The 142,222-nt window shown below is 32.3% G+C and overlaps 8 protein-coding genes across 13 annotated transcripts; 4 read left to right on the top strand and 4 right to left on the bottom strand.

Annotated features, from left to right (window-relative positions):
- Positions 1-2,249: 2,249 nt before the first annotated feature.
- LOC134680620 (uncharacterized) lies at positions 2,250-30,347 on the bottom strand. Of its 2 annotated transcripts, none has more exons than XM_063539746.1 (6): positions 30,213-30,347; positions 29,418-29,581; positions 20,181-20,544; positions 18,338-18,432; positions 14,746-14,854; positions 2,250-2,686 (listed from the first exon to the last, which is right to left on the bottom strand). In XM_063539746.1, exons 2-6 carry the CDS (start codon positions 29,562-29,564, stop codon positions 2,469-2,471), a joined length of 933 nt encoding a protein of 310 aa, XP_063395816.1. In that variant the 5' UTR covers positions 29,565-29,581; positions 30,213-30,347; the 3' UTR covers positions 2,250-2,468. The 2 variants fall into 2 exon arrangements, with proteins under 2 accessions (XP_063395816.1, XP_063395807.1); XM_063539737.1 differs by having other exon boundaries at positions 29,406-29,581; positions 30,213-30,346.
- Positions 30,348-30,619: 272 nt separating this feature from the next.
- LOC134680605 (uncharacterized) lies at positions 30,620-45,392 on the top strand. Of its 2 annotated transcripts, none has more exons than XM_063539724.1 (6): positions 30,620-30,743; positions 32,493-32,565; positions 36,442-37,842; positions 42,275-42,377; positions 44,493-44,562; positions 44,998-45,392. In XM_063539724.1, exons 2-6 carry the CDS (start codon positions 32,532-32,534, stop codon positions 45,217-45,219), a joined length of 1,830 nt encoding a protein of 609 aa, XP_063395794.1. In that variant the 5' UTR covers positions 30,620-30,743; positions 32,493-32,531; the 3' UTR covers positions 45,220-45,392. The 2 variants fall into 2 exon arrangements, with proteins under 2 accessions (XP_063395794.1, XP_063395786.1); XM_063539716.1 differs by lacking the exon at positions 30,620-30,743 and adding an exon at positions 30,973-31,059.
- Positions 45,393-59,441: 14,049 nt separating this feature from the next.
- LOC134680598 (uncharacterized) lies at positions 59,442-61,042 on the top strand. The gene has a single exon (XM_063539704.1). It carries the CDS (start codon positions 59,855-59,857, stop codon positions 60,656-60,658), a length of 804 nt encoding a protein of 267 aa, XP_063395774.1. The 5' UTR covers positions 59,442-59,854; the 3' UTR covers positions 60,659-61,042.
- A 4,005-nt stretch (positions 61,043-65,047) lies between these two features.
- LOC134728353 (prostaglandin reductase 1-like) lies at positions 65,048-76,138 on the bottom strand. Its single transcript, XM_063592951.1, has 9 exons — positions 75,880-76,138; positions 75,432-75,477; positions 73,501-73,560; positions 72,750-72,911; positions 71,674-71,791; positions 69,358-69,510; positions 68,609-68,714; positions 66,822-66,940; positions 65,048-65,505 (listed from the first exon to the last, which is right to left on the bottom strand). The coding sequence occupies exons 1-9, from the start codon at positions 75,983-75,985 to the stop codon at positions 65,395-65,397; spliced, it is 981 nt and encodes a 326-aa protein (XP_063449021.1). The 5' UTR covers positions 75,986-76,138; the 3' UTR covers positions 65,048-65,394.
- A 5,123-nt stretch (positions 76,139-81,261) lies between these two features.
- Positions 81,262-88,070, top strand: LOC134728348 (sentrin-specific protease 8-like). The gene is made up of 6 exons (XM_063592937.1): positions 81,262-81,423; positions 83,770-83,858; positions 84,157-84,265; positions 86,018-86,133; positions 86,465-86,518; positions 87,493-88,070. Exons 1-6 carry the CDS (start codon positions 81,296-81,298, stop codon positions 87,666-87,668), a joined length of 672 nt encoding a protein of 223 aa, XP_063449007.1. The 5' UTR covers positions 81,262-81,295; the 3' UTR covers positions 87,669-88,070.
- A 10,409-nt stretch (positions 88,071-98,479) lies between these two features.
- Positions 98,480-112,877, bottom strand: LOC134728327 (uncharacterized). 2 transcript variants are annotated; one of them, XM_063592904.1, is made up of 8 exons: positions 112,746-112,877; positions 110,679-110,792; positions 109,893-110,073; positions 105,871-105,940; positions 105,299-105,431; positions 104,953-105,035; positions 103,801-103,877; positions 98,480-103,408 (listed from the first exon to the last, which is right to left on the bottom strand). In XM_063592904.1, exons 2-8 carry the CDS (start codon positions 110,759-110,761, stop codon positions 102,290-102,292), a joined length of 1,746 nt encoding a protein of 581 aa, XP_063448974.1. In that variant the 5' UTR covers positions 110,762-110,792; positions 112,746-112,877; the 3' UTR covers positions 98,480-102,289. The 2 variants fall into 2 exon arrangements, with proteins under 2 accessions (XP_063448974.1, XP_063448982.1); XM_063592912.1 differs by having other exon boundaries at positions 112,758-112,862.
- A 138-nt stretch (positions 112,878-113,015) lies between these two features.
- LOC134728340 (ubiquinol-cytochrome-c reductase complex assembly factor 6-like) lies at positions 113,016-116,688 on the top strand. The gene is made up of 4 exons (XM_063592925.1): positions 113,016-113,261; positions 114,775-114,967; positions 115,591-115,647; positions 116,456-116,688. Exons 2-4 carry the CDS (start codon positions 114,860-114,862, stop codon positions 116,525-116,527), a joined length of 237 nt encoding a protein of 78 aa, XP_063448995.1. The 5' UTR covers positions 113,016-113,261; positions 114,775-114,859; the 3' UTR covers positions 116,528-116,688.
- Positions 116,689-119,800: 3,112 nt separating this feature from the next.
- On the bottom strand, positions 119,801-141,600 carry LOC134728293 (DNA repair protein complementing XP-C cells homolog). 3 transcript variants are annotated; one of them, XM_063592863.1, is made up of 22 exons: positions 141,498-141,600; positions 137,994-139,344; positions 137,365-137,449; positions 136,913-136,997; positions 135,005-135,217; positions 133,529-133,591; positions 133,066-133,146; positions 131,785-132,158; positions 131,467-131,594; positions 131,024-131,074; positions 130,468-130,560; positions 129,546-129,701; positions 128,579-128,636; positions 127,685-127,796; positions 126,350-126,394; positions 125,512-125,556; positions 124,428-124,517; positions 124,116-124,197; positions 123,851-123,944; positions 123,395-123,488; positions 121,392-121,493; positions 119,801-120,193 (listed from the first exon to the last, which is right to left on the bottom strand). In XM_063592863.1, the coding sequence occupies exons 2-22, from the start codon at positions 139,330-139,332 to the stop codon at positions 120,053-120,055; spliced, it is 3,531 nt and encodes a 1,176-aa protein (XP_063448933.1). In that variant the 5' UTR covers positions 139,333-139,344; positions 141,498-141,600; the 3' UTR covers positions 119,801-120,052. The 3 variants fall into 3 exon arrangements, with proteins under 3 accessions (XP_063448933.1, XP_063448923.1, XP_063448941.1); XM_063592853.1 differs by having other exon boundaries at positions 137,994-139,364; positions 141,498-141,598; XM_063592871.1 differs by having other exon boundaries at positions 141,548-141,564.
- Positions 141,601-142,222: the final 622 nt, after the last annotated feature.

Genomic DNA, 142,222 nt, shown 5'->3' with positions numbered 1-142,222 from the left:
ATTAAATATTTTAGTCTTAATAGTAATATTGATTACTACATTTCAAAGTATCAACTTATTTTAGTATGTTATAAAAATCTTTATAGATACTAAGGCCCATTATATCTTGTTGTATAATAAGAATACCTTTGTGTGTAATAATTTGTAATAACTAAGGTTCTGATCATACACTAATCAAATTTAATATCTAAAAATTTAGATTCTACAAAGTTTAATTGAAACTTGTCATCATGATCATGATCCAGTACATGCACAATGCACTGGAAGTTGTTGCTTTAACCGGGTGTTTAAATTAGGTTTACGGCTCATTAAACTTTCATTTAAATTGTATAATACTTAATTAACATTAATATAAAATAATGAATAGCTCGAACGGATACCTAACGGATAACGTTTTTCAATCCGATCATGCCCTTAAGACGTCCGTTCTTATTAGTTAGACGTCCGTCCATATCCGTTGCATGTCCGTTTAGCGTACGTTTTATCCGTCGACGTCCATTCTGTCCGGTGGAAATTTTGAGCATGTTCAAAACTTTGAACGGACGTCCAACGGAAGTCCGGTAGGTGTCCGTTTTGTATGGTACTCGTCCGTTTCGATTGCGTTTTGTATCCGATGTTGAACGAATGAGAAACGGACTTCTACCGGACGTATAACGGATAAAACGGGTGATGAACGGATAAATGCAAATTGAAAATTTCGTGTCAGAAATGCCAAATATTGGTATGTCAGATTTCTAAAGGTTCGTGAATTCTTAATATTTATAATCGATCTTAATGTAAGGTCACGTCTTCACAATCAAGCAGCTCTTATTCAGGGCAGACACTGCCCTTTGGCGGCATTTTAAGGAACAAACCAAAACCAGTTACACAGAAACATTTTGAATATTTATGCGATTTTCAGGTATTATTATTGTCGCCTTTAATTTTGCCGAATATCTTGTTCATCCGTTTTAGCCAGTACGCTTCCGTTTGGTGTCCGTTTGATGCGGTACTCGTCCGTTGGATGTACGCTCGACATCCATTCTGTCCGGTACGTTTCCGTTTCTACGTACGTTGCATATCCGGTGTGTGTCTGTTATGCATTCGCTACACATCCGTGTTATTCGATCAGTACATTGACGGACTCTTACCGGATAACAATTTTGTCAACGGACAACGTTCATTTTAATCCGTTAGTCGTCCGTTAGTGCTATCCGGTAAGGTATGACCGAGGCTTATGACTTAAGCAATGCATAATCAATTCCTCAAATATATCATGTTTTGTTAAACTGTTACTGAAATTTTAAATGCATGAAAGTTATAACTTTTTTTTAAAACTTGGTCGTCTTATGGACTGTCAATCCCAAAAAGCATCATCAGTTCCTCGGTAATGACATGACATACTTTATAAGTTATATAACACAACTTCCGAAAATTGTCATTTATAATTCAAGTAATTATAAAGAAACTTCAAATCTCTCAGGCAGTGTGTACCTAAAATGGATTTGGCTATTTTTGCGATCCCTTTTGGTCATATAGAATTTCATATGTTTCGGTTCTTTTACATGTTTGGCATTAACGTATATTTGTGATTTTGAGCGTTCCCGATGGATGTTTACAAAGGTAGGCGCTTCGTACTCGTGAAATGTATAAAGTATTTTCATTTTAGATAAAGTTTTTATCATTACACAATAGGCAAGTCAACAAAACTAGAAATGGCACTAAACCACCACCAGAATTTCGGATACGTCATCTTCAAAATGATTCATTTCTTCTGAATCGTTAGTTCAAACATTAAACATTAAATTTAATATGCAATTATTTGAAAACATTCTTTTAGGTCTATAAATCAAAGTAATATTACCTGAAAAATTTACATAAATTCGTTCAATACATTCCTGTTAAAACAATAAAAATCGAACCAATGCTTAAACAAAAGATTTAAAATAACTGTAAACATTTATTGAAATATAAATCGGTTTGTTTCTTCCTATCTTTCTTTGATATAGACTTTGTTAAGGTTTATTTTTGCTATCGTCTTTTGATGGAACAGACCAAAAGGTTATATATTGAGTTTTATCTTTTAATGTCGGATATTATATTTCTCGTGTCTATAAATGGTATTTACATACGGAGTTCTACTGAAAAACAATAATTTTTCAAACGATAAAGTTTATCCAACTGTAAACAGAATAACACTCAGCAAGGAAATTCTTGTAGCATATCGAAAATCGATCAAGCAAATGGATTTAAAATATCGAACGCAAGGGTAGTTGTTCAAACTTTTATTTATCTGTTTGCGAATGATCGTGAATAATACGTCAACATTATTTTAGTACACAATATAAAAGTTTGTTTCCTTCGGGTACTACGTATTTGTTTATGTTTTTGTACTGTATTTAGCTTAGAACGTTTGCATACCACTTTATTCAATTCCAGCATATTGGTTTGACATTAGGGAACAGAACATTAATCAAAGCCTCGATTATCTAAACAACAACCCTGTTTCTGAACAAATTCATCAATGAGTTGCGGATTCCTCCAAGCACAGTTCTGGAATGCCCAGTTCCATCCAACATTTTTTCGTTGTCATTTTCTTGTCCACGGTTGGCCTTTTGACCAGTGAAGAGACGTGATATGAGTTTACTCTGAACTTGAGATGACACATCAGTACCCTCCTGTACCTCAATTGAAGTGGGTGTAGGTTCTGTATAAAAAAACAAACAAGTATAAATATCAAATATTTTCCATGTTTCTAACAGTCTACAAGACATTTGAAAGAAAATGTACTATTATTTAAATTTACAATATTCTCACTGCTAAAGCTATTAAAAATACATAAATAAAAAATAAGAATTGAACAAAAATAATACATTTGTTTGTATAGAAACTATTAGACTGCGTTATCGGTAAGGCACAGGCTTCATTAACCTTAATTGAAGTTATTCAACCATAATGTCCGTAAATAAAACATATTATATCCGTGTTTATGCTCTTTTAGAAAAACACAGACAAAAAGTAGCACTCCACAGTTAGAAAAATAAAATTAAGATTGAACCACAAAATATTTTATCATCTTCTATTCCAGGCTTTCTAATACATTAACCTAATGTATGTGCATATGTATGTTATCAGTATCTTCCATAGATTTGATTTGCAGAAGTTAAAAGGGAAAATATAATTCATTGTCTATGTATCTATGGCAATATTCTGTATTTATTTTCCATAAAATATTGCAAAAAGGGATGTGAAAACGTAACATACCCCCCCCCCCCCCCCCCAATTTTATTTTTTTTAGATTAAACTAGATTTCAATGCTTTTTGATGATACCTATCCAAAAATAAATTTTCCAGCGCACTAGCTCTCATATTAGAAAAATCCAATGGGACAAAATGCGAAACTACACAACTAACTGTGGAGTGGTTCCCAATGTGTAATTTTATTGGACAAAGAAAAAAAAACGGGACCTGAATACCCCTTCACCTTTTGTGATGTTATCCAATCTAAAAGGCAAGAAGCTAGACGGAAAAAAGGATTACATTTTGGTCTTTGAATGCCATAAGGATACAAATTGACTTAGATCAAAAGACTTTTAATTGAGATTTTAAAACATATAAACTACTGCTGCCTCAATTCATGACGCTAGTAGTATTTGGTACCTGAATTGACCGAAAAAGTGACATTTCAAATTGATCAGATGTGGCGCCAATAACTAATTATTATCACTTATTACAAAGTCATATGCAACTTACTTTTTAAATAAATATTTAATCTTTTAGATACGATATAAGTTTAAACAGACGACATAACAAACGTGAAATTTGAAATAGTTATTGATGACTATCATTACTGGTAGGAATATTGTTCATGTCTGTTTATCAAAATTAATTACATTGATTTTAATTGCAATTGTTATCAACCGCAGTAATAGTTCCTCGTATCGCCTTGTTCGTTTCAGATATTTGAATAAATATTAATATTATTCATAAGGTGAAAGATATTAACCGAACTCATCAACCAAATTTCATTTTTTTTTGTCAAGATATTAACAATCATAAATAATTGCAACGATAACGAGATAACTCGAATACCGTGAAATCATGTTTAGATTAATACACTCTGTTGAAAATATTCCAATAAACGGCTAGTCTTCACCACATTACATGATTGATTCATTGAATGTAGCTAACGCGATTTTCAGAATTCTTTGTTATTTTATAACGAGATATGTCGGCAATTTTTAACCAGTAGATGAACCAAAAGTGCCTTGATAGACCCTTGGCATTATCTTTGACATGATATGATGCAATATTTGCCAAGAGAAGGAGAAAACAATCTAATGATTAAAAACACATTTCTTCGAGTTGTCATCAATTGAATACAAAACAATGTCTACGTGCTTACAAAACGAAGATGTTCATTACACACACTTACTATTTATAATTTAATAATACTTCTGACAAATGTCGGCTCGAAGACAAACCAGCTAAACATTTTGGTCTACAAATTCAGTAGTATATATGTAGATAGATAACAAATATATAAAAATTCCGAACTTTTTGTCAAAATTACACATAGTAATAGTTGTCTAGTTCCTGTAAGCTGATAAATTGATATATGTCTTTTCCAACTTTTGATTTGTTTTCTGTATAGTGTTCTACGATTTTATTTATCCTCGTTTAATTTGGGTTTTTTACAGCACTGGGTCGAAACCTCTGCTGTCGGACTATCAGTCACCGAGGGTATCATTAACTTATCAATGCTCTTCAACTTTGTACTTGTTTGAATTACAACTATTTTGATCCGAGAGTCACTGATGAGTCTTATGAAGACGAAACGAGCGTCTGGCGTACTAAATTATAATCCTGGTACCTTTGATAACTTTATGCAGTAGTCAGAACTTGTGTGCTGGCATAAATTATAACAAATCTTTCTAAAATTTTCAGTTCAAAAATTTTGAAATTATAAAAAAAAGTAAGGTTGTGACTCCTTCAGGCAAAGTTGACATAAGTTGGGTTTGGCTATTTTAAAGGGTTTTTCATATAGCTCTTCCACTGTTTCAGTTATTATACATTTTTGGCTTTGAACAGTCCTGATAAATATGATTTGGACGCAAGAAATTATGTAATGTGTTGTTCTCATTTTTTAAGAGATTGAACGGAATTCCTAACAATTTAAAATTTCCTGGTGTGTTCCATAATAATTATTGTATATGTCTAGGATATAGGTTATTAATTGAATAAAAGTCACGTTATCAATTTATATTTGCAAGGGTTACATCTCTAGGAATAATATTTCGTCATCTCGGTTTTTAAGTCCGACCTAAGCATTGCTGGTTTTAACATTTGATGTCAATTTTTCGAACAGAAGTGTACAACTGTTGCCTTTAGTTATAACTTTCCTACGAAAAATGCAAGTCAGAGAGTGTTTAAAATTCAATTTTACATATGTAAAATTTTTCCAAGTGACACTCTTTTAATTTTTTTTGATCGGCATAGGGGTGATTACAAGTGTACAGAACAGTGAGAAATAGCAGAACAATTTCTGGTAGTTTTTGTGTTGCTTATATAATTTTTCGAAATTCCTTTTATTATTGTAATCATTTCGTCTACATAAATCTCATGAGTATCAGTGGAACCAAAACAAGTTTGAAGGCTAAAATCAAGAACACAGTTAAGATGTATTGAAAACCACAAATATCGAATAAAGAAATACGAATTAGTTTAGTTAAATAATGGGGTAGAGAAACATAAGAGTTCCGAATAATTCAACATTTTACGACTGGTAAAAAGTAAAATCACAAAAATACTGAACTCAGAGGAAAATCAATTTGGAAAGTCCATAATCACATGGCAAAATCAAAAAACAAAACGCATCAAAAACGAATGGACAAGAACTGTCATATTCCTGACTTGGTACAGGCATTTTCAAATGTAGAAAATGGTGGATTAAACCTGGTTCTATAGCGCTAACCCTCTCACTTTAATAACAGTCTCATCAAATTCCGTTACATTTACATGATGCGTTAAATAAACAGTCACAATCAATAAAATAGTCAAAATATGGGAACATCAGTCATCATCGTATAACAATTTAACAGGACACAACAACATCTACTATCTACGAACACATGGATTGATTTGAGTGTCTGACGTCAGAAAAATTATATACGTCACATAAATTTGTCGTTCAATGTGCATACAATAGTTATCAAAAGTACCTGGATTATAAACAATTTTAAATTTTACATAGGCAATGAGCGCAGACAGGGTTAAAAAATCAAAAGTATGTAAGAATAAATTACAGAAATCGAACTAGTCCAAAAGTTATACATAGAATTTATGAGAATCCAAAACTTTTAAAAGGAACAATTTAACAAGACACAAAAACCTATCCACGAACACATGGATCGACTTGAGTGTCCGACGTCAGAAAAATTATATACGTCACATAAATGTGTCGTTCAATGTGCATACAAACAATTTTAAAATATACATAGGCAATGTACGCATACAGGGTTAAAAAATCAAAAGTATGTAAGAATAAATTACAGAAATAGACCGAGATTCAAACTAGTCCAAAAATTATACATAGAATATATGAGAATCCAAAACTTTTTAAAGGGAACAATTTAACAGGACACAATAACATCTACTGTCTAAGAACACATGGATTGATTTGAGTGTCTGACGTTAGAAAAATTATATACGTCACATAAATTTGTTGTTCAATGTGCATACAAACAATTTAAAAAAAAAAATTTCATAGGCAATGTACGCATACAGAGCCAAAAAAAAATCAAAAGTATGTAAGAATAAATTACAGAAATAGACCGAGATTCAAACTAGTTCAAAAGTTATACATAGAATTTATGAGAATCCAAAAATTGTCAATTCCACTACGCCATTGATTGATTTTGACGTTTGTGGTTCAACGTATACAAGTAATTCATAATAGAAATATATCATAATGACATATTATAGACAAATATCATACTGACGGGATCTTTTAAAGTACAGAGTCACGTTATAAGCACAAAAGAAATACAAAGAGTCACATATACAAAACAAATCACCAAAAAATGAAAGCCAATACAAACACATTGACGAGATGTATAAGTACCGAGCCACGTCAAACGGATATCACATAAAACCATTCAACAGTAAAAGTAATCTTAATAATAGAACAAAAACAAATAAAAGAACAATAAAACATGTTGTTAAGATGATACACAACATCAGTACGCAGAATCTATACATCAAGACCATCGTGTATTATTTGAGAAGTTGATACGGAATATTTATCAACAAGGTCTTGGTACCTTCCGATGAACTTTTTTAGAAAAAGGACGAGACGTTCTTTGACATACCCCTGGTTCATCAACTTACTACTCAGACACTGATGACGTTTTACAAAGTCTGAGTAGGAGCTGCAAGCTCTTGAATATCGAATAAGTTGGGAAATATATATCCCATATGCAGGTGAAGTTGGTATATTGCTACTAAGGTGGGGGAAATTTATAATTTCGAAATTAAAATCGTCTCGTTTGTCATAGATTCTGGTACTGAGATGACTGTGTAAGTCAAATTCGAGATATAAGTCTAAAAATGAAGCGGAGGAAGCCGTGTCTGTTGTTTCTTTAATCTCGAGTTCTGGGGGATATATTAATGGAACCCAATCAGAAAAGTTCGGATTGTTTAAGGAAAGAACATCATCAATATATCTGAAAGTGAAATTAAATAATCTGGCTTCTTTGATCCTCTTGTTTTTGACAAGTGTCTGGAGGAACTCCGATTCATATGAAAATAAGAAGAGGTCGGCAAGAAGAGGCGCACAGTTTGTTCCCATAGGAATGCCGACAACTTGTTGGAAAAGTCTACCTCCAAACTCAACAAATATGTTGTCGATAAGAAACTCCAGCATACTGACTACTTGTTCTTCTGTGTAGCATGATTTACCTTTTTGTTTGTCACTATTAACGAAATATGCTTTATGAAATCCCAAAGTAATAAATTTATAGCGTATGCTACCATTTTTATGTTGAAAGGCATTGTGGATAATTTCTTTTAGGCGATTTTTCAATTTTACATGGGGGATGGTGGTATACAGGGTTGAAAAATCAAAAGTTTTGATGGAACTTATTTCAGAAAGAGACCGAGATTTGAAATTGTCTAGAAGTTCTTTAGAATTTTTAAGAATCCACATATGGTTAATACCACTACGCGAGTAAACAGTTTCACAGTATTTCTGAAGACCCTCTTTCACTGCGGACAGAATTTTAGTCAATCTAATAGACAATTCTTTAGTGGAACATGAAGATGAGCCAGCAATATACCGTTGTTTGTACGGAATTTTATGAAGCTTTGGTATCCAATACAAACAAGGTAAGTCCTCCGATTTGGTGTTCAATGTAATGTTTATTGAAGCCATGAAGGACTTATGATTTGCTAAAATCTCATCCTTGTCAAATGATATGTCTTTGTATGTGGGATTACCTGAGTGCTCCGTTATACCTAATTCTTTTACAAGACATTCGTAGTAATACGATTTACATACAAAGACAATATTATTTGAAGCTTTGTCCGCAGGAACAACAACATACTTATCATGAAGAGTTGATAGACATTTCATGACCTCTTTGTCTCTGAAAACGGACTTTGGTCGATCGTTCACACAGTTTTTCAACTTGTGAATGCGACGTTTTATCAGAGACCTGATAGTTTTAACCCATTCTGACAAAGTGTCCAGTTCAACTTCTTCTCGCTTAGCCCATGCTCTGGCGTAGTCCTCAATAGAATCCATAATTATTTTGAAGTTATGGTTCCAATTGATGTGTTGGGGTTCTCTAAACTTAGGACCATGAGAAATCACCTTTCGGAGATTTTCATGTTGAATTATATTTAGATCCCCAGTTATAACATGACCAGAGGGGCTGTAATTATAAGGCGAGTGGGAACAGTCACATGTCTGAGGGTTTTTAAGGTATTGTTCTAAGTCAAGGTCCTGCAATGCCTGTTTATAGTTAAATATTTTAGGTGCAATGGTTTTGGTGTAACTGTAGGATACAATAGGAACAGACTGATTTTGAAAATAAATAGGAATTTTAGATGTTACCTCCTTGTGATGTAGAACGTTGCAGATATTGATTGCATCGATTCCTCTATTTGCAAAATCAACAGAAAAGAATCTCCTCTTTTCTTCATGTAAAGGTTCAGATCTTACTGGTTTGAAAAGACGGAAAAGAGCTACATAACAAATAATACTGACAAGTCTGTATATTGCAGAAAATGTATTGGTGCCTCCTTTGTCAAGTGCATAATCTCTCAAACGTTTAAGAAAATTAACTGGCAGTGAAAAGAGAATAGTTCTTATGTAATGTAACCCTAGTGGATGATGAAGATGTGAAAGAAGGTCATCAAAGCTCCCAGATGGTGATCTAGATTTGGAAGACTTTTTTACATTAGGCCGATGGTAATGTTTTTGCCCATGACTACGTTGTTGTCGTAAGGTAGTATTAAATAAACCCATTACATTAACATCACTGCAGGCAGGACTTGACAAATTTCCTACTCCTTTAATATTGTCATTGCAACCATATGGCATTGCAGTCCCTAACTCCCTTATCCAATAATTTTCTCTATCTTTGCGGAAGGGAGTACTTAGTACAGGGCTATTTGTGTGGTGATAAATTTTCTCAATGATGCGTACTTTCATAGATAAAGAAGGATCATGGTCCGGTTGATTAAAATGGTTATAAAGAACCCTAAATTGAGGATCTTTATTATCAGACCGGTGTTGATTCATTCTTTTACGCAAAGTTTGACGAGTTTCACCAACATAAAGTAGTCCACACAAAGTACATTCGATTCCGTACACGACATTGTCCGTGGAACAGTCCAGAGGCTCGATTTACAGAAAAAGAACGTGCAAATAATATTATGTTGACGATAGGACTGGTGAAACTATCGGGAACGCTTCGTCTGTAAAAAGTCATTTAAGATACATACCAGACTTATCAGATATTATTTCTACAAAGGCAGTAAAGTTGCTTTTTATCAGACTAGTCTTTAAAAAGTTACTTTAGTACTCTAATAAAATCATACTGTTTTATACTAATTAAGTGCAGAGGGATGCAAATTTATAATAAAATAGATATGTAGTTCAATTATATAACATTTCATTAATTATCTTTTTACTTTTAAATCAACGACAATGTTTCTGTGTTATCGTGCAGAGCATGCGCGGAAATATCAATTTATAATTGGATTTGAACACATCCTTCATTGAATTCTATAAAGTAATGATTTTAAAGGAGTAATAACCTCAATTCATTTAATATTTCCTTGAGATTTGCATTTTGAATAGTTTTATTCAAATTGCTTCGAAACATACTTATAAAGTCGTTTGCTTCCTTTTTTATGACATAATAACCTTCCCTGTATCGATTTTTTTTCTTACGAAATGTTTGATTTTTCTATTCATTGAATCAACATTTGCCATTCCGTTGAAGGTGAATCCAACAATGCGCATAAAATCGAGCAAAAACGATAATTTTCAATATGATTTATGAGAAAAGTTCTCTTATCACATAACTAGCACAATTTAACAAAAATCAATGCTGTTGTAATTGACTAATTAGCATTAATCTAAGTTTGAAAAAATGTATGATATGTCCATTATGTGATTGTTACATGTAATTAAGGGAAAGTTTTTTTTCTCTGAAGATTTATAGACATTCCAGCATTAGTGCTGGTTTTTAACTTTAGTAAAACAGTTTTTGAAAAGTCCAATGCAGGTCCTTATAACTTTTCCCTTCGTCTTTTAATTTTTAAATTACATCAAATTGATTTAATTAAAACAATATTTTTTCCAAAAAACACTTCATTGCTTTTCTGGTAGAGATTATCGCGTTTTGATGCCTTGGCTGGTGGACGTTTCGTCCCCGAGGGTATCACCAGCCCAGTAGTCAGCCCTTCGGTGTTGACATGAATATCAATGATATGGTCATTTTTACAAATTTCCTGTTTGCAAAAATATAAATGTTTTAAAATACGAAAGACTTTCTTATCCCAGGCATAGATTACCTAAGATGTATCTGACTATCTTGATCTGAGCGACACTGATGAGTCTTATGTAGACGAAACGTGCATCAGGCGTACCAAATTATAAGCCATATACCTTTGATAACTATTTGTGTATTATTACCTAGTGTGACATTTTATGATTCTCAATTTTCAAAGATGGTGATTCATGCATAACATGAGACGTTTACTCTGTGGACGAACCCGATCTCGCTCATTTTCGTGGTCAACCAAACGAATTTCTCTCTCAGTTTGCGTTTGTTACAATGACTTTTTTACTTGATCGATTTCAGAGATTTAAACATCGACAAACTACATATGACTTAATTTGAATTGAAAAATAATGTTTTCGTTTTATATACTACCATATTAAAAGGACCAGCCTTTAAGACTAGTGTCAATTAATTTTTAAGTATGCAGTTGTTTTGGGGAAATAATGGTTTGTGTGGTTTGATTGCCATTCAGTCAACTCTTCACCAGGGACCACATGAGCAAAAAATAAATGTACTGGCAAAAATAGCGAGGAAAGGCCCCGAAATGAAAAATATTTAACAATTCAAACAAGAAAACTAACAGTCGGATTTATTTACAAAACAGTAAAGAAAAACAAATATGATTTATAGCAACAAACGAAATCAATGAAATACTGGCAGCTGGCTTGGTGTATGCACGCACCTAATGTTGTTGTGAGGAAAATATTTGCGGGCGCCAATCCTCCCCTTGTCTGGCCTGAGACAGATGTGCTACGGCACAAAATAAGAACACAGTATTATATACTTTGAAGAGATCTTTAGTCGTATAGTATTTTGATTCTCGATACAAAGCACAAAATATCAATCAGTACTCATCTATCGTGCAATAAATTTAATGAAAAGTCGTCATTAACAGCAAGAACAAACATGATCTTGTGCAAAGCCAAAATAAACATCGACAAAAGGTAGGAATGAAAGTTCTTTGATAATAAGGAAGACAATGATTTAAAGCACTGAGCTATTACTTCTAGAACAAATACAAGAGGACGTGATGAAACTGAGTAGTTTTTGAGGAACCAATACATAGAAAGGACCATCAGATCCATTAAGCTAAGATTTGTTGATGAATGAGTGTTTACTATACGATTCTCGGTCTAGTGTATGCATCTAAATGTTCAAGAATTTATATTTACATTCTGAAAAAATTTGTGTTGTATTGAAGTCATACTACAAACACATTGTTGGCTGCTTTGTTGTCCGATACGAACTCAAACCTCTTTGCGAGTAATCAACATTTATTTATTATACTAATAATAGGCGTCTAACGTACACTTCTATTATCAAAGTATGATATTCGAAAATCCACATAATTCATCTTTTTTTTTTACAAAAATAAGAATCATGATAGTAATTTTAGTTTTTAACACCAATGTTCCAATATGATGAAAGAGTTCTTTTAATTACCTGATCGTTTCCCATTTATTGTGAGGACGACATGTTGGTGCTTTTGAACCTTATGGTCTTGACATATCTTGTTAACCCCCGTAATAACATAGCCGTAAGCATCATATCTAAAATTTGATGATTCACAGCCTCAAGTTGAAGATGACATGGGCGTATATAATTGTTTTACATCTGTACTGGTGTTATATTGTGTATACTTATTAATAGGTTGCTCTATGATTATAAAATAAGGAGGTATAAAGTTTTAAATGGTAATGCGTCCAGTCCAAGAAACATGTGTTTTAATTACTAATCGGTATCCTACCTTGTTTTCACAATAACTAATGCTCTCCGTAGTTTTTAAAATACAGATTAGAGATCGTCAAATAATTTATACGATGTTAATCTATCCAACTAGCGTTTTGTTTGGATTAAAATATGCATACGACTTTTAATGTTAGTTTAAACATATTTAATTATAGTGGATTGGGAAAAAAGATATTGCAACACATATTAATCCTTTTCTACTTTGCGAATGTTAATGCTATTCGAATCTTTATTTTATTCATCTTTTTTTTCTATGCAGCTACTCATATTCACTCTTCTTTAAGAAGAGTGTAAAGACTAGTAAATAAATACTGGAAAAATAATGCTAAATGGAACACCCATGTGGAAAATATCATACAAAATGTATCTAAACATTTAAATGTACTTAGAAAATTAAAGTACAGGATAAGTAGGAGCAACTTAGAAAAGCTTTACTTGACTTTTATTAGACCGCTACTCGAATATGCATGTGAAGTTTGGGATAATATGGGTGTGGTTATTGTAAAATATATGAACAGCTGCAGCTTGAGGCAGCCAGAATTGTAACAGGTCTTCCTATTTTTACAAGGAGATTGGTTGGGAAACTCTAGCTGAACGAAGAGAAAGAAGGAAATTACAATTATTCTATAATATTCAACATAATAATGCACCAGCCTATCTTTGCAATTCAATTCCACCAACAATCCAAAGTACAGCTGTTTATCCATTACGTAATGGGAATGATATAATATACCCTTTTTGTAGACTTTCATTAACCCAAGAGTCTTTCATACCTTCAACAATACGACTGTGGAATAACCTTAATGTGGTGACACGCAACATTGACTCTTTAGGTAAATTTAAAACCGAACTAAAAAATCTTAAATTAAATTCAAAAGCCCAAGTACCAAAACATTATGGCAATAGTAAACTCAATATTATATTGACACAACTTAGGTGCTCAGCTTCTTTTTTGAACTATGATCTTAACAGAGTCAACATTATTTCAGATCCGTCTTGTAGTTGTGGTGCGAAGTTCGAAGATTCACGTCACTTCTTTTTTTATTGTCCTAAATATTCGAATATAAGAACCAAATTATTTAATAATCTAAATTGGTTACCAGATAACTCTCTACAAAATTTGAACACCTTAACCTACGGCGATAAGTCTTTAACTAATGTTGAAAATGAAAGAATTATAAAGAATGTATATGAATTTATTAAAGAGTCTAAGAGGTTTCTAAATGTGTAATGTAACACATTATAAAGTGCAAATACATGCATATTGTGTATTACCACTCACTTCACCACGCACCATCTTTTCAGAGTTCAAATAATTTATATATATATATACATAATGTATTGTTTGTATGCATGCTTTGTAAATATTCTATTGTTATAAATTGTTATGGGAGAAGACTTTATAAGTTTGATTAACTTGTGCACATTTACGCAAATAAACTATGTTTAAACTAAATAAATACTGGACTAATAATTCTAAATACAAACAGTTTTTTCAGATTTTTTCTCGAAACTTGTCTAAAAAAGACTCCTCGGTGACGCTAGAATCAAATAAAGTTTTAAAGGCCAAATACAGCTAAAGTAATCTATTCCTGAGGTAGAAAAGCCTTAAATTTTTCAAAAATTCAAAATTATGTTAACAGTTGATATATAATTATTACCATATCAATGATAATGCATGTCTACCCAGAAGTGCTGACTACTGGTCTGCTAACACCCTCGTTAAAAAAAAAACTCACAAGCAGTGACATCGATGTATAACAATGATGAATTAAAGTACTCGTTATGATTGGATTAGTTGTATATAGATGTAGGATGTGGACTACCATTTGAAAGAGAGAGTTGTTTAGCGTTTAAAAAGCGTGAAAAGCTCTCAAATCGAGAAAATTTGTTAATACGCCGGTCATGAATGGAGTGGTTTTTTTTAAGTATAAACACCAACCTTGTTTCTTTCGGCGTGTACGTTTGAAGAACCGTCTATTCTTTTTATTTGACACGAGATTTTCTAATTCCTCTGGTTCCTTCACTCTTTTTGTTGACGATTTACTCCGCTGAAATGTGTCAAATAAAAACAAATGAAATTTGTAAAAGATCAGAGTATCAAGTATTATGTCCTGCATTGTTTCATATGTAATTGTTAAATGGAGGAATAGAAAGACAGAAATCACCAAAGTCCAAACGCAAGAAGGTTTATTGCGCGACGAAGAAACTGGTCTGAAAGGCTCAAATGTCAACTTTATAGGGTATATCATCAATGTTTACGGGTAATGTTTGGATAGACTAGTCATAGAGCATGCTTATTTTGGCGTTACAGTTTTTGGCGAAGCGAAAATTCATTCTAAAAAATCATGTACGCTGCCAATCACTAGTAAATTTGGATGCATTCAACCAGTCAATCATATCTGTATCGTGTGCACGACGGCCTTTAAGAGTACGAAAAGCGTACCTAAGCGTTTATCGAGCGTTAAAGTAAAGTATGTTGGTGTATGTTTGGCGTTTGCCTAACGTAGATGCAATGCTCGCTACGAAGAAAAAAGTCTCTTGAACGTATTTGAGACACGTCCCGGTCGTATCTGGGACGATAATCCGTGATTTCGGTGTGTTGGGGACGTTTAATTTTGTAGTTATTGTTACAAACACACCCGCATACGTTTTAGTTCAAGCCGAACGATCTTGAAGCGTATACAACGTGCCCGAAATAAAGGTAACAGTAGTAGACCCCTGTTCAAAATTCATAAATTAATTGAGAAAAAAAACAGATCTGTGTTACAAACTTAAACTGAGGGAAACACGAATAAAGGCTAACAAAAGGTACATAAATGTGTGTTAACTTATCTGTAGCATGTTCAACGCGCTTGTAGCGTATGTATTGCGTGCGTGTAGTGTACAGGTATATGCTTGAGAAACGCTTGAGTAGGATAAAAGTTTGTATTCTGCATAAATATTTCCTGGAGTTATAGCGTTCACCAAGCGTATACCTTTACATTTCGATGTACTTTAAACTTATGCAACGCACGTTTAACGACTGCTTAGGAATATGCATAGTCATTGTTATATTATATATATAGTTCGTTTCTGTGTGTGATACATTTTAACTTTGTCATTCTTTTGTGTCGTTTGTTTATATTTGTGTGTGAATTCACATTATTATAAGACGTGTCACGGTACTTTTCTATCCCGAAATTCATGTATTTAATTTTTATGTTATATTTGTTATTCGCATCCGATTTTGTCTAATGCTTAGTTCGTTTCTGTGTGTTACATTTTAATGTTGTGTCGTCATTTTGTTGTATTTAATGCGTTTCCCACGGTTTTGGTTTATGACCCGGATTTGTTTTTGTCTATCGATTTATGAGTTTTGAAAATCGGTATACTACTGTTGCCTTTACAAAGCGTTCCTCTGGCGTGCAACTTACGTATACGGACTTTGTCAATTTTCTCTGTACGTTTAGCGCATGTCGGTCTATACGCCAATATGCGCCGGCATTTAACATCAACTATAAACTCTTTCAAAACACAATTTCAGTCCGTTTTCTCAATTTTCTGAAAAAGCTAGTGTTCATATGCGAAAACCTAAGACAAAAAAAATCAGGTTTTCACCGTATTATAAAATCAACTGGTGTTGACTGCTTATATTACTGTGGCATCAATAGTTATTAAAGATACCAGGATTATAATTTATAACGGCAGACGAGCATTTTATCTACATAAAACTCATCAGTGACGCTCAGAAAAAAATAGTTACCGGTATAAAGCCAAATAAGTACAAAGTTGAAGAGCATTGAGGACCCAAATTTCAAAAAGTTGTGCCAAAAACGGCTAAGTATATACTTGTTTATATTTATTATAACTAGTGTGTATTTGTTTAGGGGCCAGCTGAAGGACGCCTCAGGGTGCGGGAATTTCTCGTTACATTGAAGACCTGTTGGTGACCTTCTGCTGTTGTTTTCTATGGTTGGGTTGTTGTCTCTTTGATACATTCCCCATTTCCATTCACAATTTTAAGGTAATCTATACCTGGGAAAGGAAAATTATTTTTTTTTTAATTTCAAAGTTTTGTATACAGGAAAATTATAGTTATCAAAAGTACCAGGACTATAATTTAGTACGCCAGACGCGCGTTTCGTCTACAAAGAACTCATCAGTGACGCTCAGATCAATATAGTTCTAAATCCAAACAAGTATCGCTGTTCAATAGGCATTAGTCTTTAAGGCAAAAACAAGTGCGGGTAACAAACTAAAACCGAGGAAACACATTAACTTGAGGTGTCATACCATCAATTACCCACTCAAATTTATAACGTATGTGAAAGTAGGCCTATTCGGTCAAAAAATGTCATTGTTTACTTAAACTAACCAACAAATTGGCAAAAATGAAACTTTTGGTGAAAGAGAAATATATTAAGACCATTTTGAGCTAAAATGTACTTGTCTATGAGTTTGCAAACAAAATTGAGGATTAATGCACTCCATAGTATACTAATTTAAGATTTCCAGAAAACCAGGGGTTATTTTTAGTGGTACCTCTTTTCGGAAGACCTTTCCTTTTTTATATGATTTATAACCTCTGTTGAAAATTGGCATGTAGAAAGCTGATACATGGACGGTTCAGGATATACCTGGTTTCTATAAAGTTAAACTAAAGGTAAAATATTTAGAAAGCTGTGAAAATTGTAAAATTTGGTTGAACAGATATGGACTTTTAATTGGTGGTATGACACCTATAAGAGGAAAAGAACGAGAACATAGAAACTGGCTGCAGATAACAACTTCAATTTACCCGATTTAATAAATGAAAAAAGTGGGTTGAACCTGTTTTCAAAGATGTGAACACATTGAAGTGAAAGTATCGAATATCTGTCATAAGATCAATTTCCACCTGATGACTAAAATCGTTTAGATATGGCATATGACAACAGTTAATTAGAAAACTACTTCATTCATAAATTAGTTTATAAGGTAGATAGAATGGTCTAACATTTTACGACCTGGAAAAATAATCAAATGTAGACGAAACGCGCGTTTGACGTACACAATTATAAGCCTAGCATTTTTGATAGATTTTTTTTGTCCATCGGGTACCAAACAGAAGATAACATTTCATGATAAGTTGCAATCTAGATGTTTGGCACAAAACATTTAATATTATGTGGCTATTGATTTAGTCCTTTTGGTCATAAAAGTCAATACCGCAGCTACCCTGAAAATATCATCATTCCCTGTACACACTTCTGGTCTCTCACATAAAATATTTGTAATGACATGACATCCGTAGCCTGCTACATATTGTAAGATTCGTATTTTAAACAACTTCCACAAAACATGCAAGTCACAGCATATGATTTGAACACATGAACAATTTGTGATCTCATAATTAAAAGTTTTCAACAATTACACGAAACAAATATAAAGTTCAGTAATTGAGCTTCAACTTTCTTTCAATATTTTTTTTTCTATTAAATTTATATATATATATATATTTACGTTTGTTCATAATATATAGATAAAAATGTATATTAGATAAATATAATTACATGGAAAATCGTGTTGTAAACGTTGCGGATTGAGCTTGTTCGACCAACTCCAAAATGATGACTTTTTGCTCGTTCTCTGTCTATAAACTTATTCCCTGCAAGAGACAAACGATACGTTAAACCATATACAAGTAAACTATTACACCATGGACTAACTTTTTACTTAGCACCAAACACAGTACTCTTTTTTTTTGTGTATTAAAACATCAACGAAAATAAAACTAAGTCAGATCGCACATATAACAACCATTAACATAGCAGTGATATTGATGGGATTTGTTTACTATATGATAACATTAGATGTATGTTTCACTATAATACGTTATTCTGATTTGCTAACTGCACATCACAGGTTAAATCCTTAAGCAATTGCATTACTAAATAAAACTTTTCATTCATGATGACACGAGGTTCCCCAATAAAGTGCACAGGTGAATTTAATAAAAAAAAAATGATAAAATTCGTGTTTTCCTGATCCTAGCTAAAAATGTAATTATAAGTATTGAATGCTTTTTTCTGTAACTTAATGTGGTTGTAAATGCGTTGACCGTGTGCACATTTTTAGAATGAAGGGCGGAAACAAAATGTTCTTCGGTCAACGCTTCTACACCACAATGAAGTTATAAAAAGAAGCATTCAATTCGTAAATGAAAGATACAACACATGTTATCCTTGAAACCTTTTAAAACTTCATGCAAAGCTTGACAAGATTTTTATGTTTTTTTGAAACCAACTGTGCCCATCAGATTGACAACTTGTTCATTTGTTTGTATGACGTAAATTTCACTCAGAAGCTTTACCTTTATTTAAGGCTCACAATGATTTCCTTAAAAGGATAATAAAACGTTTGGTGACTATATCGACTACATCTATACCGGTGAACATTCAATAGATCTAAATTATTTTCCACCAACAATTTAGTATGCCTACACATGACCATAATCCCTACTCCAATTTCTTCAAATTGACATTACCAAAAATACTTATCACCTGAGTGTTACTTGAATAAATAAATTTGGTGTATTTACTGTCTTCTGATTGGTTAAAAGTTTCAGTTTTATTTTCAATGTTGTCAATTTTTATGGCGACACGCCCACTCTGACGTTTGTGTATTCATACGCCGACATGTGTGTACGTACGTTGTTATTGTTAATATAAATAATATTAAAAGTTCTTTGAGCCTTATTTTGAATGAAATTTATTTATAATGAATGACTGACTGTTGCAACATATGGAGCTTTCTCTCCAGGTGAACCCTGTTAACTCCCGGTGAACCAATGTTAACTCCCGCTATTTTGGTGAAGCATGTGTTGCGAAATCTTAAGTTTACCGAAATATGTTCTGTTGTTTGTCTTTTTGTCGTTTTTATTATTGCCATGATTTCGTCTGTTCTAATTGTTTTGTTGTTTTTAATTGTCTCCTTGGTGACCACTTCTGTTTTAAATTGATAGCTTCCAGTTGAAGTGTAGGATTCCAGATCTTTACCACTTCTTATTTTAAGTCTGACTGATTGCATTTCTTATAAACCGCTACAATGCAATACACTCCATATAAAATTATCTTTAAGGTTATAAGGTTACTAATTGTTCAGCTCTCTGTCATCATATGTTCAATCTTCGTACATTATAATTTAGAAAAGAGTATGGTGTGGTGTTTTTTTTGTTTGGCGCTATACCAAAGAGTTTGTGAGTGAAGTTTAAATCGTAAGTGGTTAAAACAAATCAGAAACATGACGATCAACTGTCAATCGATCTCCTGATAGCCGTTTTCTAAAGGTTATCAGGGAAAATAATACCAATATCTGAGTTAAATAGGTGTGATTTTGTATTTAACACTAGCTTACCCTGCTCATTACTCTCATTGACTTGGAAAGTCACTCTCTCTTGTGTACCATCTGTTACCATATCCAGAAAACTATTACCCTGTTCATTATTCTCGACACTTTGAACGGTATCTGCTTCCTGTGTTACATCTGTATCCTGTTCGTTACTCTCAGTTATTTGGAAAGTTATTGCCTCCTGTGTGCCTTCTATTAACCTATCAAGTATAATATTACTGATAAGTTCTTCTTCTTCATCTTCAAGGTCTAAATCAAAAGACTCGTGTAGCCTCCTCACATCGAACAATTTATCTGTTGACTTTGATAAATCAGTGCACTTAATAGTAGGGTGTAACCAATCACCAACAGAGTCTGGTATTATTACTTCCTGTTAACAACAAAATAGAGGTGTTAAACGATGAATTGTTAGTTAACTTAGTTTACAAATATTTCATTGTCTTGATAAGCAATAGGATTGGATGCAACGTAACATAATCCTCTCCAAATAAGTACAATATACAAAATTTCGAGATGACAGCAATTCTATAATTCTTTTTTTTTTCTTTTTTAGCCATGACGTTGTTAATTTAATATCGATCTCACGGTGGGTATGGTTGTCCTGCGAGAGAACGTACTGTGCTGGTGATTCGGTCCTGACGGGTGCTGGTGATCAATGAAAAAATGTAAACAAAGACGAAAATGAAGATTTTTGACGTTTTCACTAATAAAAAATGGAAGAAAACAGTTGAGATTTTTCAATTTTGTTTCTTATGGGTTCATATATAAACCATTGAAAAGTTGACCCTCTAAACTGTTTCAGTAAGCGTAACACAAAAACGCTCATTTTCAGAAAATCTCGAACTGAAAAAATAAAACAAAAATGCTCATAGAGTCCGCTTTCTATACCGCAATCCACACGACAAAACTATTTCGTAAAAAAAACTTGCAATTCCTAAAAATTTAGCATTTTCTCAATATACTCATGTCCTGATACTGTGCTGGTGGGTCCTGTCATTGTGCTGGTGGGTCCTGATACGGTGCTGGTGATTTTGGATTAGAAGTTGGTCATATTTGAAACAAATGTTACAAAATCAATAAAATTGGGCAGCTAATTGTTTTCAATAGGATCTATTACTCCTATTTATCTCTGTGCAACTTGTATAACATAATTACATAAAAGGGCAACATCTTTCGTCCAATATCAGAGAACAATATATAGTATCTAAAATAATAATAGTTTTGTTAAGATATTAAATGCCCCTTACATTGATGCCTCAACAATGATCAAAGCCCATGCCGCATAGACATGTGTGTCAGCGCTCCACATACCCCTCCCCACTTCCACCAAACCAACCCTCCTCATTTCCTCCTTCATTGTTACAGTGGTGTACTAACACAACAATTTATCACATTAAATAATTACAAAAAGACACACATTATTGAACAACGAATGCTCGCAGGTACTGAAAGCTAGTTCAAAGCCGCATTTTCAACTAATAGATAAACCATGTTATCATATACAAAAATCTCAATCGCGTCGATTAAAAAAGTCTCAAAACTTAAGTTCACATTTTAATGTTTGATGAAGCAGAACTTTAATAGTGTGCAGTGAATCTTATGCTCACAACAGTTATTGTCATAATTATGTTTACATGAGACTTATAAAGGAATTAAGAAGGTACCAAGAAATGTTTTACAGTTCAATTTAATTATCATGAATGGAAGGTGAATGGAAACTGTGAGGGTCAAAATCTTAAATTGCTTATAAATGTTGCTGTACCCAGTTTCGTTATCTGATCTGAATGTTCTGAAATGTGCAAGGTGGAAAGACATTTTGAATTTTTTTACTCGGAAAGTTTTGCCCTAATTGCTTGAACTTTTGCAATATTAAAGCCGATTTCAATGAGTGTGAAGACAAAGGGAATATCTTTGGTTAAATTGCTTGATGGACAGAAAAGTCATTGTTAGGTTATGTAAACTACCCTACTTTAAGAGTATACTAGTCCGACAAATGACACATCTTTCTGTCTGTAGGACCAGGCTACTTCGAAAGGAGGGTACGGTTTAGCTTACAAGCAAGCTAACCAACCAAAGATATTATGTTTGCCTATATACTCGATGGAATCGGCTGTAACTAAAAACTCGAATACATTTTAACAGACAGTGGTCATGTTTGTTGATGAATATTGTTTTTCCTAGATTCACTCTTGAAAAATCATTTGGTAACATTTGGTCAAGTAATTTCAAAAAAGATCTTTTTGTAATTGCGGACGCCAAGACAATACATGAACCTCACACGACCCCTCGACACAGGTGAGCTTATATATGATCTTATAGCGATTCAGGTTGATAACCATTTGAAATTAAGCCAGTTTGTGTGTGTGTGTAGATTTGTATTGTTTTAAACTGTTATGACCTTTTAAAGTTAAATGTAGGTGTTTAATCTAAGAATTTCTTTTTTAAACTCAATTGGTAGTATGAAGCTATTGATTGATTGATTGTTGGTAGCTTAACGTCCAGTGGCAAATATTTCATGTATATTCAGGTTCACAATAAATACAATAGGTAGGTCTTGTCATAAAAAATTAGTATGGAGTCATTACTACAGAGATGGTGTGTTTGACACACAAAACTTAAAAGCTTAGTGATATTACCAATATTAAAATAAAAGTGTATTTTAGTTAGGTATTTTTTCCATTTACTCATTTTCAATTATAATTAAGGCACATTTGATTTTTATTCATAAAAATATTTAAATATAGTAAAGTAGGACACATTGTTCACTTCCTCCCCCGTAATTCTTTATCAAAAATATTTATTTATTTTGGAATTTTGAAATGAAAAAGTTAAGAAATCTTAGTTTTGTTTATAGTGGTCTCTAGGTTATCTCGTCTTCATTCTCTGATATATTCTAGTCTGCCCTCATAAAATAGTGATTTGTTTTAGTGTTCTATCGAACTTTCGAAAAAAAAACTGATAACCGTTCAGACAAAAAAGTTATGTTGAGAAAATCTTACAGATACAGCAAGTGATTCTAAATGGCTATAACATACATTTTTCTTTTAAAATACAACTTTTTAATCTTACGGGAAACTATTCCAAGCTTAAAACTTTTACTGCAACCTCGCTCTTACTTATCCCCCCCCCCCCCCCCCCCCCCCAAAAAAAAACCAAACAAACAAACCCGAAATACTATCGTCATTTTTATAGTCAGCACTCAATTGTTCACATGAAAAAGTGATTTAAGCTGCTAAAGACATATGATTCAAACGCTCAGAAAGTTCTTTGTTCTATATTTTTTCTCTCCATTTTTATGCAAAACGGTAACCTTTTACATTTTTATTTAATGGGTTATTGTTGAAGGTATTACGATGACGTATGGCTATTAACACATACTTCCTTTGGTTTCTTAAGGAAACTTGTCCATTGACAACAAACATACCACATCATCTACTTTATTTAAATATTGTATAAATTACAACGTATTTTGGTGATCTTGCAAAATGATTGTAATCCCGAAAATCGTAAACATATTTTCTTATCTTAAAAGGGGACAAGAAGGGTTCCATTAACAGGCCAATAAATAAGATTACAGTTAATTTAAAAAAAAAAAGGGGGGTATTTTTTCTTGCATAATAACAGTAAACGGATTCAAAACAATGCCAATTTCAAGAAAGCAGGCAACAGTTAATTAGTCAATAACAGTACAGCATCAATGATCTTGAATATATGCCACTTTTAACTAAAATATAAAGGCACAGAACCAGGACATCGGAGCACAGAACCAGGACCGTTTTTCTTATCACCAGCACCGCGTCAGGACAATTCCGTTAAACGAACTTGCACGAATTTTGCAATATAATATTGTTGTAATATACTTTGCATGGTACTTGTGACGCATCACAGAAAAATTAAGCAACAAAACAGTCGTTTTATTGCCGTTCTGATACAATGTAAACAAACCCACCAGCACAGAATCAGGACCCACCAGCACCCGTCAGGACCGAATCACCAGCACAGTACGTTCTCTCGCAGGACAACCATACCCACCGTGGATCTATGTATTTAAATGTCCCTCTAGTATCTTTCACCCCTCTTTTAAAAGTGGAATATTCAAACTCATATATTGAAACTAAACTGACAACGCCATGGGTAAAAAAGCAAGACAAACAAACAAACAACTGTACAAAAAAAATGTTACATAGAAAACTAAAGACTACGACATTAGAAACATATCTTCTATCTTCTGTGAAACGAATATTCCATAACGGCCAACACACTCGTGTTAATGTCCGCTGAGACTACTATAACGTTATAGTAGTCTCAGATGTCCGTAAAACTAACGAAGGGATGATTTCACTTTCACCATTTGGTACTTTTGGTTTAAAAGCTTCCTCGTGAGCAGTAACCCTCTATCAAGGAAATAATGATAGGAAATAAAAGCTCGGGAATATCATCAATTTTGACATATATACTTCGTAAGCAGCAGTCGCTGCACAAATGTTGTTACATAGAAATGGAAAGTTCACAATTGGGAAGCTGAAGTTATCTCATTTGTCGTAATGTTTTATTTTCAACCCATCCTCATTGTCAATCCAGGATGTAAATAAAGATATGAGGCACACTTAATTGTATCTGTAGTATCCTGTATCTCAAGTTCGATGGGATAGATGCGTTCAACACAGTCCCCAAATTTGCCAAATTTGGAATTACTTAGTGAAAGAACATCATCTTTATAGCGGAAAGTAAAGTTAAAGGATACTGCTTACTTCTTTTCTTTCTTCATAAAAAGTAATTCCTGTATGAAGTCAGCCGCATAAAAATAGAGGAACAAGTCCGCAAGAAGAAAAGCATAGATGTTTTCCATGGGAATCATGTCCTCCTAACGAAACAAATATGTTGACAATCAAGAATTCAAGCATCTTGATAACGTGATAATGTCAGTTTCAGAGACTTTTTTGTTTAAATCAGAGCGAGTCTTCAAAATGTATGATTTATCCCTCTCTGAGACAAGTTACTTGTTTCTACATTGGTCATTCTTTTTTTATGAAACAATGTAATACCAAACCTAATAATTGGTCTCTAAGTTTGGAATGGGGAATACATGTGTAAAGTGTAGAAATGTCAAATGTTTTAATACTATTGCTACACAGCTACTTTTGTATCGGTACTATTTCTGAATTAAAAATGTGTAGTACTGGAAATCTACTTTTAATATTCAGTACTATTTTGTTACTCTAAAATTATTGTAATATTTAGGTACCTATATTTTACAGTACTTTATTTGTACTTTAAATTTAGGTACTACATATATTAATACCGTTACAGTTTCAGCATTTTGAAAGTTTTTCTATTTCAAATCTCTTAAAGTTATGATTTTCAAACATGGAATATTGTATTATTTCTGTACCAAAATATTTAGTACAAATCAAGTACTGTACAATACAAGTACCTAAATATTACAATAGTTTTAAAGTTAAGAAGTACAAATGTAGTACTAAATATTAAAAGTAAATTTCCAGTACTGATTTTTTTTGGGTACAGAAATAGTACCTTTGCAAAAGTAGCTGTGTAGATGAAAGAGTCTTAGATTGTATGTAGCCTAAAAGATCTTTGATTTTTTTTAGTATCCAAATGTGATTCATTTCAAAGTCTGGCTTTGTTTACTGATAAAGCTGATGTTAATGATTTAGAAAGAGGTTTCGTGGAGTACTTGAAACTCTTGGTTTAAAAGCTTCATTGTGCGCAGCAATATTATGCCTTAAAGATGTCTGAATTCTATCAGCTATCATATAAAGCAAGAGAACAACATCAGGATCTAGACCACGTACAGATTGTTTTATCATGGAAAATTCAGTTGTGTTTAAGTCTAACATTTTTTTAAGTATGCATTTTGGCACTTAAATTCGTTCTACAATGGGCCCTTGGAATATATGAATTATGTGAATACTAAAGTTGTTTTTTAAATTTTTTAATTTCGTAATAACCCATCACTTATCATTGGCGAGCTGATCACTGTGTGCGTCTTGGTCAACTGGAGGTCATATCAACTTGAACCGGATATTACGTCATTCGTGAACTCATCAATAAGTCTAAGTTAAGAGTTCTATGCAAGCGCATAACGGAGTACGACTCATGTATTTTGAAATTATTTTGCAAATATTCGACGATTTTATTTAACATCGCGTGATATATTAGCGATGCATTGCGGGGGAAATGACGAAAGGTAGCGATTGATGATGTGGCACTCGAGGCAAATTTTTGGACCTGCGTATTTGATTATACGAATCCACCTCTTGAAAAAAAATCAATATTCCTGATGGTTTATACGGAACTTCTAACGAACAGATTTTCAATTTTGTCTTTTAATTGAAATTAATAGTTTAATTCATGTTAACAAAGTGCTATATTGTTCTTTGATTTGTCTTTGTTTTATTATTAATATTACTATTACCTTTGGATTGTTTTATGTGATATCCATTTAACGTGGCCATGTACATAAACATCCCGTCAATGTGTTTGTATTATCTTTCATTTTTTGCTGGTGTGTTTTGTATATGCGACTTTTTGTATTTCTTTGGTTCTTATAACGTGACTCTCTACTTTAAAAGATCCCGTCAGTAAGATAATTGTTCTATTTTATGTCATTATGATATATTTCTATTATGAATTACAGAATACGTTAAACCATAAACGTCAAAATTATTCAATCGCGTAATGGAATGAACTATTTGTGGATTCTTATAAATTCTATATAACTTTTGGACTATTTTAAATCTCGGCCTATTTCTAAAATTAATTCTTACATACTTTTTATTTTTTTAACCCTGTATGCTTACATTACCAATGTGAAATTTTAAACTTGTTTGTATAATATACATTGAACGACAAATATATGAGACGTATAAAATTTTCTGACATCAGACACGCGAATCAATGAATGTGTCTGTAGATAGATGTTTTTGTGTTTTGTTAAATTGTTCCTTTTAAAATTGTTACAAGATGATGACTGCTGTAACCATATTTTGACCATTTTATTTATTATGTATGTTTAGTTCACGCATCATTGTAAATATAGGGGAATTTGATGAGACTGCCATCAAAGGGAGAGGTTTAGCGCTATAAAACCAGGTTTAATTCACCATTTTCTACATTTGAAAATGCTTGTACCAAGTCAGGAATATGACAGTTCTTGTCCATTCATTTTTTAAGTGTTTTGTTATTTAACTTTGCCATATGAGTATGGACTTTCCGATTGGATTTTCCTCTAAGTTAAGTACTTTTGTGTTTTTACTTTTGTTTAATTAACGACTTTGTTTCCAATTTCAGTTTGCATCGTTTTTGCAGAGAGAAAGACACTCAATTTGGTTGGAAAGCCTGTATCTCTGCATAATAAAATCAAAAGTAATTAAAAACCAATTCTTCAGAGAAGAATTGAAGGTCTTTCCACCTCGATGATTAGAATGAAATTTAGAAAAAAAAGTTAGAAAGGGTCACTCCTTGATGATGTAATTTGGTACCTCAACTGATATAGAAAAATAAGATTAATAGATATATACAGAAGATTTAATTGTTTTATAATGAACAAAAACAAATTTAAAGCAAAGGTCAAAATCTAGAACGTCAAGTTCACCTTTTTGACCTTGACCTCAATTTCAAGGTCATATGTCAGTGATCTCAAATCAAAAGACCCCACGTCAATCACTTGTATGGTTGTAGAGAAATATCGATTTCAAAAACAAAAGGGGAGAAAACTCCTAAAAGGGTTGACCAAAACACTTCGACTTAAATGGGTTGAAGTTGCCCCTTGTTGTAAACAGTAATTAGGCAAACACATCATATCATTAACTATAACAGTTTCTAACAAGCAAAATTCTAAATTAATAACATGACCTTGACCTTTGACATTGACCTCAATGTCAAGGTCATGGGTCAGTGAACTCAAATTAGAAGGTCCGAGGTCAATCACTTGTATGGTTCTGGAGAAATAACGATTTCAAATACATAAGGGTAGAAAACTCCCATAAGGGTTAACCAAAACACTTCGACTGAATAAGTTGAAGTTGAGCCTTATTGTAAACAGTGATTTTGCAAACATATCATATCATCAACTGTTACAGTTTCTTTTGAATAACGATAACAAGCAAAATTTAAAATTTATAACATGACCTTGACCTTTGACCTTGACCTCAATTTCCTTTATATGGACCAAGGACTTCATATCAAAAGACTTTAGGCCTCTACAACTTATACTGTATGAATTAACCCAACATATCGTTTATTTAAATTTTCAAAGGGAAATAACTCCCATAAGATGTCTTCTGATCACCCCAGTCAAAGTAAAACAAATCATTATTAAGAGTAGACGCACAATTTGGTGAAAACAGTTTGTAAAAATCTTATACGGTTTTTGAGATATAGCGATAACAAGAAAAAGGGGTCCCGGGGAGATAACATCTATGAGAATAAGTGTTCGGTCACACAGGGTGAGTTTTGAAACCTCCATTACTGAACAAAGCATCTCAGACGGCAGAAGAAAAAAAAAAAAAAAAAAAAAAAAATATATAAATCAGAAGAAAAACAAAAGGTCTTTCCACGAAAAGTGGAAAGACCTAATAAGCAACATTATTGTGTGGGATCTTGTAATAATATTCTTTGAAAGCGCTAAAAGCATTTAGGACTGCAACTCCATAAAGTTTAAGCACACGGAAACCATTGACACATGTGTTTTTTCTTGAGAATTATATCGTCAGCAATCCATTTTGTCCTACCCTCTTTTTCAGTTACCTTTGGAAATAATTTTAAAATTGGAAACAAAATGGTATTTGGAAATATTGAATTGCCGCTTAGATCATGCAAATGTAAACATATATTATACGGAACAATCGATTCTATACAATTATAAAACGCTTGCAGTTAATAATTTAGTACGGTTAAACTTTTTATAATTCTTTTTAGTGAAAATAATATCTCAATTGTGCACGTTTTCACAGACAATATGGTTCATGTAAACAGAAGTAAACAATCAAGATGAAAAGTTCAAAACAAATACCATCGTTTACTTGAACTTAATTTGAGCCTGAGGATAATTTCATCACACTTAAATAGTATCTTCAGTAACAACTGCCATACTCTTTTGTTGCACGTTAAGATGTATGCAGGAAATGTTTGGTTTTTTTTTAAATTTTATGACAGAATCTACTTTTATTTAATGTTTAATTTTTGTTTCAAGTTTATTTGACTACAAACCTGTTTTCTTACTTCGTCAGACATATTCTCCTCAGTTTCATCGAATGCAAAACGATATTCGCCTAAGACACTGTCGATAACAAATTCTTGGATAAAATGACTAAAGATGGAATCAAAAGCTTCTTCACAGTTAATCGACTCCTCCTCTCCCATCACCATGCATATCTATCTTTAACCTGTTGACGAAATAAATTCATTACAAATTTAGGATTATATTCAACTTCATGTTCAGGCCAATAAGCACTGACTATACAATGTGGTAAATTACGCATTTGGTTGTATTTGTTTTCAATGAATACAATTCAATTCAGAATGGAAAAGGGGATTTCTCAAAGAGACAACAACCCGACCAAAGAGCAGATAACAGCCAACGGCTATGGATTATTTTAAAAAAAAAAAGGTCTGTTTCAAGTTTATGGAGAAAAACAAATTGATTTTGACATTGAGAAAAAAAATGTTTCTTTCATCCTCAGCTGCTACTATAAGTTTTTTATGTAATGCTAAAATTGAAAGAAAAAAATGTTTTAAACTTGTCGCAAAAAAAATAGATTGTTTTTCGCCAAAGCCAAAAAAAATGTTTGTCCATAGCCCCTCTCCAGAAAATCAAATGGTTGCTGCCTTAAACTCTTATTTATAAATTCCATTGAGATGAGATTCATAAACTCTCTTATAATAACTAAAAGGATCGAAAAGTTGCTATGATATTCCATATCTGATAAAACACGTTTTATTCATTCGGTAAAATTGACATGAATTTACCAAGATACTATCGTTAACAACGATTTTATATGACTATAATCTACTCACAATTTCACAAATATCAAGGTTGGAGAGCTTTCTAAAACTTGAACTTTCAGGTTGAAACTGACAGCGGCTCTTCTAACGTTACCATAACGTGACTGTGACGTCGTCATCATTGCTTGATAAATGGTTTCAAAATTTCTAGTCAATACTAAAGATTCGGACTGAATAATCAAAAGATGACAGACTCGATGTTTTTAATCATATCACATTTTTGATAAAATCGTTGAAATAACATTAATGTTGATGACATAAAGATAGAATTGCCTTTATTTGTATAGAATGCTTAAGGAAGTATGTATATAATTTAATCTTTAAACCCGACAATTTGGGGTAAATTACACTAGTTAGACATTGTGAATTTAAGTATATGTATTGACCCATTGTATGTATTCGCTGGTGCAAACATCTTTTTATTTTACACAAAACTTTAGTATACAGATATTTTCACTTCCTTTTAGTGAAAATTTGGCCATGTGATGAAGTCCATCATAAACTTCGACATCAAAAAGATCATGATATAAGCAAAACTAATCCGTAAGTATGTGATTTTTTTATTAATGATAAGTAGGTCTTTCAAGATTGTCAAAATATATGATCATAATACAATGCTGTTATATATATAAACGGAAGAAAAATAAGCGACCAAATATCAATTTATAAATTCAGAAATAAAACGTGGAAAACTAAAGAAAATTGAATGAAAAATAATGATGTATTATATATATATGTAAAATTTTACACGCGGAAGTGAAGAAACCACAAAAAAGGAAACTTCGATATATATTGTTACTTATCAGGGGAAAACTTAAGTAAATATTGCAGCTGATGGAATGTGCGCAATTACTTTAAGGTCAGTGTGAAACATTTTAGTTCGAGCTTTAATTTTAAACTACTTGATTTGCGTTAGTTTATTGTGTATTATATATACTACTACCGACACCTATTAAAGAAAATATAAATGTCTTAAATGCTTTCTTTATCATGCATAGTTATTAGCTACAAAAATTGTGAAGGGTGGGGTCGTGTCATTCCATCCTATGTTTTCTATGTTATATTCTTTATTTACTTTGTCAAGTTTCTGTCGTTTTTCGTAGGTATTTTTTTTATTCATTTCAGACTGTTCCGTAGATAGAATCATATTCAAAACAGTGTGGTCCTGGCCATTCATTGACGACCTAAATTATCCCATTGACTGGGACAGATTAGGTGAACGTTTGTCTGTAACGACCATTGCTCACTTCTTACTAATTATAGAATTTAAACTGTGGGGTCACCAAAGGTTCTTAACGCCTTTAATAATAAAATAATTCGAAAAATTATTCAGGAATAGCCTTTATGTTTTGATTAATATTATTGATATAAATCAACACATCGTATTATTCCGGATTCGTTTTTCGAATTGCTTTATTTAGGTGTTGAGAACCTTTGGTGACCCCACAGATTCAGTGTCTTTAACAAGTACATAGTGAGCAGTGATTGTTACCGACAAACGTTCACCTAATCTGTCCCAGTCAAAGGGATAATTTAGGTCGTCAATCAATGGCCAGGACCACACTGTTTTGAAAATGATTCTATCTTCACATTCTTTACGTAGGTTTTAATTGATGACAAACGAAAACAACACTTTTAAAATTTGGTTCGTCTTTATCGTCGTATTCTAATGACACTGAAGTGATTCGGTTGTCTGTTTTATATAATTTACTGTTTTCATTTAATTGTATGACTATTAGAATAATTGAGGTAAATGTCAATTAGACAGCATTACAAGGTCACAAAAAAAAGACATCTAGAGTAGCGGTCAACAGTCAGTCAGGTGTCAGTACATTGAGTAGAGCAATAAGCAATAAAAGATATAAGCGATTTGCATTCAACTTATAGTTCTTATAATATGCACTACCAAAATGTCCGTGAAAGCAACAGTGATTGATCCGGAAATTTTCATAAGTGGGGGCCAACTGACTGACCTAAGAGGGAGCCCACTCCAGTCACGCTTTAGTGATTCCCTATATAAGCAACCATTTTTTTTCCCAAAAAGGGGGGCCTGCCCCGCCCCCCCCCCCCCTTAATCCGCCTCTGAGCAAGGACAAAGTCTACATAAGTAGAAAAGTTGGTGTAGATGAACTATGTTCTGTACAATGAAGAAGTGATTTGTTTCCTGTTCCTGTACAATTATACCTTAACTTAAAGGTAGGATTTCATAAAGATACGATGATATACTTTTTATTGTTTTATTATCTATTTATCTGCTGTTGAAACGTGTAGTTATCATATTTTTTATTGTAGGCATACTTCTCTTTATGATGGACTAGTATACATGTAAAAATGAAAGCCAGCTGGTGGATTTTATTTCTTTGTGGTAGGTAGGAAAATAATAGTAAGCTCATGAGACTCGCCTCGTACCCATTCTTTTCATCTATATAGACTGTCATATCTAGAATTGAGGTAACAAGTGTATGGGTAGTAAAAATATAAGGTATTTCGGGAGGTTATTTATTTAAAAAGGCAATATGCGTAAAGAAAAACGATCGAGTAACTTTCAAATTTGCTCAATCCTATATAGCCACCATTGACACATATTTCTTAATTGGGGTTTGGAGCTGGCATATCAGTAACTGCTATTAGTCCTTTGTTAATTTGTGTATCTTTGTTATATTGATTAGTTGTTTTTTTGCAACCTATTCTGACATCGGACTCGGAGTTTCTGTATTCAACTAAGGTGTATAGGGGGAGGTTTGAGATCTCACAAAACATTTTTAACCCCGTTGCATGTTTGCGCCTGTCCCAAAGTCAGGAGCCTCTGGCTTTTGTGAGTCTTGTATGTGCATGTTTTTAATTTTGTTTATTTACATGTTTTGGATTTTAGTGTGTTATCCATTTTAACTCAACTAGTACACATTTTTATAAAAGGACCAGCTGATGCTATCCTCCGGGTGCAGATTTGTATCGCTGCATTGAAGACCCATTGGTGGTCTTAGATCGGCTGTTATCTGCTTTTTTGGTCGGGATTTTGTCTCTTTGGCACATTCCCCGTCTCTATTCTCAATTTTACAAAAGTACGCTATACTTGTGTGCGTACAATGTATTAATATATGTTTTCTCTCTATCAAATCACTGCAATAAAATATTGCTAATATAATATTTTCATGATCATATTTAAGTGGTTTATAAATTAAGAGATAACACGAATAGGCCTCACGCTTCTATTTTAACCCAAAATTCCATGTTTCAACTAAGGTACTACAAAAGAGTAGAAAATGTTAAAGACATCAATCACAGATTAAATTATGGGTATAGATGCTTTATTATCGAACTTTTTATTACATGTTATATAAAAGAATATTTGATCTTTTAAAGAATCTTTATTTTATACATAAGGAGAGATAACCAAGTTTACTTTTTTATGAAGGTAAAAACAAAACAAGTTATTCTAAAAATAAGAAGAGGTGATATTTTGCCAATGTGACACTATTCTCCGTCAGACATCACTTCGTAAAGATGGATTTATAAAATAATTTGTTATAGCATTTGTCTTCTCTTTAATGAAAAAAAAATAACAGTATGATGCGTGCACAAAACAATAATCGAAAAACAGATATATTGCATCAAACTTCGACCCCTGAATTGCCGGCTCCTAACTTGGGACTGGCACATACAGAATTTACATAAATAAACATGCATGCTGTATGCAAACCTTCCCCTAACCAAGCACAGTGGTGTAACAGTATAACATTAGAACAAACTATAAAAATTAGTTCAAAAGGTCTTGACTTATTATGTTGATACTAGTAAAATTATTGAAACTCCGTCAACCGTAGGACGGTCAAGCAATATCAATAATCGACCCAGAACACTTCAATTCGTCGTATTCATATACAGAGATAATAAGAAGTGGGAGTGACAGGGTACATATACATACCCACAACAAAAAGACACTAAGTAAAGATATGAAGTACTCGCTATATCTAATAACTACTCTAGTTCAAAGCAAATTACAACTTATAAAAAATCATGTATCTAAAGCTATATAAAAAAAACTACATTAAAATGCGCAGTACTTATGCAAAATCAGCAAGATGCAGGCAAAACTCATACAAGGAAACATTTACCGATGAAAAATACCAGAATTATGCAGCCGTAGAGATTATGAGTATGTTCATGTCTCAAGTTACAAATTTTATAATGTTGTCTGTAAAGGGGTTTATGTTTTATTTGCATACTTTTTTTAAAATGTGCTATTAAATTACTTAAAATGACATTTACAAGAACAGTTGCAAGCAGTAAGAGGAACAGGGAAGTCAGTATTTTTGAATAGATTGACGAAATCGTTAACTTTTCTTTTTAACACAAATGATATCAAATATTTTGAAATTCAGTCAAGAAAACAGGACTTGGGGTTGGCTCAAATAAGTCGTGGCGAAAAAGGCATGCGATTGGCGCAAAACTTTTCCTTTTTTTTTTAATTTACTGTCTCAACTTAAGTTTTACAGACTCCTTTTTATATTCGTATATTCGTATCCGTATTTAATAATCACTAGACTGATGAAAGATACAACAACCAATGACACATAGGCATAAAATACCGGAGTTATAAACTGAAAATAGTCGATATTTCATTTAAGATGACTGCATACATTGATTAAGCCCAAAAAGGTTATATCAGTAAAGTTAGATATATCCTTTTCTTCATTTTTTTTTAAATGACATACAAATTGGTGTAACTGGAGAAGTTAGCTGTAACTCCAGCTCCATGGAAAGCCTATTAGCATTCCCTTTAATGAATCCTCGATCTGCGCCTAATGTACATCATAGCTGTTTATATGCAGCAAGACCGGAACCAATGCCCACTCTTGCAAGAGTATTGTCATCCTTACTGTAGATGAAAGGTCCATATCGGTAGCATTGCAAGATCAAACATTACACCATACTCTGTGTAGACGCCCTTTTGGAAATCATAGGCACTTTATTTACAATAGCCACCTTAAGCAGAGTTCTGATTATTTCATGTGATGTCCGAAAAAAGAATATAGTATAAAGTATTCAAAATTCAGAGGAGCAGATAGATCGTCATGCAAAGTTATGACAAGTTTCCCCAATTCTACCAAAACACAACAATCGTCTGTCCTCATTTTTTAAATCCAAAACTTTGAAATTACACAGTCTTATGCTAATATCACAAGGAACCCAATACGTGTCAGGGAAATTACCAGATTGTGTTTTTTGTCAACACAGGCTTGCTCTGTTTGATGGGATGAAAGAATGACAAACAAACAAATATTTAAGAATTGAAAACTGTCATTTATTATTAAAATGACGAAGAAGCAACACAATGAAAAACATGTATAATGAAATCAATAAATCATATTTATAAACAACATATATGGTTATAATGACAAAACCTTATTGACCCATCCCATCAAAGATGGGGTTACATTCGCCCATCAGAGATGGGTTACATTCGAATATAAACACTGACATATTGTTTAACCAAATAAAACATGAATACACAATACCCATTATTAAACAAAATTAAAATATTTCAATTTAAATTGGTTCAAACATAATGAAAAAATCCGAATTAGCTATCCAGGGAGGGATGGTGGGTATAATTTTTAGTTCCAAAATTTTCCTGCCACTTCTAACTGCAACTGAAGCGCCTTCTGAGATCATATAACATGATCAGGGGAAGGAATAACTTGGTATTTGCGTTTCTACCAAATAAGAACAAAGAGTTATGCCGCTTTCCATAGTACCGCCTAGTTTGCCAAAAAATCATTTTTAATAAAAATTAGCATTATGTTCTTTTTCTTTCATACTTACAATATTATATATATACTAAGCGTGTGTTATAATATATACCCACTGACTTGTACCATTCATATTATTGCTTCCGCATACTAAATCTTCTTATTGTTATTTGTCTTGTTGTCGATTAGATAAAAATCGTTGTTGATACTTGTGATTTATCTATATATAACATTTGTGGTTAATTATATTTTTTTAAATACGGATTTCCAAATTCTATAGTTCCTTATTTTTCGTTTGGCAGTGTTATGTGCAAATAACATATTGCAAAAATATAATATTTAATACTAGAACGTATTTTAAACTCTCAATTTTTATTTAATGAAATGAAAACTTCCTTGAAGGTTCTATGACCTTGGTGCATATAGCTAGATGACTTTGTATTTGTTTTGATTTTCAAATTTAAATAAACCTTAACTTATCTTTTCAGTTGTTGTACATGAGATGGAAGTATGTACACAAACAGATATACTCCCTAGCAGCGCAGGTATTGTTCCTACACCAACAGAACAAACAATGGCAGATTTATCATTTAATAATAGCCCAATTGCATATCAGACACAATCTATTTTAAGTACTGACTTTTCAACTTTGAAAACACAGATATTTTCACCTGGTATAAATGTGACATCGTCCAGTATTGTAGATGCTAATACAACATTGACTTCCGTTGTGCCATTTGTGTCTACTTCTTATGTTTCTACATTGCTGGCATCTGCTACGCTCGATATATTTCTAACAGACAGTGAAAAGACAAGTATAGCAGAATCGATAAAAAGTATTGCTAGTGATCAACTTTCGGTAGAGACAAGCGAGTCCATAGTTCAAACTGAATTAACTTTTATTACAAGTAGTACCGCAAAATTTGAATCAACATTGTTGGAATTCGTAAATAACACGGACAACATAAGCAGCGAATTTTTCAGTAGTGTGTATAAAACATATTCTCAACTTGACTTTATACAGACAAACTCGTCGCTTAGCTTGCCGACAAACGCTGACGAGAACTTTCTGTCTGTACCTACAATCACAGAGACAGTTCTGTCAACTCGACCTGAATCAACATATGACATAGAGATAACGAAGATTTTTGGTAAAGGAAGTACTTATAGCAGTGAAGATATTTCAACACCTTTAAACTTTCATTTATTAACCACGAGTATGGCGGAAATGTCTGCATTAAGTAATTATTCCTTTAACACACCTGACCTGGCAAGTAGTGTTTCTAAAATTAGTAGTTCGTATACCGACAGTGTCTTATCAACACAATTAACGTCTAATCAATCATTTAATTCAGCGGGAACTTTTACATTGAAAACTACCAACGTCTTGTCAAGTTCAAGTTCGGATGGACGGCTAAGCTCATCGCCTCTGTCCACATTAATTGCGACTAGCATGGATAAAATAGGACTTAATGCAAGTTCGTCACTTGTAATGGATAAAACAACAGCTATAGCTTATTCGTCAAGTGAAATTTATAGTTCAACTTTAAATGGAATACAATCGGATCAGATAACACCGAAATCTGACTTAGTTTTATCTTCCTTTTCGAGTACTTACGATTCACCTGTAATTTCAACACTGAAAAACAATTTGGGGACATCTTCATATGAAACATTTATCCACACGAGTGAACAATCATATACATTTTCAAGTACAATTATACGATCAGATATCGATGGAATAAAAAGGACTATTTCCTCATCTGTGGGCTCGATCGTCCCAACCACGCCTCATGATACAGGTGTTACTTCCGCATTCAGTAAGATGCCTTCATCTACCGCAACCGCGGAGGATTTTCGACCAGCAGAACTACAGACACAAATAGACGGTAAGCGTATTAATTTGTGTACAAAATGACTATAAAAAGGTGTATTACGAGGTTTGTTTTAATTCATGGTCTTGTGATGTGTGTAAACATTTGTAAATGTCAAATATGTTATGTTTAAATAATTATGTAGTCCACATAGAATAGATTGTATACTACCTGTGAAATTAAATACATTTAAAGCGATTTAAAGGTTTAAACCGTATCTTAACTTAGTGAAATGACATCTACCTGGTTATGATTTTTTAAGGATAATAAATGAATTAAGAGTGAATTAACTTTCGGTATTCTACCAACACCTCTATTCAGTATTACAGGGACGTTTCAATGAAGTACATTTCATGTAAGATATTGAAACGTCAAGGTCTTGAACCGACTCCTAAAAAAAATCTAAAGAAACAAGTGTCAATCAAATGTTCTTCACTCAATACGGATAATTCTAAGTGTTCAAATTACTGAAAATATGATAATAAATAGATAAATTTAAATAGTATAAAGTGTACTATAAATAGTTTTCGAAACTATACAAAATAGGCTTAAAAAACAACATGTAAAAGGCAAAAAAAAAGAAAAGTTGAAGAGTATTGAGGGCCTAAAATTTCAAAAGGTTTTGCCGAGTACAGCTATAACAATTGAAATTTCAAACCTGAAGTCTACACCTGTGCCATCTTTAATCTTTTATGTTCAAAATCATCAAGTGTATGGCACATACAAAAATCATATGGTATTTTTCATACATTCAGATTGAAAAGATTAGAACAAAAGACACAATGATGGTATGATAGCCAACAAAACAGCTATCCACAAGAGTTGCATTCAAAAATGATCAAACCCATACCGTAAAGTCCGCTACCAAAAAAAAAACAAGACATGTCAAAATGCGAAAACATTCAAACGCCAAAAGATATGGCCCGATTTATTACAAAACAATAAACGAAAAATAATTGTAATACAGTCACTAGCACTGGTTTGGAACAGACACATAACGATTGATTCAGGTTTTATATATTAAGAAGGTGACGAAAGATACCAGATGGACAGTCAAACTCATACATCAAAAATAAACTGACAACGCCATGGCTAAACATGAAAAGACAAACAGACAAACAATAAAACACAAGACACAACATAGAAAACTAAAGAAAAAACACAACACGAACCCCACCAAAAACTAGGGGTGATCTCATGTGCTCCGGCAGGGAATGAAGTATGATTGCAATTAAGACAACTATCAACCAGAGTTCAAATGATGTGGATGTAAGCAACTATCGGACACCGTGAAGCCTTCAACAATATACAGAAACCATACCGTATTGTCATGTACATTTTCATCTTATACGTATAAAAGGTCCTGACATGACAAAACAATAAACGAAAAACAAAGTTGACAGACAGTTACCAATAGCTACTACTAAATGTGAGGCCAAATTAGTTTTCTCGTTTGCATTGTTTTACATTAGTCAATTCGGATCTTATTATATCTGACTGTTTGAAAGGGTTTGATCATTGCTGAAGGCTGTACGGTGACTTTTCTATGTCATTTTGTCTCTTGTGGAGAGTTGGCAATCATATATCACATCTTATTCTAAGTAATAGTCTTGAATTGAAATAGAACTGTCAGTACCTTTTTATTGTAAACAATAATTGCATATTTAAATTACATGAATATCTCGATTTTATAGTAATGTATTTATACATCCTCTTCATCCCCAGTGGGACATAAGGCCATACCACCATATTGCCTACATCTCTCTCTGTCCTTAGCCATGTACTGGGCTTGAACCCAGGTGTAACCCTTTAGTTCCAATCAATTCTCTGCTACAGTTCTTCGATAGGTTATTCTTGGTCTTCTTGGTTTCTTTTTTCCTGGTGGTGTCCAATATAGAGCTGTTTAAGTGTGTGGTGTTGTAGCATTCTCAGTACATGGCCTAACCATCTAAATCTTCGTTGTTTGATTTTTGCTGTAATGCTGTATTAATGTTCTTAGCATAATATTTCTCCAAAAGGCTCTTGTTGCTGATTTTTTTTTTGCCAGAATATTCTGCTGATCTTTCTTAGGCAGCTTGTATTGAATGCATCAACTTTTTGAAGGTCACTAACTAAAACACGCCAAGTTTCTGAACCCTACAGTACAACAGATTTTACATTGCTGTTGTAAATTCGCGGATTGGTGCTTAAAATATATCATGTTGATGGTACTCTAATCAGTCAAAAAGCTTTCTCCTTCGTTTTATTGCTAGTGTAAATTTGTATCACTCAAGTTTAAAGAACGTGACTGATTCGATCGATGTTTAGTTTAATGACTTTCATATTTTTTTGTACGATTTGTCGCCATTTTACATCTGGTTGCTGATAACAAATAATTATTGATGATGTTTTTATTTTATTGTTATTGCATTTTCCCCTTTATTTTAGTATTGTTGTAATAAATTATATGTGCATTTTGTTGTGAACTGTGTCTTTTTCTGCACAACGGTCTAAAGAATGATTGGAACTATTATGTAGTAGTCAAAAAAGCTATCCAGCGCTGAATATATTGTAGTTGTTGCAATACAATAAACAAAACGCTGAATGGCTTTCACAAGTAATAACTGCATCCATATTATTGATATATATATACATATTATTGAAATAAAGATGAATTTTAGGTATATTCTATACGTTTGAGCCCCTATACATCATGTTTACTGTGTTATAGTCCGAGTATAAGACAGCGAGAAAAGAGCAAGTCGACTAAACATATTCTTCTGCTGTTGTTTTTTCAATGGTCGGGTTGTTGTCTCTTTGATATATTCCCCATTTCCATTCTTAATTTTATCTAACGACTAGATGCTAAGACACTGGTCACAGTTCAGACAGTGTTCCAGTCGATGTCTCACACTTTAAGCTTTGATATTTTTGAAATAATCATTCATTTTCAATGCATTTGTTGCCTCGCCAGTGACGAAACTTTTTATAGCAATGTTGTTTCCGATGTCGGCGTCGGCCTCATCAACAATGTTTAAAGTTTGTGATTCGGGCACAAATTGGACCGAATTCAAGATATAAGTATACGCGGTAGGTAATGAGAATTAACTGTGAATAATAGGAAAAGAAAAAGATAAAAAAAAATATTTCATAAAGTTAATTTCAAGTTATCATTTGTTGCAATCAAGCATTGAAACAGACTTTCTGCACGTGTTAAGATAAATTATGTATTTACAATATGTTTTCATACCTTCTCACTTTTAATTAATATCTACAGAAAAGTGGCCATTATTAACTTTCACGCCACTATGTTTATATAAAATGGTATAAATATGTAATTTATCTCTATTGCAGTATAACATTAAGTCGTTCTTTTTATAAATTTGTTTTGGTTAAAAGGCATTAATCGAAGTGCGAGTAAGCGTTCGTTCATATATGTTAAATTTTATACAGAAATTAGGAGATAACTGTATTGTATTTTAAGCTTGGCCTTCGTAAAACGTAGATTTTACTGTCGCAAATTGAGTTTACCTAGCGACGCGGAGGTGTCTTTAATTCAAAATTTAAGGTCCCTGTAATGTCAGCCTTCCTAAACAATATAAACACCCCGTCAAATGTTGTTCCATCTCAGCTTCTAGTAAATATTCTACAAATATTCTTCCTGTTGAAACTGTTATTTTCGCATTGACAGCTTCTTTACATGCACGTTTCGGAAATTATCGGTCGATAGTAGGCATTCCGATGGGAACTAAATGCACCCCTTTCATGGAATGCTTGTTCATGTTTTTCTATAAATCACTGGTTATGGCTGCATTCAGTAAATAGCCGCCTAAATTCATTTGATAAAAACTAATAAAACTTTTTGTTGCATTGGTTTTGCATTGAATTATCAAAACTTCTGTAATTAAACTAAGAAAAACCTGAGACTACTGTAGGAAGTAATCGACCTAAAATGAATCAAATACCATCAGAAATTATTATCCCTTTCTAGATTCTGATATTTCAAATTCACACTGTAAACTCCACCTGGTGATTATTCCTGCCTTTTTATTTTTTTATTTTTTTTTACGGTAAAATTCTGTTGGTCCGTTCTTGCGATCGTAACCGTTCGTTGAGCACGTATCTGTAGTGGAGTTTTATATCTCTTAATTAAGTTATGCAAGATTAATATCTGTTTTTGTAGAAAACTTTTTAAGACAATGGATTTTACATCCTCATTTTAAACGGGAGTTAAACAGTGTGTGCTAAATACTTATTCACAACTACATCATTGTGACCACATTGAATTTAATGGGGTGATCAAATCTTTGTTTTTTCTCTTCAGAATTTATATGATCAAACTTGTTCTAGTCCTGGATGCTTGTGTAATATTTGCTGCTTGGACTTTAACAAACAGCTTGCACTGAGTCGACTGTATTTTGCTCAACTAACTATACCATTATAGTCTTACTCAATTTTTTCTTTGCAGATCTAAACGAGACAGTTAATGGATACAAAATCGCCGTGGTAGTACTTGCACTGATCATAGTACTTTTAATAACATTAATTGTTCTGTATATCATAAGACGGAGGTAAGTCTAACTTATCGTTTCATGTGTCGAGAACCCATGTGAAATTACTACATTTTTATTTCTTACCAGTTTACAAAAGAAGCATCACTCAGGAAATATTATTTCCTGTCGTTTTGGTAAAAAAAAACAATAGAAGGAAACATTGGTGCATAAATTGTTATTTGGTAGATTTTAAAACATGCTATAATGATGACATATAAATTCGTTCATTTCACGATATTTGAATGAAATGCAACTCAATCTAGAAGAGTTCGTCTTTGGCTTCATTCTTGTTTAGTCATTGCTAGTTTATATGGTCTTCAACATTTATGGATTTCGCCTACGAACTTTTGACCTCGAGAGTATTAGTTTCTTGGAATTCCAGAAACACATGTGTGTAAGAAATCGAAGCATTTATAATGACGTAGATATGTATATGGGCGTTTTTCAATAAAAGCGTAATTTTCAGTCCTAAAAAAAATGGAAAATCAACTTGTCTAAAATTTAATTTCAAGAGTTATTTTGAATACCTCTATTATAGACCTGTTTGTAAACAAAAAGTGCAATCTTAAATATTCTTTAAAATGATATTATTTTCATAATTTGTGTACTGTTTCGTAGGGGACTTTTGTCCCCTACGAAACTTCTTCTCAACACACATATTTGTTGCAATTTTAAATATTTCCTATAGACATTCCAGCTTGTTTACTTTAAATACTAGACAAATATCATTTTTTTCTGAATTGGAAAACCATTTTTATCGATAAAGATTAGACAGTACTTCACATGTGAAGGTACAACTCATGTTACGTAGTGGACATTTTGATGCGTTTCGTAGTGGACAAAACCGTTTCGTAGTGGACAAAACCGTTTCGTAGTGGACAAAACGTTTCGTAGGTGACAACAACCATATTATATGTTAATAAAAACATAATAAAAATTATATGAAACTAACCCTTGTTATTTGTTTTGCACGAATATAATTAAAAAAAGAGTAAAAAAAGACTGCATGGTAGTGGTAGTGTCCACTACAAAACGTTTTTCTCCCATACTTGTTTCGTAGGGGACCGTTTCGTAGGGGACGTATTCGCATGTTTTATTTTTTTCCCACAATCCCTATATTGCAATAATAACAAGACTGATTGTATTCATGAAAAGCATTTATTAAGCTGTACTCTGATATTTTTTTCATAATTTTAAAACCAGATACTGAAGGAGATTTGACCCGTTTCGTAGTGGACATTAACAAAAATACGGTATCACTCTGGTCCATTTGATGTGCTCAATTTTTCTTACCAACAATTGTATTGCCGTTATAAAAGCATCACTTCTTATGTAAGACCCTAATGTTTATATCTCTTGCAAACAAAAATTACATTGATTTTATAAAACTATTTATTGGCAAATTTTAATGACTTCGTTTCGTAGTGGACATTTTGTGAGGGACATACCTTCTGAAATTAAAAGTCCTATATTGAAAGCTGTTTATTAAAATATGTTGGCTCTGAACATACTCTTGAATTATTAAAGAACTTATGTAAGGTAAAAATAACATTTATTTCTTCATTTTTTTACGATATTTTAGAGTATGAATGTTGAACAGGCGGTCTAGGGACATGCCATTTTGGTTATTTTGGACCATTCAGGAGTCAATATCTTAACAATCCCTCTAAAAAATAAACTATTTCTTTGCTTAACAATGTTACATCTAATTCAATGTACTGACTGCACAAAAAATTACTTGCAAAGATCAAACACATTTTTTTTAAAGTGGCTGGGACAAGAAAATACGTTTTTATTGAAAAACGCCCATATATTAAAATACCTTGTCTGATGATTGAGAAATTCATAAAAATATTTGCAATACTTTCAAAACGGCAACCGTCGTCATAAAAGTGGTAACTGTTAACTTTTTACCCTCACTTTATAATATGTGCAGAATGGTGGGGATGATTCGCTTGAATATGTCACTATTTCAATCTTCGAGGTATATGATAAGGAAGAAAAATCAAGTGAAAAATAAATGAAAAGTGTGTCGAGTGAACTTGATTGTTTGCCAGTCTAAAGGTCTATGGTGAATTTTGTCTTATATCAGTATTCATAACTTGTGGTAAAATTTATTTTGTGGTTTTACAGGAGATATTATCAAAGAAAACTATCAGTTCCTCCAGGGATGGACGAGGATTTGTTGAAAAACGATGGGACGGTAAGAGAGTATATTTCAATTATTTTGGTCCCATCATCTACTTTTGATTTGTTTCCTAGCCAAATCTTCCGCTTTATGACCATTAAATTTTTTTTCGCTGAAATTACAACATTACGTGACAGAAATGCAGCACAAACACCACCTGCAAACACATGCATGTACATTCATCACAGAGAAACGCACAAACAAATAATATAATAGTCGACACAACATGCAAGCTGTAGAACAACAAAGAACATACAATTTCCTCAACGACAAACACAACAGGATATAACAAACAGTGACGGGCTTGCGTAACTTACAAAATACAATTATTTTCATGAGAAGTAAACAGCGAGGCTAGTCATCTGCTTAGTTTTTATTTGTAAGTTGTCTTTTTGTAAATTGGAGACGATTAAAAACCTTATTCAGTTTTAAATTGTTATTCTCTTACAGAAGATGAGACAGCACAACAGAACGTATTTTGATACTGCGCAGACAGGCGAATTGCGTATAAGTGGTAGAATGAGCACAGCTTCACTAGAAAATAAAGACAGTGAACCACTTAGTTTGTTAGAGTCATTTAACAAATCTAGGAACCAAACATTACTAGAATCAGCCACAGAAAATGGAGATAACAAAAACAAAATTGATAATATAAAAGATGAGGAATTGTAATATTTCTACTAGTTATCTCATGGAAAAACATTTCAACATGTTAACTAAAAGTGGTTTTGATTGGATAACGCCGTCTGCTGTCAATTTCACGTCATTTCCGGATATTTAAAATGTTTATATGGAACAATTTACTGAATTTGTATTCGAAAAAGGAATGATAGTAGTTGTGTTTGAAGCTCCTTGTCACCATCCAGTAAATTTGCATAACTTTTGCTCAGTCAAATCAGCAAATTGAAATGGCAGCTCTTCCAACTAATTATTTAAAAAAAATCTGAAATAGCTGGAATATATGTGTAGAAAATGATATGAAAAGCTTTATAATATATGTGCAATATTTGTAAATAGTAAATACATTTATATATATTTGATTTTATAAAGTATGATAGGTTGTTCATGAATGGATATTATATATGTGATAACTATCCTTAAGACATCCAGTGATTGTTGATATATGCATATTGAATGATTCAGTTATATTTTAATTCAATTGTATTTTTACATGTGTTCTTTTGAAATTTTATATATAACATAATTTTAAAAATAATAAAATTTTCAATCAACGGTCATTGTTTACGTGTCGGTGGCTATGTCGCCGAATTTAACAGCTGACAATTTATGTGTATGTTTTGATTGATTGAAGATTGTTTGCACTTTACACCACTTTAAAATCGTGTCGGTCATTTTCTTTTGTGTGATTACAAATGATATGCGCATTTCGATACTTATACCAATTGACGTTTATTTTTTTTCCTTTTTAGTATAAAAAAGAAGATATGGTATGATTGCCAATGAGACAACTGTCCACAAGAGACCAAAATGACACAGACATAGAACCCCTTCTTCTTAGATGTGAAAGTAATGAATCCATCCTTCTTTTTTAATTCTCCTTTTAAGATACCGGATTGATGTTTGATATGATTATTATTATAGTGTCATTAACTGGCGGTTTCTGTATTGGCACTGGTATAGATTCAAGGTTTGCCTATAATATGGTCTCGAGACCAACCACTTTCCGTTTGGTTAATGATAAATAATACAATTAAAACAGCACTAATACTACCAAAAACGGCATGTTGCATACTGGTGACGACGTTTTGGTCATATAAAAGAGTGATGAAAAATACCAAAGGGACAGTCAAACTCGTAAATCTACAACAAACTGACAACGCCATGGCTAAAAATGAAAAAGACAAACAGGCAAACAATAGTACACATGGCACAACATAGAAAACCAACCAATAAACAACACGAACCCCACCAAAAACTAGGGGTGATCTCATGTGCTCCGGAAGGGAAAGCAGATCCTGCTCCACATGTGGCATCACATATAAATCACATGATCTATATTGCTTTTCAGCCCGGTCCAATATTTCCAATACGCCCTATATTCACATCATTGCCAGTCCGTATTGAAATATTGGACCTATATTTACATCATTGCCAGTCCGTATTGGAAATATTGGCCCTATATTCACATCATTGCCAGTCCGTATTGGAAATATTGGACCTATATTTACATCATTGCCAGTCCGTATTGGAAATATTGGACCTATATTTACATCATTGCCAGTCCGTATTGGAAATATTGGACCTATATTTACATCATTGCCAGTCCGTATTGGAAATATTGGACCTATATTTACATCATTGCCAGTCCGTATTGGAAATATTGGACCTATATTTACATCATTGCCAGTCCGTATTGGAAATATTGGACCTATATTTACATCATTGCCAGTCCGTATTGGAAATATTGGACCTATATTTACATCATTGTCAGTCCGTATTGGAAATATTGGACCTATATTTACATCATTGCCAGTCCGTATTGGAAATATTGGACCTATATTCACATCATTGCCAGTCCGTATTGGAAATATTGGACCTATATTTACATGCTTCGTTCTGTACGTGTATGTTATGTGTTTTATCTGTTTCCAAAACATGCTTAGAATTGAGGACATCATTCAACTACTGTTATGGACAAAGGAAGATAACTCCAATGTTAAATTATACCTTTAACAATGACAATTGTTATTAAAGGTACCAGGATTATAACTGTTTAGTGTCTTTCAATCTTTTAAATATCAGCTGTATTTGTACGTGGCAGGTGTAATGCGAGCTTTAGCATTTATCTTCGATTTGAAATCCCTTGAGGCCCGCGTAGTAATATTAAAATTCAGCTGAAGACGGGTTCGCAAAAAAGAAACTCGAATGGTCAACAATAATACATCGCTCAAGGTGAATAATTATCTATTTTAACATAACAACTAATTTCAACAGTTAAAACAAATAACATAACATTGTCCAATTTGAAACAGAAGTGTACAAGTTGTCCTACTCTTCAGACTTGACATTCCGGCACTAAACATGTATTCTGAAATTAACATGGTTGTTTTTGTTACACAATCATACACATTCAAGTTTTGAAATCGACAATTGTCGACTCGATCATCGTAGAAAATACTGCTGTTCAGGTGTGTATGTAATCAGAAAATTGGTGTAATTTTTATTGCTCTAAAGAAATGTTTGAAAACAAACAGAACGTATAAAAGTAATCGTTAATTCGCATAAGGTCAATAAAACGTCATTGGAATGCGACTGCAATACACATTGAGGTGACGCAGGTTCATAGTTGTAAAACTCAGTTCGGCAGTGATAACTTATCGTTTTGTCACCCAAATTGTGTTGAGTTTGAGAATAAACGAACACAAAAAAATACACGTTACTTGCAGATGGTCATTGAAGATAAATCTCAATTGAGTATTGTTTTCTACTTCAGTGGATGCTCTTTGTAAACACTTTATTCCCGTGACTGGCATGGGGGGAAATGGCTATATAACACCAGCAACATTTTTACTATATTGCTATTGATGGTGAAATACGCTTTTTTGCCAGCATGAATTTTTATATGTTTTATAATCAGAGCCGGCAAAGTAGTAAATTTGTATACGTATGCTTTCTGTCCTTTCTAAACTGGCATGAGTTGTTCGTCATCTGGTGTTGGGAAATAGCTACTGCCAAAAATTGGGCGCAGCACATTTTAGCGAAAAATTGAACTACTAGGGGACATTTGAGCGCCGACATAAGAGTCAATTTTAGTGCCGGATTAATCCGTTCACCTACAACTATTTTCGATACTAGTAACCCAATTTAGCGAAAACTTACCTGGTTGAATAATACTCACTAAGCTTTGAACAGAATTTCCGTGTAATTCAAAGCGAACAAAAAAAAGGGTCCAGAGTCGTTACATGCCTATTGTAATGATCAATGTTGTAGTTGTCACCCAGCTATTTGCGTGTTTGTTGATACTATTATCAAATTTCAAACAACAACATATTTAAAGATACGAAGTATAGACAAATGTGCAACACGATCTAGACATGATAAAAATAAAGAAGAGTTCCTAATGCAATTCAACAATATTGTACACTCCATTGCACATTACGTACGTTCCCTAGGATATCAATTCATGCTAGAACGAACTTTTTTTTATTAAGTAAATCTGTTAGACATTTCGTGCTGTATTTTAATGGACATCACATGTTTTATATTGTGCTGTATTAAGTCTATTCGAGTTTTTTTTTTATTTACTAGTATTATAAAATATTTCCAATACACATGATGGTGAAATATGCTATTTTGCCGGCTTGAATTTTTATATGTTTTATAATCAGAGCCGGCAAAGTAGTAAATTTGTATACGTATGCTTTCTGTCCTTTCTAAACTGGGATGAGTTGTTCGTCATCTGGTGTTGGGAAATAGCTACTGCCAAAAATTGGGCGCAGGATATTTTAGCGAAAAAATTTGAACTACTAGGGGACATTTGAACGCCGACATAAGAGCCCATTTTAGCGCCGGATTAATCCGTTCACCTACAACTATTTTCGATAACCCATTTTAGCGAAAACTTACCTGTTGAATAATACTGAACTAAGCTTTGACCAGAATTTCCATGAAATTCAAAGCGAACAAAAAAATGGTTCAGAGTCGTTCCATGCCCATTATAATGATTAATGTTATAGTTGTCACCTAGCTATTTGCGTGTTTGTTGATACTATTATCAAATTGCAAACAGCAGCATATATAAAGATACGAAGTATAGACAAATGTGCACCTAGACATGATAAAGATAAAGAAGAGTTCCTAATGCAATTCAACAGTATTGTACACTCCATTGCACATTACGTACGTTCCCTGGGATGTCAATTCATGCTAGAACGAACTTTTTTTTAATTAGAATCATATTCAAAACAGTGTGGCTGTGGCCATTGATTGACGTCCTGAATGCATTCAATGACTGGGACAGATTATGTGAACGTTTGTCTGTATAAACGACACTGCTCACTACTTACTTATTATAGAATTTAAACTGTAGGGTCACCAAAGGTTCTTAACACCTTTAATAATGTAATAATCCGAAAAATTAATCAGGAATAACCTTTATGTTTTGCTTTATATTATTGATATAAATCATAACATCGTGTTATTCATGATTAATTTTTCGAATTACTTTATTTAGGTATTGAGAACCTTTGGTAACCCCACAGTTTAAGTGTTTAACAAGTACATAGTGAGCAGTTGTCGTTACAGACAAACGTTCACATAATCTGTCTCAGTCAATGGGATAATTTAGGACGTCAATCAATGGTCACAGCCACACTGTTTTGAATATGATTCTAAATCTGTTAGACATTTCGTGCTGTATTTTAATGGACATCACATGTTTTATATTGTGCTGTATTAAGTCTATTCGATTTTTTTTTCTATTTATTATAAAATATTTCCAATACACATGATGGTGAAATATGCTATTTTGCCGGCTTGAATTTTTATATGTTTTATAATCAGAGCCGGCAAAGTAGTAAATTTGTATACGTATGCTTTCTGTCCTTTCTAAACTGGGATGAGTTGTTCGTCATCTGGTGTTGGGAAATAGCTACTGCCAAAAATTGGACGCAGGATATATTAGCGAAAAAAATTGAACTACTAGGGGACATTTGAACGCCGACATAAGAGCCCATTTTAGCGCCGGATTAATCCGTTCACCTACAACTATTTTCGATAACCCATTTTAGCGAAAACTTACCTGTTGAATAATACTCACTAAGCTTTGACCAGAATTTCCATGAAATTCAAAGCGAACAAAAAAATGGTTCAGAGTCGTTCCATGACCATTATAATGATTTATGTTATAGTTGTCACCTAGCTATTTGCGTGTTTGTTGATACTATTATCAAATTGCAAACAGCAACATATATAAAGATACGAAGTATAGACAAATGTGCACCTAGACATGATAAAAATAAAGAAGAGTTCCTAATGCAATTCAACAGTATTGTACACTCCATTGCACATTACGTACGTTCCCTGGGATATCAATTCATGCTAGAACGAACTTTTTTTTTAATTAAATCTGTTAGACATTTCGTGCTGTATTTTAATGGACATCACATGTTTTATATTGTGCTGTATTAAGTCTATTCGAGTTTTTTTTTTCTATTTATTATAAAATATTTCCAATACATATGGAAATATGCTATTTTGCCGGCTTGAATTTTTATATGTTTTATAATCATAGCCGGCAAAGTAGTAAATTTGTATACGTATGCTTTCTGTCCTTTCTAAACTGGGATGAGTTGTTCGTCATCTGGTGTTGGGAAATAGCTACTGCTAAAAGTTGGGCGCAGGATATTTTAGCGAAAAAATTTGAATAAGAGCCCATCTTAGCGCCGGATTAATCCGTTCACCTACAACTATTTTCGATAACCCATTTTAGGCTTTAAGTTGGCAGGTATGAGAAACATAAAGTACTGTATATGGCACCAAACAGTATGAAATAGTTCATGTATCATGACAAACATAATGTCAAAAAATCTGTTTCATTGATGCATGAGTTCTGTATCTGTCGAAAAATCTTATTGCATGTTTTCATAATCATATCATAATTGTTTAACAAAAATATCTATTTTCCTTTGTTTTAACACAAAGTTCTCTTTTTTTTGTATATCTATTTTCTATTTTGTCATTGTTAAAGCTTATGATACTTAGTGATAAGTAAGGATGAAAAGGGGAATAATCCATTACAGTAAAAACATAATTTTCACAACATGCTGAGATTGTAATCAAAATGCAAATATATAGGTATACAATATGCTATTAGAAATATATTTCCAGTGTCAAAATTGGTGAATTAAACCAGAGACATATATGTCTCTGATTAAACTTAGTATTTGTTAGAAATTTTCTTTTTGTGCTAGGATTGTTATTAAAATTTCTATATGGGTATGAGCTGATTATAATTCCAAATTGATTTGCCATGTCAAAACTGTTATGAAATTTTATGTTTACTAAGATCATATCTTTTGAATTGTTATTTGCTAGTGTTAAAATAAAATTCATGAAATCTGAAACCCTTTTACAAAGTAGTACGTCAGGTTTAGGAATTTTTGACAGATTATTATTTTTGAACTCCTATGGTTTCTTCCTATGATACAGTGTAAAATATTTGCACTATATCACCCACTTTTCTTTTCATATTTAAGACTTCAAAAGTTCATAAAAGGTCATTTACCAAAATCTATTTAGATTCTTTATTTCTTTTCTTTAAAAGATTTTAGACCCAAAGAATGCAAATGCTAATTAGAAGGTAAAAGTCTGTGTAAGATATTTCCCATCATTTTTATGCCCCACCTACGATAGTAGAGGGGCATTATGTTTTCTGGTCTGTGCGTTCGTTCGTCTGTTCGGTCGTCCGTCCGTCCGTCCGTCTGTTCGTTCGTCCGTCTGTTCCGCTTCAGGTTAAAGTTTTTGGTTAAGGTAGTTTTTGATGAAGTTAAAGTTCAATCAACTTGAAACTTAGTATACATGTGTTCTATGATACGATCTTTCTAATTTTTGTGCCAAATTAGAGTTTCGACCCCATTTTTACGGTTCACTGAACATAGAAAATGATAGTGCAAATTTCAGGTTAAAGTTTTTGGTCAAGGTAGTTTTTGATAAAGTAAAAGTCCAATCAACTTGAAACTTAGTATACATGTTCCCTTTGATAAGATCATTCTAATTTAATGCCAAATTAGAGAATTTATTCGAATTTCACGGTCCACTAAACATGGAAAATGATAGTGCGAGTGGGGCATCCGTGTACTGTGGACACATTCTTGTTAAAATACATGTATTCGATATCAAGTATCTTGAAAAGGAGTTCAACAATCCTCAATATTTTTAGCTTATTATGCTCCTCTTTGCTTCATACTACATAGTAACAATTTTAAATTTCACCGGACTTCTGCTTATTTTGTTTGTATCCAATTAAAAGTGCATGTATATGCCTCACACAAAAATGTGCAAGCTGGACATTAGTTTTCTTGGGTGTTTTTTTATAACATCCATACTGCATGAACATGTGCACTGGTTATTTTTTTCATAAAAACATTAGGGAGGCAGGTTGTGTCATTTATGCATTTTGAATTATGATGCAAAAGTTTCCCTCATTTCAAGGAATAGCAAGAAAATTTGTTAAGAAGTGTTAAGGTTTTGTTTAATTATTATTTCAAATATGGAATGATTTATTTTATAATATTTTTTTTACTAATAGACTTTTTTTAATACTATCAAAGCATTTAATATGTTTAGACACAGGTTTCCAACTTTTTTCTACGAGTTCACTCGTTTTAGTTGGGTTTTCCTGACCAGCGGGATTACCGATGATAACTATTTTGCCATTTCTTTCTCTCTCAAATACATTTTCTTATTAATAATTGTTATGATTTTATTTATGCTCATGCTTATGAGTTGTATTAATGTAAATTGTTTTAATAAATATTAAAATCCAGTGCCCTTCTAGCTGTCTGGGTTATTGACAATATGTATTTGTAGTTTGAGAAAAAGATGTTGCTAGTGAGTTGGGTCACAACATCTATCTATACTATTAAACGAGAAGACCTCATTTTGGGTGTCGCTTCTCTTCTTTCCACAATAAATTAATCAACACGCCTCGGTGTCCTATAGGTACAGTGCATAGTGCCATTTATCATCCATTCATATGATTATTCAGATTGAGTTATTTTTGGGGAAAAACGAGAAAAAAGGCATCCGGATATTGTCCCGTCATTGGACGAAATTTTAAGTCATATTAGCCTTCCGGTTTGCGTTTTTATCTGTATACTTTGAACATACATATATATACAAAGAATAAAGTGTAATTTCAGAATTCTATCTGCTATCATTTTCAAGTTTACTATCCACGGCAGTCACAGAGTTTATTAAATAGAGAGGGTCTGTATACTATATCAATGACCACTATGGATCGATTTGTAAACTTAGAATTGAAAGTAAATACACTATATTTATATAGTAATAATCAGTAATGAATGTTTATAATATACAGATAAGCGCTAAAAATATTCATCTGAACTTTTGATACCTTTTCTGAAATTCTCCAGTCATTAAATATTTTACAAAATTTATTGATTACACAAAAAAAAAGAAGACGTGGTATGATTTCCATGTTGACACAACTCTCCACAAGAGACCAATATGACACAGATATTAACAACTATAAGTTATCGTACGACCTTCAACAACGAGCATAGCCCATACCGCATACTCGCCTTTAAAAGGCTCCGAACTGACAATGTAAACCAATTCAAACCAGAAAACTAGCGGCCTTATTTATGTACAAAAAAAATGAACGAAAAACACATATGTAACACATAACCAAAACAACAACCACTGAATTACAGGCTCCCTACTTGAATGTTCATAACATACGAAATGTATGTTCATATTGAAACTGATAGAAAACCAAAAAATGAGAATATTGGAAATAAAGGAGGAGGGATAAAAAAAACATTTTCCTGTCCCTAATAACCTATAACCATATTGAAATTGACAGAAAACCAAAAAATGGGAATATTGGAAATAAAGAAGGAGGGATAAAAAAAAAAAGCTTTTTCCTGTCCACAATAACCTATAACTTATGATACTTTTGCTGAAATTCTCCAGTCATTCAATATTTTACAAAATTCTTCCAACAACACTTTACATACTTTAAACTACGCTCTGAATGCCCGCGATTTCGCGGGTGTGTTCTAGTATAGTATAAAGTTAATATTATTCTTGATATGGTGATATAAACACTTATTTTGTGTCTATTTCAATCACCAGTTTTTTCCTCATAATTTAGTACATGATTCCAAATTTTAATTTCCACGTTCGACACTCAGGTGTCACAATTACTTAGAACAGAATCTGCTAAACCTTCCGTGGGCACTCGAGATAAACCCTGGTTTTCAATAAGGTTCGTGTTGATCTTTAGAATCCTATGTAGTGTTTTGTAGAATTTTGTTTGTCATACATCGCTCTTCAACTTTTGCCATTATGTTTTGATATTGTTGCTGACTAATAACTTTAAAATCCCTTTGAAATCTGTGGCCTGTTTTAAGTAGTCAGGAGTATATATCCCTATTAATGAAGTCTGTACTGACTCAACATGTTATTAATTGAGATATGTGCACATTATATGATGGTACTAAATAGATAGTACTATTCAGACATGGGGAAATTGACAATTGAAAAGTTAAAATCATCCTTTTAAAAAGATTTTGGTTTGTAGGCGTCAATCTGTGTCAATATCAAAGTAAAGGTCAAGATATGAAGCAAACATCTTGGTTTCTGTAGTATCCTTTATCACAAGCTCACTGGGGCATATGAAATATAAATACTGATTGACTGACAATGGGTTAAAGAGAAACAGGAAATCTTCAATATATCGGACTTTGAAATCAAAGAACTAAGCAAAATGTTTTTGTCGAGGTGTTACAGTACATGTCAAACTGGCAGGTGTCATCTGACCTTATCTTCATTTTCATGGTTCAGTGTTTACAGTTAAGTTTTTGCGTTTTGGTCTGTTTTTCTAATACTGTAAGCAATTATAGGTCTACTATATTTGGTGTATGGCATGATTGCAAGTTATACATGTCTAGCTGGTAGGTTTCATCTGACCGTGACCTCATTTTCATGGATCAATGGTCAAAGTGAAGTTTTTTGGTTCAACTAAATTTTATGATGTACATGTCAGTGTCGCAGGTTTTATTTAACCTTGACCTCCTTTGCAAGGTTCATTACTCAGTGTTAAGTTTTTGGGTTTTTGTCTGTTTTTCTTAAACTATTAGCAATAGTTCAACTGAATTTGTTTAATGGCAGAATTGAAATCTGTACATGTCTGCCTGGCATGGTTCATCTGACCTTGACCTCATGGTTCATTGGTCAGTTTAGTTTACTTGGTTAATATAAAAAAAAGAAGATGTGGTATAATCTCGGGTATAATTGCCAATGAGACAACTGTCCACAAGAAACCAAAATCATCGAACGAAAAACAAATAGTATGTAACACATAAATAAACAAAGTCTGTTTCTTAGAAACTATAAGCATTAGGTCAACTATCATGGGGCCCCGCCCCACACTTTTTGTAGGAAAAAAATTTGGATGATTATATAAGAAATCTGGAGTGTTCTCCTTTTTTTAACTAAAAGTTCTTGATCCGCCACTGACTTTTTAGTGTTTTGAATAATTGTAAGGTGTGCATGTATTTCTTGTTTCGAACATATGTCCTTCTTCTTTATACTATTACCCCTCGGTTTTAATTAACACATAATTTTCATAAATACTTGGAAGGGGACAGGACAATTATAATTTTTGCATTTATCTGCATGTATACTATAATGATTAATATACTACTATAAGTTAATATCTTAATACCACTAATTCATTGATGGTCATTGATTTGTGACTGATGTAATGTGACATTAAATCAAAGATAAATGGATAGGATTTTATAGTATCCATATCAATCATTAATAATGCACATGTCTCGTGGCTGCTTTTAAATATACAACATGGCTTACAGTATACAGCATACCGTAAATTACGTACTGGATCATTCATGCTGTGGATTTGGATAGTTGAATATAAATATTCTAGAAGAAAAACTAGCATTATTTATTTTTTTCGTCTAAATGTATTTCAGCAAAGTGAAATTGTCAGTGAATTTCTTCAAATGATGTCGCCTTGTTATTGCCATGGCATAAACATGTAGAAGCAATAAGTATTCACAAACTGGAAATCAATGCTTTCGTTAGAATATGACCTTCAGGACTAATACAAGAAAATGTATAGGTTTATTTAAAATTGATACTATATTAAAAATTGATACATTAGCCGATAATTTTGCTATAAGGTCATTATTTTATCATCGAAGGTTGACATGCAATCCATACTGACAGTTGTAGCTAAACATTATGTTAGAATTTCAATAACCATCAAACTATTTTGAATATTTGAACGGGTCTACGAACAGATATCGGTTACTTTCCAGATTCGTGTCAAAGGTCTTATGTGACTTTGAGATGAAGAACAGCAAAAAAGCGCTGTTTCTTTGCTTTTTGCTTTGTTTCTTTTTGCATGTACTGATTTTGTGTCATGGATAGATACTACCATATCCTTTGCTTTTCTATTAACCAAATATTCAAACCGAATTTAATTTTCTTTATATGATAGAAGAGGTGACACAGATGTGTTATAGATATAGGAAGATGTGGTATGAGTGCTAATACGTCGTAGTGGAAGCGTAGTTGTGTCGCGGTGAGAACGTGATGGTCGTAGTGAGGTCGTAATAACGTCGCTGTGAGATCGTAGCGCAGTCTCTCCGAATAGAATCACGCTTTCGCTTCGCTCTCGCTACGATGGTACAGCTCCTTTGCGATCTTACTACGATCTTAATGCGCTCTCACTAAGCTTCTACTACGACCTCTTTTCGCCACGACCGCACCACGATTGTTTTGAAAATGTTCAAAGTTGGCCACGCTCGTCACGATCTTAAAGACCTCACTACGACCGTGATACGACCTCACTGCGATATATACACGATCGTACTACGATCATCAAAATTTGCATTTTTTTCACAGATCGTAGTGCGATCGTGGCCTAGTGGGACTGGGGTATAAGTTATGCTATAAAATCATATTAAAACAGCATTACACTGTAGACATAAATTATAAAATGTTAAGCACAAAATATCAAAATGATAACCCTATTTAATTAAATGTTAGGCACAATATATTAAAATAATCTGCTTCACATCTGTTTTTACCACAATATCCACATTTTAGAAAACAGGAATCAGATTGTATGACCCGCCTGAGAGAAATAAAGTGTTCAGTAAAAACATCTGTAGGTACCCACAAAAAGGGGAATTAGCAACCTCGAACTGGTTCGAGCAAGATACCATTGTCGTTGAGCCTTTCGACTTTAGTCGAAACAGCAAGACATATAGCGATCCTACATTCTGTGAGCGGCGTCGTCGGTGGCATGATCATAAGATAGTATCCAAAAGTAAATTTTGTTGGAATAAAATTCCATTTTTTTTTTATATTTTACTTATAAATGGACTTACTACATTCACTTTGTGGTTAAAGTTTTTTTTTTAAATTTTGATAACTTTCTTAAACTATCCTAGTTTTCTACCAAACTTGGATAAAAGCATTATTCTAATCTTAAAGATAGTATCCAGAGGTAAATTTTGTAAAAAAAAACAACAATTTTACCGTATTTTACTTATAAATGGACTTAGTTTTTCTTCCAGTTAAAAAATGTAACATTACATACAGTCTGCAGTTAAAGTTTTTAAAAAAAATCAAAAGATAGTATCGAAAGGAATATTTTTATTGATTTTTTTCATCATAACAGCAAAAGTAGGCGAGACACTGGTTTCCTTGAACCCTTACAATTTTTTTTAGGCCAGGCGATATCCTTTTTCAGACTTTTGGTGAACAATTGCCATTATGTTTTGGGGGATTCCCTTACCTTTTTTACTGTGTGGAATTGCTAGGAGAATATTTTGGTACACCAAATGCTAGCTTTCGCTTAAATATTTTGTACTAATTGTCAATCTTGAGTTTTCCTATACATGTTGATGTGAATTAGTTCTCTCTGTTTAAAGATCTTGTTCATTTGAACAAAAACAAAACAAAAACAAAACAAAAATAATTTGGATATATGTTCCATAATCTTCTTCACCATTTCTTTTACATGTATCACAAATAATATGCTCTGTAGATTTACAAATAGGACATGACTGTCCATTTGACAATGGCTTCTTAAAATAAACAAACAATACATGTAAAGTTATCGCTATAGTGGGAATCTTGATATTATTAATTTTGAAGTCTTCAACTTTATCTGAAAGATCATCCCCTGTGTTTGAAAGCAAAATGATTTCACCTGGCAAGGAAATTAAACTGGAATATGAAGGTAAAATGATAACTTGTCTATATATTTTTTTTTAATCAAACAAAGGGTCCTTAAATTATTCATAATCCCTGAAATTATATCAGGGAATTTGTAGAACAATTATTAAAATTTTCAGTGATTATGTAAAATCACTGGTCATTTTCAGGGATTATACATAATTACTAATGATTTTAGTGATTCTACATATTCCCTGAAAAATCAGGGATTCTACATAATCCCTGATTATACAAATTCACTGTAACATATACATAAATATTTTGGCACCCACTAAAGGAATAATTAAAGATTCTAGCATTTCAATTACAATTCATTTAATAAATAAACGGACGGGCGCTCTCGATATTATTTATATTTTTTTTGTTGCTTTTTTTTAGTCTGTAGCCAAGTATTCAAACAGAATTTAAACAGTGCATCTGTGCATAGACGTGACAATTTTGGCATCCCCTTATTGAATAATAGTTATATACTTCAATAAAGTCTGGCACCCGTCGTGTCGAAAGGATGCACTGATCCAGAAGCCCAGCCTTTCAAATTTTAAACACCCGATCACATAATATTATCATTTAGCTATTGTAAAACTGTGTGAAAATATTTTAAAATAAGCTATCTTTTAAACGGGACACAACAACCTGAATGGCTATACTAATTAACCTTGTAATAAGCTATAGTATTATAGTAAAATACTTATCAGTTTAAATTGTTGGATTAAGATCAAAGTTTTTAATCTACAAGAAGTTGATTATCCCACACTATTTATCATGTAAATTAAAATTTAACTTCACAATTCTATTTGAATATCTTAAACTTATTTATTACAGTATAGCAACGACTGTTTATTAATGAATAAATAAAGTATGCTAATTCTTATTTCAGATTATCAGATTAAATCAAATACAATTAAATCGCCCCGTCGTTAATACAATTTGTTGACATATTTTGAAGAATTTATTGGCACTAATTAAATAACGGTAAACAAAAACGTGTGTTGCTTCTGGTAGGTAATATATATGATAATGTGGTAATTTTGTATAATTACACCAATGCCGAGGAAACTACTGCCTGTGGTTGTATATCATTGTTCGGACGAAGGGATGTTACCATATAAAACATTGTAATTCAGGATATTCGCAAACTCAGTTGAAGAAAGTGCATGCGGAACAAAAGCAAATTTTGAAATATAGATTCAGCAGTTTTTGTAAAATATAAGATTATGCTTAATTAGTATCGTCTGAGTCTTTTGTGTTATACTGGAAATATACTGTGCTACGTCTACCTTTGGATTAAGTGTAATTTTTCTTATTATGGATATAGAAACCTGAAATCATGGATACGCATTTAACTCCGTTTAAAAGAAGATATGTTGACAATTGGAGAAAAGAAGTGAACAAGCATCTGCGAGCAGGTACAATGTGTTTAACATTGACCGACTCACCATTACAAAATGTTGCACTGGATAATCAAATCAAAAATAAATTTGAAGTTTCTTCAAATGGAACAATATCTCATGAAATGGGGACCCAAACGGTTAACAATACAAAACAGCCTATGAATTTAAAGCGAGTATCTTTTAAGTATTCTAAAAATGTCGATCAGAGTAAAGGAACAGAAAAAGTGCATGAAGGGAACCAGTCAAACAGTGCTCGCAAGACTTCCCAGAAACCTTCATATCAGCGTCACGAAACTAATCCGTGTGACAACATTGAAGAGGAACACACTCCATTAGTTATCATTGATCCGCAGTTGATGACACCGATGAGGCACTATGAAATAAATCCACAAGAGAGATCATCAAATAATCGCCCAAAGTCGATCGAAAGAAACATAAATAATCCATTCAAATTCACATCAGTGCAAACCTCGCGAGACATCAATCCAGAAAACAAGAAAAAGGAAGTATGGTCTATCCGTTGCCAAGTTCAGTCACGAGACAGGAATAGTTTTGTCGTTTCTCGTTCAAATTTATTTAAATATAATGATATATCCAATCATAGTTTTCTGAACTTACCATCTCGTTTCCAAAATGACAAATACAATCAACAGATAACTACACCGAAGCCGGAAGTTTCATTGAATCAACCCTCTCCGCGAAGAAATATTACTTCAATGTTTGCTGTACAAGCATGGTAGCCTCGACGGTAACGCGCGTTAATGTTCTGTGTTATTACTTCAGTGTTTTATGTACACGCATGGTAATGTGAACGCTCTGTTTTGTACCTTAAGTGTTTGCTGTACAAGATTGGAACGTAAGCGATCTGTTTGTGGTACTTTAGTGTTTGCTAATGCATACATGGTGATGTGAAAGTTCTGTGATAGTGCTGTACAAGTATGGCATGGTTAACATTCTGTAATTCCCATGAGCAATATTATATCTTGAGTATTGGAAGACAGTTATTTAACTAAAGTCTTAACTATATCCATTGACAAAGGACAGTAATTCCTCATGACAAACGCGCAAAACATATTCCATCTTGTAATTGGTAAAAGATTCAAAATAAAATTGTATTACGTGTAGATAGTTTTTCTGACATACTACAAAAACAAATGAATTTATATGTATAGACCATGTCTTACTACCGGACCTAGGAATATTAGTAAAAAAATTGTAGAAACAGAGCAGAAATATAAAAGATCATTCAAATTCCTTCAATTTAAAAACAAAACTGCGATACAGTGGCACGTAATGTATATTTATGAAATAATATTTATCAGTACCGCTGAAGCCAAATAGAAAAGAGCATAAAAAATCTTCAATTTTTAAATGGAATTTCAAAATCGCCAAATGGAATTTCGATTTCAGTTAAATATGTAATTACATAATTTAAAAACAGGAATATTTAACTATCAAAATGTGTCATTAAGCTCTAGCTTACGGTCAGTCGTCTCTGTGTGAATCACTAGGCAAATATACCCAAGTCCTGGCATGAAAATAAGAATTTTGTTTCATTGAAAGGAGAAGGAAAGGGTTCCACTTTATTTGATGTAACCTTGGCAGGCCCGTAGCCAGGAATTTGCAAGCGGGGGTTCGTTTGACTCACAAACTTGACTTTAACAGTCACAATTCAAACAGAACATTGACTTTAACAGTGCTTATTTGTTTTCAAGGGGGGGGGGGGGGGGGGGGGGGGGTCCGAACCCCCCTGGCTACGGGTATGCTTGGCTAATACTTTTCAGGTCTTCCAATCTTTAGTTAGATTCACAGTATCACAGTTCTATGTACGCACCTTACGGTTTTATCAATATTTTGACTCAGTTCAAATTAGAGCATCTACGAACGTAGAGGCACTACAACTTTATACAGATTATGGGCAAATATTTAGTATTTACACCTAATAACATAAGCAAAAAAAACCTTTTTTCATCTTTTTATTCAAACTTTGTAATGATTGTTTGTCTGTTTGGTGGTGGTTTCATCATCTATCTACAATGTATGTCAGTCAATTTGGTGCAGGCATCTATCTGTGGTGCGTTTTCCAAGGCATGTCACCAGTAGTCTTCCCAGCGATGTTAGGGCAGGTGGTTTTGCGAAATGTTCCTTTATGTTGTATTCTTGGCACGGTCTAGTTTTTGGTACAAGTGTGTATATAAGTAAGCTATTGTCTGGTCTATGGTCGAGTTGTTGTCGCTTTGACACATTCCCCATTTCCTTTCACAATTTTAAAGTTTTTGTCTGCTACCTGGAATTCACAGCTAAGGTGAAATGGGAACACACCTTTCAATCATGGTTTGATAATGCAGATTTATGATGTATAAATTTGAGAATGGAAAGGGGGAATGTGTCAAAGAGACAACAACCCGACCAACGAAAGAAACAACAGCAGAAGGTCACCAACAGGTCTTCAATGTAGCGAGAGATTCCCGCACCCGGAGGCGTGAACTGTTTGTCCCAGAGGAAAGCATCAGCCTAGTATAGACAGTATATATTCAAATATACTAGGAGTGTATAGCTCTGATAATTTTGCCGGTCCTTTTCGATGGTATTTCAAAGTTACTATTAGTATTTGTTTTCAAATAGTTCGCCTCGGGCACCAATAACGAAACATACCGTCGAAATGTCTACCTGGTGCAGTACAATTGGCTATTCTGTATAAAATCTGTACAAACATTCTAGGAAAATCGATACAAACCGAGTGAAGAACCAAAGACTTTATTTCAAATTAAAATGTCAATGATAGCACTTGAGATGAACAATAAAACAATTTAAACGAAAGAACAACTTCATATTAAAGAGAATGATTTTGTAGAGGGGGAGGTGGGAGAGGGTTAATAGAGCTACATTTATGATGAATACGTAGGCATTTTCAAGTCCCTTGTGCTGTCTCGATGTCCCCTTCCCTTGTGTCATTATAGCTTTCATTATATGTTGTCTATGGACATACTAGTATTCCCCAATATGTAAATTAATTTCCAATTAACAAACATAGATGTTATCTATACACATAACTGCTCAACAGATCTTTTTTATCAGGTCACTAAATCTTTATACTACATAAGCATTTTCATTTTCAATAGATCTTCTTAATTCTCTAATATATGAAATGAATTTATGTCAAATAAAATCGACCTAATTTTGCCAGAAAGGAGAACATAAAATTGCTTTATCATTATGACGGTCAAAGTTTTAGTTTTACAACTATTATAGTCGTTATCTATCTAAATAAATGGGTATGTTAAGGAATTATTTAGTTGATAATTTGACCGTCTTTCGGTTATCAAATTTTATCAACTACAAAATAGATATCTTTCAGTTTTTAACTTTTTACTGAGTGCAGAAATAAATCGATATTTCATTATCACGCTATCAATTGAAATTGAAGGTCACAATTAATAAAGTTCAAGTCCGTCGGAAGGGGACGATAAATGGCTAACCTGTGTTAAGAGAGAGCCATATCTCATGCACGTTAAAGACACCCTTGTAGATTTCGAAAAAGAGTAGGCTAATGCCGCTACAAGGCAGCACCCGCACCCGCAAAGTGAAAAGGGATTAATATAAGTTGCAAAAAATTGTTTCCCAATCCACTGTAAATAAATATGTTTAAGGTGGTACCCAACACCTGGACTAAAATTAATTTGGCTCGTTTAATTTTCATAAAAATTTTAACAAAGTATTTACTTTGACACTTTAACAAAAATATAAAAAATTAAAAAATTTTGAACCAACCGTTTTGTCAGAAAAATTACACTGGTTATATAGCAATTTGAAAACCACGAATTTTGATCTTTGAGAAGCTTAATATTCCATTTACAACACAACGTAATTAAAACGTTTAGCTGATTTTGTAGAGTTATCTCCCTGTAGCGTTAGGTACCACCTTAAACTAAATAAATTTCTTGTTTTGTATTAGTTATGTTATTTTCGGCTAAGATGATCTAACTTAATTTCAGTAATATATATCATATGCGAACTCCAGATAAATAAATTAAAAAGAGAATGAAAAAAAGAAAGAAATGTAATAACATCTGACTTGACAAAAAGTAAAAGTGATACATGCCAAATGTGCCTTTGTAAAATAGCACTTTTTATGTCCCATTTATGGGCATTATGTTTTCTGATCTGTGCGTCCGTCCGTCTGTTCGTTCGTTTGTCCCGCTTCGGGTTAAAGTTTTGGTTAAAATTTTGGTCGAGGTAGTTTTTGATGAAGTTGAAGTCCAATCAACTTGAAACTTAGTACATATGTTCTCTATGATATGATATTTCTAATTTTAATGCCAAATTAGAGATTTTCCCATATTTTCACGGTTCACTGAACATAGAAAATGATAGTGCGGATGGGGAATCCGTGTACTGGGGACACATTCTTGTTTAATTACCAGGAACGGCGTTGGACAAAGCATTGTAAACCTTGGTATGATTCTCTTCCTCCGCGTCAATTATCGTTAAAACAACGAATGAAATGAGATATGTGTACATAGAACATGAAATAGCAACCCAATAATACAACGGAATAAGAAAAGGAAATTTAATAGTCGTCAACTATAGACGAGGTAGGACATGTCTGTACACACTGCAAGTGTTAATCCAGGATTTGAACAGGGAGCCCTTGCAAACCAACTTTTATAGTGATAACATATATGAAATCTATACTTGGGCTTTGGCCCCTGAGCCCTCCCCTAAAGACGTCTCTGCAATTTTCATATATATGCAATTCAAAAGGCAAACGTTTCGATTTTGCTTTATGAATGTGTTTCCATAATAGCATCGTTATAACATTTAACATGTGGATTTTCATTGCTGTTGACTCTGAACTGTCGTTCTTTGTAACTTGAATCGCTTTTTATAATATAGATATAGGAAGATGTGGTGTGAGTGCCAATGAGACAACTCTCCATCCAAATAACAATTTAAGAAAAGTAAACCATTATAGGTCAATGTACGGCCTACAACACGGAGCCTTGGCTTACACCGAACAACGAGCTATAAAGGGCCCCAAAATTACTAGTGTAAAACCATTCAAACAGGGAAACCAACGGTCTAATCTATATACTATATAAAAAAAAAGGCCTTATTTATAAATCACACAATGCATATTTTTTTAATGTATAATAATAAATATAATTGTAGGCTGTCAGATGTCATGTTACCATAGCATTGTTCATATGTAGAAGTTGAATAAGTGATGTTACAGATCAAAATGTCACCGGGAATTAAAGTCAGAAAGCATTTACGCTTCGCAGACAATGTCAAGTTTCTCTATTCCACCGAGATTTTTTTTTAAATGTAGTTGGAATATTGTTTCCTTTATTTGGTTCAGTACAGATGGATTCTGAAGTACTGAACAAGAAATATATCTTTCAGAAATCGGCAAATTCAACACTTTTAAAAGGTGATACATTATGCGTTCTAATAACTCTACACACTCTTCACTTCAGCATTTGACAATGGCCTTGCCAGTATTTGATCCTTTGAAAAGTCCTCTGAATGCTGTATACATATTCTCAAATCCCTCTGTTACAGTTTCTTTGTACGTTATTTTCCCCTGAAACAAAAAAAAATAAAATATTTTACACGGTTATGTTTAGGTCTAGAAAATGCCGGTTTGAGTGTAATGCAACTGGTGTGCATAACAAAACTTTGAATAATAATGGCCCCACATCAAGGGGCCAGAATTGTCAGTTTTCCTATTGAATGTCGATGGTTTACTTCTGGCATTGCAGCTCCCTCCACCCATAATAAATTACCACCACGAAATGGCCCAAAAATGGCGCTTAATAGTGGCGTTAAAACACCAACGATCAATCAATTAAAAGAGGCCAGACTATGTAAATATATAGATTCTGTTTATATCAGTTGTAACAAGAAATCGGTATGGATAGATTAATTCAAGCTGTTATATATATTTTTTATCTTCTTCGTGTGATTGTTTTGTGCTTGGTGATAATGACAACTTTAGTCATCTTCGTGTTTCATATAAATTTGAAAAGAATTTTCTTCTGTAAAAAAAAATCGATTGAAGTTTTATTAGTTTTTGCTTGTTTGGTTAAATTTTTGTGCTGCTATGTTATTGTTCGAGTCATATGCATAATAATCTATTTGGCAAATTTGTAGTGTCATATTCACAAAAGTGTTAAATCTGTTCTTTATTTTTGATTTGTCGAATTATACCATTTTCTCTTTTTCTTTACAAGTACATTGTATTTAGTTAGTACATTATTTTTTCTCTTTATATTTTACTGTGACACCCTCTTAAATCTCTATTTTTATGTTTCAACATCAAATTTTAAATCTATATTATTAGAATTTAAACACTCAAATATTCTCTTTTTGTTATATTTATCTACACATGATTATAAAATTGAGAATGGAATGTATTCTTTATATGCTAACACTCCAAATAATCTTTTTTGACTAATTTTCTCGATTTGTTTTTGTCCATTAATATTTTCTAATCTGAAAACCGCAGCCAAACCTTGAACGATTTCCATATCGAGGTCATTATTTAATCTTTTGTAGACTTTGCAGATTATCTATAATTTATGTTGTTTGCATTTCAATTGCATTCATCTTTTTGTGCACTACTACAACCTCAGCACATCCATGCATTTTAAAGTTATTTGAAATTAGAAATAGCAACCAAATTGTAAGCCTGTTAGAGTGTTTTTTTTAGGGACTTTCTTTTTTTCAAGTTTGATGAATTTGGCTATTCTGTTCAGGTTATATTTTGTTTGGTACTTTTGCTGCTTACGTTGCTGCGTATTTACGCATCACAGTTACTGGCTTTCAAATGTTTAGGTCGAGCATACCTGATGAGGATATGTTAAACTCTAAGAACGAACATGTCTTCTACTTATTTACCTCTCTGATCCATTGTGACATTTGTTTCTCTCCTTCTGCCCATCTAGGATACCATCTCGTGACAATAAACCCTTGAACTAGGAGCTGCTTAAACAATATCATCGGAAATGGTAGTTCGGCTATGGATACAAAATTTAAACATTAATGTCATCGTATTCTATGTCGCAATATCTGTCTTTACATTCCAAATAAGTTCTTGGAAGTGTCAAAATACTATATGATTTGTTTGTATTATATCTTTATTGCATATAATTATTTTTTCGAAAACTTTTGTCTTAATAATTTAAGTGAATGAAAATGTGAAGTTGTATTGATGCCATACTGTAAACCAACTTATTTTCGCGAGAGATTTATTTTCGCGACTTTCGCGAATAGAAAAAAAACGCGAATATAAATCGTCGCGAATATGTCAATCTTTGATCTTTCCTTAATAAGCTTCAGTTGTCTCATTGGCAATCATACCACATCTTCTTTTTTTATATTCATTACGTAATAAGATAGTCGCGAAATTAAATAGCCGCGAAGTGGTCAAGAAAGGGTAAAACGCGAATTATAGTATCCGCGAAAATAAGTTGGTTTACAGTATTTGGAACATGTCGGAACTTTGATACATTGTCATTGAGTTTTATTCCCCATTTCGTGGCATTTTATAGCTTACTATGCGATATTGGTTTTTACTCATAGATGAACATATAGTTAATAAATTCTACGTGCTTTAGTCTATTATGCATTGTGGGAATGTGTGCATAATCCGTTCAGTAAAGACATTTCAAACATGCTTAGTGTAAATGGAAAACATAAATAACAATATATGTCATTATAGATAATCTTGCATGCACACCGTGGTATGTAATATGATACCGTTTCCATGTATCCAAACTCTATATAAGAAAGATTAATTTAGGCATGTTGTCTGTTGGGTAAGTGATATAATCTAAATGGAAATCAGGTTTGCTTATCCTTAGAGGCGGCACGGTTGTATTTGCATTCCAGAATTTACAGGTTGCTCTTGATTGTACCCTAGTCCTATAATATAAGACTCTGGAGGTTCATATCATTTACATTCAACGTTTTTTATCGGATATTTTTTTTTACTATGGGGTTCAACATTGATAGTAAAAAAAAATATCCGATAAAAAACGTTGAATGTAAATGATATGAACCTCCAGAGTCTTATATTATAGGACTAGATTGTACCCCTAAGTCAATGTATCTGAACAGTGTGATTGAAAACAATACAGTATCAACTGAACATACTTTCCCAAACTGAGGGATGAATCACTTGTAGAAAATGTGAACAGATGAAAATGATTTTTTGATAATTTTTTTAAATTGTGTATTCACTGCATAATAAAAGACCTAAAAGCACTAGTGGCCTTAGGTTTTTAAAAATAGCAACAAAAAAAAGTAAACGGTCATTATACACATTCAAATTCATTTCTGAATATTAAAAAAAAAAGTAAACGGTCATGATACACATTCAAATTCATTTCTGAATATTAAAATGAAAGTACTTCAGTTAACTGTGAATGCAAATTTTTTGCAGTGTTAGAAAGTGATGAAAATTCTAAAAAGGCTATCATTATCCCTAATGGGCCAGGAAAAGGAAATACTACCGTGAAAATTCTAAAAAGGCTATCATTATCCCTTATGGGCCAGGAAATACTACCGTGAAAATTCTAAAAAGGCTATCATTATCCCTTATGGGCCAGGAAAAACTACCGTGCCACCTAGACGTATATTGTATCGAGGGTATTCTTAGATTTATCTACTCGTGGTTATGATACCTTTTAATTTATCAGTAGCGTTGTACTGCGATATTTGTCCACAAATTGACATCCGACCAAAAAGTTTCATATTTTTTAGAACACTTAATGTAAATTCTCCTCCGACCTAAAATGAAAAGAAATAGTAAAAATAGAGAATAATGCATTGTATATACTTTTCACGACTAAAACCTCATCTTTGTAGCTCATACATGGTCATGAGCTCATATAAATGAGATAGTATTGTTCATATGCTAGTTAGTACACACATATACTTTATTGTGTTATTCGATCTACGTATAAGTCACTAAAATATCTAGTGAATATTGGCATCTTCTATCTTCTATCATCTTCGCTAGCCAAGGGTTACGATCCGCTCCCGCTCTCTTCAAGTGAAGAGAGCGGGAGTGGATCGTAACCCTTGGCTAGCGAAGATGATCTTCTATATAAATATTTACTTTAACCACGTTCGTAAGTAAGATGTTTTTTCTAAAGTCTCATGACTCACTATACATGTAAAAGAAATTAAAAGTATTTCCCCCGATAATGACTTACTTAAAATTGACTTAGTGTGTAGGAATGTTTGGTATCATTTACGGTAGTATAGGTTTCCACGTTTTACTCCATACAAAATTAATTCACGTGTATTTTCCTGAATATACAACAAACAAAAAGGTTATTTGTTTTATGTTTTCCGTTTCGGATCTTTTTATTTTTTATTTTTTTATTTTCTAAGTTTATAGTTTTATTCACCCTAAAATGTATCTTACGTTATCAAAGTAACAGTCTACACCTTCTGGTGCGGCTTCCTTCAGAGCATCGTCAATTTTAACCTTCTTATAGTTGTAAACACAATCAAATCCTAAACTCTTTATCCATTTGCATTTATCTTCGTCTCCTGCAAATCCTATAACTTTACAACCCTGTAAAACAAAAAAAACAAAAAAATTAACAATTGCGACGTCCCGCAAACTGACAGAAAATAAAAAAATATCTATAAAACAGACATTTGGCAATCCAATGATATTTCATTTTAGAGAAAAGACGGCATTGGTTTTTAACCGTTGGGTAATATGACATCCGAACCTCATGTCAGTATTGGTGGCAAGAAAGAACATTCTACAATAACAGCATTTTGTTATACTGTTAAGTAAAAATAAAATACACTCACCGTATATACTCTTGGTACACACTAAATTTTGTTAACTTTTGTTATAGGCACTAGGCAGCTTTACCCTACTGCATGTTTGTGTGTATGAAGTTAATTTATATATAAAACGTGTCTTACTAGTTGTTGATTTTCTTTGTTTGTGCATCTGTTTTGTCGGAGTAGTTATCTTCATGGTCTGTCTGATGTAGTTTCAAATATATTTTCGAATTCTGATTTCCTTATATATGTAGTATTACATTCTCATCGACCGTTGCAGTTTTAGAATCTTTTAGGTCGAATTCAAACAGCAGTACCCTGGACAGATCAGAGCAAGTCGATTTTTCAGAGCATGCAGATAAACATGATCGTATGAAAATAAGAAGATCTGGTAAAAGAGCCAATGAGACGACTCTCGAGACAAAATAACATAGACATGATTAAATATAGGTTATCGTACGACCTTCAACAATGAGCAAATCTCATACAGTATAATCAGCTATTAATGACATCGAAATGGCATATGTAAAACAACGAAAAGAATAGAAGCTCGATCTATGTCATCACAAGAGTCCACACGCTAAAATGTCTCGCCTTCTTCATTAATCATTGATATTATGTTGATAGTCCTAAGGATAAAGCTTTATTACAAATGTCACATAAACTTAACAAAAACCAAGAAAACTATACATTGAACTTTGAACCATAACAATGAGGTCAAGGTCAGATGAACCATGCCAGGCAGGCATGTACAGCTAACGATTTTTTCCAAAAACAAATTAAGAGGACCTATAGCTATTGCTTATAGTTTAAAACCAAAACACAAAAACTTAACTATAACCACTGAACCATGAAAATGGGGTGAAGGTCAAATAAAACTTGCGCGACTGACAAAGATCATAAAATATGTCCATGCACCAAATAAAGTTGACATTTTGCGTATAGTATTAGAAAAAAATACCAAAACTAAAAAAACTAACTTTGACCACTGAACCATGAAAAGGATGTCAAGGTCAGATGACAACTGCTAGATAGACATGTACACCTTACAATCATTCTATACCACCAATATAGGAAAACTATGGCATACAGTATAAGAAAAACAGACCAAAACACAGATGACACCTGCCAGTTTAACATGTACACCTTACATGCCTTCCATACATCAAATATAGTAGACTATAGTATCTGAGATATGGACTTGACCACCAAAACTTAACCTTGTTCACTGATCCATGAAATGAGGTCGAGGTCAAGTGAAAGTTGCTGACCGGCATGAGGACCTTGCTAGGTACGCACATAATAAATATAGTTATCCTATTACTTATAATTAGAGAGAATTTAACATTACAAAAAAAAAAATTTTTTTAAGTAGTCACTGAACCATGAAAATGAGGTTAAGGACATTGGACATGTGACTGACGGAAACTTCGTAACATGAGGTATCCATATACAAATATGAAGCATCCAGGTCTTCTACCTTCTAACATATAAAGTTTTTAAGAAGTTAGCTAACACCGCCGCCGCCGCCGGATCACTATCCCTATGTCGAGCTTTCTGAGACAAAAGTCGCAGGCTCGACAAAAAATGAACGAGATACTAATGTGAAAACTGCAACAAACAACAACCACTGAATTACAGGCTCTGACTTAGGATAGGCACATACAGGTTGTGGCAGGGTTAAATATGTTAACAGGAGCCCAATCCTTATAACATTGAACGGTGTTGCATGAACAAACAATAAAAATCACTTGAAAAGGGCTTAACACATCAGATCAAAATAAAGCAAACGAAAAGTAACAAACACGCAGATGACGTGGCATGCAGGGTACTTATAAATCCGTTTGGTATCTTTTATCTTTCGTCTCACTTTTATTTATAAATCTAATTTATTGAGGAAAATATGCGACTGACTTATACGACTGCAAATTGAGTTTACCTTTATTTTAGCGATTTGTCCTACCAAACTACCAACAGCGCCAGCTGCCCCACTCACAACAACTACTTCACCTTCTTTAGGACTGCATATCTCCAGGAAACCGAAAAAAGCAGTCATACTGTGAAAAAAGTTGTTAACATATTATTCAATGTATGGTTTATTTTATTTATTTGTCATTCAAAAAACTTTGATCGCGATGGCACAGGAAAGTGATTATAGAATTCAGCGGCTTTGCAAGAGGCTGTTTTTACGTATCAATCATTTGAAGTACTGCAAGGATTTCAGCCATTTGTCCAAAATGCCGCTCTCTTCATTGCATGAACAGGATCAGAAGTACAAAAGAACAAGATGAATAGTAAAGCAAGGAGTCTTTTCAATGCAATGTAATTTCACGAAGAGTAGGTTCATTGTTTTAAAGTACAATGTAGTTAAATAGGCTTTTTACAGGTTTTTTTAATTGCCATGTTCAGAATTGCAGTCTTGTTAAATATACTATAGTTTTTATTAACGATTATGTCAGCCAAATGTTAGCCCATAACAGAATTTTTTATATCAGTATAAAATGTTTCTCAGTAACTAACTATCCAACTTTCGTTCATGCATGTACGATACAACGATAAAATGTTGGTATTATCTAAATGCGTGTCAATTTAATATGTTCTTTCTAACACCAAGAATCATTTCACTTGTTTAAATATTAAACTAGCCCTATTTCAATGACATTCGTCTTGTCTTGTGCCAAGTGTTTTGAGCAGGATTAGTAATATTCTTATATTAAATACTTAGAAATAAAAGTGACAAAACATGTTAACTTAGTTTGATTGTAATATTAACAACCCTGAGTTGAATTGAACGTGTTTTTGCTGTTATTTTGAGTTTTTATAGATACTTTGGACTTGCATTTTCTGCAATTGAAGTCCAATGACCAGAATTTAATCATTTTTTAGTAATTTGTATTCAATACAATTTATTTGCAACTTTTGCATCCGAAAATATGGTGTGTGTTCTTATTAAAATTTCAACAACTTTGTGTTACTACAATATAAATAAAGAGAAAATTATTTCCATTATCTTACCCGGGCATGCCCATTACACCAAGAGCTGTGGATAATGATAAATCTCCAAGTTCAGGCATTCTGCGGCAAGCTTCTGCTGACACAATGGTACGACTTCTCCATCCAGAGTGAGTTCTTACTATTGTCCCAACTGGATAGTCTTTGTTTTTACTTTCAACCACTCTAAAATATCATCAAATGACAATTTAGGAATTTAATTTTAAATTTGATTCAGGACTCTTCATTATTTCAATTAAAGATGTTTGAATAATCACGAAATAAAGAAACGTTTTCCAAGCATTTCTTGTACATGTATATAAATTACTTGGTATATAAAAGTAAGTAAGGTACGTAGATGTGATTTACATAATCAGCTGTATGTAGAAAAGTCTATAAACTCTTTGTGACGGCTTAATGTATAAAATTTTCGTTTTGACAGGAAATTACTATTGGTTTTTATACCCACCTACGATTATGTTTTCTGCTCTATGCGTCCGTCCGTCTTTTCGTTCGTTCGTCTGTTCGTCCGTCCGTCTGTCCCGCTTCAAGGTTAAAGTTTTTGGTCAAGGTAGTTTTTGATGAAGCTGAAATCCAATCAACTTGAAACTTAGTACACCTGTTCCTTATGATTTGATCTTTCTAATTCAAATGCCAAATTACATTTTGATCCAATTTCACGGTCCATTGAACATGGTTAATGATAGTGCGAGTGGGGCATCCGTGTACTTTGGACACATTCTTGTTTTATTTGACAAACTTTATATTTACTTACTTTGATATTTGTTCACCCATCATTGTATCTCCAACTTTTCCATTTGTTTCTAACATTACTCTTAAATCAGAAATCATATTTTTACTTATTAATAGAATTATATATACATATTTAAGTTTTTAAGACGGTACACAAAAAATAACATTCAGCGTTTATTTTGACAAAAAGTCTCGATTACTGTTAGATTTGGGGTTACATGTGATTGGCATTCCAATGGGGCCTTACATGACGTGACGAGACACAAAGAAACAGTTTTATTTTCCCTTGATTTTTTTGGTATTTTTTTGTGAGGAAAATCCCGGCCATTGCAATGTGCATGCCGCTTTATCACCATGTATGTGCGCGAAATGATATCTTTAGCATCACGTGGCCTTGCGTTATCACACGTGGCATTGTGTTACCAATCATTGATGTTGTGATCATTGCTGAAAACGAAGGTTTCGATGTTCACTGTGATAAATTTTGCAGTTTTCATAACTTGACACGAGAATTTCAATAGCATGCACTCAAATAAAGATCAATTTTATAAAAGGGATTCAATGACAAATGAAATCGCAAAGTCATGATATTCTAACATCTAATTTATTTAATTATGTATATTGCAAAAGAGAAAGCAATCAGTTTTTGTAGATATACAATAATTTTGGATTCAGCATGTATAAGTTTGGGAAATATAGTGTTCCTTGACCTTCGTGATCAAATTTTAAATGTCATTAAATGACCTTGCAGTTTTATAATTTTGGCACTTTCGGTCCATACCGGTTAACTATCTCATCTGTTCTTATTTCTAATTAATACATTATGGTTGGAAAACTAAAAACTGGAAAACAAATATCATATGCATCGGTCGTTTTTAGAAGTTTATGTTTAAGTGGTATAGGGTGCGCTGCAAGTTTCTTATAAAAATAAATAGCTTAATACAGTCGATTTCATTGAGTGTGTAGGGAAAGGTGGAATCCTTAGTTTGCTTGCTTGTTAGATGAACTGTAAAGTAATGTTTATGTTAGGTTAACTACCCTCCTTTAAGATCGGACTAGTCCGACAGATAACTTATCCGTCTGTCTGTAAGACTATACTATTTTGAAAGAAGGGTAGTATACCTTACCTAATAATGACTTCACGGTTCAGCTAGCAAGAAAGCTTACCAAGAATTTTACCTTAAAGTTTCCTTACACACTCAATGATATCGGCTGTAATTAGTTCTAAATTTTCAATATTATATTTATTGCTTCGGACATGGAGTTTTTCAATAAATTGTATTGAAAAGAAAAGTATTTATAGAATATAATGTATATTTAAGATAAACTCAACAATGTTAATTATTAAGTTTTCCTGTGTTTGTTTCTCTTCCGTTGAACAGGGAAGAAACCTACACACATGAAGTAAATAGTTATCTTATTGGTTTTGCTCATAATTATTTCTGTTAATCCTCTTCCTCTTCCGCCGTTATCACAAAAGAGTCTGTTTCAAAACTAAAGCTAATCATTGTTATAGATAAATTTATCTGATTTGGTCTTTAGTGAGGAGTATGAACCATACAGGGATATCTTTTTTTTACACAAAAAAACCCCAATGTGTATAGAAAATTTGGAAATAAATCATTTCATTAGCCATTTTTATGGGTTTATCAAGGCATTCGGAGAAAATGGATACACCAATACTCAACTGAATAACTTGAAAAATAGTCCCACCACAAATGATGGCTATACATTGGCAAAAAGTCACAGTGCTTATCATTCGACTAGTCGAACAAATAGGCTATAGCCAGACAAAAAGTCCCATTCCTATTTATTCGACTAGCCGGACTAACAGATACCGCACTACTCTTCCGGCAAGCCGAACAAATAGTCCCAGTACAATTAATCCGGCTAGCCGGACAAATAGGAAATGCCATTAATTAAAAGTTTGTTCGTGATAAAAAAAGAAAGTACCTCATATATGGATCAACAGTCAGATAAACAGCCTCGATCAACATCTCTGAAATAAAATGTGAGATTATATGAAATATTTTATTTGCATTATGGCTATTTATTTAGAGAAGCGAACCATGTATAGTAGTGGATGAAGCAACGAACATTACTGACAAAACGGTGTCTGGAAATGTGGCGAATGTAATTAAGAGAGAGAGAAAAAATTATTTATCATCAAAAATTTCCATATAAATTTTTAAATCTCTACTGACAAAACGGAAAAAATATCCAGTTTTGTTCATTGTTTCCCCCATAGTTTGCTTTAATACATTTAGTAAAGGAAGCTGTACACTGTCAAAGTAGAGACTAATGATACATAATGAATTCGTTGATAATGAGACAGTGACATTAGTTTTTTACATGCCGGTCTACTGAGAACTGAATGGAGTTATATGTACGTATTACTTACCTCCGTCTTTTAACCCGGGTAAGTCTTCTTCCACCAGCTGTAAATCTTCATCTTTGGGCACTCCATTAAATAGCTTTGCAATTTTCCAAGATTTTGCTTTAACCATCTTCGCTTTCTTTTTTATTTTATCTTAAAGCTCAACCAAATTATATTTTGCAACTAAATCTTGTTCTAAAATTTAACCCTATATATACCTTATCAGTGTTGACATTAGATATGGTTTGACCTCGGGTACTTGATTTGTAATCAATACATACATGTATATTTTTAAACAATCACTACATACATATATATTTTTAAACAATCACTACATACATATATATTTTTAAACAATCCTTACATACATGTTTATTTTTAAACAATCAAGAATGTGTGTAGTATAAGTAAGAATGAAACAATCAATACATACATGGCATTGTTTATTTTTAAGGATTGTGTATCCTTGTTTTGATTCAATACTTAACATATGGATTTTTTTTTGAAAATCCACAGCCTTTACACGTGTTCTCTCATATTTGGCAATTTGTAGCTTGGTAGGTAGAGGATAATTGCATGCAGTCCTAGCAATCATTTCCTTGAAACAAGTTTATAAAGTAAGATATTGGTTAAAACAACATAAATTTGGACCAATTCAAGTACACACGTTCTTGGGTGACTCAGCAAGAGGTAAATGTTCTGAAAAAATATGACAATACGCAGCGACAATGATATTGCAAATATGAAATGGAAACTACTCGTATGAATTTTTCATCGGATGAATGAATTTTAAACACCGGCTGTTATAATCATGTTCCCCGATTTAACTCAAATTCTCACATTTGACACTATCTGCCATTCTGTTTTTTACTTTAATAACATATTTCCAAGGTGCATGATTTAAACAGAATTAACGCTGATAGAACAAACGGACAAAACAAGCTACGAATCTACAGACAGTTAAATAAAATTGAGTATGGAAATTGGGAATGTGTCAAAGAGACAACAACCCGACCATAGAGCAGACAACAGCAGAAGACCACCAATGGCTCTTCAATGCAGCGAAAAACTCCCGCACCAGGAGGAGTCCTTCAGCTGGCCTCTAAACAAATATGTATACTAGTTTAGTGAGAATCGACGTCATACTAAACTCCGAATTATACACAAAGACACTAAAATGAAAAATCATACAAGACTTACAAAAGACAAAGGCTTCTGACTTGGGACACGCGCAAAAAAGCGGCGGGGTTAAACATGTTTTTTGAGATTTCAACCCTCCCCTATACCTCTAGCCAATGAAGAAAAACTCAACACATGTCGTATTTGAAAAAAATGTATCTGATGACCCGCCCGCCCAACCAAGATAGCCGCCATAGCTAAAAACAGAGCATAGATTTTGACTTACATCTCGGCACCAAAGCATTTAAAGCAAATCTAACGGGGTTAAATTGATTGTCAGGTTAAGATCTATCTGCCCTGAAAATTTTCAGACAAATCGGACAACCTGTTGTTGTGTTGCTGCCCCTGTATTGGTAATTTTAAAGAAATTTTGCAGTTTTTATACGACCGCAAAATTAAAAAAAAAAAAATGGTCGTTTATTTGTATCACGTCGTCGTCGTCGTCAGCGTCTTCAGCTACAAAGGGATGGTTTTGAATAACTTTAGGGGTAATGGCTCAAACCATTTAGGAATGAGGGGCAAAAAAGGCGAAAACAAGTTTTTTTTCCGGTTAAAGTACTAAAAGCAGTGTAAGGGAGGTAATCGAAATCAATTTGAAGAACAATGTTTGATTACCTCCCTTACACTGCTTGTAAATTATTTATAAAGAAATGATGATTGACTTGAGGTGATTAGTTGGCAATTTATTTTGTCTGTTTGATTTCATGTGATAAGTTGAAAAATAAGTTAGTCATCATTTTTATCTGTATGGGATGAATTTTTTGTTGATTGAATCAGTCAACTAAATGGTTAACCTTTGTTTCACTCAATGTTGACATTCTTTTCCTTTTAATAGATGTACACGACTTACCAATCTTTAGCTAATGGGTTAAATTTATCACATGAATTCAACGAGGTCGAATTTTTCACTTGCAAGTGAATAATTTATCAGTGATGTTTCTTTGCTTTTATTAACAAAATTGAACCAAATTGGCTGCTAAAAAGCGATTTATTATTTCATTAACTACACTAAATCATATATTTTGTTTACATGTCTCGTAGCTTACTTCATTAAATTCTGTACACCCATGATTGGTGTCAACCCAGATTTAGTTGCAAATTTCCATAAACATAAGGTGTTTTGTTGTTTTAACAATGATATTGAAATAAGAAGATGTTGTATAATTGTCTATGCGATAGCTATCTACGCACCAGAGACCAGATGACATAGATGTTAACAACTACATGTCACAGTTCTGCCTTCAACAATGAGCAAAACTATTACCAAATATTCAGCTTTGAAAGCACCCTAAATTATGGAAGGGGAAATATCCTATTATCAGAAGAAAATCAAAAGGTCTTTCCTTTTTTCCCAACTTTGAAAAAAACCCAGACCGAACGTGGCAGTGTATTTATACTGCACAAGCACGTGTCTCAGATTTTTTTCCATATACACCTTAGTATAACACATTAAGGTATGCATTAAACAAATCTTAGACAAGTGTCTGAGATTCATACATCCCTACAACAAAAAGACATAAAGGAGGTTTCAATCTAATCATGGCAAAATATAAATCTCTGAATTCGTTATACTACATTAGTAGTACAACAAATTCAGAGATCTATAGTTTACTTAGATTGAGAATATATGAGAGTAATCGCATTTACTGACAGATTGATCAAGACCAATAACAACTAGTGAAAAAGTCATGCATTTAAGACTAAAGTATAAATTAATACACTACCAACATCACACGGATTTAGTGTAAAGACGTAAAGACGTCATTAACAATCACAGAAAAAACCCATGACCTTGTGCATTGCCAAATACAAGTGGTATCGGCAGATATCTAAAGGATCTATTGAGATTATCCAAATGGCATCACTGAAGAGACTACATACAATATGCATTCCCCAAACATCTTCAAGATCATTGAACAACTAAAAAAAAAAATTAAAAATCTAAGTGAAGCCTTAAATAGAGTGTGCACCCTGAAATGTCTCGCCTTCTTTACTTATCATTGATATTATGTTGATAGTCCTATTTATAAAGCTTTATTACCACAATTGTCACATAAACTTAACATTAACCAAGAAAGCTAAACATTTGACCTATGAACCTTGAAAGGCAGACATGTACAGCTAACAATTCCTCCGTGAAACAAATACAGTTGACCTATTGAATATAGCTAAGAAAAAACAGACACAAACACAAAAACTTATTGAATATAGCTAAGAAAAACAGACACAAACACAAAAACTTATTGAATATAGCTAAGAAAAACAGACACAAACACAAAATCTTATTGAATATAGCTAAGAAAAACAGACACAAACACAAAAACTTATTGAATATAGCTAAAAATAAAACAGACCCAAACACATAAACTTAACACAAAGCAATGAACCGTGAAAATGAGGTCAATGTCAAATTTAACCTGCGCGACTGACATATAGATCATACAATATTTCCATTCACCAAATACAGTTAACCTATTGCATATAGTAATTTAAAAAAAGAGAAAAACTCATAAACTTAACTTTGACCACCGAACCCTGAAAATGGGGTCAAGGTCAGATGACACCTGTCAGTTGGACATGTACACCTTGCAGTCCTTCCATACACAGAATGGAGTAGACCTATTGGTTATAGTATCTGAGATATAGTCTTGACCACCAAAAATTAACCTTGTTCACTGATTCATGAAATGAGGTCGAGGTCACGTGAAAACTGTCTGACGGGCATGATGATCTTGCAAGATACGCACATACCAAATATAGTTATCCTATATTACTTATAATAAGAGAGAATTTAATATTACAAAAAAAAACCTTAACCTCCAGGTATTTCCACCTTCTAAAATATAAAGCTGGTTTTTTTTTTTAAAGAAGTTAACTAACGCTACCGCCGCCAACACCAGCACTGGTATTAAAGAGATAATTGTAACTGGAATTACGACTATCCCAATATGGCGACGGTAGATGGAGGTAAAAATGCTCGTCAAAAACGCTTCATCTAGCTGTCTACATCACATCTCCTTCAAATTTTATTTCTCGTAAGAAACGACTATATAATCCAGTATGAAATCAAAGTTATGCCCTCTCCGCTTTTAATTATCAAACTCCTTTAAGTTTTGGTCCTTTGGTGAACTTTGTACTATATTTGTGCACAAAGGATGTCCTTTGTAGGGTTTTAGAACCGTATTCCTATGTGACCTTATAATCTTTACTATACAAAATATATATTGTGATCAGGACTTTTCATCCTGGGACTATTTCGTGTAACTATCTTTACGTGACTTTTTTCCTTTTCCCTACATTCTCGAGAAGATTGAAGCATTAGCCGAATATACAATTACTATAGTATCCAGTTGTAACAGGAGCAGCCTGTCCAACTAAAAGACAGAGTACACGACACCCGATTTTAGCTATTGAAAGACCGTCAGACACCAACATGCTCACGCTCGTATGCAGCATCTCATAAACCTCATTTGAACGTTGTAAATATTGTAAAACTATATTTTCAACATTATACATAAAGTGCTTGATGTAACTTTTTTTCACATACATATAGTGCTGTATTTCTTTCCTGTTTGCAATGCATTCATACATTTGCTTCATAGATTTTATTCATAATTATATTTATAATGAGAGACAACTTTATACATTAGAGTATTTGTATCACAAAAAAAACAACCAAACCAATTAAATGATGAATTATTAAACATTTTTATAAATGAATTCGATTTTTGTTATTTAAATTAATCTATTTGTCTGTTAATGAAACCATTGACTTGACATTAAATATCATTAAATTATTGAAGAAAAACATCTAATTTATGTATCATTTATCTGATTTATCCAATAAAAATGACACTACACATAAAGATATCTTATAGGGTTCCAGATAAAATATACCTTTTATTTGGAACAGAAAATGTGAATGCTCATTAAACCTTTTGTCTATTAATATTTTTGTTATTTTGTTTGTTTGCTGAATAGGTGCCATTTTGGACCGGTGATAATGTGACGTTTAAAATCAGTTATCGAGCACACCGATCTAATCGATTTCAAGGGCATACGCAATAAAACAACTTGGTGTGGACATATTCATCTTTTCAGGGGAATGTTACAATATCTTACAAATACACATGTATGTTTTTATTGTGATAAAATTTGCTTCGCGAGAACATGATTTACTTTTAAATTTCCCTCCAGATAAAGTGGTAGTTGTCAACAAAGGCCAATCAGAGAAACGGAAGTGACGTATTAATATGGAGTTATGATCATGGCAGATGGAGAAAACGATGTTGTTCTAAGTTTTAACGACAGTTTAGTGCGGAAATCTGATATTGATTTACTTGACGGTCCTCATTGGCTAAATGATATTTTAATAGGCTTTTGTTTCGAGTATGTTGATCTTTATTTGGGCTATTTTAAGACATAAATAACCAAACATTTTCATCCAGAAATACATTTGCTCTTGACCCTGAGACTACTAGTACATGTATGATGTTGACAGTATATGAAAAATGCATATTCAGCAGTTGTGTGTATTTCCAAAGCTATCTTGTCAATTTCCAATGTATGTTAGGTTCAAATTATTTGAAATCCTCATAGTATACATTGAAATTGTCCCATTATGATGATTGTTTCCATTAAAAGTAAAATCAGATTTAAATAACATATCTGACCTCTGAATCCCATTACAACAGGGAAGATAGAACACTTAGCCTACCAACTTACAATAGACCCTTACCATAACACTGAACTGTATACCAACTTTTTTTTGATCTGATCGTATTTATTTTTATTTTACATCTTCTTCAGCATGTTCAGTACTTGCTACTGTAATATATATAGGGGGTTGAATCCGCGTTTCCGTAAATACTGTTAAGTCAGTATATGATTTTGTAATATACATGTATGTAATCGTAATCACATGTACTGTCTCTTTTTCGTTTTGCAAGTGCCATTAAAGGACGTAACTTTATTAGCTGTTAATATTTTGCCTCTCGCACCCCCACACAGGATTATTACACTACAATGTATTATATGAATACAAATATTGTAATAAACAGATTAACATGATGCTCTTTAGTCCAACAGATTGGGATAGATCCTCATTTATGGGAACTGCTAAACCATTGTAAACTGGTTTATAATTTTCGCTTATTTTGGCAGATAAATGAATATGGCAAAAAAAAATCCACATAAATTCTTGCACATGTTTAATTCTTTCTTTAGAATACAATGTAGGTTATTATAAAGTGTTCAGTAAACATGTATCTTTTTTTCTGGTCTGCAGTTCAATATGGACATTCAAAGGGCGTTTTAACTACATACAACATATACCCTTTGTTTATATTTGTGTCAAATAATATTAGACTGTAATGTTCTCTCATGTATTTTGTATATAGATAAAAGAATAAGATGTATGAATGCCAATTAAACAATCTCCATCCAAGTAACAATATGTATTAGTTAACCATTATAGGTCAAAGTAGGGCCCACGTCACAGAGCCTTGGCTCACACTGAACAGAAAGCTATAAACGATAAAGGGCCCTAAAAATGACCATTGAAACAGGAAAACCAACTATCTAATCTATTTAAAAAACGAGAAATAAGAAACCTGTATGAACCACATCACTAAACAGGTTTTACCCTTATTTATTAGACATTGTTAGAGGCAAACTACATATAACACTCTTGATTATTATTTAACCTACAAAATACATCAAAGGTAAAAGAAGTGTGCACACATGTGAAAAATATCTGAGTTACTGGTTTTCAAGGGATTAACTAAGGTGATCAACATGATCAATAGAGATAGTTATCAAATTAAAGGTACCAGGATTATAATTTAGAATCCATATGCGCATTCCGTATACATAGACTCATCAGTGATGCTCATATCAAAATAGTTATAAAGCCAAACAAATACAAAGTTGAGAGAGACGAAGTCATTCAGGAAATAAAATTCAGTAAAATATAAAAAACAAGAACTATCTTTAAAAAAGATATCCTACGTATTTAGATTTGAGTACCGGTATATGTTTAAAACTATCATTTCGATTTACCATTTAAATAATGTTTTCTCTGTTAGTGTTCAGTATTATCTGTCTACGTATCTTTCTGTTTACATTCACCAAAACCCCGCGGAAATCTCACATGCGTAGGTGCGCTCTAAAAGTCATGTATGTTCGTACAACAAAGTTAACATTAAAAATTATGTAATTGTCCCGAATAAACAGCTGTCATGAATGCAAAGAGCTATTGGAGAAACAATTATTTTAATAAAAATATAAATCTTTGTAAGATCTAGTTTAAATATTTATAGTTTTTCACTTGCTTTCCATCACGATATAATTAACGAGACGTTTTTTCAAACACAACCAATCACCCACCATGACAGCATTTTGTCCAATAACAGAAAGGATTTTCGAGCATGCGTATTCTGTTGCCATAGTTAAGTGTCCTTAAGTTCAAAGGGCACAAACCGAAACTATACAGACTACGTCGGAAATATATTAGATGACAAGAAAGACATTTGTGCAAGATTTGATTTGTTGAAGATTTGATTATCTTGAAGACAAACTACCAATAGCAATACAATCATGATTCAGGTAAATTTGAGATGGTTTTGTAAATATATGACAATATTTTTGTATCCGATAAAATATTAAATTGGTGGGAATATCTGGTCATGAAATTAGAATTCACTTCCAGTGACATAAGTTTTGATCTCATTTTAGATATTTTGAACGAGAGAAATTCAATCATTCAGCAGATAGACTAGCATTGATAGTTCCTGATGTGGCACAATTTATTAAGCTAGCTCCAGGTATGTATCTTTTTATCTGCTTATATTTAGTCTCAACAAAGTTAAGATGGACAATTGGAGCACAACTGGTCTTCATATACATGTACCAACTCCATGTACACTAACTCAGAGTAATTTATTTCTCAGAAACGATTTATTCACTGACATAAATTTCATGCTTGTTAGACTAACTCCTTATCTAATTTAATTGCTTGTTTTTGATGCCTATCATGCCTATAGCATGTATAGTCACTTTAAATATTGATTTTTGTATGTAATATCATTATATATGTTTTTTTTCTCCTGATATATATTTCAGCTGCAGATCTTACTTCTAGCCTTGAATCACTTAACCTGCCAACAAAACAGTTTGTATTTCTACCTGTCAATGACAACGAAAATGCAGAGACAGCAGGCGGCTCTCATTGGTTAGTACACGATAGTAAATGAAGCTATTAATTTAATTTGTGGTATTTGTACATATAATTGACAATATTTGTCTACATGTAATGAAAATGCAGATAGGCAGGAGGCTCCCATTGGTTAGAACAGGATAGTAAATGAAGAGATTGGTATTTCATGTACATACACATTGTAATTGTCAATATTTATCTACATTTAAGGATGTTTGCTCCTCCATTTTTGATTTTTAGCCAGGTTTTCGGAATCCTCTGTTTTTATCCATGTATTGTCATTAAAAAAATTTGCCCACTAATCCCTTCTTTTCTTTTCATAATTTTATTACATAAAGTTTTAAAAGCCATATTTCAAATTTTTTTAAAATTCTTGTAATTTTTTCATAGTTTTTGAAACAAATAAGGTGCCAATGTTAAATATATGAAAAATCTAGAGAGAATTATTTCCCGCCAAATTTTCAATGGCTTATATCTTGAAAACGAGCACACAGACCCTCCATTTTTTTCTCCATTTTTAGTTTCTTTATTGATATACTATCAATTCATAATAGTCTTTTCAAAAGCTTGTTATTTTTTAACAGATTAGCGAACATCCTTAATCACAATTACAATGTATTCTCCTGTCATGAATAGGATTACAATGTGTTCTCCTGTCATGAATAGGATTACAATGTGTTCTCCTGTCATGAATAGGATTACAATGTGTTCTCCTGTCATGAATAGGATTACAATGTGTTCTCCTGTCATGAATAGGATTACAATGTGTTCTCCTTTCATGAAGGTCACCAACAGGTCTTCAATGTAGCGAGAAATTCCAGCACCAGGAGGCGTCCTTCAGCTGGCCCCTAAACAAATATATACTAGTTCAGTGATCATGAACGCCATACTAATTTCCATATTGTACACAAAAAACTAAAATTAAAATAATACATGACTAACAAAGGCCAGAGGCTCCTGACTTGGGACCGGTGCAAAAATGCGGCGGGGTTAAACATGTTTGTGAGACCCGCCCGCCTAGCATCCCCAATTTAATAACCGATATTTTTGTCACAAAAATCCGGTTAAAAATGGATTATAGTCTCAGTTGAGACTTTTGCTAGGAGTCCAGGACTGTGCTGGGTTTCGTTAATGTCGCACATTGCAATTTTTTTATTTGATCTAGCAACTTTTCTGGTGCCAACTGTTTTTCCATGTCCAAATTTTCATTTCTTGACTTTTTAAGTAATACTATCCATCAATTAAATTGACAAACAAGGAAAAAAACTTTCTTGTGATGGGTTTTTAACATAGTTTCATTCTGCAAAAATATGAATAAATAAGCATAAAATATCAATTTATTTTTTTCTTTCTGAAAATTGGAATAATGGGGTCAGTGGATTTGTAAACAAACAAAATTAAAAATCCCTTGTCTTAGTTTGTTTTAGACTAAACAAAATGTATGAGTGCTTATATAATTAGATTTTCCTCCTACAGAAATCTAGAGTAAGTAGATCACAGTGGCGGATTCAAAAGTGGAGGCCCAATGACTGCCTAAAAGGGGGCCTGCTCCAGTGATTCCCTATATAAGCAACCAATTTTTTTCCTAAATCCGCCTCTGGATCAGTAGAATTTTGGGTTTTTGTTTTGGTTAAAAAAATATCCTTGAGATTATGGTAAGACTTACAGTTAACATTTAAGGGTAAGCATTTTGAGGCATTTAAATAGGATATGTATCAGTTATATATTATTTAAATATGTTGTTCAAAATACTATTGTATATTTTAGGAGTTTATTAGTGTACATAAGAAGTAAACAAGAGTTTAGACATTACGATTCCTGTACCAGACATAATGAAGATATTGCCAAAAAATTAGCATATAAAATACAGCCTCATGTGCATGGTGAGTAAAGGAATCTTTCAACTCATATGTTCGCAGAACTTTTATAACTTGTTTTTTGTAGAAGTGTACTATACTAAATAAACATTGATTTTGATTTTCTTCAATTTTTCACAAAATACCCTGTTGTTGTAATTTGATTAGTTCAAGATATTATTTTAAACAATATCGGTACTTGATTTTGCAAAGAAACAGGTACATTCTCTTTAAAACTATGTTCACCTCCAATTTTTTCTTTTTTTGTAGTTGTGACAATTGGTCTAATAGATGTATAGCCACCTCTTCTTTCATTCATATTCAGATATATATTTTGTTTTTCTGTTATTTTTTGCAGCCCCTATGGGAAGAATGAAGTTTATAGAAATGGACGGACCTCAACAAGAAAATGGTAAGGCCAGTAGTCTGTAATAACACTATTACTCCATTTACAAACAGAAGTGTGAACATTACTCAAAAATGAAATGAAATGTCTTAACGGTATTAGATTTACCACTTTGGAAATATCTGGGAAAGAATTTAACTCTATTGAGACTTTTTTTTTATGTTCCAACATTTCATGATCAGGTGATGATGGGCCCAAATTGGCTGATTTGGACTCAAATTAATTTGCATAAAATTGAGAATAGAAATGAGGAATGTGTCAAAGCGACAACAACCCTGACCATAAAGCAGACAACAGCCAAAGGCCACCAATGGGTAATGCATACATACTTATAGCTGCCATGAGTTATTTGTTGTCCCAAATGTAATGTATTGTGGGGGACATGTTTATACAAAGTGTTCATCTGGTCTTGTTAGTGCTCTCAAAATTACAATTCTTGTTAGATTTTTATAAAACTTATACTATAGGTTAATATGCTAATATCAGCAATACTCGGACAAGTGTTATAATGGTGGCCTATTGACATTTGTTTTAAAAGGGTTATGTCCCTTGGAAGTATTAAATTTATGATAAATTGTCTAAACAGGGTTCTTACATGTACAATTCTTGCCAGATTTTTATGACTTATACAAAAGGTTAATGCGGCAATACTTTGGACAATTTCTTTATACTGACTTAGGGCTGTTCCAGAAAATACTATATCCCCCCCCCCCCCCCCCCCCCCCCCCCCCAGGGAAGGCAATTTTTTTTTAATATTATGTGGGTGGTTGTATTTGAAATACCAAAATGCAAAGGGAGTGCTGTTCTAATTAAATTTTATTTCTGTGGGTGGTGGTGGTTAAAAAAAAGTGCCGTCCCTGGGGGGGACATAGTATTTTCTGGAACAGCCCTTATTTAAAAGATCTAATTATGCCCTTGGAAATGTATAATAAAAATGTATGTACAAAGCAAAACTGATTAATTTAATTTGTGTTTTGTAGGTTATGACTGTGGAGTTTATTTGATAGCTACAGCAGAACATTTATGTAAGGAGTTGTGCGAAGGTTACAACATTCATCTGAACGATTTAGTGACTCAGGAATATGTAAGAATTAAACGCAACCAAATTAAAGAACTTATACATCAAGTTGTCGAAGAATTTGGAATTCGCAGTTGACAGTCCAATATTTTAGATGAAATCTAGAAATCAAAAGTGGAAATCTGTACCTAATAGAGATATGTATTTTGTTGGGCGAAAATGAGCTGTTTTCTTCGCTGAGAAGTATTGAGGAAGTAGGACTAACAGCATTAAACCGGAAGATTTTTTGTTGTTCTAATCTTTGTTACTTTGTTTTATATTAGACAAATTTTTGAATATGTAATTTTTTCTGAAACAATTTTTTTTTCTTAGCAATTTTAAAGCAGGTCAGTTAGTACAATTAATACGAATAACCTCTGAATTTAATAACCTCTAATAACCTTTGTTTCAGTATTGATATTGCGTAATTGATTGTATTAATAAGTTATTGCAAGTGTAACAGTTCGCTGAATGTGGTTTGAATATATACAAAATGAAAAATAGACCAAACTCAGGGCTTTATTTAATGTTGTGAAATACTTGTAAATTCAGAATGATATCAAATAGAGGTTTTAAGAGTATGTAAATAACTGTAGCATTACTGTAAATAAGGTCAGATTTTAATGTATCAAAATATAATTCATAACGTCTGTTTTATATATCAGACCATAGATTTGTGTATCAGGTATTTTGATTCTTAAAAAAAAAAATCATATTTACGTATGTGGGGTGATTGTAAAGGGTTTTTGAGTGGGAATACTCTGTTTTCGTTATAATAGTTTGACTTCCTCCATATAGGTTTGAAAGTCCTGAAAGTTATTTGTTCTTTAGTTTTGATATGTAAAGTTCTGTTCTTTCTTACTTAAATTATTATTGAGAAAAACAATTGAAAAGGAATAATACTGAATTATTTTGCAGATGTGTGAGAAGATATAGCGTGTACCTATCTTTTGAAATTTTACATCTGATAACACTCCATGCTGTAAAGGACTCTTTTTTTAATGAAATATGCATTCTAAATAAACTAGAACCGTTGTTTTTCTGATTTTTTTGGCCAGATTGATATTGTATTAAATAAAATTCATATATGGGATGCAAAAATTACACAAATCTATAAGTAGAGGTGAAATTTAATACTTTTAAAGTGCTATGTGTCAGAACAACAAAATTGTGGTGTGACACATGTTAACCTATGCTTTTAACCACTTTTCAGTGCCTTATACATGTTATATGAGACCTTCTGCAACATGAATTGTATTACATTTAATATCACTTTTTAGTATGTAAGATTTGTGATAGGTTGATAGAAGATTTGATGGGAAATCCAAGGAAGAAGTATTTACATGCCCTTCTGTACCAGGCAGCAAGGAATACAATTTATCCTTGTAATTTAGGTTAAGTTTTTGGTTTAGATACTTATGTGAGATATATATGTTTCACCTTAGTCTTATTTTATTTAGTACTATGCTATACAGCAACATGGATCTAATGACTAAGGTCCGCGTAAAAGATTTTTTTTGGTAATTAAATGTCTAAATAACAAATACATTATTTAATTTCACAATATTTGTTCACATTTATCTTGAAGAATAACGCACCAGTATGGTACACTAAATCAAAGAAAACATTTCTAATTTCTAAACATGGACAATAGTTGATCCTCCACTGTAAAAATTTCTATATTTTTGAAATATTGCATGCAAAAAATGTATTCGGATGATAGTATTATAAATATCTATATAATATGCTCTTGGTAATAAGCTTCCATGTATTTTGTTTTATCGAATTCTGGTTTGTAGAAAAAAATAATCAGTATCATAGAAAGTTTGTGTTGGTTTTATATACATATAGCTACCTTGAATAGTTTAAATATGGTGTCCATTTATGTTTGCCAGAATATTTTCATTTCAATACATTCTTAAAAACAAACCTGTTAAAGGGATACATCATTATAATGAAGAGAATGGCTTGGTACAAAGAAATAGTTATTGTTTATCCCTTGAGTTTCTATTTACCTGTAAATGTTGAAGACAGAACTATAATTTTAGATGCCAAAAAAGTATTTTTAAAGATTCTTTAAATTGTTGATTGATTAAACCATTTTATAAAATCATCAAATCTAGAGACCCTCTGTGTAACACTCCTAACATTGTGTATGAAATTTATGAAAACATTAAAAACACTAGTCCCATAACTCACTATTGAAATGGTTTTACACTCCCAACATTTTGTATGAAAATTGTGACAGTTTTGTAGAATATAACGATTTATTGTGTAACATAAATAGTATGGACATTTAAAGTAACTACTATTGTTATGCAGTGATAAATGATAGCAAACAGCTGATTATAGTTTTCTGCATGTAAAGTGAAGTTTGAAATAATTGCATGATATTTGCATTGTTTTTAATATTTTTCACAAATGTTTGTATAAATTTTGGTTGCTAATATTTAGGCTTTTCAGAGATTTTATTAATATTTCAGCTATATATTTTGACATTTGGCAATGGTGGTGTGTTTCTTAAGACACTGTAAACCAATTTATTTTCGTGGATACTTTATTTCGCGTTTTACCCTTTCTTGGCCACTTCGCGGCTCTTTAATTTCGCCATTTTCTGATTTACTTGATGAAGTTTAATAAGGAAAGGTCTAAGGTTTACCTATTCACAACGATTTATATTGGCGTTATTTTTCTACTCGCGAAAATAAATTTCTCCCGAAAGTAAGTTGGTTTACAGTAGTCACAAAGTCTTGTGGATTTCGGTATAATCTCCCTTTAAGTTTTCAAATCATAGATAGTTTAGTAGGTGCTACAATATTTATGACATTTGTATAAAAGTGCTGTTGTTAGTGCTTATACTTTCCTGATTATCATTCTTGGTAGAAATGTTCATGTTGAATTAAAAGGATTCAAAATGGAATCTTTCGAAAGAAATAACACAAGTTATAAACTTAAATAACTTATACAGTTTTGTATAAAGTTAAGTCACAATATTTGTCAAAAAAATAAAGATGGCAGGACAATTTTGGAACTGCCATTAATTAAAGATATTTTCATAAGTATATATACCATATATCAGGAAGTGTGCATTTTATTTTGTTCATCCAAATACCAAAAATTATGCCAAATTTCATTTTAATGAAAATATGTTGTGTTTACAATAAATTTTAAGATGTAACTTACTTTCGTTTGCACATGTCATTCTTTTGTTATAACTTGTTGAGGAACATGGGACACTTGCTAAAATTTTTATCCCCTTACAAGTAAATTGCATAAGTTTTTTTTTTGTAAAACCATTGTTGATTTGTGTGATTTTATATATACCACTTTTGTAGGCTCTAAAATCCAGCCATGTATCCCCATTATTAATTTATAGCATGGCCTTTGGGTTTGCTTGCACTCTTTTTTTTCTTCAAGGTTATTAAATTAAGGTCAAACATAAAAAAAAATCAAAATATGATAAGAGTTAGTGCTTATAAATAGACATGAAGTCATTCAGTAAACTTTTCATGAGGTATTATAAATTGTCTTCTATTCAGTTTCAAGATAAAGGGTCAAGGTCATGATAGTTTTAAAGGTTTGAAGTTTAAAGATTGAAGTTCCACTTTCACCTTTTATCTTTATCAAATATCATCTGTGGCTGGGCCATGTTGAACTTTACAGGCTTTTTAATATCAGGTCAAAGGTCAAAGTCACAAGTTATCTCATGAGGTCAAAGAATGAAGGCAAGGTAGAGATCCAGTGTTCGATCTAATCTACATTATATACATTGAATCTTGTTTTTTCCCAAATTCTGAGCCAAGGATATGTGACTGTTTTATAGAAAACACCATTCAATTTACAGGGGATTGCCATGGGTTACTGCTTGAACTACACACTTAGCAGTCTGAACTTGAATGCTGACCTTTTAAAAAATAATTCCTAAATCATCTTATCATTATGTGAACTATGGTTCCATTACATCTCATACTATCTGAGGCAGCATTGGGAATTTTTTTACTACACATGATTAATCATAATCATGTGTTTGGGTGTTTAACAAGGTATTTCACTTTAAGGTCTGTCTGTCAAAAGTTGGAATTTCCATTTAATTTAATTCTTACATTTTATAGATATATATAGCCATATAAACTGACATTAGAAAAGTATTTAAAACTTTTGCAACGTTAATTTAATACATCAAATACTTGAATATTATAAACCCATGTTATATGTATATGGATAAATGTGATAAAATGTTTTAAATACTTTGACTATCTTAGATGATAACTCTGTTATTATGGAAAGTAAATGTGAAGTCAGAAAATATGTTCCAGTGAAAACGCTTTGAGTACATTTAAATGTGAGATTACCATTGCAATGGCAGATCCAGCCATTTAAAAAGGGGGGGGGGGGGGGGGGGGGGGGGGGGGGGGGGGGGGGGGGGTGGTCCCAACCCAGGATAAAGGTGGTTGGTGGTTCCAACTATATGTCCCCATTCAAATGCATTGATTGGCAAAAAAAAGGGGGGGTTCCAACCCCTGGAACCTCCTCCCCCTGGATCTGCCAATGCATTGGAGTATCAGTTACCAGTATGTATAAAACAAATTTCATTAGTTTTAATTTTATGCATTTGACTAAATGAAATATAAACAATAATGTATAGTGTGTTAAGATATACATGTAATAATGTTATCCAATATGTTATCAATTATACTCATTAAATAAAAACTATGTTATTGCTCACAATAAAGTTGCAGTTGATTTGAGTTCAAAGTTTTATTTATCTGAACTATGTGTTGCAAAAAATGTTTACCGAACAAACTAAAAGTGAGTTACTGTAAAATGCAAATTGTAAGTGGATGGACATACAGGTCACTATGCATTCCTCTCTCCTGTAGAACCATGAATGAACTGACAGTTTAAGAAGCATCTTTACAAGGTTATGAAAATGTTAAAGAAGTTTTATGATTATTTATTATCCAGAATTGCCACCATTATCCTAATTTATCAAACATTATATGACACTTCTGTGCTACTTGAAGCCATTAGACAACTTTTAGGTTCGATGCATTTCCATCAAAAACTCTGGTTTTAGTGAACATCATTCGTGCGCTTATGGGCATCGTCACTTCTGTTCGAATGTTGAGCGAGTGGCCAAGAAAACTATATTGTTATATTGCACAAACTATTCATCAAATTTAATTCTCATATTTGACAACTGGCACTGCTGTCATTAGGGAATTGTCATTAGGTACTTACAAAACAAACATTTTTACTATTTTATCCTGCACAATGACGATCACTTAGACGCTTGATGAATGTTGATAGTGCAGGTATACAGGTGATCCCCTCTATCTGGTAAATGACGTCATAAAGGAGCACATAATTGACAAGATTTTTCCAGTTACGGATGAACTCTAAAGTGGTCTATTACTGAGGAAGGTTAAAGTTAGATGCACAGTATTACCAAGTACAAACTCTTTGATTGGCCTGTTTATATGGCCATTGCCACACCTTGCATTTATGTTTTTTTTTTCATAACTTTTGTTAAATAATGTACATGTATTTGATGAAAGATATTTATTCCTAAACATTATTTAGCACAGAAGTTTTATCATTTGTTTTCTTCTCTTTTCAGTTTGTTTTTTATTTCTAAGGAGATATTAGCAGGTATAGTAACCGCTCCACTCTTCCTGTCCAGATTAATGCATAAAAGGTACCTAGCTTGTACTATGCATAGCTTCAACATTATTCAAATGTTCACAGTGATTGGACATATTTAAAATGTGCATCCTTTTTTGAATGATTGCTTTATTTTTGTCTGGTTTCTTATTTGTGGATCTGAATATTTTTTATCATTGTATTCTATTGTTTGTACAATGTTTTAGCAGTTCTAAAAGTTTTCCTTCAACATTTTTCAAACTTTTGATTTTGGGTATCATCCTGAACATGCATGAAATATTTGCCACTGGGCATTGAACAACCAACAATCAATCAATTATTTGGGCTCTGAATTTTCCCCAACTACCTGGGATTGAAGTCATAAAACTTTGCTCAGTGCTTGGAACACAAAGATCATGTTCAAAACATGAAATCCAACATTTTGATTGGTTGATTTTTCGAGTATGAGTACAACAAGAGTGCACACACTGAAATGTCTCGCCTTCTTTACTAATCATTGATATTATGTTGATAGACCTAAATATAAAGCTTTATTACAACTGTCACATGAACTCAACATTAACCAAAGAAAACGAATCATTGATCAATGAACCATGAAAATGAGGTCAATGTCAGATGAACCATGCCAGGCAGACATGTACAGCTAACAATTCTTCAATACAACAAATATAGTTGACTTATTGTTTATAAATTAAGAAAAACAGACCAAAACACAAACACTTTACACTTAGCAATGGGCTGTGAAAATGAGGTCAAGGTCAAATAAAACCTGCGTAACAGACATATAGATCATAAAATATTTCCATACACCAAATATAGTTGATTAATGCATAAAGAATTAGAAAAAATAGACCAAAACTCAAAAACTTAACTTTGACCACTGAACCATGAAAATGAGGTCAAGGTCAGATGACACCTGTCAGCTAAACATGTACACCTTACAATCATTCCATACACTAAATATAGTAGACCTATTGCATATAGTATAAGAAAAACAGACCAAAACACAAAAACTTAATTATAACCACTGAACCATGAAAATGAGGTCAAGGTCAGATGACACCTGCTAGTTGGACTTGTACACCTTACAGTGCTTCCATACACCGAATATACTAGACCTATTCCTTATAGTATCTGAGATATGGACTTGACCACCAAAACTTAACCTTGTTCACTGATCCATGAAATGAGGTCGAGGTAAAGTGAAAACTGTCTGTTGGGCATGAGGACTTTGCAAGGTACACACATACCAGATATAGTTATCCAATTACTTATAATAAGAGAGAATTTAACATTACAAAAAATCTTAACTTTTTTTTCAATAGTCACTGAACCATGAAAATGAGGTCAAGGACATTGGACATGTGACTGACGGAAAGTTCGTAACATGAGGCATCTATATATACAAAGTATGAAGCATCCAGGTCTTCTACCTTCTAAAAATATAAAGCTTTTAAGAAGTTAGCTTACGCCGCCGCCGGATCAGTATCCCTATGTCAAGCTTTCTGCAACAAAAGTTGCAGGCTCGACAAAAAACTGACACGAAAGTTTTATGAGGTATATTCAGATAACTACCAAAACATAAAAGTAATGCAGCATTTATAATCAACTATATTTGGCTTCCGGGTTATAAAGATACAAGATTGCACAGGCAGAAGTGTCTCCTGCATTAGTTTTAAGTTATGATAATATAGTCGACCTATTGGTTATAGTATTTGATCAAGAGACCAAACTATGAAAACTTAACCATAGAAATGAAATAAAGGTCAGATAAAACTGTCCGAGAGACATGCAAACTTGAAATCCTTCCATGCACCATACACACTTGATATATTGCTTGTAGAATCTGAGGAACAGACCAAATCCCAACAAGAGTGCACACACTGAAATGTCTTGCCTTCTTTACTTACCATGGATATTATGTTGGTAGTCCTATATATAAATCTGTATTGCAACTGTCACATAAACTTAACATTAACCAAGAAAACTAAACATTGACCAATGAACCATTAAAATGAGGTCAAGGTCAAATTAACTGTGCCAGGCAGACATGTTAAGCTAACAATTCTTCAATACAACAAATATAGTTGACCTATTGCTTATAATATAAGAAAAACAGGCCAAAACACAAAAACTTAACAATGAGCAATGAACTGTGAAAATGAGGTCAAGGTAAAATAAAACCTGTGGGACTGATATAAAGATAATAAAACAATTACATACACCAAATATAGTTGACCTATTGCATATCTATAATACTAAAATTACGAGGTCCAATTTATCAGCCGTCATCACGTAAAAACGACGAATCAAAGAATTCAACTTTATATATAACTAATATAGTACAAAGGTGTAGATTAAAAATTACACCACTCCAGGCCCTTTTGTTTTCCACGTAATTAGTATTGCCAATAATTAAGAAGTTATGGGTCGAGTCCGATACCGATACCATGCAATCGTATATTCACCTGTTAACTATTACCTTGTCTGTACGTTCCGCCTATGACAGGCGCACCAACAAACGGTGTTTTCAGGATTAATATGCTATATACACGGGCCATAATCACAGGGTTGACACTACTAAATTGTCAAATTGTTACCTATTGTAGTATTTTAATCAGTAAGACTTTCTAAGATAACAATACGAATACTAAAAATGTGGACTAAAAATAAGGCGTAGATACAGTTTTCCATTTGTTAGCGGGCATGACGTAAAACAGCGAATGAAAGAATTCAACTTTATTTATAACTAATATTGGACAATGATGTTGATTAAAAAATACTCCATTCCAGGACCTTTTTTTTATCCAAATAATTAATATTACCAATAATTGATAAGTTCCAGCTCGACGGGTTCAAAAAGGAAGATTTGAAAGCAGAGAAAACTGTTTATCGGCAATTCGTATATTTTACCTTTGATCTTACTGCCTAATATTTTCAAGTATCAACCTTCTGGCTGTATCACTGAAAAAAATAGGCAATACATTGTGTGACGTCATAATTACCGATAAACAGAATAATAGGTAGTTTCGTTTTTCAGATACTGACTATATCATCTGGAATATCTAAACTCGCCCTAACGGACCCACGATATCACGGGTGTGTTCTAGTAGTCTTAGAAAAAAGACCAAAACTCAAAAATTTAATTTTGACCACTAATCCATGAATATGAGGTCAAGTGAAAACTGTCTGATGGGCATAAGGACCTTGCAAGGTACGCACATACAAAATATAGTTATCCTATTACTTAAAATAAGAGAGAATTTAACATTACAAAAAATTTTAACTTTTTTTTCAAGAAGTCACTGAACCATGAAAATGAGGACATGGACATTGGACATGTGATTGACTGCATCTATATACAAGGTATGAAGCATCCAGGTTTTCCACCTTCTAAAATATAAAGCTAACGCCGCCGCCACCATCGGATCACATTCCCTATGTCAAGCTTTCTGCAACAAAAGTTACAGGCTTGACAAAAACAAATTGTCCTATGAACCTTGGAAGTCATGGTAGGATGTAATCTATCCATAGTCAAAAACTCATTCCATACACATCAAATAAAGTTAACCTTATGGTTATAGTATCAGAGATGGGGAAAATAACAACAAAAACTTAACCTTGATCAACGATCTATGAACTAGTCGAAGAGTCTCTAACAGCCTATTTATTGCAGAAGTTGATCTACTAAGACCACTTGGCCACCAAGGGCTCTTAAACCTGTAAGGAGAAAGTCCCAAAGTAAACCATTAAAATTCTTGATCAACAGACTTATGATATATACTTGTATAGTCAACAAAAGAAACGATACAAGACTTTGAAATAAAAATTCATCAAAAAGTATTCAATATAAAACTAAATGAGATACACTATTTTAAAAAGCTTTCATTTGCAATGTATGCACATGTGATAATAAAAATCAAAACTTGCCGGAAAGTATCTAAATTCCGTGTAAACGATCAGAGGGTGCAAATAAGTTTTGCAGAAAGTTGAATAAAAAATCGACACATAATTTTCTATGTACTAAATAAGATTTCAAATTTGTTTTAAAAAATTCAATATGCTAATCAACTTATGTTCATGTTGTAACTAATGGGTTGAAATATTGTTTTTTCAAATTTTTTTTGGAAAAAAGTGATTTTTGAAATCTCAAAAAATGCAAAAAAAAAAAATCTATTTTTCATCCCAAATCAATGCTTTAGATATGAAAACAACACACAGTAAATTTGGAACCTTTCGGATTTGCTTTAAGATTGTTACTGCTTTTTGAATATCACTTTACACATACTGTCTATGGTAAATTAGTGATAATGTATACATTTTAATGATTTCTCGTGGGGGCGATCTTTGCTTAACAAATTAACAAAGAAACTATGATTTAAAAATAAAATTGATGGCAAACACTGTCTTTACCTTTAAATGAGATGTTGGCATCATTAGTTTGAATTTCTGATTTTAAAATTGTCGCTTTAAAGTCATAAGAAACGAGTGACCGGTGAAAAATATTGTTCTTCCAATTCTTAAACCAATGCATACAAACATCACAAACTTAGTCCTCTGTGCTCAAATTTATCATTTTTTTCGTGTAAATTTCGTATAATCGTCAATTTTTTTTTCAATCGGTCAGTGTTGTTGTGAAAATATGGCAGGTAATTAAAGTTCGTGTTTTGAAGCCGAAGTTTAACGATTGTCACCTGTTTGTCAACAATTGACGAAAAATAAACAAAAAGCATGGAAATTGAGCACGTGTTTAACATGTAAATTCAGATAATAGTTTATTTTAAGGACATCCATGCGTATTGTGGTCACCGGATTTTTACGAGATGGGTCACACTGAGGTCACCTTGCATACGGAAAATATATCGGGGGAATTGCTTGCTGGAAGGAAGCAATTCAAATAAAGTAAACTTCTTCTAAATATCAATAAATTAAAGAATTTTCTTCAGAAAAAAGTATATGTACATAAGTTTTACAATGAAAACTATCCATTGAGTTATAAAAAACATTTGCATTATTTTTTTTTGATTTGAGGTTTCTTATGACTTTAATGTAAATTTTGTAAAAAAAAATCACGAAAAAACGTCACAAAAGCAAAAAACATTTTTTTTTTAATGGATTTATATTTCCATAATGATTAAGTATTACTACCTTCAATATTGGTCCAATGAACGGAAAACTTTATCTAAAATTTGAAAGAAAGTCTTGTATCGTTTCTTTTGTTGACTAGTATAAATAAAAACTCAGAATACTATAGAACAGTTTATTTAGGATTTGTTTTAATCACATTGTTCATTCTTGGAATACATGTATCCCTTTGTCTGTCATAATACAGCTATTACAGTTATAAATGTAGATATAAATGACAGATTTGAACATTTAAGATCATTCTGACTTCATTTATCACTTTAACTAAACTTAACCTTGCCACAGGTTTCATACAGAATGTTATACATGAAAAACAAATGAAAAATATGAAGTTTGTAAATTGGGCATGTTGTCATCGAAGTTCCTTAATTTCACTGCCATGATCTCTCGTGGAAGAAATTACTACAAGTATATAGCATGTACACTCAGAAAGTAGGAATTCATCACACAAAAGGATTACGTAATTTCATTCCTTTGCCCTATCAAAAGGAAAAAAAATAAATTAAGACTACATTTTGTTTCTTCATGATCATGTATATATCCAAATTTTTTATTTAATTTTCACAATTCCATTAAAAAAACCAGTCCCAGTTACAAATGTTTTATAGAATAACAAAATCATCATGCTATGTAAACAAATGAAATAAAAAATCAAATTTGAACCAGGGATCTTACTTTACTTCAACAGGGGCATATTCAGGCAAAATAAATGAAAAACAGGATAAAGCATATCAATTTCAGGTTGAGACTGACTGTTTTGTTTGTCTGACCAGCTTCTTCAGATTTATGTGAGAAAATATATTTCAAAAAGAAACTGGTTTTAAAAATCGCATGTCATATTTTACTTGATATAAAAAACAAAGACATTGCAGTAATACATGGAAATAATGTCTGGAGGAGTAAAGCATATTGTAGAAGACAACAAGTGAAATATGATATTTGTGAGCAACAATATTCATTAATAATATCAGTGTTCTCACTGCCTGAATCACTCTGCTTCACTCTCGATAAAATTTCATATCATGGCTTTGTGAAGTAGAATACCTAAACCTGGTCTAAAGAAATTTAACCTGGATATATCACTGACATTTGAATGAAAGAAACAAGGTTGATAAATTTGACCTAAACTCATCACATCATCTTCCAGCTTGCTTGTAAAACAAAGAAAACACTTGTTTATATCATGCAAAACACACAAATAAAGTCTGATAAATCAATTGTCAAGTTAACATCATATTTATATTGTGAAAAATCAGCTGCTAGACAAACATGAGGACTTTTTGAACTCTTTCACAGGGCTCACTTGACAGAAAGTTTTATATTGTGACTTGCAACTATTATTTAACAATATCAATATGCAGACAAACTGACAATCAGTACATATTTGTGCAAAAACCCTACCATTAAACCGGTAATAGCATTTTCAAATATAATCAGTGACACTGTGATTCATTTCTCCAAACTGCTGTGTCAACTGCAAAAGTACCCTTATAACAGTCCTTCTTTAAAGTACAATATCTCTCAGAGAAAAGATAAACAAGAATGTGCACAAAGTACACGGATGCCCCACTCGCACTATCATTTTCAATGTTCAATGGACCATGAAATTGGATAAAGAATATAATTAGGCATTAAAATTAGAAAGATAATATCATAGGGAACATGTGTACTAAGTTTCAAGTTGATTGGACTTCAACTTCATCAAAAACTTCTGTGACAAAAATCTTTAACCTGAAACATGCACTTTCATTTTCTATGTTCAGTGGACCGTGAAATTGGAACTTTTACCTGAAGCGGGACAGACGGACGAACGAACGGACAGACAGATGAAAGAACGCAGACCAGAAAACATAATGCCCCTCTACTATCGTAGGTGGGGCATAAAAATTATTCAGCTTTCATGAATTGTTCCCAGCAGTCCATGTTTTTAAAAGTATTAAGGTTTTCCAAATTGTACTAGAAGCACAACCAAATGTATCATATTAATATATCCAAAAATTCCATAATAAAAAATACATTAACACTATAATAACATTTACAAATGTAAATATATCAAACATCAATATTTCATGTTTTTCAAATAAATAAATGCAATATACAGCACTCTTGTAAACATACAATTTATTTTAAAATGCATTGCACTATTGAGATTTTTACATGATGAATGAAAACAAAAGTTGTACATACAATCTGTATTTAAAATAAAGTAAAATATACGAAAATAATATAATTCATCTTTAACATTTTCAAAATAAACAAACATGAAAATAATATCCTGAGAATGTATACATGGTATATAAATTTTAAATTTCATAATAATTTTACTATAATCATAAAGTGTGTGTATGGCGAAATAAATGACGATTTATAATGAGATTAACTTCTCCGCCTATTGTCCCATTTGCCTTGTCAATTATTTGCATAAATTCTGTAAATACATGTTTTGTAGGTTTAATTTTCTTCCATTGAAGAGTAGACTATTTGTTTGGAAATCTGTACTGTAGCAAATGATAAGCTTTAACACATTCATTATTCCTAGGTTACTAAGGTAAACATATTTTTCAATAAATTATCCTTTATTATTGTTTTCATGAAACAAGCATTAAAATAGATTTTTTCTTATTTTTTGATTTTTTTATTTCTTTCAGAAGACACAAGATAGTAGAATTGAGATTTCTAGATCACCAATTAACATTTGTAAATCTTTCCCTGTGCAATGAAAATCATGCTTTAACACACAGTATATAGATCAAATTCTGATGGTATTTTGGATGTTACTAAATCAAATGTATTATTATATATGTACATTCATACTGATTTATGACAACACATTCATGACATATTTTGTAAAAAAAATACTTCTGAACCATAATTTCAAAAGCATGATGTAAAAATAATAATACATTGTGATTATAATGTTGAAATTGTCATGATAATGTGGTATGGTATGAAATACATGTTTGGCTATGCTTTATACAAATGATACTAAATGTGCCATTATTTACAACCACTGTTTGTGTACCAAAAGTGTGTACATGTAAATTAAAATAAAATGTTGTATATATGTATATTGTTTTACAATCACAATTACATAAACTGGTATTAACATGATTAAGTACGGGACACAAAACATACAAGAAGTACCCTGAGTTTAAATATATTTTTTGGCCTATTCAAATAGCACATTAAAATATTTAATGTTTTCAAAATTACTACAAAAGATCTGAGATCAAATCTACCGATAGGAATCAGTTGGTATTTATTTTTATTATGTATGTATGCAAAACAAAACCTATAAATTATCAAAACATTCATAAATAATAAAGACAAAAAAGATAAGTAAAAAAATGAAACTATTACCTAATACTACATATATATTTTACTATATGTCAATTACTACAAGAATGACACACATAATTATGATCCTTTTAAATCTTTTTGTTTTATCATGTTGACTATAAATAAACTAGCAAGTAAACTACATGATTTTTAAATCAACAATCAAAACACAAAAGTGTATAATCAGCCTATCTGAATGATCCAGAATAAAATAATATATTTCTAATGTCTAAAAAAACATTTTCAGAACATATAATTATAAATATAAGCTGTGACTACATGACACAGTTTCAATATATTGTTTATGTTATAATTAAACTTGCATGAGGAAGATTTGCCAGGATTTAGCTAAATTTCATGAATAAGATGCATATTTCCCGTAGACTTTGGCTTAATTCATATCATGTATATAGAGAAAAAAATGCTGTCAAATTTATTTTGATTATACCATGTACACATAAAAGTACATTAAAATAGACAATAAAATTGTTATGAAATTAATGTATATAATGCAGGAATTCAGGTTTAATTGAAAAGGCAAATTGTCTCCAAAATTGAAATTAATGACACATCTATCTACTTTGACATGAACCATTTGTAAAGTCAAAATCCTTTGGTTCTTCTTTGATATGCATTGGAGGTACATCATTTTGGGACATGTAACCTTGACCCTGAAGACTTTGAAAGTTCATCATATTATTACTCTGTGAGGAATCTATTTGTTTTTGCCCATTACAGCTACCAGTTGGAGGGTCATTATAATCAGCAGGTTCTTGCTTTACAAAGTTAGAGGGTGGCTGACTATAATTGCTTTGTCCTTCTTGTGGCTGACCTTGAGAAAATCCCATAAATGACACATCCCCGCTTGGGGGTTGTGGATTTTGATCAAAATTTCCTTGTGCAAAATTCTGCTGATGTTGGTTTGGAAAGTTCATGAAATTCCCTTGACTTATCATACCCTGCTGGTAGCCACTAGAAGGCTGAGAGTTGTGAGCACCATTGTGAAATGGATGACCTTGACTTTGAAATGAACTTTGAACCATGACCTGTCCTGTAGATTGACTTTTCATTCCATTGGCTTGCAAACTTTGTTGATAAGAAAAAGAATGTCCTGTGTTGTCCCCACTAAATGACGACTGCATTGCTCCTTGAAACATCTGAAAATTTTGAGATTGCCCCTGCATCATCATTTGAGACATTTGGAATGAGTTATCTCCCATATTGCTCTGAACCATCTGAAAATTTTGAGAGTTATTCCCCTCTGAATTATACATCATTGGATATTGACTATTTCCATTTTGTTCTGAACTGTAATTAGAGTTGTAATATGGGGGTTGCATTTGAGAGCAGTTTCCATTTACTGGCATGCCATATTGAGATTGACTGTTAAAACTGGGTTCCTGCTTTATATGCATATTTGTTGATGGATAGGCAGAGTCACAATTTTGTGGGTATGCAGGGCTTTGCATTGAACAAGATTCAGCAGCTTCCTCTTTAACTTCTGGTTTTGGTTCCCTTTTTACAACCTTTAATTCTAAATCTGGAAAACAAACTTCAGAATCATCCAACTCCTTTAGGTCTCCACGAAGGTAATCTCTTAACTTCTTCAATGATGCATAAAATGGAACTTTATCTACAGCTCTCGGAAGCTGTGAACATCTTGCACTTGAGGAAGGCATCACATACACAGTCTGAAAGGTAAGGAAAGTTTTCATAAATAGACCTGCAGCTATATATAATGGAAAACTGCACATGTTGTGTTATTCTGTTAGTGTTGTTATAAAAACAGAAAATTTAAAAAACAGATAGCTTCAATTTGGGTGAAGTTCCAATTTAAACTACAATCATCGTCAAAGGAATTCAATTTATAGGTTAAAACTGAATATGATCCTGTTATCCAATTTTAAAATAATGTTGTACCCAGGGTACTTATGTCCATTGACCATGAGCTCAAGGCAAATGCAGTTGAAATTATATAAGATCATCTGTTGGTTTGCATGAAATTTTAGGCAACATATATGCATTATTGCCCTTGCTGACTTCTATGGAAACACTACTATTAAATAGTATAAATATTACTTACTGTTTCAGTGCCTGCCAAGAGATCTGGCTGTTTACCAATGGCAAAGTTTTTATGACCAAGAAAAACTTCATATATACCTAAAAATGACAGCATAAAAACATTATATAAATGTTACGTATAAAAGTAAACAATTCTCTTGTGCAAACAGATCGGTTTACATGCTTACTAAAAAAAACCAGTTCATAAGAAGACATGTCATCCCATTTGGCAAATTATTTGACTATGATTGAACAGCATAACTGAGGTGAAAGGCAACAAATAACATTCATCATAATATCGATATAAACTTCATACCTTATACTACAAAATCATTTTTGTTTACCTGTGTACATTTCTTTATTTGGCAGTATTTTATCCAATGCAAGGTTATGGTTATCGATCTGATATTGTTTAACATCTAATCCCTTGATTTATCAATTTAGTATTTTCATTGTGTCATAGATCAAAATCATTTATACAGTGTATGTTCATTTGTTGTTGGTAATATTTCTTTTAAATGATTTAAGCCATTTCAATTGATATTTTATAGTGTGTCTTTCTATGTTTTGATGTTACACTATTGTTTCAGGTTGGGTGAGGGTTAAAATGTTTAATTCCCCGCATTTGTTTGCACCTATCCTTAGTTCAGAACCTGATATTTAGTGGTTGATGTTTATTGATGTGGTTCATAAGCGTTACTTGTTTCTCACATAAATTATACCATTGGTTTTCTTTTTAGAATGGTTTTAAACATCTATTGGTACCCTTGATGGATTGCTGTTTATTGTGAGCCAAGGCTCCGTGTAGAAAACCGTACCTTGGCCTATAATGATTTACTTTTACAAATTGTGACATGGATGGAGACTTTGCTCATTGGCACTTATACCACATCTTGTTTTCGATGAAGTAAAACTAATGTTAACCTTATCAACTTTTCATGTAATTTGTAAAGTCTTAAAAAAAATGTCAAAGTAATACTAAAATCAGGAAAGTAATTTCTAAGTCAAGTACTTTCTGGGTCTTTATCTTTTCTGAAAAGGTGTTGTTACAATTTCCAGACTTATAACTTAATTCCTTTTAAATCTAGTGGATAGTTGTCTCATTGACAATCATACCATGTCACCTTAAATTTATATACAATACACAGAAAGAATGTTGAAACTACTGTCTTACCTTTTCCATTAAACACAGCTATCTTTGGTTTATACTTTTGTAATTTTTCTGTTAATAATAGGGCACCTTCCTTTATTTCTTTCCTAAAATAAATATTTTTAATATACATTCAAGGTTAATAATATGTTTAATAGACATAATCCACATTGACACTTTTTAATATCTTATAGCCAACTACAAGATAAGTTCATTTTTTCTTCTTTTTCTATCACTGACATGTTTCAAATCTTTATAAAACAAAATTACTTTGGATTCATTATTATTCATAGGCCATTAGGGTATACATTTTTTAGAATTTCATAAGTAAAATTTTTTTTAATACTCAACGAAAATACATAAAGCCTACCTGGACAGATCTGCACTCCCTCTGGTTGTTCTTTCAACAATATTAGTAAAACCTATCCCATGATTCAACAGTTTATAGTCATCATTGGCTGTTAATGGCTCTGGTATAAGTCCAGACAAAAACATACATTTCCCTGTAAAAACATAAATCATTTCCATATGCAAACAAATTCTATCAAACACATGCTAAGATTTCTCAGTGTTTTTTTTTTAAAAAAAGATGAAGTTTTCAACTCAGAATTTTCTAAAAACCAGAATTCCCTTCTTGATAATTTCATCTAAATTCTTAAATACAACTTTTCATGGCTTTTTGAGCCTCTAAAATTACTTCAGTTATTAGGATGACAGATCTTTCAGTTTCATCATCTTTGTATGTCGCCCAGATAACTATCATGCTTTGAAACCATGTAATTGCCCTTGTATTACACAATGTAATTTTTATAAAGTTTGTCCTTTGTTTGTTGGTTACTGATTGTTTACCAAAGGCAGATGAGTTACTTCCATTTTATTGTATTCATGAATTAAAAAAAAAAATCTATAAATAATTTTATGCCTATTGAAATCAGTACATACAAAAATGATTCCCTGGTCCTGCATAGTGGTGACCAACATATGCTGCACATAAGCCTGGATTTATACCAACCTGTAAAACGATATACATAGAATTAAGTCTGTAAACATTTATCATAAATTCTAACATGACGTCCTTCAAACGCTTTGAGTACACATCTGTGGTAAAATATGAATATATTTCATGGGCTGTTCCAATTGTACCCCCACGCCACGTCATATGTTTTTTAAATGAATGAGGAACGAGAAGTCATAGAACAATGACGTAAAAATAAAAGCATTTACGGGAAAATTCACACTTGTGAATCAGAATATCATCAAAACAAGGAAACGTAAATAAACGATGCTAAAATGTGGTACATGTATGAGCCATTTTTTTTTTTTATACATGTTCGACATATAAGTAAATTATCATTTAAATTCAATCAAAACTATCTAAATACGTTATTTTAATAGTTAAAACATGTCACTAATTCAGTTGCCCCGTTCTTTTACGTCAATTTAATAGTGGGTTTATTTATGAGAACGGCAAATATCTGCCTCCACCTAGAGTGCTTTGATCCAAAGAATTGCGGTATTTGTCCTATCAGAATTGAAATAATTCAAGGACATGAAGGGGGCTTGAATATATCTAGATTTTACCACGGGTTGTCCCTTTATGCCGACATTTTACCCCTCGCTAACCCTCAGGGTGTAATATTAGTCATAAAGCGCCAACCCGTAGTAAAATCACGATATATTCAAGCCCCCATGAATAATTTCTTAAACATTAAAACTCATAGGTTTGGTTGCATATTTATCCATTGATGTGGTCAGCTTGGTTTGACCGTATTAATTAAGGAGATGTGGTGTAATATCAATGAATTATTAGTTTAAGATAACTTCAAAACTGTTATCATGGTTATGGAAAAACATGTTAATTGCAAATGATCACAGTTCCTTAAGCTTAATACTAAAATTCAATGTCTATTCATCCTGATGATGCTAAAGTTTAAATTATACCAAAGCATGACATTTAAATCATGCTGGTTCATCTGTGTTTAACTACTTTAACCTTATAAGACAATACTCAGCTAGATCCTTTATCAAAAGGATGAATAAAAGTAATTAGTGGATGGATGACAGAAATGCACCTATCGAGTATCAAAAGAAAAATGAACAAATATAGCTATCACATGACAAGGAATATATGCAAATTTAACTTAAATTAACAGATCAGGAACCAGATAATGACAAAGCTTATACAGTACGGGTAGGGACTTATTTTAATGGATGTCTTAATCCGTCTAGTCGGATATGAATAATCGGACATTTTTATGGTAGGTAGTATGGTCATTAATCAACAAATCCAGGTGTGATTGGCAATATATTTGTCCTTTCATCTTAATCCGTGCTGCTAGATACGGTTCACTGATTTCAGAATCAGGTTACCTGTAATTTTAACCTCTCAGTCAATTTATTGATTACATCGTTTTTGACATAAAATATTTTTACAGGTGAAGTACTGGAGACATCTTTGTTTTAATAAAAATAGCCTATTTTTTTAGTTATGGTTTTTATATTCCAACTGCTATTTACTTTCTAATTTGTTCCTCAAAATTATTTTTGTTCTATGTTCTTTGTTGTTTATTTTTTGTTTTTTTGTGTATCTGCTTCTTATTTATTTGCATAAAATTTCAAACATAAATATTTTTACATGTATTCTATTACTGGAAGCCTACGGTTATTTTTGTTTTACTCGTAAATCCATTAGCAGAATGCTGTCTCCAGGGTTAGTTTGAAGCGGCCACATGCAAAATATTTCTATAATATGTATTTAATATTCAGTCTGTGTTGGGTCAGTTCCGAGATTAAAAAAAATTATAATTACAGTGAGCAATACTTGTATATTATTTAGTAGCTTGCTGATTCTTTGTAGTTTTTACTTTTTACTGTAAACAATTTACTGTCCGAAACTTCAAAGTTGGAGATGTATCAATAAAATAGAACGCAAATAATAACACTTAGAAGAAGATATTGATTCTTCCCGTACATAAGTTTATTTTAAGATTTCCGTGTTTGTTCATTATGCTAAATTTATATAATTGATCTGCATTTGGGGGTAGGGAGTAAATAGGGTCCGGATCTCGAAATCCCGGGCTTAAAAACACGAAGTCCCAAGGTCCTGAATTTAAATAAATCAAAATCCCGACATCGCGACAAAAAAGAATTCCCAGATCACTATAGTGTTAATCCCGAAATCCCGAACTTAAATTAATTGCGTAATATTAATTTACGCACAATCCATGTAAAAAAGGAAACTTGTATCAGAGACATATAATACAATATTGTATTATATGTCTCTGCTTGTATGTTATATATTTAACAGCAATTTGTTAAGAAAAATTTGCCGTGAAAAGATAATACCATGATACACATATTAGTGATCAACAGCGTGTGCACGTGGTTGAACTTTAACTTGACTCCACTCACAATATTATTGAATGCTAATAAAAGATGATCGATTTTGTCCACTGCACGAGATTTTTATATGGCGGGAAATGTCGTAACAGTAAACTCAGGTGACCTTACTGAACTACCGTGGGAAAATCCATTCATGATTAAATTTGATGTGGAATGATTGACAGTATTGTGCGTTAGTTTTGAGGTTCTTGATCGATTGACCAGAATAGAAATTTAATTGATTTACATACATGTAAAATCAAAACAAGATTTAGTCTTCTTCAACTGTTTTGTTTTATTTTTATCAGTCATTTCCCGGATTCCCATTTAAATATTCTACTTTGGAGAACTCCTTTAAACTTCGGAAATAATACAACATCGATTTAAAAATTCTTACGGATAGCGCGAGCTATAGAATGACTAGAAGTACGACGAAAAAGTAAAGACAGCTGATCATGACTAGTACGATTAGCCTTCAACCCCATTGGGGTATAAATGTGCATTTATTTAATAAACTATATAAGGTTAAATTTTGATTTTCGTGTATCGATTCGTAAAATATATTTATAATAAAAACTCCGGCGATTTTCATAAAAGAGTCGAGACATGAAAATAGAAAGGCAATATCTTGAATGTCAACAATTTTTTGTAAAATAAAAAATAGGAATCGAAATATGATCACTGCGTTATAAATATTGTATTTAAAGAAACCAATTGTTTGACTTTCAAAGAGATTAACGGGAAATATGTCAAAATAGAAAGCACGAGTGATCTGTCTGACCAAAATGTTTTACTTGCGAGAAATGATTGACAGGTGTGAATTGATGTAAAGGCTCCGACGGGGAAAGTTGTATCAAAAGGAAAATAACTTTATTCACAATGCCTATACATATTTTATAAATACGATATGTTGGCCTTATACTTAAAATTGTGTTTCTAATAATAACATATAAAGGAACAGAACGTTTAAAGGGGGAAATAATAAAACCATCGACAAAAACTTGTATAATTTACGGGATTGATGTCTCAACAATTTGATTCAAACTTCGATTGAAAACAGTCTTGGTTGTTATTAGGCTTATTATTTTTTATTAGATGAAATATTTACGGTTTACAAATACAAATACAAAATATTTTATTGGCACAAAACTATTATAATAATTGGCAACACAATATATTGTTAAAAATCGTCTTTATTTCATTTTCAAATTATAAAAAAAAAAATTCCACATTCATGATATTTAATTTTAATTCTAAGTATTTAATTTTTAATTTAAATTCTAATATTTAATTTTAATTTCAATTCTTTCTCTTTGAATACAAGACAATATTTTACATTTATCTATTCTCCATAAATACAAATATATCTGTACAGGTAAAATTTAATTCTAATCAAGCTGGTTCAGATTGATTTACGACCTTCCACTTGGATATTGCACAGCAGGTGTTTATTACTCTGGGACAACTGTCCACCAGTCTGACATCTAGACGGATTAAGGCTTCCATAAAAATAAGTCCCCACCTGTACTGTACATGTTGTAATACTTGTATATATGGCAAAAAAAATTGTATGTCCAACTTACAATCACAATATCTAGATCAGGTGCCAAATGATCTGGCAGAACACGTTTAACAACTTCTTCTTCTGGCATCCCATTAAATCTGTCTCTTTTCTTCCTAACAGGCATACTATCTGTGATTGTTGTCTGTTTCTGGTTCTTACTTCCCTTTTTTCTTCCTCTTTTCTTTGCTGGAGCAGGATCACTATGTAATAACATACAGTACAATAACACAATCTTGCAACAGGATTAATCATTACAATGTACATCAAATATATTTTATCTCTTTTAAAACTTGTTCAATGTTGAATATTTTGTAAAACTGATGGATTTCAACTTTTGGTAAGTCGAGTCAACAATAATTGCCAGAAACCTCTTTCATTTCTGATTTTGCTAAACCAAAAAAGAGAAAAATATTTAAAATAAGAGGTTATTTAAGAGCTTTTTTTCATATTTTGTGACCATTTTGGAGATTTTTCAGTTAACACTGCAAGTCCAGAGCCCAGACATATTCAATTAAGCACTGTCAACGTCCACTTTATATTAATGGAAACATTACTGGTACAACCTTCCCTTTTATTTCTAATAGGAGACAAACAACCAGTATGTATTGTTTAAAGCCCTTATTATTTGACATGTGTGTACTGTAAACAAATCATTATTCTAGTATTTGTTGTTACATGTACATACATTGTAAAACAAGCTGCATAAAACAAAACTGTTGATGGTGATGCCTCTAATTTCTGAGTTAATACATCTTTTTATTTGACCAATTTTCAACCTAGAGTAAAAACACTTGTGTCATCTTACCCAGCATACTCTTGTTTGATTTCTGCCTTAATATTAGGAAAATCTACTGGCAGCTGGAACATGCTATCAACTTGACTAGACATTTTGATATCTTCTAAATGGATTAATGAAAATCTGAAAATACAAGAAAACAAATGTAATGAATAGAGTTCAACAGGAATTAAACTTTTTGTGGAATAGATGTTTGAAAAAAAAAATTCATCACACTTGAATTTGTTGACATTAATATTAAGGGGATATAATATCCCCTTAATATTAATGTGAACAAAATCAACTTGATGAGTCACTAAGTACTGGCAAGACTGGTTTAAAAATTTGTTAGAATTCATCAACCTTTTTAGCAGACTGTCATGACAGTTATAAAATGACAAAAGGAGACCAAATACAGAGTATTAACCCCTTAAAAATCATTTGAAATTTGGAACTTGAGAAGCAATACATAAGTTACAAATACCAAAGATTTGTTCTTATGTTTCATGTATTTCTGAATTGTCTGAAGCTATAAATGTAGAGTTGGTGTTATTTTATTTTTTCAGTCAAACCAACGCAAGGATTGACGGAAAATCAACCTTTGCTGGTCCTTCCAAGATATTATTTACATAATTTATTTTCTGCAAATTATAACCAAGTTTGATACATGTTTAATGGTTTTATCATTTGACATTGTAACTTTTATACAAAATGAGGTTGTATAATTTCCTAACACTAAAAGATGTCTATCCCAATGTCTTTGTACATGGTACGTTTGGTAAAAACTTAAAAGGCTTCCAGATATTCCCTTATTTTAAATTCTGTTAAATTGGTAAATTTCATTTGATTTTGATGGAGTTTTGAGACAATTAAAGTGCCATGTTTACACTTTCGGTGGATTAAACAAAGAAGGATAACTTGTGGTCACAATGTTTTTCAACAGGAAATACAAGTATAAACAACAATGTGTCCCTAGTACATGGATGCCTCATCCGCACTACATGTATCATTTTCTATGTTCAGTGGGCCGTGAAAATGGGGAAAAGCTCTACTTTGGCATTAAAATCAGAAAGATCATATGATAAGGAAAGTTTGTACCCAGTTTCAAGTTGATTGAACTTCATAAAAAAATACCTCAACCAGGTCCTCTGTAACCTGAAGCAGGACAGACGGATGAATAAACAGACACACAGACCAAAAAACATAATGCCCATAAATGGGGCATACAAACAGTTGGAGTGATGAAATTATGAACATGTGACAGTTCTTTGCCTACATGTACATTACCAATACCTGAAACTACATTTCCTTACTCCATCTGCAGAATGGCAGAAGGGGAATTCTCATGGTGCAGTGCTTGTGATATTTTATCGACAATTTGCCAACCCTATACTTATGTATGGTATTGATAATGAGGGAGAAACTCTCAAACGGAGACTGATTCCTATTCCCATTGTATGTACATGTATGTATATATGTACTGGTAGATTCATCCGTTATTCGGAGCAACCCTCGAGATCTGCGAGGGTACAGTGGAATCCGTGTACACTCCCTTTCGGGATTAATGGAGATGTGTCACTAATGTATTTACAATGTGCAATATTTACAAGCACAATCCCGACCCCAACACAAAGGGAGTGCTTGGACACCAGGATATCTGTTATTATGTTGGAGGAAGCCGAAGTCCTCGGAGAGAACCACCAGGATACCCGGCAGAAACAGACAAACTGAAGAGATATCAGTAGCTGATTGATCTCCAGGTCAAACAACTTTGACCAACCGAGCCCCCATTAATTTTGGGATGCCAATAAAAAAAAATATTTTATTGTTTTCATTAATTCTTTCTGTTTCATCTTAAAGTGTTACTGTTTGGCAGTGTTATGTGTGTTAGGAAGTATTCGGTACTGAGGATCGAGCAGTTATAAATTTTGTGTAAAATGTTCAATTCGACAAGTGTACATCATGTACATGTTATATGTGTATCGGATACCGAGACCAAAATATAATTTTGAGATCTATCCTGTAAATTTGCAGACCTATTCAAATCAAATGAAAACATCATAGTATTTATGGGAACATTAGTAAGCGTCCACTTACATAGTAATTTACCATACATTACACATCACTTTTGTATCTACATAAGATAAAATATAAACAAATGATTATGAGATGATAGCTGGCAGTCGCTTTGTCTCTTAAATTCCCATTGATTTCATTGGTCACTTAAAGATCAAGGTCAAAATAAGAACCAATCAAAACATTGAATGCTTAAAATAGAAAGGGGACAGCCATTGTGCAGCTGAATGTATTGCAGTAACGCAATATTTGATTGGACACAATGGAGAAGTTTGACCAACCACCTACATTTACACTAAATATGCTTTGGTAAAATTCTAAAATGGCTGCGCCCTTAAGTGAAAAACTTACGAAATATGACATTGATATAAAACTTTTTTAAGATGTTTTTTTTTAGCCGGAAATTTGCCATACTATTGAAAAAATTGCCAGGAAAGAAATTAGGAACATATCGAGTGATCATACCAGTGGGATTTTGTTTAGGGGCGGCTCTCGAATTTTCTATGATAAATTGGAGGGTGAAAGAAGCTAATTTTTGTAAGATATTTGAGTGAACGTTTTAAAACTCTAAAGTAAACCGATAATGAAGCAGAAAACTCTATAACATGTTCAGCAAGGTCAAGGTCTTTATCCTATGGAATTTTCAGTAACATCAGACAATCTTAATACACCTTATAGCTGTTATCATGGTTATAGCCTTCTTGGCTGGCCAATCCATTTATATGGTGTCAGATATTTTGTTTTATGGCGTCAAAATTTTACGGGAACTTACCTGTGTGATATCCAGTAATGGCGGACAAATAGCGATAAGGTGTATTTGGAGAGTTATTGCCCTTGAAAAGACAATTTGAGTTTAAGTTTTGTAAGCAATCTGAGCGAATGTTTTAAAAATTTTGAATAAACGGAAAATGAAATAGGAAACCATAATATGTTCAGCAAGGTCACGGTGTATATCCCATACATGTGATTCTTCCAGCGAGAGTCAAAATCTCCTGCTTTTAAGACCCTTTTATTATCCTATGGAATTTTCAGTATAAAATCAGACAATCTTGTATATTTTGGAGAGTTATTACCCTTGAAAAGTCAATTTGAGTTTTCGTTTCATTTACAAAAAATAAAGTCCTAAAAAACATTGAAGTGTTTGATATAATTTCAGCAGAACTTTTATACTTAATTTTGGTGTCTTGCACATAAGCCTGTCAACTATTACATTCATATGAAACAGTCTTCACACTTAGTGGCAGCCAAGGCTTGTGAAATTGCTCTTGGGCCTGTTTTAATCATATCTACAGGCCAACAGAATCTAACTCAAAATTTTCTAAAATTGAGCTCAGGGCCTGTAGATTTAACAGTTCATTGTGAAGATTGTAAAATTGATAAAAGGCACAGGTTACAAAAAATAAAATATCTGTTACTGTTTGAAAGTTGTCCTTCGTTTTCATAAAAAAAATTGTATTGAAAGAAGAACTCTTTTGTATTTACCTCAATCACTTATCAATCATGCCAAAATCAAACTTAATTATAATCTCGAAAGGAAATTTCTGTGGCCATGGTGGACACATTTTCTTCACAAATTTTGAGAGATTATCGATAAGTCTAAATATCAAGGAAAACTTAATGAATGATTGCTTTAGTATTCTTGCCCTTAATTTAAAGAGAAAATTATTTTCAGATATTTTCAAGTTAATTGGAGTTCAAAGAATCACACATCTGGCGTATATACAAAATTTAGTCCTGGTATCTGTGATGAGTTTATTTCCAAAGTAGTAGTGTCCTAGCCAGTTCAATTAAGTTTAGAAAAATGTCCAAATACTGTATTTAACATGTTAAACATTCAGTTTTTTCTTTTTATTTGCTAAAATATAATAAAGATAAAATTGGAAATATTCAACATGTACAAATTATGTATTATCTATTAACAATGATTAAGGCACTAAAAGCTTGTGACCTTGTAAATTGTGAGCTCATGTAGGATGTCTATCTTGTGCAAATTTTGAAGTAAAACATGTAAAATAACCTTTTTTAATATGCTTATTGTTGTATTTTTCAGATACAGTTTTTAAGAAAAATCAAGCACAAAAATTAGCACTTGAAGAAGTAGAACTAGACAGAAAATTGGCTGGATTAAAATAAACATGCCAGCTGGAGTTTCATGGAATACTTACCTCAAAGGAGTAGCTGTAATGTTGGTAGCAATGGCAGCTGGATCTCAAACTGTTCATTTAATGTACAAGCCATTAGAGGTACAATTTAAGTTATATGTACAGTCTTCGTACCATACACAATATTTGTATCAGTGTTCAAATATTAAAATAAGGGGATGTGATATGATTGCCAGTGAGACAACTATCCACCAAAGTTCAAATGAACTGAATGTAAGCAATATTATACAATGTAGTTAACCTTAACCATGTTAACAGCCTTTAACAATGAGAAAACCCCATACCATACATATTCATACAGTCAACTTAAAAGGCCTTGACATAAAAAAAAATGTGCAACAATTTAATTGGGAAAACTTATTTCATGTCTTATAATCAAAAGTAAATAATAATAAAACACATGGTTACCCATCATATGCATGCCAACACTAGACCTGTATCTGTGGTAAATTTACATTACAGTTAAACACATCATAGTACATTTAAATTACAATGCAGGTCTTGCCATGTCAGACGTGCACTGTATTTGTAGTCCAGGTAGTAAGACACACTGTACAGTCCTTTTAAGGGATATTTGAATACTTTTTCCTCATTTTTAATTTACATGTAATGGAACCACTAATTCTGTTAAGTGCCTTATCCAATTCCTTCTTTCGGATTTTAAAAGAAAATTATATGCAATTTCTTTCTATCTTACATTCCAGGATTTGGATGAACTGGTGAAAAGAGAAAAAGAAAAAATTCTTAGACAACAATCAGGGGTTAGTTCTTGATTTCTGTTGATGAAGCTTTAATTTATGATCAACTCTATTGAAGCAACAAGGCAAGATTGAACAGAGCTCCACAGGAATTATGTAAACAAGTTTTTATAGCTAAACTCATTGCCCTTTTTGATAGGATTTAAACTTGGAAGCCAGAGGAAATTCCTGATTCTGATTTGACAGATTTCAAATTATTCATCTCTACGTATCTTCATAGGAATGTTGATTGTATCTTAGGACTTTAATGATAATTCCTTACTGATGAACTTGAAGGTCATTACTCTTGATTGGGTGGCATGCATATCTGGGAACAGTCACATAACTGTTGAAAATTATAGGAAAACAATTATATATTATCTTTAAAATTGCTTGGCCATTCTGAACCAAATTTTGATTGGTCAGTTTTCAAATTCTTTTTTCCCATTGAATATTTTGTAATATTTTTTGTAGATCTCTGTGCCTTAGCTGAAGCAATTTTAATTGCAATAATGCCCAATTCTTGATTTTGATAAGTTTTCAAATTTCTCTATCACTGAAACTTCAAACACAAAATAAAAAAAATATAGAAATTCAAATAATAAATTTAAGGAAAGGCCTTTTACAAAGGTTCTTCAATGAATACTGATAAGGGACAATGTAATACTAATCCTGCAGTGTTTTTTCGCAGTAGTAAAACAGATTAAAATTTCTTAATTTATAATTATTGCAGTCAAATGAAATAAGTTTCACAGACTTGGAAAGTATGAATATAGTTATGATATCAATGAATTATTGTGGTTATATTACATGTATCTTTTTCTACTTTCAGGATATGAATTATGTTAGGCAAACAGAAAAGGGTGAATTTATAAAAAGAGCACATGAAGGCAAAAGATTATGATGTTTTAAATGTTCTGTACTTTCAAGTTTTATAATAGATACAATTTGTAAAAATGTGATAAATGTAAAATGTTGAAATATTTGTCCTTGTATTATGAATGTTTTATAAGTGAAATGTTAATGAGTTGGAGAAGATTAAAAAAATATAAATTATAACATTTGTGTGTGTGTGTGTGTGTGTGTTTTGTTTTTATGAAGGATTGTGGCTTTATATCCCTTTGTGCTGTTTTCATTTATGTCCTTTAAGTTTTATAAGTGATTAGTCAGTTTAATTTTGTAATCTTCTTGAAAAACAGAATAAAATAAATCAAGGATAAGGTATTTCTTTCTATAGGAATTCTCAAAATGATCTCTAAGAATTCTGGTATAACTTTTGTTAAATTCAAATATTATTTAATTGAGCTTTTAAGAAATCGAATAACAGTATTGATAGAGTCCTTAAAACTTCCAGAGGATGACTTTACCAATTAAAACCCTTACTGCAATAGATCGCTAGTTACTAATTTTTGTCTCACCTTGACAAGAGTCACAAAGTGAAACATACACTAGGTATGCTGTTTCTGGCAGCAATTGCAGCTTTGTCAACAATGTATTAGTTTGTGATTATGCCGTTAATGGTGAACCACTAGGGTCGATCAATGATATTTGTAATGCAGTTGTATTAGCATTGGCACATTTCATTTCCATAGAGATTTTTCAACCCTGCCCCCTCAATCGTAATCTATTGTTTATGAAACATTTGCTTAATTAACATGTATAAATTTGTGATTAGGTCAGATTATGGCGAACCACTAGAGGTGATATTTGGTATGCAGTTTATTGCAATTTCAACATTTGCATTGTCAAGATTATAATAAAATGCTTGGCTGAGCACAGCTTGATTCAACGGCAGAGGGCGAACCCTGAACAAATGGGGAAAATTTGAACACAATATTCAATAAAATTGAGAATGGAAATGGGAAATGTGTCAAAGAGACAACAACCTGACGATAGAGAAGACAACTACTTGATTGAGAGTTTTGTGGTAATATGTATTGTCTATAAGTTTTATAACATTTAGTGCAGGCAAACTAAAGAAAGAGAAAGGAAACAAAAAAAACCATCAATTTTACCATTTTTGAAGAGTCATAACTCTATAACAGAAACCAACTTGGACGTACAGACAGACTAGGGTAAAACTTAATGCCCCCTATGAACCCTTAGAAAATTGGAAACCCCCCTTTGGAGCAATAATCTCCACAATTAATCCAAGTCTTTCCTTTGTAGTATGGAACCTTGTAGTACAATTATAGAGAGCTCCATACACTTAAACAAAAGTTATTGTCTTGAAACTAGATAAATGCTTGCTTGTGGCCCTTTTTTAGCCCCTAATTGCTACATGCTTGAGGCAATTTTCCCAAACTTAATCCCAGCCTTCCCAAGTTATTGTCTGGAACCCAAATGTGTCTGGACGACAACAACATTAAAGCGTAATCCGAACTCAAAATTGTTTTCGCAGTTGTATAAAAATTAGGTTTAGTGTAGTCTGACCAACATTTACCCTTATTCTATTCTCTATCTGCAAAATTGGCCAAATCATCAACATGAAATGATGATCGCTAAACCATGAGATAAGGTCAAGGTAAGGTGAAACCTGTCAGAAGGACATATAAACCTATGATGATTTCATACATCAAATGTTGTTGGACTACTGGTAATACTTATATGTGAAAAAATCATGTGATTATATATGCAAACATTGAACCATAAAAGGAAGATCAAGGACAATGGACTGAAACTTTAGACCATAAGACATCAGTTAACAAGATAAGAATCATCCAGCTTACCTACCTTCTGAAATGAAGGTAAACAAAAAGTGATGTCAGACCAGACTACCTCATACAGAAATGAATTCCTTATTTGGCTATCACAAACGTAGTTATGGTCAAGAAATTCACATTTGACCACCTTTCTTGGTCTCGGGATTTCGCTTATGAGTTGGTAACCCTCTCTGGATTCTGAATTTTACTCCCAAACTTCTAACTTATAAGTGAGTAAAGTCTATGTTAGCATGGCATGCCTATATTTTTTCTTAATCTCTAATTAACAACAAGAATAGAAATCCCTTGGAATCATTCTTTTATCTTCAGAATTATGTAAGGTAAGTAATGAAACTAGAGGCTCCAAAGAGCCTGTGTCGCTCACCTTGGTCTATGTGCATAATAAACAATGGACACAGATAAATTCATGACAAAATTGGGTTTTGGTGATGTGATTTGTTTTAAGTTCTTATTTTACTTAATATTCTTGCTACTTACCTACTTACAATTATATCTATCTGTAATGTATTTTGCCCATTAGTATAAAGTAACAGAGGAAACTATTTTGTAAACATTTACAAAAAATTACCAAACTAATGAAAATTGTTAAAAATTAACTATAAAAGGCAATAACTTCTTAAGGGGTCAACTGACCATTTTGGTCATGTTGACTCATTTGTAGATCTTACTTTGCTGAACATTATTGCTGCTTACAGTTTATCTTCATCTATAATAGTATTCAAGATAATAACCAAAAACCAAAAAGAAATCTTTAAAAATTACCAATTGGGGGGCAGCAACCCAACAACCAGTTGTCCAATGCATCTGAAAATTTCAAGGCAGATAGATCTTGACCTGATAAACAATTATACCCCCATGTCAGATTTTCTCTAAATGCTTTGGTTTTTGAGTTATAAGCCAAAAATTGCATTTTACCCCTACGTTATATTTTTAGCCATGGCGGCCATCTTGGTTGGTTGGCGGGGAAACTGGACACATTTTTTAAACTAGATTGCCCAATGGTGATTGTGGCCAAGTTTGGTTTAATTTGGCCCAGTAGTTTCAGAGGAGAAGATTTTTGTACAAGCAAACAACGGACGCCAAGTGATGAGAATAGCTCACTTGTCCCTTTGGGCAAGGTGAGCTAAAACGACAAAATTTCCTTATTAAAATTACAAATTCAGGGCAGCAACCTAGCAAAGGGTTGTTCGATTCATCTGAAAATTTCAAGACAGATAGATCTTGACCTGATAAAAAATCAGGTCAGGTCAGGTGAGTTAAAAAGCAATTAGAATGCAATAGTTAATACTACAGTAGGTGATGAAAGGGTTAACTGGACACCACAGGTTTTTGCATAACAGAGGTGAATTTTATAGCATGTTTGACTACACCATAGTTTCATCCATATTTACACTCCGCTCTTGGAAAGCAATAAAAACATTCAGATTTTGAAAAAAACAAGAACATAAGCAGAATCAGTTTTATAATAAGAATTTAATGATTATATATAGTTGATACATGTAAGACTCATATCCTACAGCCATAATTGAAATATTACCTGAACACAATGAGGTATATCATACATTTACATGTCTCGACAGATCTCATCATTATACTAATTACATGAAAATGACAACTAAATTGTGGTTCTTCTATACAACTTCCATACAAGCATGTTCCCCTTTTAAAATTATGAAATGTTTAAGTACAGGTAGACTGTAGAATGTTTATAAAGTTTCAGTTTTAAAATGTTTTGCTGTACTAAGAGATTTACTGCCTTCTTTGTTCATTGGCCAGGCTTTCTCTACATCGTCTGCCTTCTCTGCTGGTTTGCTCTCTGTTTTTGTCTTTTCTTTAGTTTCTACCTCCTTGAAATAAAACCAAACCTTTTGAATGAATGTTAATGCATTATAATGTAAACTATTGTGCTCAAGTTTATGAAGGATTTGAAGAATTTAGTTTTTTTCTTAAGAGTGAAACCAATAGATCTTTGTCTTTCTTTACTGTCTTGAAAAGTTAGTAACAATAATTTTTGGTTTCCTAAAGGTTTATGATAACAACATTTTAAAATGTATAGTTTTTTCTCCAACTTTTTTTCTAGTCTTACTTTTCCCAACTGGTTGATTATTTTGTTTGCAATTAAAGTGTGATTCTTTCCTTTCTTTATTGGTCAATATTTTATTATAACATCAAATTTTCTATTAATTACAGCCAAAGACTCATTGAAGACTGCATTAAAATTTTGAAATCGATTGAGGCAATCCTGACTTAAAGTATGACTTACAAACAAGGTTTAAAGGACAGCAGACACACAGACAGAATAATTACAATAGGCCATCTAACAATTACACAACAGGGCTCTTACTATTTATTTCACTCAATCAAAGTTAACAAGCATTGAAAATACTCAGGAATGTTACAGTACATGTACCAAAATCAAAAGGTTGAACTTTACAAAAGACTTAATTTCTAATCTTTAAACAGTTTGTCTCAGATGGACAGTCAAATATACAAGGTATGTGTCTTTAAATGGTCACCTGAGATTAAAAAAAGAATGTGTCCATAGTACACGGATGCCCCACTCACACTATCATTTTACATGTTCACTGGACCATGAAATTGGGGTAAATACTTTAATTTGGCATTAAAATTAGAAAGATCATATCATAGTTAACATGTGTACTAAGTTTCAAGTTTATTGGACTTCAACTTCATCAAAAACTACCTTGACCAAAAACTCTAACCTGAGCTTCACACTATCTTTTTCTTTGTTCAGTGGACTATGAAATTGGGGTTAATACTTTAATTTGACATTAAAATTAGAAAGATCATATCATAGGGAACATGTGTACTAAGTTTCATATTGATTGGACTTCAACTTCATCAAAAACTACCTCGACCAAAAACTTTAACCTGAAGAGGGACGAACGAACGGAGGCACAGACCAGAAAACATAATGCCCCTCTACTATCGTAGGTGGGGCATAAAAAGAGCGTTAAAATATATACTGATATATGTATACAGCCTGTTTTAGTAGTCATAAAAAGATGTTCAGTTTGAACTTACATGTAAGTTAGGCTGTAAAAGATACTTTCTTTTTAATTTTTCCTTGATTAGCAATCCCTTTGTCAGTAACCGCCAGTTTTGTGTTACCCTTTTTTCTCTTTTCTGTAAAGAAAAAAGCAAGTGATAAACAAAAAGATGTATTGAATAATTTTCTAACAAGTTAATTAATTTAATCTATTAACTTACTTTCAATGAAATTCATCTAATTTACCAACTTAAAAACAAGTAAATTAATTTTCTCATAATCCAGAGAAATTCCATGCACCAGTACTCAACTGTTAAGTTGATCAAAATTGCAAAAGTCTGTTTGCCAATTTAATTCTGATTTGATTCTTTTTATATTACACACTTTTTTTAACAAATTACTTCCCTTTGTCAATTGTAGACTTATTCTATACTGGACAGTGGACAGAATAAGCTTTTGCCAACACAAAGCATGACCTTTTAACAATTTTTAGTGAAAAATAACTTCTGATATCAAAAGTATTAAACTTAATAACAAATTAAAGTCAATGTAGACTTATTCTATACTGGACAGTGGACAGAATAAGCTTTTGCTAACACAAAGCATGACCTTTTAACAATTTTTAGTGAAAAATAACTTCTGATATCAAAAGTATTAAACTTAATAACAAATTAAATGTAATTACTAGTAAAAATTTGAACCAGATGCTCCGCAGGGCGTAGCTTTATACGACCGCAGAGGTTGAACCCTGAACAGTTGGGGCAAGTATGGACACAACATTCAAGCTGGAGTCCGCTCTAAATTTGGATTGTGATTAAATAGTTGACACAGCATAGGTTTCTGACACAGAATGAATGTATTCAAATGAACTTAAAATTTTTGTTTTCTCTTAGAGCAATTCACTATGCTGTTGAATATTAATCCTCTCAAAAAAATGTTTGAAGAAATTTTCTTTTTATTTATGAAATTTCAAATGAGAAAAATTGAACCCAATTTTTTAATCACATCCCCCTTTCCCTTATTCCAAAACTAATTTCAATTAAGATATTCTAATGGAGTTTGCAACAATTACTACTCATTTAAATACATCATAAAATATTAAGATGTAAAAAAAACTGCTTGTTATCACTGAATGGTAAAGATTATTTAAATTTATCAGTTGGTAGTAAAAAGTGAATATACATTGTATATTGTATATAACGAAGATTTAAGTTGATTCTGGACAAAGAAAGATAACTCCAATTAAAAAAAATTCTTGCAGATATTTCTTGCTTACTTTACTGGACAAAGAAAGATAACTCTTAATTAAAAAAAAATTTGCTATTTCACAATATTGTGAAATAAGATATTTCTTGCCATTGCACAATACTGTGCAATTGAAAAGACTTGCTATTGCACAATACTTAATATAATAATTTTAGATCCTGATTTGGACCAACTTGAAAACTGGGCCCATAATCAAAAATCTAAGTACATGTTTAGATTCAGCATATCAAAGAGGCCCAAGAATTTGATTTTTGTTAAAATCAAACTTAGTTTAATTTTGGACCCTTTGCACTTTAATTTAGACCAATTTTAAAACTGGACCAAAAATTAAGAATCTACATACACAGTTAGATTTGGCATATCAAAGAACCCCAATTATTCAATTTTTGATGAAATCAAACAATGTTTAATTTTGGACCTCGATTTGGGCCAACTTGAAAACTGGGCCAATAATCAAAAATCTAAGTACATTTTTAGATTCAGCATATCAAAGAACCCCAAGGTTTCAATTTTTGTTAAAATCAAACTAAGTTTAATTTTGGACCCTTTGGACCTTAATGTAGACCAATTTGAAAACGGGACCAAAAATTAAGAATCTACAACGACGACGACGACGCCAACGTGATAGCAATATACGACGAAATTTTTTTCAAAATTTGCGGTCGTATAAAAACACACATCACACACAGACATTATATGAATCCTGAAAACCAATTACAATAAAAAAGTTATAAACTTTATCCTAATAAAGTTATTAAATGTACTAGATTACCTCAATATCTTTTTGTTTCTGTATTTCCTGGTCTTCATCCCAGGCTGCTAACAGTATGTCTTTATATTCCTCACATACAACAAAACCATCCAATCTATAAAGAAGTAAATCATCTTTCAAATTCACTAAATTTTTTTCAGACAACTTGCAATAGGATATCCTATGAACCCTAAACTAAGCCCCAAGATATTACGGTGCATTTTATAACAAATATAAATCTTACCTTACAAAAGATTAGAAAATATTAAGCAGCAGGGAAAAAATCAGTGAAAGATGGACAAAATTCAACACCACAGGCAAATAAAAAAACCAAGCACATTTCATTTTACAGGGAATTCTAAAGAAGTCAAAGAATTTAAACCTCATAGATGTAAGAAGATTTTCACTTGTTTTAAGCTATTTGTATACTATAAGTGAAGCCACTTTGATCACTTTTATACTCTACAATGAACTTACACAGGATGTGAGTATCCACAGTGTGTGTCCCATCCAGTCATGGCAGCTACACAATCTATGTCTAACTTCTTAGCAACTTTATTTAGACCAGGCACTGAAAACATATAATTATCATTCTTATTTTAAATTGAGACAAAATATATATGTTGATCCTCTTCGCAAATTTGAATACAAACTTATATCAGATATACAATGTAACATGGCTGAATAAAACATAACATCAAAGAATAAAACATTTATATTAATTTTTTTTTAAACAACTTACATTTAAGATGAACTGTTCCAGCAGGTATCATAGATGGCATAAATATCTCTATGTTTCCATATCCATTTCTTGGTACTTTTCCCTGAAATATATAAAACATGTTCAATCTTGTAGAATATTCTGATCATGGAACACAACTCACAGATTTAATTTTGATATTTTGAATTTGGGAAGACGTTACCTTATTGCAATTTAACATTCACATGAAATTATGTCTTGTTACTTTTTTTCCCAATGCATACAACCCCCCTTTACCATGCTCTTCAAGCAATAGAAAAATATCAAAACATCAGGTTGCTATTATATACATACATCAATGGCTGGTGGAGGTATATACACCTCTGTCTGCCAGCGACCAAATATCTCCAGGTCTAATGCATCAGGATTTTCTTTCTTATTTTTCTGTAAAACAATAAACTGTTGAATTGAAACAGTTTTACATATCATACCACCAATTCATTCTCAAATAATTATATCTTTGAAGCAAAAACATTCTGATTAAATTGAAACAGAATCAGTAAGGTTTTTTTTCAACTTGACCGACACAGTACACAAAAACCAATAATAAAGCCTGAATTTTTTTGAAAATATTTTACATTTACATTGAAAAATATGATATTCAACAATAGTGAACATAGCTTTTCTTGTATTCTATATAAGCAAAATTTATAAGAGTTCCACGGAACTCAGTGTCTCATGAGAAAAACAATCAATAAAGTATTCCTCTTTGATACTATCGTTTGATTGTAAAAAAGCTTCTGTCCAAGTTTGGTAAAATTCCAGGATAGTTTATGAATCTAATAAATGTTTTAAAAACTTTAACTGAAGATTGTATGTAATGCAAACTGGAATAAAAACTAAGTACATTTATCGTTAAAATATGGATAAACTGGTACAAAATTTATATCTGGATACTATCTTATGATCATAAACAAGATTCTGTCCAAGTTTGGTAGAAATCCAGGATAGTTTAAGAAAGTTATTTACATTTTTAACAATTTAACCACATAGTGAATATTTGTGGACGCAGCTGCCGACAACGGCATGTAGGATCTCTATGTCTTTCTTTTTCAACAAAATTCAAAGGCTCAACAATAAATGACAATTAAATGATAAAGCAAAGGATGGAATTTCTAGAAAGTGATACTCAATCCTACTAACCTTTAAGATGAAAAAAAAATGTATGATTGAGCATTCTTTGGTCCCATTTAAATAAAATCGTTGCAATAATTTGTTATTAAATCATTTTACAAGAATAGAATGATTGGACAGGAAACACATTTTAATTTTTTTTTCATATAGTTCAACCATTATTTTCCTGATATATGATCTGTAACTACTGTCTTTGCAATATCAGACACAAGTTCACCATCAACATTTTGTTTTGAAAACTCACCCAGCGTACTCTTGATTTAACCATTTTGTAGGCTTCTTCACCAACCTATTAGGAAATAATAACTCATTATCTTGTTGTTAATAAAAAAAATGTGTATAAAGCACTAGTGATCTTCGTTTGTATAACAATTCACAACAAAACACAGGATTGAAGGGTACAGTAAAACATTACAATATGGGCTATTTATACCTTTGCAACCTTGACAAGAATATGTCTTTCTTCTATTTATCACCTGTCTTAATTGAAGTAATTGCAGGAGCCTGATAATCAGTGAATGTCATTTGTTGCTCTCTATCATATTTGTTTTTGTGTTTATTGTTTATTACATAAATCTGGCTGTTAGCTTTCTTGTTTAAATAATTTTCATTTGTCCTTTAGGGTCATTTTATAGCTTGCTAAGCTGTATGGGATTTTCTCATTGTTGAAAGCCATACAGTGACCCATAGTTGCTAACTTTCTACATCGTTTGGTCTCTGTTAGAGAGATGTCTCATTGGCATTCATACCACATCTTCTTATTTCAATAATTATTTTGTATCTAGACAAACTGTGAATATTATAAGTAGAGGGTTTATTTTCGCAATTTTTATTTCACATGTTTCTGCGTTCAGAACCCCATTTTATCACCCTCTTTGTAATTGTTAACTTGACAAAATATGTTCAGTCCAAAAGGAATTCAGTTATGCCAGGATCACATGTATATTATGTGTGATAGGACTGTTAAATATGTTTTTATGTACCACCTATTTTATTTCTTCAAATAATATAAAACATTTTAATTAGAATAATAAAAGATTTATTTCATGTACTTTGGAAGGAATAATATTATTAATACATACTCTGACTGCTCTCCCTTCCTTTAACCAGTTCTCTCTAGAATGTAGCTGTAAAAGAAATACAACACTGATAATCACATATCAGTTGTGAAGTGATGCTTTTACTATAGTAGTGATTTTTTTGTGTGAAATGTATATTTACCAAGACCCCTGTCACATGTATGTTTGCACTTTTTCATGAACCTTATCTTCTGTTATATTTGGCCCTGCATGTAAGCAAAACATTGCAAAACCTAATAATGAATTATTATGTGGCACAATTTTGATGACTCAATTGTTTTTACACATGTTGGATCTAAGTAAAGACCATTATCAATCCCCCCTTCTGTCTTAAAAAAAAGGTCTGTGATGTTAATTTGACCTTGATCTTAAAAGCATTGACCTCCAAATCACATAGCATTTTCCTTCACAATACAAGACCAAATATTCAAGTAAGGTACAGTCCTACACATGGTTTTTGATTTAGCATCTGAAAACCACTTTTCTGCATCAATTCCGATCTGTTTGTTGTAATTTTACCTTGAATTTAAACATATTGGTCTCAAAATAAAATTGATCTTTAGCTCTCATTTAGGAGGGTTGTAATGGGGGAACTGAACACGGAAACACGTGAAATAAATATCCCAAAAGTGTTGCACGAAAAATGAAAATCAGGTAAAACAAAGCATGAGGAATAAAACGTAAATATAAAGGAAAAAAGTACCAGAAGTCATTACTTAGCCGGACTTGGAGATTATGTAGCCATTATTTATGGACATGAAGACCTTTTGGTAACCTTTTAGAGTCTGCTACTTGCATCTTATCTAACAAAAAATATCATTTATAGTAATTTGATGGACTTTATTAATACCATACCATTTGCAAAAGTAGAATGGTAACAATATACATCAAATTCTATTAGATTACCCAAGTTTCAGAAGGCATTATAACACACTGACTTTTTAATCAAATGCGGGACATGAGATTGAGAGCACCGACACAAAACATGGAAAATAAATAAGGAGAAAAATGAAGCATGCAAAAAGAGACAAACACGAAACACGAAAATACATGAAATAAAAAGGCAGAAAACGTTGCTTGAAAATAACCCTTTACTACCCTCATTTAATGTGACCATATTGCCAAGTATGGTTGCAATATTTATGAAGTATTTGAGTTTGCCCTCTGGAAATGACCGAGACATAGACAGATAGTCTGACCGACTTAGGCATCAGCTTTTACATGTACCGATAAACATTTTGTACCATTTTTGACCACTTTGGATAATACATGTACATAAGTAAAAGATGACTATGTGGTAAAAAAATCACCAGTGACCTAAATATATAAACTACTTACAACATGGAGACATTCTCTGGCATAAATAGGTTCATTCTTAATGTAACCAACAGGTATGGCTGAATTGGGATATATTGCTTCAAATTTTAGAAGATGTCTTTTCAAAACATATCTGGAAAATAAATTACAATAGTCATGATAGTGTGGCCAAAACTTGCAACAGATGTTAAAAATAAAAGCACAACCAATCTTCTAACCATGTTCACAGCTAAAGGCACATAAAACTTCCACTTAATTAGTAAAACAAATCACTAACTGTAAATTCAGAAATTCTTGCATGCATTTATCATTGTGATTTTGTCATTTTAGACAAAAATGCAAATTAATTTGTAATATATTATAATATTATAATAAAAATCCTGTTTAAATTATATAAAAATTTTCAAAATGCAAGGTTTAAATTATTGCCATTTTAACCACTTCAGATAATAAAAACATCACAATAATTTGTGACTTTATAATATTATAACAAGCGTTGTGAATCCTCTATGAAGTTTCAACCAATAATGTTTTAGGGTATGACAAACTATATTCGCTTTTTTGTGCCCGTCCCAAGTTAGGAGCCTCTGGCCTTTGTTAGTCTTGTATGATTTTGAATTTTAGTTTATTGTGTATAATTTGAAGTTTAGTATGATGTCCATTATCACTGAACTAGTATATAAATATTTGTGTAGGAGCCAGCTGAAGGACGCCTCTGGGTACAGGAGTTTCTCGCTACATTTAAGACCTATTGGTGGCCTTCGGTTGTTATCTGTTCTATGGTCAGGTTGTTGTCTCTTTGACACATTCCCCATTTCCATTGTCAATTTTATACAATATGTAGAACAAAAAGATGTCACAAGTAAAACATTTTGTATAATACATGGGTATAAAAAAGAAGAACAATGCACTTACAATGGATGACTCTTCAATTCTGACACACTTTTAGGGACTGGTTGAGACACAAGTCTTGCTGAAAACATAATCATTAAATTATATTTACATGACCGGAAAAAATCATAAGATAATCTTTGAGCTGAAAATAGTTATAAAATGAAGTTTGGCAGTATGACAAAATTTTCATAACTTTAAGCTCTAGGCATAATGAATAGTATTTTTTTCTATAATTTATATATCAACTACATGTATACCACTACTGCTTTTCTCATCACACATTATACCATGTTCACATAAAACGATGATATCAAATTTCACAATGCCTTGATTTGTTGATCTCTAAAAAAACCAGTTTTATTAACTTTATAAATAAATAGTGCATTATTTGAACAATTTACATTTTAGTAAATAAGGGTTACTCCAAGACTAATCCGTATGATTTAAATGCCAAGTCAATATAACTATTCAGGGTTAACTAAATAACTGAACTAGATAACTTTTTTTTAAAATTAATTTTGTGTCTTTAGAATGCTGTATCATCAATGCATAAAATTAAATTAATTTTCGAATAACATTTGATAAAAGGCAAAAAGGCTATATAATACAGACAAAGAATCGTAAACCTTCATATCTTTGTTATCTGGTCAATTTGTATTGATGTCTCATTGGCAATCTTACCACATTTCTTTCTTTTCTTAAGTTTAACATAAGGTTAACTCCCAATTACTGTAAACCAACTTATTTTCGCGAGCGATTTATTTTCGCGAGTAGAAAAATAATGCGAAAAGAAATTATCGCGAAAATGTCAATCTTTGATCTTTCCTTAACAAACTTCATCGAGTAAATCAGATATTCTTGAAATTAAATAGCCGCGAAGTGGTCAAGAAAGGGTAAAACGCAAAATAAAGTATCCGCGAAAATAAGTTGGTTTACAGTAATCTTTTCCCCTTTTAGTTTGTTAAATTTAATCTTAACATTTGTGTACCTTGAATATCATTATCTTCTTTAGCAATGACATCTATGTCTGGACTTTTGTATGGAGCTAAGGTTTCCTGTAACCACTCATCTTTAATTCGTAATTTCCTAGTCTCCGTCAACCATTTGGAGGCATACTTTGGTGTTAGGTCTTTAATAAATCCATCTATTATTAAGAAAAACTGAGTAAATATACTGAAGGGTTTATGTTTTCTTACCCTGAAGATAATTGACTTGTTATAGGGAAATTTGACACATTAGCATTAGAAAATGAAAACAATTGCACATCAGCTGTTCAAAATGCAAATGTTCAAATCAAGACTAAGCAAAGAGTTACAAATAATAACATTGCATTCAGTAATTCTGAACATTAAATGTGGTTTACTTACATTTATAAACTCTTGAAATCAAAGTTTTGTTGATTTTGATGATTGAATTTGTAACTGCACAAGGAACGTAATTGAGAAATTGGTGGATGGATAATTCAAGAAATCATAAAATAAAAAAATCATTAAAATGAGTCATTTGCATTAACAAGACGTTATGATTTTATCAACTTGAGAGAGTGGTACTCGTGACATGATTTTTAATATGTGTACTGTGGATTCATTATCATTCGTCGCATACCAATTTACGTGGTTTTCATGGGTACAGGTGAACCACAAATTTAAATGTTCAACAAAATACACTTTTTTGTAGTCTTTGTATGCAGCGATTATGCAAAGCCACGAAATCAAATACGCACGAACAAGCTGCATTTCCTCAATCTACAAAAGCTGATACCCACGAAAATAAATGAATCCACAGTATATCATAACAAAAATAGTAATCATAATTTGTATTAAAACTGCAAAAATACATGGTGAAGATGAAAAAATTATGTGAACAGTATATCCTGCTATATAAAGTTATGAAAATAATCTTTTACATACCATTATCAAATGACAGGACATAGTGAAGAGGTTTGGTAACCTGGCTTTCTATTACATGTGGCTTGTTCACCCGACAATTCATACAGTCAATACCTAAAGTAATAACAAAAAATAAATTATGTAAAATAAAACATTAATTAGACAAGTTTTACCTAACATAGGACATGTAGGACCAAACCCATAGTGAATATTCCAATAATTACTTTCATGCAATTTGGTCGGATGAGAATATTCTGGGGGGGGGGGGGATACTAGAAAAAGTACGCTCATTTATATTTTTATCTCTGGAAAGTTTAAATCAATCAATGTCAATCAATAAAATCAGGAGCAGGTATTGATGACCCTACTGGAGCATAAGAGTTAACACATATTATTTAGTGGGGTTCATGTTGTTCAGTTTTTGTTGCAGTATGGTGAAGGAATATATCAACTTATTTGTCTTTTCTTCGTGTTGCCATTTTTTATTTGTATACAAATTTTAAAACCTATCTACCTTGACTCAATATGAAATTCTGTTTAACAATTCAACTTTCTATTCTTTTAATACATAACTTACATAGCCACTTATCCTCTGATTCTAGGAACACCTCTGTCCATATGTCACACCCTACAATAAATATCTTATCTCATTACTTTGTCACTAAAATACTAATTATCAGTACATTACGTTTCAAGACCTTTCTCCCAAGTCTATACTCATTTTTTTCCTTTAAAAATCAGTCGTTACTTTAAAATATCAAAATATCTGATAGGGTTACTGACAAGTACAAACAGCATTAATTCAACCAAAGCAGTTATGTCAGATGTGACCTGTTACTTCTCATAATGCAAAAAAACAAACTTAGAGAGCTGGTGACACAGGATACAAAAAAAATATGATTATCTGTGTCAAGTACAGGTCATGAAATGCACTCACATGTAACCAATAAGTAATTTCTCTCAAATTTACTATACTACATATATACAAAATATAACCAGAAAATAATAATGAATACTTGCCTGTGTTTTCTTCAATGTCAGAGTCTGATGATAGAATTTTTCTGTTTTTGTTTTTTTCCACGAATTTCTTTAATAAATTAACAGGACTCCTAGCTGTAAAACTGTCTTCTTCAAAATCATCATCAGAACTGAAATGAAAGAGTTCATACTGTACCAAAATTAGGTATTGTACAAGATTATTATTCTAAGCATAGAGATAAAATGTTTGCGTGTCATAAAGGATAAGTTTGTAAAATCTCTTTTAGCAGTATATTTGTTTAAAATGCTTTTTTCAATCATGCCCTATAACCATTTAGAAACAATATAACAAAAATCTACCCTGGTTTACATTCATCAGACTTTTCTTTTTTCGCTTTTCCCTTCACAGCTTTCTTTTGTTTACCACTTTTACTTCTTCTAGGCTTATCTAATTCACTCTCACTGCTTGAATCTTCATCATGACTTTCACAACCTTTGTAACTTTGAGGTTTGACCTTTGATCCTCTCGACCTAGGCTTTTTGTCTTTCTTTTTAAAATATTCCGATTCTGTAGAATCACTTTGACTACTTTGTTTCTTTTGACCTCCTTTGCTGGATTTCCCTGAGAGAACCTTTGCAGACTTGTTATGTACTGTCTTGGAATTTTGAGAATTTTTTTCAGAAACCTTTTTAGTTCTTGAGTTACTTTCTTTTCCTGACTTTTTGGATGTATCCTGAAAAAAATTATTGAAAATAAACCAAATTGAATTAAAAATAGGAAAATATTTTCTTACTCTTAATTAATAGTATAATATTCTAAATACAGAAATTGAAAAAGAATTCTTATGAAATCTGAGCACTGAAAATGATCAATATCTCAGCCATTTTTTTAATTATCTACTCAAAATATCTTTTATAAATGGTCTTTGAATTCCCTCATTTGAAATGTGCATTATAAGAAATTGGATTTGAAAAAAAATCATGAATCAGTGATATTTCTACATTTTAAATTTAAATCTAAGAATAAGAATAATACATGTCCACTAGACACTATACAATGCTCAGTTAAATTCCTTATTTTAACTGACATTTGAAAATGTTCAAATACTATTAAACATTTGTACTAAGTTACAAGTTGATCTGACCACAGCTTCATTGAAACAACCTCAACCTAATACAGTTGGACAGTCATCCATAGATAGGAAAAACAAATTGGCCTCCTCTTATCATAAGCAGTGCATACAATTACACAGTTAATATCAAGGTCTATGTTGTGATGTTACACTATTGTTTCAGGTAAGGGTAAAGGTTGGTACCTATTTAAAGGTTTAAACCTGCTGCGTTTGTTTGCACCTGTCCTCAGTCAGGAAAATTATGTTTAGTTGTTGTCATTTGTATATGTAGTTCATAAGTGTTTCTCTCGTTTCTCGACGTTTTTCATATAATCTATAATATTGGTTTTCCCATTTGATTGGTTTTACACTAGTCATTTTTTATGACCTTTATAGCTTGCTGTTCATTGTGAGCTAAGCCTCTGTTTAAAACTGTAATTTGCCTTACAATGGTTTACTTTTAAAAATTAGACTTGGATTGAGAGTTGTCTCATTAGCACTCATACCACATCTTCTTATATCTACTTACCTTAGGTTTTAATGGCATTGGTTGTATAGACATCACAAGTCTGGTTATTAACCCTAAATTCCTCAGCAGTATAATTAATACCTGAAAAATATAAATCATACAAACAGGTAATTCAAATGTTGATAACTTCAAACCATTAGATTGACTTAACGTGCAGGCAACAACAAAATATTTTCACTTTGTTTATAACTGGGGATTCTTTAATCTTTGGTACATGTATCTACATTTCTAGATATTGTAGATAGAACAAAATATGAGTTTATTCTGGCCCATATATTTTCTTATTTATTCTAAATTTTACTTTAGTATTACTTTTATGCTTTATTCATATCATTTGAAAATATTTTGTCTACTAGTATATTCTACAAATTAAACTTTTTCTATTATGACTCATAAAATTGAGGGAAATTTTTCTCACTTCTCTCTAGATATACATACAATGCTTAACCTGCTTTTTACTCACCAATGCTCTTTCTAGATAGGACATCACTGTTGAAAATCTGAAGCTTTCTTCTAATCTTTCTTTCTATAAATAGTAACATTTTCCTGCTCAGTAGATAACAATTCTATATATGTCAAATGCAAAAACACAATTTGCTTTCATATTTATAATAAATTTAAACAAAAGTGCACACACTGAAATGTCTCGCCTTCTTTACTAATCATTGATATTTTGTAGATAGTCCTAAATATAAAGCTTTATTACAACTGTCACATAAACTTAACATTATCCAAGAAAACTAAACATTGACCAATGAACCAGATAAAAATAAGGTCAAGGTCAGATGGACAATGCCAGGCAGACATGCAGAGCTAACAATTCTTCCATACAACAAATATAGTTGACCTATTGTTTATAGATTAAGAAAAACAGACCAAAACACAAAAACTTAACACTGAGCAACATGAGCAATGAACCGTGAAAAGGAGGGAATGGTCAAATAAAACATGCGCAACTGACAATTACATCATAAAATATTTCCATACAACAAATATAGTTGACCTTTTGCATATAGAATTAGAAAAAAAGACCAAAACTCAAAAACTTCACTTTGACTATTAAACCTTGACAATGAGGTCAAAGTCAGATGACACCTGCCAGCTAGATATGTACACCTTACAATCATTCCATACACCAAATATAGTAGACCTATTGCATACAGTATAAGAAAAACAATCCAAAACACAAAAACTTAACTATAACCATTGAACCATGAAAATGAGGTCAAGGTCAGATGACACCTGCCAGTTGGACATGTACACCTTACAGTCCTTCCATACACCAAATATACATGACCTTTTGCTTATAGTATCTGAGTTATGGACTTGACCACCAAAACTTAACCTTGTTCACTGATCCATGAAATGAGGTTGAGGTCAAGTGAAAACTGTCTGACGGGCATGATGACCTTGGACATACCAAATATAGTTATCCTATTACTTGTACTACTAATAAGAGAGAATAAAACATTACAAAAAATCTTGACTTTTTTTTTCAAGTAGTCAGTGAACCATGAAAATGAGGTCAAGGACATTGGCCATGTGACTGACGGAAACTTCGTAACATGAGGCATCTATATACAAAGTATGAAGCATCCAGGTCTTCCACCTACTAAAATATAAAGCTTTTAAGAAGTGAGCTAACACCGCCGCCGCTGGATCACTATCCCTATGTCGAGCTTTCTGCAACTAAAGTCGCAGGCTTGACAAAAATGAAAAATCTAACCACTCTGATATTAACCCTGAGCTCTGTATGTTTTCACTTAATAAATAACTTGTATCAATTCAGCACTTTTTATACACACATTTTTTTTCTTGAACGGAAAAATCAAACCTTTCACAAACTGTTTTTAGGGTTGTGTTAAAAGTACAGTTCTGAATCATCAAGCTTGGATTTTAATGGTGATTTGTCTCAGTATCCAGTGAAGTTTATACTCACCACACAAAGATCCTTCATGGTATTTTTTGTCATGAGAGGGAACTTTTCTTTATACCATATCAAGATCCTGGCTAATAAATTGATGTTAAAAGTTTTCCTGGATACTGTAGTAAACTGGTTAGGCAAGATGGACAAGGCAAAGGCTTTAATGGTGTCATCTTCACAAAGTCTGTTTAAATACATCCCTCTAGATAACAAACACATGAAATGAACCTGCAATAAAACAAAATAAGACATTAGCCTTTCAAATTAGAATAAAATCTCAAACTCAAACTAAACCACTTTAATAAAGCGTATGTTTTTATATGTTGTGATGTTATGCTATTGTTTCAGAAAAAGGGAGAAGGTTTGGGCCCATTAAAACGTTTAATCCCCCTGCAAATGTTTGCACCTGTCCTAAGTCAGGAATCTGATGTACAGTAGTTGTCGTTTGTTTATGTAATATATACGTGTTTCTCGTTTCTCGTTTTGTTTATATAGATTAGACCGTTGGTTTTCCCGTTTGAATGGTTTTACACTAGTAATTTTGGGGCCCTTTATAGCTTGTTGTTCGGTGTGAGCCAAGGCTCCGTGTTGAAGGCCGTACTTTAACCTATAATGGTTTAATTTTTAAATTGTTATTTGGATGGAGAGTTGTCTCATTGGCACCCACACCACATCTTCCTATATCTACTAAGTTAAATACTTACATATGATGAAAGATATACACAACCAAAGAAATCTCTATACTGTTACTAATATAAATGATTATAAGGGGATATTTCAGAAAAATAAAAGAAGAATAAATGGATGGGACACAGATGCCCCTGCTTGTGAATACATGTATACACCAATTTCTATATTTTTTTCCATTTATAATGAAACTCCTCTCAAATTTGACATTGATCTGTATTTGGTTTATAAGCATTATGTATAAGTTTTTCTGTTTATAAAGGGACATAACTGTAGAACAGCAGAAATGATGCTACCCAATTCAAACTTGATCTGCATCTCAAAAAGTTGGATTGAGGCAAAGTAAAGTTAGTGTCCAGTAAAAAATTTCAGGATGTATGTAGATGAACAAGGGTAAAACTTAAAATGTCCCTTTGATCTCTACAGGGACACACAAAAAAGAAAATCTTATTTTAACATTGCATAATTAATTATACACACTGTTTCTCTTGTGTAGTATACTTAATAAGACTATATAATTTATATTTGCTGCTTAAACGCCCAACATAATATGGCACTAACTAACATGACTAAGTACATGACTTATGAGTTAGAACCAACAAGAATGTGTCCAAAGTACACCGATGCCCCACTGGCACTATCATTTTTCATTTTCCATGGACCATGAAATTGGGGTCAAAAGTCTAATTTGGCTTTAAAATTAGAAATGTCATGTCATAAGCATCAAGTGTACTAAGTTTTAAGTTGATTGGACTTCAGCTTCATCAAAAACTACCTTGACCAAAAACTTTAACCTGAAAATCCCACTTTCATTTTATATGTTTGGTTGACAGTGAAATTGCAGTCAAAAGTCTTATTTGGCTTTAAAATTAGAAATATCATATCATAAGCAACAAGTGTACTAAGTTTCAAGTTGATTGGACTTCATCTTCATCAAAAACTACCTTGACCAAAAATTTTAACCTGCGGACGAACGAAGCGACGGACAAACGAACGAACGAAAACAAACGAACGGAGCCACAGACCAGAAAACATAATGCCCCTCTACTATCGTAGGTGGGGCATAAAAAAGACTGTTCACAATCAGAAGAAGTCTTTGGCTGGTCATGGGATGACATTTATTTTCCTATAGAATATAACCTTGATGACCTTGTGAGCAGCATTTGTAGCATTTTTCAAAATCTGACTCAGCTTGTTGAAAATATGCAAACCATTATCACTTTTATAATAACATACCTTATGAATATTTTCCCTCACTTCTTTCTGGAACCTGTTTGACAGTCTCTGAAAGTAAGCTTTTACATCAAAGGTTTTCTTCTTCCTAAAAATATAGATGGCCTTTTTTAAATATTGTTCCTCAAAAATTGAGATAACAAAATATGCTCATTGAAAGAACATTAGTAGCAATGGTACAAATGGACAATTGACATATGAGGAATTATTGCCTTGACTCTTTTTACCCCCAAAAAAATCTTTCCTTGTGGATCATTTTTATTCAATTCAAAGTTTCTTCCTCTCATATCTGACTGCTTTCAAAATAATTGCCAAAAATGTAAAACAAAATAATTTAGAAAAAAACCCCTCAAAAACTCTATCTGCAAAGGAGTGTTTAAAACTTTGAATCTAAATGAAAAAGGTAGATTTAGACATTCAGAAATATCTGATGAAAATTTGTTAAAAATAAATACCTTTTCTTCATAATTTGTGGTCCATCCAAAGTAATTTCAATGGGTCCAGATGGAATCTGTGACTTGTTTGGACTTTCATGGAGTGCTACAAAACAACATAAACAATGTATTGGTAATATCTTAAGGAAGTGACAGGATCCATCACATTCACAGATGTCACCCATGATCTAGCTGTGGAACCCTAGCTCTGTCAGCAGCTACCCATGACCATAACATAGGCATAATAGAAATAAATTTTAAATGAAAAAGAAAATTGTAAAAAGAAAAAAATTACTTCAATTAATTTTCAGGAAAAGAAATCCAACATCAAATGTGTTTATCCATTATAATGATATGGTATACATTTAAAAGAAAAATATATACATGAACTGGTATCTCAGGTTTATAGGATAGCCATACAGATGAAATTGAATGTATTGCTATTATGCGAGGTGAAACACTCTTCATTATATTTTGATGAGATAAGTAATAAAATAGAGAATGGAAATTGGTAAGTAAATTGTAAGTAGTTATAACAACTGATTTGATGGTGAGATTGTTTCAGAAATCCTTATAAAAATGTTTAAAGTTGGTCGGGAAAACCTGAACTCTTTTCTGGACAAATATGTAAGATGCAAATCATAACCTACCTGCGACTTCTTCCCAGTCTGATTCATCACTATTTATCAAATCTTCACTTTCATCACTGTCATCATGCATTCTTGAGGTACTGGGTACAGCATCATCAACATTCTTTGTCTTCCCTTCCATCATTAACAAAACTGACGTCACATCTTTCATGTCAACTTTCTTTGGAACAGCTGACATGGACTTCAATGGTTGACAATTAGAAGTGTCATTTTCAATATTATGACCTACATCTTTCACCTTTCTCTTGATTTTTTTACTACTTTTCTGTGCCTGTTCATTGTCTGAACTGTCATCTGACATTATATCAACATCATCTAATTTTGTATTAATTACTTTCTTTTTGGATGACTTTTTTGTCTTTTCTCCACTCTTCTTGCCCAAAACTTCGTTTTTACTTTGTTTAGGGTCAGCAAGTTCACTTTTTCCTTTCTTTTTAGAAGCACCATCTGCTTTTTTTCCCATTTTCTTTCCATTATTATCATTATGTTCCTTTAAATTTGTAGTATTGAGATGATTGTCCTTCTGTTTCTGGTTACATTTTGTAGCTTGTCTCTTCTGTTTCTTTGCTATTACTGTATTCTGAAGAATATCTTCTTTTTTGGTATTTGACTTTCTCTTATTCCCTGTGTCTGTCTTTAATTTCTTAATCATATCTGAACTTTGTGATTCCTTTTTCTCTGCACTATTTTCTTTCTTACCCTTACAAGCATTTTTGTCTTTTGTCTTTCCATCAGTAATAAGATTTTCATAAGTTCTACCTTTGTTTTGAGCTTGTGGCCATGCTTCTAACTTTTTAGACAAAACTGTAGATTTTGTTTCATTGTCCCTTTTAGGCCATGGATCTAATTTCGTATTAGGCCATGGATCCAATTTCATTTTTTTGCTGTCTTTAGAACCATCAATTGCAAGTTGTACATCACAATCTACAATATCCCCTTTAATGCTGCCATCAATCTTTTCATTGTCTTCTGCATTCTGAGTGCTACTCTTTCTCTTTCTTCTTCCAATTTGTTCTTTCTTCATATCTTTACTGTGGTCTTTTTGAGTCAGGTTTCCTTTTTCATCACTTTTTAAATTATCTTTTTTAATAACAGGAATAGTGTCTGATTCATTATTTTCAGAATCATTTTTTTTTATCCCCTTTACAATGTCCTTTGGCTTTTCATGCTTTTCAATACTGGTATTTCCATTCCTTCTGCTTCTTGCTTTTGTAACCACTGGAACTTTTTCTGCTTCTTTGTTACTCTCTTGTTGATTCTTTTTTATTTCAGACTTTACATCGGCAATTAATCTCTTCTCTCCATTTTCTTGAATTCTTATCTCTTTTCTTTTAGGCATCTTTTACAATTTCTGCTTATACATATTAATACCTAAAAAAATAATCCAAACACAAAATTTAATGTAAAATGTATCATTGAAATTATAAAATAATCATGCATTTTGACACAATGACAATTTCCATAAGCATCATCCAAACATATATATATATATATATATATTATACTGATACAATCTACAAATGTACCTGAATGACTTGCTTTTTGAGATATTTCAGTTTGAATTTTGCATGCTTCTGACATGTAAGAACAAAATTTAATTTTTCAACACTTATACACAACTTTCAAATGGACAGAGATTTTTTCACTGCGACTAGGTTTTTGGAATGTGTTCCTTAATCTATAGGCTGGTTGCTGGCCTGTAGGAAGGATCCTTAATATGAAGGATGAATACAATAAAATATTTGAAATATTGGTTAATAAAAATGCTTTATTTTTTAAGACGCTTTTTAGCTAATAAATATGCATATTACATGAAAACTAGTGAAAAAGTGACTTTGAAATGTAACTGTGCATGCCTAAAGTAGATTTGAGTGCAAAAATATTTGCAACATGTTTGTTTGATATTGCAAATACTTTCACACCCAATAAGTAACCATGTACATGATGTATAATACTTGCAATTAAAAATAATCTTTTATGCTTATGATTAGCAATGTTGTAATACCCACGACAACAATGCTTATTTCTGACAATGCATTAGTTGGCATCTGCTAGGCCAAATAATTATGACTTCTTGAAACATGCAAAAAGCTATTTTAAATTTCTTTCTATGATACCTTCCTTTGTCTTGAAAGGCTACTTCTTTTTTGTCTGCGACTCATTATTTAATACCGAGGCGAAGTTGAAGGAAGGTGTCACAGAAAAAAAATCCTTTGAAGACCTCATAATAATTAGGATTATAGGCATTGGCATGCACTTGCAACTGCATAGTATGCCATTTATGAATCAAAGTCCGTTCGCCCCCATTAACGTTCGCACCCACTCATGTTCGCCCCCTTTCACTTTCGCACCCTACATGTTCGCGCCCAATTTTAATCGGTTTTGTGTTTAATAACTTTGTAATCAAGTTTTGGCTAGTGTATTCTTATAAGTATATTTGTTGTGATTGTCTCAAAATAAAGTGAGACAGCATTTTTTTTGTGTTGAATAAATCTTTATCATGTTCTGGATAGTGCATTGATAACAAAAATAATCCTTTCTAAATAAAGTGATATTCTGTCAACGTTTTATTTTGAATGAATCACTCTTTATCATGTTTTGGTTAGTGTATTGCTATAACTTTGTTTCATTGACTTGTTTCAAAATTAAGTGAATAAAGTGAATTTCTGACTACGTTTTTTTTGGTGTGTTGAATTTTTTTTAATCATGTTTTGATTATCATTGTGTATTGCTAAATTTTATTGTTTCATTGTTTCAGATCAAAGGGACCAAGCTGTTAAAACAATTATCTTTTGTATTTTTTTCATTTAAAATCTTCAATGTTTTACTCATACCAAGCCAAATACATTCAGTTAAACATGTTAAAGCAATTTAAAACAACAATCATGATTTTCCAATTATTCTACTGGAATTTGAATTTAAAATTGGGCGCAAACGTGTAGAGTGCGAACGTGCGAACGTGTAGGGTGCGAAAGTGTATTGGGCGCCAACGGACCTGATACCACCATTTATCATGTTAATCTATGAAACCAGGTAACCTCAAGTGAATTTTATATTATACCATCATCTGCAAAAACAACAACTTTTTCAGACTTTATTGCAAAAAACAGGATGTTTTGACTTACCATAACATCAGCAACCTAAATCGTAACAGCAAAAACAAATTAAATATGATGGAGGAAATTACATGCCAGGAGGAAGGGTCCAGGAGGAAGATTCACATAGGGCGTCATATGCACCAATGAGAACAGTTGTGCCATAAGATTGAGGATTGGGGAAGGAACATAGGAAAGAGTGCCCTGCAAAAGAGAGAAATTCTTAATTTAATTTTATGACACTTCTTGATCTTCTTGATCTGTGATAAATAGAAACCACATGATTATCTCCCTTTTCCCAGATTTTCATGTTTTAACAATGTTTTCATCGTGCACCGATTTGATAATCTACTGATAATACATATACATATGCACAATGATTACATGCATTTGATTTTACTACAAATACCGTCAATAGTATTCGATTCTCATCTTTTCCTCTAGAGCTATACAATTTACCCGCACATGGAGAGTGTTTACATAATTTTTCTACATGGTAATCTCAAATAGTAGAATTTTTTGAACTGGTGATTTACGAGAATTGCAAGGTAGAATATGCAAGTTAAATTATTATTTTTCAATGATGTTCATTTGCAGTAAACAAACATGCATTGGTAACCCTTATGTGTATCGTTTTGAATATTTAATTTTGTCATAGAGATTAAGAGTACAAATGTGTTCGTGCACCTGTCACACAAATGGCCTAAACATGTCGCTTTAGCATAGATATTGGATACCCAAAAGACTGTACTTAAGATTTTACATCTATCTTGCTGTTTAACAATTATATTTTTGCGACAAATATTTGGAAGACCGAGAAACATCATAGTGTTCCCGAAAAAGGAGCTGGATGTCATTATCATTCTTGTACTCATTTCATCATTTCACTCCCCACTCCCCATGATCTCTATTTTGCTTTTTTTTTTATTTTACAATTTACGCATTTAACTTTGAAGTGCACATACTTTGATTATTTATTGAGGACATTGTAATATTCCAAGAGTAGAAAGGTACTGTGCTTTCTGTAATAATGGAAAAAATGAAGATGAATAACATTTCTTATTTCAATGTAACAGATACATAAATGTTATAACCAAAAATACTATTATAATATATACATACATGTATATTAGC

Source organism: Mytilus trossulus, chromosome 1, assembly GCF_036588685.1.
Source record: "Mytilus trossulus isolate FHL-02 chromosome 1, PNRI_Mtr1.1.1.hap1, whole genome shotgun sequence".
Lineage (NCBI taxonomy): Eukaryota > Metazoa > Mollusca > Bivalvia > Mytilida > Mytilidae > Mytilus > Mytilus trossulus.
This window is presented reverse-complemented; position numbering and strand designations above follow the sequence as displayed.

Coding starts and splice junctions, on each gene's coding strand:
- LOC134680598 (XM_063539704.1), top strand. CDS start 59,855: ATGGATACGCATTTAACTCCGTTTAAAAGAAGATATGTTGACAATTGG.
- LOC134728340 (XM_063592925.1), top strand. CDS start 114,860: ATGCCAGCTGGAGTTTCATGGAATACTTACCTCAAAGGAGTAGCTGTA. Junction 114,968..115,590: donor TAATGTACAAGCCATTAGAG/GTACAATTTAAG, acceptor CTTACATTCCAG/GATTTGGATGAACTGGTGAA. Junction 115,648..116,455: donor TTCTTAGACAACAATCAGGG/GTTAGTTCTTGA, acceptor TTCTACTTTCAG/GATATGAATTATGTTAGGCA.
- LOC134728293 (XM_063592863.1), bottom strand. CDS start 139,332: ATGCCTAAAAGAAAAGAGATAAGAATTCAAGAAAATGGAGAGAAGAGA. Junction 133,147..133,528: donor CCTATCTAGAAAGAGCATTG/GTGAGTAAAAAG, acceptor TATATTTTTCAG/GTATTAATTATACTGCTGAG. Junction 124,198..124,427: donor TACCTCCACCAGCCATTGAT/GTATGTATATAA, acceptor TATATATTTCAG/GGAAAAGTACCAAGAAATGG.
- LOC134728327 (XM_063592904.1), bottom strand. CDS start 110,761: ATGTCTAGTCAAGTTGATAGCATGTTCCAGCTGCCAGTAGATTTTCCT. Junction 105,432..105,870: donor AGGACCAGGGAATCATTTTT/GTATGTACTGAT, acceptor ATGTTTTTACAG/GGAAATGTATGTTTTTGTCT. Junction 103,878..104,952: donor AGCTGTGTTTAATGGAAAAG/GTAAGACAGTAG, acceptor TGTCATTTTTAG/GTATATATGAAGTTTTTCTT.
- LOC134680605 (XM_063539724.1), top strand. CDS start 32,532: ATGAAAGCCAGCTGGTGGATTTTATTTCTTTGTG. Junction 37,843..42,274: donor ACTACAGACACAAATAGACG/GTAAGCGTATTA, acceptor TTTTCTTTGCAG/ATCTAAACGAGACAGTTAAT. Junction 42,378..44,492: donor CTGTATATCATAAGACGGAG/GTAAGTCTAACT, acceptor GTGGTTTTACAG/GAGATATTATCAAAGAAAAC.
- LOC134728348 (XM_063592937.1), top strand. CDS start 81,296: ATGATCATGGCAGATGGAGAAAACGATGTTGTTCTAAGTTTTAACGAC. Junction 84,266..86,017: donor ACAGCAGGCGGCTCTCATTG/GTTAGTACACGA, acceptor TGTATATTTTAG/GAGTTTATTAGTGTACATAA. Junction 86,134..86,464: donor AATACAGCCTCATGTGCATG/GTGAGTAAAGGA, acceptor TATTTTTTGCAG/CCCCTATGGGAAGAATGAAG.
- LOC134680620 (XM_063539737.1), bottom strand. CDS start 29,564: ATGGTGATGGGAGAGGAGGAGTCGATTAACTGTGAAGAAGCTTTTGAT. Junction 18,433..20,180: donor CAATGAGAGTAATGAGCAGG/GTAAGCTAGTGT, acceptor TGTCTCTTGCAG/GGAATAAGTTTATAGACAGA. Junction 2,687..14,745: donor TACACGCCGAAAGAAACAAG/GTTGGTGTTTAT, acceptor TTTTTTATACAG/AACCTACACCCACTTCAATT.
- LOC134728353 (XM_063592951.1), bottom strand. CDS start 75,985: ATGGTTAAAGCAAAATCTTGGAAAATTGCAAAGCTATTTAATGGAGTG. Junction 69,511..71,673: donor GACAAATCGCTAAAATAAAG/GTAAACTCAATT, acceptor TTTGTTTTACAG/GGTTGTAAAGTTATAGGATT. Junction 68,715..69,357: donor TAGACTGTTACTTTGATAAC/GTAAGATACATT, acceptor TTTTCATTTTAG/GTCGGAGGAGAATTTACATT.